The sequence below is a fragment of the Nipponia nippon genome, unplaced genomic scaffold (genome assembly GCF_047370975.1).
Source record: "Nipponia nippon isolate SJK-2023a ecotype South Korea unplaced genomic scaffold, ASM4737097v1 scaffold_8, whole genome shotgun sequence".
NCBI lineage: Eukaryota > Metazoa > Chordata > Aves > Pelecaniformes > Threskiornithidae > Nipponia > Nipponia nippon.
Window position 1 is genome coordinate 11,037,217 of NW_028262402.1, and position 119,099 is coordinate 11,156,315.

The 119,099-nt window shown below is 40.1% G+C and overlaps 1 protein-coding gene across 1 annotated transcript; it reads left to right on the plus strand.

The window, feature by feature from the left end:
• The first annotated feature begins 860 nt into the window (after positions 1 to 860).
• PRDM6 (PR/SET domain 6) lies at positions 861 to 79,616 on the plus strand. Its single transcript, XM_087741917.1, has 8 exons — positions 861 to 1,106; positions 1,776 to 2,309; positions 11,605 to 11,912; positions 51,101 to 51,228; positions 54,917 to 55,041; positions 58,160 to 58,502; positions 68,086 to 68,262; positions 75,388 to 79,616. The coding sequence occupies exons 2-8, from the start codon at positions 1,784 to 1,786 to the stop codon at positions 75,500 to 75,502; spliced, it is 1,722 nt and encodes a 573-aa protein (XP_087598043.1). The 5' UTR covers positions 861 to 1,106; positions 1,776 to 1,783; the 3' UTR covers positions 75,503 to 79,616.
• Positions 79,617 to 119,099: the final 39,483 nt, after the last annotated feature.

A 119,099-nucleotide genomic window follows, 5' to 3' on the forward strand; every position in this document is an offset into this window, starting at 1 on the left:
TCACTGATACGTGAGCTCAACAACTGAGTAGCGGGGTGGAAAAAAGCCAATTTTTAAGCAAAGCGGTGAGAAAAAGTCGCTAGGGATGAGAAGTTTCTCGCCACAGGTTGCATCTCTGCCTGCACGCTTCTTGCTCTGTGCTGTAACGGAGTAGAGTGAGCAGGAGAGAGACGTGCTGGTGCTCCAGGGGACAAGGTCTGAGGAGGGAGAAGTTCTGGGGCGGGGAGCTCGCCCATCTGTGTCGGGACCTCCTGGGGCAGGGCTCAGGTAGCCGAGGGGACTGGGAGGCAGGTCATCCCAGGAGACAGGCTAAGGAAAGTAGGTGGGACAGTGTCAGGACAGCGACACGGGCCAGGAGGGTCTCTAAAATCCACCCTAGCCCCAGAGGGGCAAAAGGCAAGCGGAGCGGGGCCGCGGCTGCCGGCAGCCTGGCCGGGTGCGGGGCGCCGGCTGGCTCGGGCCGGAGCGGGGCCGGAGACCCCCGCGGGGCTGGGGACGGCGCAGCGGCGGGATCCTGCCGGGGGCTGCGCCGGGCCGTGGTTCCCCTTCCGCCGGGATAAAAGCCCAGCTCTTCCCGGGGCGCCGTGCTCCCGGACCGGGGTGAGGGGGTGGGGGGGAGGGAGGGAGGGAGGGATGGAGAGACGGGGGGGAGAGGGAGGGAGGGAAGGAGGGACGGAGGAGGGAAGGAAAGAAAGGGACACCTTTAAAAGTTGAGCAAGGAACAAAGTGGGGGAAGTTGCCAAAAAAAGGGCTCTGCGTTCAGGCTCGCTGGTAACTTCCCGCTCCCTCCCCTCCCTCCCGCACACACCACACACACTTGTATTTTGCGCTGTCGTAAAACCCACGTGTCCAGCCCGGAGCCTGCCAGAGCCCAGCAGCGCGCCCGGCCGCGACTGCGATGCGCAGCCACGGCAGAGGGAGCCCGGCGGCTCGGAGCTAGCCGGCCCGCCGGTCCCCGGCACCGGGAGGAGGGTCACCCTGCTTCCCCGTGGGCAAAGACCGGAGAAGTCTCTCCTCTCCACCCTCCTCCGCCTCGAAGCCTCCCGGGGTTGCCCGCAGCTCCGCACGCCGACCGCGCAGCAACTGCTCCGGCGCAGCCCGCTCAGGTAAGGCAGCTGCGGACCGGGGCACCCGGCGGGGGGCGACTCCGGCCCCTCCGCCTCCCCCGGCACCGTCGGCCCGGCCGGGGCCGCGGCGGGGCACCGTCACCGACGGTAGCGCACTGCCGGGCCGCGTCCTCCCCCTGTAAATGCTGGCGCGGGGAGCGGGAGCGGCTGGAGAGAAAAGACTCGCGCGTGGGTGCGTGGGGCTGAACTTTCCTCCTCCTCCTCCTTGTCAACTTTGAGAGTCGTTTGCTCCCGCGGAGAGAGGGACGGGATGAAAGGGAAAGACATCGCCCGCGCCGGGGACGGGCTGAGCTGCTGCCTTTGGGGGCGGCCAGCTCCCCGGCCGCGGGCGTGGGGGGCTCCCGCCGCCGCTCTCGTCCTGCCCGCGGCCCGGGGGCGGCGGCGGGGGAAAGCCTTGCCGCCCCGGCTGCCGCGCTCCTCGCCTGTCCGCCCCGGGGCTCTGCCGGCCGAGGTTTTCTCCTGCCGACCCTGGGGCGGGCAGGGAAGCGGGGCGGGGACGGTCCCGCCGCCGGCCCCGAGAAGCCGGCGCTGGGAGCCCACGCGTGGGCCGGCGCGTCCGAGCGTGGAGGGCGCCGCGGGGTCGGCGCGGCCCGGCCGGGGCGGGGCGGGAGTCTCACGTCTGCTGTCCCCTTCCTCTCCGCTCCGCAGGCAGCACGATGCTGAAGCCCGGCGACCCCGGCGGATCCGCGTTCCTGAAGGTGGATCCCGCCTATCTGCAGCACTGGCAGCAGCTTTTCCCGCAGAGCGGCCAGCTCAAGAGCAGCGGGGCCCTCGCCCAGCTCCAGCCGCCCGAGAGAGCCGAGCCTCCGGCTGACAGCCTCCGCCCGCGCCCGGCCTCCCTCTCCTCCGCCTCCTCCTCCTCTTCCTCGTCCACTCCGTCTTCCTCCTCCACCTCCTCCTGCGTCGCCGCGGCGGCCGCTTCCCTGGCCGGCCTGACATCCCTGCCGGTGACCCAGCTCCCGGTCTTCGGACCGCTGCAGAGCTCCGAGCCCCCGGCCGGGGGAGCGCCCGCTCCCCTGCAGGGCAAGGACTTGTGCGGGGCCGGCAGCGGCGGCAGCCAGTGCGGCGAGCGGGCGGCCGCTCGGTTCCGCTGCACGGCCGAGGAGCTGGACTACTACCTGTACGGGCAGCAGCGCATGGACATCATCCCCTTGAACCAGCACACCAGTGACCCCAACAACCGTACGTACCGTGCCCCTTCTCGCAGTCCCCGGGTCCCCGTCCTCCGCCGCTCCCCGCAGCGGGCCAGCCTAGGGCGCTCCCAGCCGGGGGACCGCCGTCCGTGCCCGCTCCGCTCTCTCCATGAGGAACATCCTCCGCCCTGCCCTTCCCTCCCTTGAGCTGCTTTTGCGTTGTTCCCAGTGCTTTCGGGAGGCGGGCGGTAACCCCTCGGTAATGGCTTTTCTTGTCTGAGACCCAGGTCCTTCCCTGGAAGGCACACTTCGCCGGGAAGGCTGCTGTGGGGATAGATTCCTCTCGGAGGGCTGCTTGGGAAAATCGGTTCAGAAACGGTTCAGAGTAACTTGCTGTAAAACCGGTCCTTTCTCGCCTTGCTTGTATCACTCCGTTCCTGCCTGGAAAGCCCGGGCTTCGCGGAGTATCCAGAAATCAATTACTCCTCCGAGCAGGGCAGGGGAAAAATTGCAGTTTTCGTCAGATGGACTAGGACAAAGTTTTCCTCCCTCTTATCTCGGAGTATCGTTTTCCTTTCAGACCTCCTTAACACCTCGCTGGTTTTAGTTTTCACCCCTACCGAAAAGCATGACATGGTCATTTAATAAGAAAAGCTGGTTTTCTAGATGAAAAAGATCGTCTGCCTGAGTGTCAGAATTCATTTAGCACTTGGTGGTTAGAAAACGTTTAATACTGCTGTTGCCAATTACAAAGTTGTTTTTTTTTTGGGGGGGGGCCGCCCCTATTATTAAACATCCGTATCGACTAGAGGTTCGTGATTTTAGAAATCGGTTCTGCCTGTGTGTTATTCCTGTATCTGTAGCTACCATACAACCGAGGAAATTCACGGGGTTAAAATAACTAGATGAACTAAATTAATCAGGTTTATTAGTAACATTCAGAGCACAGGGATCTCTCCCTGTTAAAACACTGGAACATGGCTTCAGCATGTGCACTTTTTTCTATTGCTTCAAACACCTTCTCTTATCCTCAGGTTTCTTAAAATTATTTATTTTTGTTGTCCTGCCCCCCCCGAAATATCTGTTTAAGGAAAGCTGTTGGACACACAAACGATATACCACACCAGCGATCCATAAGCACATGTCCAAGCAAAACGCATATTCGTTTAATTTCATTTCAGATGCGGAGTTTGTTTTGAAAGTTTTCATGAAGCTCTGTTGTGTATTAATTAAACTGCGTGAATGCTAGCATAGTCTTCGTCATTGTGCGTACATCTTAAAGAGCAAGAGGAAAGTTGACTCTGAGTTTGGTGGGGATTTCCCCCTCTTCTCAACTGTGCAAATCTTTCCATATTGGGTACCAACTTTGTTTTGAGCGACTTCCTCATGCTTAGTTTTACCCTGTAGTGAAACGTGTTAGTGTATTTTCTATTCTCGGGTGCAGAAAACGTGATCTCATAAATTACATGCACTTAATGGAATCTGAAATGCACTTTTAATCTCCAAGCGAACCGTTCAGACAATACATGTTTTACTTCTCGGAGCAGCTCTGTAAATCTGCAAGATAAAGGTTTTAAAAAGAGAAAGGAAGATAAAAAAGCGATTTGGGGGGAGCATTTTTAAGGAGTGAGGGAAATAAAAGCACGCCGCAGAGTCGCAGGCGAAGCCTGTGTAGTTTCTTCCTAATCGCGATATTAAAGGTGTATTCGAGAAAGAAAAGGGGTCGACTGCAGAAAGGGCGCTTGTGAACCGCGTCCGGCTGGGACGGGGCAGCCCTTGCCGTCTGAAGGACGGGGCAGGGTGCTGCCAGCACGGTCTCTCCCTTCTTTTCTGCAGCGAGATCTAAAAAGTCTTACCATTGAACTTGTTTAGCAGGCGGCTCTCGCTCCAGCGGTTATTAGTTGTCTCTGAGCAAAACTTTTAACCCGAGTTTTCAGCCTTCTGGGACCAGGTGCGTTTGCTTTGGGCAACTCGTTCTTAAAAAATAAAGGAAAAAAGCGAATTGTAAGTGAGGACGGAGCACGGGAACGGCGGTCCGTGCCGTGCCACGCACTCGGCTCCCTGCCCCGGGCAGAGGCGCAGGCGGGCAGGCGGCGGGGCACCGGCCCGGCTGGCCCTGCGCGGCGCCCCGGCTGCCGCGGGGGTCACGCAGCGAGTCCGTGGGCAGGCGGGATGCTCAGCCGCTTTGGCTCCGTCCCTCGCTCCCCGCGCTGCACCGGGGGTGCCCGTTCGAGGGAGCGGGGGCCGGGGTTGTGGGTGAGGTGAGGAGAGACCGACTTCAGTTCGAGTTGTCCTGGCTCGGTGCGCCGCTCGCTCCGGACAGCACCGCCGAGGCTCCGAGGCGGGGGAGCGGGCGTTGTGCGGCGGGGGCTCTCCCGGCCTGGCGCAGGCGCCCGCCCGCGGGCCCGATCCCCTCCTCGCCCAGGGCGCAGGGCCGCCGCCTCCGCCCTGCCCGGCTGCAGCCCGCCGCGTCGGGGCTGGCGGCAGGGCCCTGCCTGCGGGCTGCTGCTCGGGTTTGAATTTTAGATGTACCCCCTTCGCCGACCAAGCCGGTGCCCCTTTGCCCCTTCTTTCCCAAGTGCCACCCCGCCCCCGAGCATCCCCTTCTTCTCCGGGGCAAAGCGCCTCCCCCCCCGCTCCCCCAGCGGGATCTCCCCGCTGCGCGCACCCGTTCGGGGGAGGCTCCCGCAGACGTCGCCGGTGCCTTCGGCCGCTCTCCCGGCGGCCGCCCCAGCGCGGCGGGGCAGCGGGGAGGCGGGCGGGCGGCTCCCGCGGGGGCGGCGGCGTCGCTGCCTCCGCGCCGGGAAAGCGGGAGGGTGGCGGCGATCCCGGCTGCCCGCCGCCCCGCCCGGCCCGGCTCCCGGCTCCCGGCTCCCCGCTCCCCACCGCCCGGCCCGGCCCGGCCCGGCCCGGCGCCGGGCGGCCGCCGTGGGAAGACGGATGGGCGGCGGTTTCCCCATAGACACGCGCCTTGGCCGTCAAATATCAGTGAATATGGCACGGTCCTGGGCGAGGGAGGGGGGGCGAGGGCCGCCAAGGAGCTGTGGGTTAAGTGTCTGTACGTAATTGTTTTTAATTGAAAAGGGTTTAGTTAGGGGGAAAAAAAATAACAGCAACCAAGAAACAAAACCCTAATTAGGGCCCTGCAGTCTTTACTCCCGGGGAAGTAAAAGGGATTATGTTAAAACCCCGATAATGTGGCAGGCGGCTGGGGACCGTTTTCTTCCCAGCTCTGAATCTGGACTGACGGGGGTATTCCTGCGCGCTGGGGGCGGGGCGGCGAGGAGGAGATCTCCTAGGGTGAATTTGGGGGGTGCGAGGCCGGCTCTCTCCCGTCTGGGCTTGCTCCTCGCTTCTGGGGAGAGGCTTTCGCAACGAGAAGTCTGCGACTCCTCTACCTTCACCAGAACGCGCCAACCTGCCACTGTAATAAATACGCTGTGTAAAACTGAAGTGTCACGCAAGCAAGCAGTTTGCACGCCTCTTCCCATTCAATTTACGGGGAGACAGTGTATATATAACGTGCTGTGAAGTGGATCGGTGCGGGGAATATTTGGATTTTTTTTTTTTTTCTCTAGGCTGCTGCTAACCTGTATGATTTAGCTATTTTACATCATTAGTTACCCGGCACCCTTAAACATAGCAGATAGCCATATATTAGATTGAGGTTAGAGAAGGTGGTGACTGTTTATTTAGGGTGATAAAATGGTCCATCAGCAGTAATCTCCATCGATATGTGCCACCAGGAGATGAAGGATGAGGGGACAAGCCACAATTAATTGCCCTATAGTTTTGTAGGAGAGAGTGGAGCCGGTGCGGACTGAACTTCGATCTCCTCTCCCAGAGCCTATTCATCATCTCTACATTGTATATGGGGGTCTCTCAGGGGCAGGGGGTGGCAAGGTTTATCTACACACAATATTCTCCTACCCTTCTCATACCTGACACGGAAATTTAATTCATTCATACCTTCAATCGAAGGCAGGCAAAACCAAACCCGCCTCCCCCACCCGCCTCGCAAAAAAGAGCCCGAAAGCCGCTCCCAGAGCGGGACGCGCCCCCCCCCGCCCGGTCCCCCGGCCCAGCCCGGGCGCCCAGGCGGGCCCTCGCACACCGGCTCCCTCGGAGGGGCTGGGGCAGGGTCTGCCCGACCCCCGACGGGGGGCTCGGACCCCGCGGCGGCTCCTGCTCCCGTGCGGGAGCGCGGCCCGGGCGGCCGGCGGGGCGCAGCGGGGGCTCCGCTTCGCCTCCCCCGCCCCGCGGAGGCGGCTCGGCCCCGGCCGGGGGAGAGCGGAGAGGTGAGGCGAGGGGTGGGGAGGGGAGGCGAGCGGGTAAAAGCTCGGGGGGGGGAGATCGGGCCCGGGGAAGGGTCGGGCAGAGCCGGGCGGGGGGAGCCGGGAGCCGGTGCCGGCCGTGGCTCGCCGCCCTCCGGCGGCCGTTCCGCACCCTCGCGCCGCGATCCGGCCCCTGGGGCAGCAGGCTGGGCTCGGCCCCGCTCTCCGCAGCCAGTATTTGGAACAGATAAGCAAAGAAATAAAAGGAACCCGAGGGGAAGAGTGCGTCTGTGTTCGCTCCCCCCCAAAGGCCTGCCTCAAGTCAGGCAGTCTGCGAAAAACTGCGATTAATTTCGCACAAAGAGGTTCACGTCAGCTCACCGGTGAGGCAACTGAGGCACGAGGAACCCGTGATCCCTAGAAACGTACCAGCCCTCAGGAGACGAAAGGGCACTATCTCACCCAGGCCACCCTCCCTCTTAGCTGGGCACCCGGGCTCGGCCAGAGACGCAGGGCCGGCCGCAGTGATTTATACTTGCAAGTGAGTAATACCGTGTGAAATGATGGCCACTTACACCGGATACCTGCATGCTTGTGGTGAATTATGAAGCAGAGGGTCAGAGGCCACCCTTCTTTAATACCAGCAAACTGCAGGTATCCAGTATAACTGCACCTTTGAAGCATATTATTGCCGAGACAAAAATGTATTTCTTTCATTTATTGTTACAGCTGGTTTGCTGGTTAAAACACTGTGTTGGACTCTACCTTTCACTGACAAAAGCTTTCTCCTCTCAGATTTCTTTTAAAATATGCAGTAGTAGTGTAATTTAGGTTGGAGAGTGTTTAGAATTGTATTTTGGGGGCAATGAGGTGTCCTTTCCCTTTTACTGAGGTTTAGTACTTTTAAGTGTACTCACATGGAGTTATAGTGCTGGCATTACACTGTGTTTGTTTTTATGGAGGCAAATAAACGATAACATATTGTGCTCCTCCCAAGAGAGCCGTACCAAACAGCTCCACTAGGAAATTGTTTAATTTTTTTTCTTGCTTCTTCGTTGCCTTAATCCTCCCATCTGTAGAGCATGAAGGTATAAAGTGAGAAGCTGATCTCCTTCCAAAGAGTCTGGCTGCATCTGGGCCTGCAATGGAGCATTCCCACTGACCTTACCTTGTACATCTCCTGATTTTATCAGGAGACACTTTGCTCTGGCTGCAGTCCTCCTTGCTTTTTCCATTTTCAGCAAATCCCTCAATTTTCTTACATTTCTTGCTTCTTCTTGTCTTGATTTGAGGCTTGAAGGATGCTATTACAACTAGTGGAAGTATTACTTTCAGTGGTCCTTGGAGGAAGCCTGTACTTACACAGCTGCTCTCTGAGGCCAAAACAGGAGGAAGGGCACGGTACATCCTTCCTTGTTGCCCTGTGCAGCAGTCCTCTGGATAGCTCACTCTTTTCCCACCACGTCCCTTTTACATGAACTTCCTACACACATGTGGGTCTTAGTGCTTGCCATCCAGTTTGGAGATTCTAGTGATGTCAGTGGACCACAGCACTCTCAAAACCCCCCTTCTTTTCCATGTATTATTAAGCAAGTTGGTGCACTGTATGACATCCTACTTCGAAGTATCCATGAAGAAGATGCTGTTGATCCTTTCTGTGAGGCAGGGTAGTGTGCAAGTCTTGAAGTTCTCCTTTTTTCCCCCTATCTGATATTAAGGACTTCCTTCCCTTGTCCTCTGAGGCAGAGGAATCCACTGCTTACAGTGACTGTCTTTAAACGGGCGGTATAAAGTTATAGAACGTGTGCTTGGGTCAAAGCCTTCCATGTATCATTACACAAAAGTTAGTCTTGGCAGAGGAAAAGATGCACGGTAACTTTTTACTCAAGGCATGGTAAAATAGGTCTAGTAGGGTTTCTGCTCCTTAGAAAATTTATGAGGATTTTAAAAAATTTTATTTGTACAATTGCATAAAAACTAAAGAGAGATGTATAAAGCATGCAACTAAGAAGAATTCAGTACTGCTTAGTATAAAAGACAGTCTCCTTCCCTCTCATCAACAAGCCGTAAACCCAAATAATTCCAGAAGATGTCCCATTTTCCAAATTTTCAGCTTTGGCAGGACAAAGGGAAAGGAGCACAGCAGGCGATCAGATACTGCTGCTGCCCAGCGTTAAGACGTTACCAGTGTTTTTGGATAGTGGAAAATAAACATCACTGTGTATGACTTTCTGTAAGGGTAAATGACGGTGACACAGGGTTCATTTATACTCCTCGTCAACTTCTTAATTTCTTTTCCTTGAAAAGGTAGAAATAAAATATTTTATCCACACTCCTGCTCACATATTGTCAGGACAAACTGAAGAAATCCTTGTTCTAGGCAGGTACTAAAAGTTGTGTGCATGAAAAGTGATGCATATCTGGTGGCGGGATGCAGGAAATAGACACTGAAATTGCCTGACTGGAGTCATGAAGATGCCTTAGCATGTTTAATGTAAATTGCTACAGAGACACGATGTCTCCAAGAAAGCCATTAATAATCAGGTAGTTGGGAGGAGAGTTATGCGTCTAGAAGACCGCCAAACAGTGCAAACAGGTTGGATTCAAGGGCCTGCCCTGGGTGCTGGGTAGACATCATGGTAGACATCCTCTCTTTAAGCCCTCAGTTTTCCTGCCAGATGTTTTCTTTCTAATTTGCATGGTAAGATGCCGGATTTGTTTAAAGTGTACTTGCCTGCCAACCTGGTTGTTTTTTTTTTTTTTTTCCCCCCTATTTGAGATCCTTTCCTATATGTTCTCCAATGCCAAACTCCAGTGCAGCCCCTGAGATCTTTGGATATGCCAAAACCACGGGTTTTCTTGATGACTGGTTTTGAAGAGGAAAGAAAAGATGTTGTGGTGATACCTCACTTTCCAAACTAGCTGTGGAAACAACAACAGAAAAACCCCCGGGTTGTACTCGCTGCCTTTTATTCATCATTCCTGGGAATGGATGTAGGAATATCTGCTGCATAATAATCTTCTCTCAGGACTAGCCAGAAACCTTTTCCCTGGGGTCCTGCAAATCTCATCGTCCAGCCACCTCTAATTGACGTGGCTGAGCGAGCAAAACCCCTCTGCAGTGGCAGCTTAACCCAGCAGAAGAGTCGTTTTGCGACAGGGATTATACCGTTAAGGAAAGGTTTTCACCCTGGAGCCCAAAGACATTTTTTTTGCCAATGTAAGCACGGTCCCCAGCAGGGGTCTTTGTCCTGTCGCTGCTGGGGTGTGCTGCAGTGGCGGCAAGGGACCCTCTTCCCTCCTGCCTTCCTGCCCTGACGCTGCACCACATGTTAGGGGTGGCATGGGGCGAGTTTCATAGGCAGCCCTTCTTCTTCAGGGGCACCCATCAGAGTAATGCACAGCTCAGGGCTTGCTTGCTTGCTTTCTGCTAAGATCTGTAATTGTTGTTATAGGTAGAGAACTTGAACAGGCGAGCACCGAGTAGGGACGTGTGCATTTCCTGGAAGGTGTAACGATTTCGAGGGAAATTAGCTTCCACATATAACTTTCAAATATTTTTATGTTGCTGCATGTATCATTTTGGTATGGTACAACTTAAAAGAGAATAACAGGAAACAGTGCTTAGAAAGTGTGTCTAAAATTGGAGAATGCAAATAGAGGCCATATTTTGAAAATGCAGCTTTTATTATCCTTTATCAGCTTTTACTGAACAGTGAGGAAGGCTTTCCTCTGAAGGCTCTGTAGGAAAGAGGCCTACATAATACGTAGTATATCCACCTTGGAAAGAAGAACAGCTGAGTCAGTCCACCCCGAGTATTGAAACTGTGGTTACAGGCAATCTAGCAAGCCTAAATCTGTGGCTTTGACCAAGAAGCTCCAGCTTCTATAGTGAATACTGTGCTTTATTTTTATAAGAATGGGTGTAAGTTGTATAAAATTATTAGAGGAAAGATCTAGGACTTGCTGCATGAGTACTATGGCATAGTTATTGCTTTTCCTTTGTATTTCTGGAATAAATTTATATGAAAACCTTTACTGTGCTACAAAAGTGAAATGTGCAGAAGATGGTAACCTATTTCAACAGATTTGTTGTTATGTTAACTCAGCATACCTCCAGAGAAATGGATTTCCTGAGCATGAAACATTTTCCTGGAAGTTGTACATCCGTGGCATGTGCAATAGTGTGTGGTGGAAACATTTAACCAAAATTTTCTTTGCTCAAAAAAGAAAATTCACAGCAGGATCTTCCCAAAACAGAGAAACATCATCCATTTTTAAGAGCAGTTAGGGAAATTAAGATTTTTACAAACTGGTCTTTTTCATGGGAGCTGCTCACAAAACCAGACGTGCTGTTTTTGTTCTTAGCCTCAGCTACATGTAACAGGCAAAGAACATGCATTCCCATTCAATAAAAATTCTCAAACATGTGCTAGGAATCAGTAATATCTGCTATATAATTTGAAAATAAAGATTAGATTTGGCTCTAAGAAAGTAAATGTCCATGCATGCTCTGATTCATCATTCATGAGGTTCTGGTTTATTTATTTTGTTTTCTAAACAGACAGGCATGCACACGCATGTTAATGTAAAAAGTAGAATGAATGTCCATTTAAAATAAGGATGGAATTAAACCCAGTTCCAATTAAACCCTTGGGCTGAGCTATGGTAATGCGAATGAGGGGGTCTTGTGAGGCGTTAAGACTGTGTTTTAAAATGTGTCACTGAAACACACTGGGATGGTTTAAATGGGCTATTTATATTAGTCAAAAAATGAATCTTAAAAAACTGTGTTAAAATAAATGAGTATTGGCAGGTCTGTGAACACACCAGGCTTGCAAAACGTCTGCAGAGTTTCTGCTCAGCCTTTGAGATTTCTTATTAAGGGCTTTGGTGAGATTAGGAAGACCAACCTAAGCAACCTGCAAAAGGGCACGGTGTGTATGAGTGCTGAGCTGCCATGAAATGGTAGGAAAAGTACAGGGATCTGCGGGATCTTGCCCGTGGCAGTGATCACAGTGGTGGCCAGCAGCATCATATTGATGGTGTTTTTCCCTCTTTGCCTCGCAGGATGTGACATGTGTGCTGATAACCGCAACGGCGAGTGCCCTATGCACGGGCCCCTCCACTCCCTGCGCCGGCTGGTGGGCACCAGCAGTGCTGCCGCAGCAGCCCCTCCACCTGAGATCCCAGAGTGGCTCCGGGACCTGCCCCGGGAAGTGTGTCTGTGCACCAGCACAGTGCCTGGCCTGGCCTACGGCATTTGTGCGGCACAGAGGATCCAGCAGGGTACCTGGATTGGGCCTTTCCAGGGAGTCCTGCTCTTGCCAGAGAAGGTTCAAGCAGGAGCCATCAGGAACACTCAGCATCTCTGGGAAGTAAGTAATCGTCTTTACTTCCTTGTCAAATTTGATTGTTTTGAAGTAGACATTGAGTGTAATTGCATGTAGTACTAGCACCGTTCGCTAGCTGTGAAAAAGAAACAACACAATTTAAGTAAGCTAACCCAGCAGATTTGAAAATGCAGGCAGTGCAAGCAAAAGCTTTGTTGCACTATAGGTAGCCAGGAAACCAATGTACACCTCAGAGCTCCAACTGGTTTGCACAGGAAGAGCAGATTGTTGCAGGTGCTGTGATGCAGAATAGAAAGACATGGCCAAAGAAGGCTGAAGGTTACAACACACAGTGCTCTTCACATTTTGACCTGAGTAACAAGAGCTGACGGAGCTCTCAGGTCACAGTACCAGCTGCATCATCTTAGTCTGAGTAACGCACACGGGTTGAGATGGCATATCGCACCATCGCTGTGGCCTACAGACAGTCCAAGAAAGCTGCTGAAAGGAGTGCAGGAGCCTATCCTACAGCCTTGCTATTTGAACAGTGAAGGTATTAGTGCTTGTTCACAATTTAGTTCAACTCTGGTCCTGCACCGACCGTGCATTCCCCTACTGATGCTTTCAGTGCTTTTGTGTTAAAGCCACTGTCAGCTCTCTGAAGATGTTCTTTTTTTGTATTTGTCACCGTCTTAGAGAGGGTGACAGTGATAAATGGTCTAAAAACATTCAGGCTGTGATGGTTTTGTTTATTTTGTAATGGACAGTGACTGTGGTTTGGCGGATCAGATCATAAACCTGCTATTGTATTCCTTTGGCCATACAGGGACATCCACGGCCGTTGCTGTTTGTGACCGCGTACATTTTCTCCAGTGAAGCACTGGAGTTTTGTGCTTAGGTATAGTTTGTATGCAGATGCTAACAACAGCATCTTGCGGTAAGTTAATTTAGAATGCAAAAACAGTATATGCTCCTTTTACACCCAGGTCTAATAACTAATAGGGAACACGTATGATCCCTGTGTGTGTCAGTACTTCTTATTTACAGAAACAGGCTGCTGTCTACCTAGTCTTTTGCCATCCATTTCTTCTTTGCTTTGTGCTGGAAGGTGTCATTTCTTAGTTCTGCTTAGTCCTCTGTAGCTGCAGCTTCTGCTCACCTCAAGACTAACTGCTACGGAGAGTCAGTAGAAACGTGCCTGTAGATCAGCGGGTGATATTTAGTCATCTAGACCAAATCTGGATCTTCAGAATATAAGGGGACATGCTTGCTGGTTAGAAACCTGACAAGGAGTCCATGAAGATGCAAAGAGTGGTTTTGCTGTCTTCAGTGGGTATACAGTAAAAGCGAATGGATTTTAAAAAGGTATTTGGTGTTATGGAGCCAGCATATTGTATATAGCACTTCTTCACAGAAAACCTGTGAATATTTAGGTTGTCTTTGGGACTGATCGTTACCTCTTTTAATCATGATGTTCTACTTTGGCATAATATGTGTGACTTTTTTCTATGAGTATGAGCTCCTATGCATTTCCTATACATTTCCTGTATGCAAGCAAATAGTAAATAACACATGGAGGTCTTTGTCGTAAAGTATTTACTCAAAAGAGTTATTGTGGCAAGAGGGAGATTTTTGCACTAAAGAGTAAAAGATCAGTCTCAGAACACACCTAAATGTACTCAGTAAAACTGGGTGACTTGCAGGCATCGGGAGTTTGTTGCTGCCTTCAGTGGGGATGGAATTTCTCTTGTATAGCGGATATTAATCAACTGGACTTAAATCTGTTCTTACCAAAGCCCAGTGATTATAATGAGGGCATTTTGGGATATGTTATTAATCAAATATTTTTTTATGGAACACTCTATATGGTATCGGAGGCTTTATTTTCATGGTTAAGAAGGGTTTTGTGGCTTAGACTATGCTAATTACCAGAATACAAAGTAATAAAATAAGTTTATCATCGTGTTACATGAAACATTGAAATTTAGCTAAAATAAATGGAGTTAGGGAATTTTACATTATCCTTACCTATTTGCATTATCAATGTAATTTTTTTTAAATTATGAATCGGTTTTATGCAAGTTAAGTTGCAAATACTGATAATAACATTTTTAAATAGGCAAGAATTTTTTCGTTTAATTTCAGATGAACTTAAAAATTCTTTTAAAGCAATGAAAGAAGGAAGGTTGTCGGGGGGAAAGCCAAAAGCAAAGAAGAAAAAGATGTTAAGTAAAAATAAGAAATAGTACTGATGTATGTGCCAGATTCCATACAGCCATCGATGGGTGTCAGCTGAGTCTTTGTGTGGGTTTACTCTTCTGTTCTTCACACACAACACTGATTTCCTGTTGGCTAGCAAAATGAGTGTGTGTATTTTAAGTGAATTATCCTAAAAATAATAATTAAATTTAGTTTTTGGAGGAGGCATTGTGGGCAGCTCGTTGTCTCAGATTATTTCTGTTAATGGCAAAAATTGTTAGCAAAGAGTCACATACCCTAAGCTCTAGCTAAAAGTTTTGGCCATTTTTCATTTGTTTTGACTTTCAGTTTGGTATGTTTTATCTATCAGAGAACTAACATTTAATAAACAAAAAGTATAGCAAAAGAAAGTAATCAGAAAGTGTGTGTGATTTTACACAGCTGATCTATGAAAATAAATAAAAGCAATTGAAAGTATGTAACTGAATAGTCTGTATTCTTTTAGTCTATATGGTATAGGAGTGTGAATTAAATCACTGTGAACATTAAAGGAATGTCTCATCATTGTCCCTTTATAAAGTTGTGACTCTAGTCAATTCTTTTCCACCAATCTTTTCAAGATAGCTGCAAATACAAGTATGTCCACAGATGAGTTATTCGGCATTAGGTCTTGGTGGACCTTATAGAGAGAACTTTTCTTTCTTAGTACCATAAATAGCATTCGAATATATTTTCTCTCAGCACTGCGAAGTAAAGTTGATAGATATTTGTTTTCATTTACAGTTCTTTGTTTTTAGTGTACACCAGATAAATAGAGGGAATATTGCAGGGACTTTTAAGTGTAGTTACTGATTTGGCGGCTTTTTTTATTCTCTTTGTTGTGGGAAACATCAGAAGCACTGCATTTGATGTATAGTGCAACGCTATGGAAATATGCTTTAGTCTGTCTGCACAAGTGTTCCCACCATGCACTCAATGTTTGCTTTGTATGTAATCCATACAGCATAATGTACAGCGATTCAGAGTAAATTACATACCGTTCCATTACCTCACAACAGGCCTTGACACCTATGGGTGTTCATGGGAAATTATAGAGTTCTCTCGCAATCAGCCAAGATAACTTTTTATAAGTTACAGAAAGATCAGCCCTTCAGAAAGCCAAAAATATTAGTCATTTTTAGTTGTTCTTTTTTTCCCCCCTTTGGCCCACTTCAATACAGAGTTTGCCTGTATTTTATAAAAATACAATAAACTCTGATTTGTTTAAAACAAAAACAGGACTGGGTGTATTAAGTAAACACTGTCTTTGGTAATACAGGCATTTATTCCAGCACTGCTTGATAATATTTCTGATCTTTTTCTTCTTCTTTTTTTTCATTTTGAAGTAATGCGAACAATCCTTTTGTTATTGCAAAAAAAACAGAGACTTTCTCAGCAATTAGGTCTTACTGATGAGAATGAGATAATCTCCCCCTAATGTGTTTTCTAATAAAGAAGTGAAAAGGCACATATTCCAACATGTATGAAAACATTATCTCAATTATTAATGTGTCCTTACTCCCCGGAGATAAATTAATCTAGTTGCACATGGTTTCCCCTTTCTGTTTAACATCAAAATTTAATAAGAGTAGACTTAAGGAATGTATACGATATGCACTTAAATTCTATTAGAATAAAATACAGAAGTTTAAAAGACTTATACATTTTAGTAGTCAAAGTTTTTCAGGCTCCAAACTTTAAACTGTGAATTCTGGAAACAGCTAAATCGCAAATGGTATTTTCCCCTGCAAATGCAGTTTATACAAAAAAAATCTTTTACTGACAGACGTATCAAAGGATAGAATCTTACAGTTTCCTTTTCTTCATTTGCCTGATAAAGAGTTTGCTGTCTTTCTTGTGGTGTTTTGTTTTTTTTTTTAATTTTTTTTTTTTTTGTCAGATGTCAAATAGTTTTTTTTTTTTTTCTTGGAATAGCCCAAGAATGTCAAATACATTATTTCACTTTATTTCAACTTGACTTAAGTTAAGTTTTGCTTTGCTGGAAGAAATGTTTTTCATATGTTGGTTTTTTTACAGGGATGAGCAAAATATACATACAGCAGGGCATTCATTAGTAATTACAAAATGCTAAACCTGTGTTACTGATGTTCCCCTTAAATGGACAGGATTACTGACACTGCTAGAAAGCGTGCATGTCATTTTAATAAAGTACCATTTGGGTACATATTGGACTTCTAGTGCCTCAACTGAAGTAAAAGAAAACATTGCCTTTGACTTCATCTGGACCAAGGACAGGCATTTTGCTGGGTTGTGTGCTGGCCAGAGTCCATGCAGCAGTACTGTACATTTCTGTACAAATTAATATGCAGAGAGAAGCGGTACCTTTCAAATGAAGCACTCGTTCCAGTTATGGTGATAGATTTGTATTCAGATTGTCAAGGCTGTAGTTTTGGACTATATTCGCTGTTACAGCAAAGCACTGGGGGATAGAATTATGTGCATGCCGTAGTTCTATTAAAGTGAAAATTATGTTTCTCAGCAATCCATCATCTAGTACTCTAGACTGCTTGTCAGCTCTGTTTCAAATATGTCATGTTAATGAAATTCAAATAATTCGATCTTGAAAAAACCCCTTACTTATATTACTATTATATCTTAAATTATGCAGAGTAACAGCTGGTGCCATTCTGTTGTTGGTTTGCCTTTTCTGAGGATTTTGTGTGGTGTACCAACCTTACGTTTATTTTCTATTAAGAAAGCACAATAATTTTTACTTTTACATGGATTTTCAGTTCACACACAGCCTACTGCATATATCCCTAATGTTGTGTTCAGTAGCTTGCTAAGCTGAAAGTTCAGTAAGAGCACATTCAGCAGCACAGCCTCTTTAATTTATGTACCTTAGAAGAAAATTGTGTTAAGCCGCTATAAAGCAGCTTGCTAACATTAGTATTTCTGGATCACTTAGTATCACATTTTCCCAGATAACTTTTGTAAGTTATAGATTCCTTACTTAGCATCAATATAAAGTTACTTCGTTCCCAAATATAAAAGCGTTTGGTAATTTTTCTTCTTAGAAAGCTAAACTAAATACTGATGTTTCTTTTAGAAACCTGTGATTTTTATAAGACTTTTTCATGCCTGGTCTTCATGTATCTCTGTGTCTTCAGTATGTTTATTCCATGTACACGAGATATCTACACAAGCAGATAAATAAGCCTAAGCACACGCGCAACAAAATAAATCTAATATGGCACGGGGACCGATTCTGTTCCTATTTAATGAAGCAAAGTTTGGAATAAACTTCAGTGGGGAGTTGGATACAGCCTCAGAATCTCAACAGTGTTACTGAAAACAATAATTCTGTAGACTGCATGGAACATGCACGCATCCGGACACACACTATTCCCAGAAAAAAAATATTTTCTGAATTGCCAGATCATGCAGGGACTGTCTGTTTTTCCATGGCACATAATCTCACCTTGGAGATTCTATTATGTAATATGCAAAAATACTGAAATGGAACACAAATAAATAGAAAAGCTCATTTCTGTCCTTATTTGACCACGACCTTTCTGTATTGCTCAAAAGTGATCCAATCACCAATATTACAGAAACACTTGACCTTTTTTTTTTTTTTTTTATTAGTTAGTAAAAGCAATTTCCATTGTTGGATGAAATCTAGTTTGTAAAGCTTGAAATTACTCTTAATTTATGATACCATTAACAGTGAATTATTTCTATTGGCTTTTGATTCAAAGTAGGTGAATAAAGGCAGTATTTTAATGAGATATATGGCTGTCCAAAATGTGTTGCTTACCTGATGTCAGTAATATATTAGTTATAGATTTGATAAGCCAAAACTGCAACATACACTTTTCAGGGTGGCGGTGATGTTCAATATTTTGCAGAACTGTCTCAGTCACTGCTTTATGTGTTTTGATCCCCAGGTTTCATGGCATCAAACATGCATGGAGTTTAAAATGCAGACTTTTAAGTAACTGCTTAACATAAAAGCTGGAAAATTCATTCCAGGGTATACTTTTCTTCCACGCATATGGCACCTTTTTCAGATAAGTTACAGAATTCCATTATCCAAATTGTTACACATGTGTGACAGAGGTTGACCTTTAGTCATGTCAATCCTTTTTGTGTAGGCCTCAGGCTCCAGCCTAATGGCTCAAAGCCTGATTTACTCACTGTAATAAGGGCAGGAGGTCGAGCAATTGTCAGCTTGCCTGCCCGTACTCATCTCAGAGCCTGGTTGAAGGCTGTTAACACAAAGCTTTTCAAAGTGAATTTACAACCACCACCAGTGACAGAGGCCAATCAGTACACCATAAATGTCAGGTTAGTGAGATTGAGCAGTAAGTAAAGTACTGGCAGCCCACTATTGGCTGAAATCAATCGCTTAAGGTTTAACTGAGAATAGCAATCCATGTATAACTACATCTGCGGAACCGGCTTAAGTGTGGAGAGCAAGTTGGAGAGTGGATTAGGTAGAATTACCTACCAGCAACAGCCAAGCACCGAGCCCTGCATTTGTTCTTCTTCCATACAAATGGTACTTGCACTGATGTAATTCATGGTCAAAAAGTTGTTGGACCTGCCTGTTAGTTCTAGGAATAAGATTATTCTTTTTTATGTAGAGAAAAAACCAGAAAGGTAAAACAGCATGCTATCTTACCTGGACAAAGAAGGCTAGGAAATTTTTTAATGTATTGGTTCAGTAATACTCAAATATTTTTAGTCCTGAGTTCCAGAGAAGGCTTTTTCTTTAGGAAACTGTGGCTTTTTGCTATTGGCTTGTAACTGGAAACTATCACAGAATTCACTAATGAGTGATTATGTACCTGATGGCCTGAATATCCATGAGATGTAGTTACCCACAAGACTGAATGTTTTTATCATTTTGTGTAGTGACAGCTTGGACAACAATTCATTTGGCTTTGAAAGCATCAGCATTAAAATGTGGGAATCCATTAAAATGCTGTATGCCAGGATTTATAAATTAGGCAATTTCCTTGATTATTGCAATCATTTACAAAATTGATTGTCCCAGTGTGGTATAAGCAGATTTCAGCAATGATCATTGACAACAGGCACATCCTCTAATATCTATACTCATTGTTCCCTAAAACAAAAGCCACTCTACTACGAGGTTATTCTCCATCTCAAGGTCAATTATGCATTGAAAAAGTCTGCTAATGTAGAAGATCACACATCTTTAAAGGAGAACCACATCAGCTATTTATAGACTGCAATGATAGCCGGAACACTTTTTTTTTTTTTTCTGTTTGTAATTTGTTTGTTGACGGCCAAGGCATTCACTTGAGTCTGTAGTGCATATTCTCTTTGTGATCCATTATTGAAAGGTAAATAATTTTGGCAAATTGCAGCTGTAAATATTTATTTGATTGAAGATTTAAAAGTCAATAATGTGTTTTATTTGTTGCATCTTAAAGTTCTAATTAACCTATAGATATAGTGTATAGTAACTTGATTTGGGTCAATTATTCCTGCAAGACATGATAAAGACATTATGTCACAAAGCAAATATGCTCTAGAAGTTTTCCTATATTAAAACAAATACAATCAAGCCACAAAATGTTAGCCACCAACCACAAAACCACAGTGCTTTCTACTTGCGTGAAAATAAGCAATATGCACAGTAAAAACCTATAAACGCTAAACCTTAACATGCATGTGATTACAAGAGATTCTTTTTGTAAACTGAAGATGAGGTCCAGTCATAGCTGGCAACAAGCTAATTTGTGTCAGGCCTCATGTAGATCATGAGCTTCAGGACTAATATCCTGCAGTTGTTAATCAGTCCTTGCTCAGACAAGATAGCCATTGATGTCACTAGGAACTTTGATTTAATGAGGTCTTCAGGCATGAGTGAATAACACAGTATCACTTTAATCACAATTTTTAAATCATTTTTTTCCAAGATAGGCCAACCGTTCTTTCAGAACCACAGAGTCACCTGCATATTGTCTGCTACTGTCTATACAATAACAGTAACACACAGTTAATGTAAGGGTACCATTGTATAAATGCATTCATTTGACCTAACGATATTATTTTACTGTGAAGAAAGGGAGGATTGCATTGCCAGTGACTGTGTAGTAGTGTGTTGTATTTAGTTAGATAAATATTAACATCAAAGAAAAACATTTTTTTTGGTATCTTGTAAAAAATCTGTAGCTCATAAATTCATTGTTTGTACTACATTGCATATTTGTTGCATGGATTTAGCAAGATGTACCTAAACAATTCCATATTTTAACAGTAATTCAACCTGGTACTTTCTGTGTAGTGACCTACTGGTGTATAAGCAAGCAAATTTAGTGACCTCAGGGCATTTCTAAAGATGTTTTGGTTTCATCTGTGGAACTACAAAGTAGAGAAAAGTGGTTTTATTATAAGCATGAGAACCTCCTACTGAAATAGAGTCCGTATGAAGGACAGCTCTGTTCTTCATGTTCACCTGTAACAGAACCCTGAATTTGGAAGTAAAGTAATGGTCAGTACTTATTACAGTCCTAAACTGGAAAAAAAAAAAACCCTACGTTAAGTGAAGTGTCATGTATAAAGCAAATGAAGTAAGCAAATCTAGGGTTCACGATTTTTACCTAGGCTAATCTTCCAGTTATGTAAAGGTCAATATTTTTTTAAAAAATGGTTTATATGTACTTTTTGCCTAATGCCATGTCAGCATTCACTGTGGAAAGCAGGGTATTAGTTTTTATCAATCTGTCAAAAGAACTTTTATAGCAGTATGGATTGGTGACTGATACTATTTTTACACCACCATTTTACAAAAAGAGCTTACTATTGAAGTAAAAAAAAAAGTCTTCTATTTTCTATATTCTTTTCTATTTCTATTTCTATTTCTATTTCTATTTCTATTTCTATTTCTATTTCTATTTCTATTTCTATTTCTATTTCTATTTCTATTTCTATTTCTATTTCTATTTCTATTTCTATTTCTATTTCTATTTCAAGTTAGCTTGAATTCCATCCCTATTTCCATTGCTCCAGTAAAAGAAGAAGATGAAAGAGATGCACAATTACTTAGATAAAAAATGAGAAGGACTTGGCTATATTTTTTTTTATCTGTAAGATCAGTTGCTAAGAAAGCACATCTTCATTTCCAGTTGGAGATGTGAAATTTTGCTGAGCTACAGATACTTCCCTGGGTTTGTGTTAATTCATTTTATTGTGACCAGCATGATTTCAGTGACGGCTGCAGTAGCAAAGTGACATTTGTCCACCTCTAAAAAAATGAGTTGTCTTGTCAGAGCAAACATTCTGAGAAGGATTTGACATTTAATGGAAAAAAAACCCAACTTTAAAAAAAATTTGATTCTTATCCACAACATAGGACCATTCTCCATTTCAGAGCAGGAAAACTGGTGTACAGGTTGGTTAGGTGCGTCTAGATGGCATGCATTTGGAAAGTTCGGGAAGAAACACTAACTTCTTATCAAAATAAGTATGTTTCTTTTTAACTAATGGAAAAATAGCATTAGAATACTTAAGCAAAACTGATAGGTTCATGAAAAAACATTTTATTTTTAACAAGATTTTTTTTCATGCAGAAAAGCAGAGGCTGCAGATTAGTTTTTGACCAGCTCTAACAGAAATGCACAAAAAATTACACAGACGTACAAATTTCACTTAAAGCTGCTGCAATGCTTTGGGGCAGTTGGCAAAGTGTACCAAGCTAAGACCGCAGCTGTGTTTTCAGCAGTCTTCTCTTTTCCATGGTCCCAAACCTGCAAATTGCTAAGTACCATACTCTGGGTCTGGCATTTTGCTGGTGAGAGGTGCTTCCTGAGAAATTTGAGGTCTTGTTTCTGTGTTGAGACCAAAACTTTTCACCCAGCTGAAGCTCTTCTGTTGTTCGTGGACCAACACAGTAGAGTTTAATTTGCTGTAAATCTTTGAGCACATTTAAAAATCAGGTAAGGAGTTAAGAAAGCTCACATTCTGATGCAATTTTATTACAAAGATAACAAAAGTGAAGATGAGCATTGGCATTTCCTTAGACTACGCACTAATCATGAAGACACTTAGGAAAAAAATGGGTACTGTATTGATGTTCAAATCTTTGCATCAATGTTGTCTCATCTGAATTTCATTCTATTTTCTTTTCTGATCAAACCAGGATCACGTTCAAGTTACTTGGAATAAGAGGTAGTTTTTTTAGGAATATTAACTTGCTTGCTTGTTTGTCCAGAATGGTACCTATTGCATCCCCAGTCTAGGGATTTGGTGAATTTACAACAGTGAGAGTTCTCCACCAGAAACTGCATGTCCTGGGCTCAGGGGTGTCTCTAGCCCACCATATGGTGGAACATACATTAGAGTAGGCTATATATCTGAGCCTGGGTGGGCTCAGACAGTAACTCTGGCTGAGTAGCTATTTGACCTTGGAGTCTGCCATTCCCAACAAAAGATGGCTGAGGGTCAGGCTGAGGTCTGCAACCTCCCTTTCCTCCAAAGACTACATTAGTCTGTCTCTTTTCTTAACCTTTGTGGGTTTTTGTTTATTTAATAAAATGTTAATTTTCATACCCTAGTTACTTGAAAGTGACATGTCCCAGAGGCAATAGTGTTGCAGAAGTTTTACTTCATTGTTTGAAATAGGTATTTCCTTTACTTTGAAAGGCTAATTTGTGTACAATTACATTGTTTGCCGCCAAGCCAAATCAGATGGCTTCTTTTTTAAAGATATAGCAACTCTCATGATAGATCACTTTAAGGGCTTTGTAGGGTCTTAATCTGCTTAATCCTTCATTCTGAGTTTATATTTCTTCCACATTATTACTTATCTCTTCTGAAATCTCACAGGTCCACATACTATACTTAATGCTATTCATTCTCACTCTATGGCCTGCCTGTCATAGTGGCTGTATTTATGATCAGAAATAGCTAGCAATGCCTGTCAGGATGCTGTCAATCACAATTTGAAATAACAACGATAGCCACTGAAGAAGTGGCCTTCTCCCCTCTCTGAAGCTGAGCAGCACACTGCTCCCATACTGCACATAGCCACTGGTTGGCGAGTAGTTCAGGAAAAACACTCCTTTCTCTGTCACATTTGACTTTCAGATCATCTGTTTTAAGGGATGAAAGACATCAAGAGTTTAAACTTGCTGCTGCATCCATGGAGAAAACAACCAGCTGCAGTGATAGTTAAGCCAAGGCAATTCCATGTCTTGGCAATAATTTACGATTAGAGCCAACCTAGTGAAGTTATGGACCACCATGATGTTTGTTTTACTGTTTTTTACCTTTTCTTACTTTTGTTTTATTATTTTTTCTTTTTAAATTATTTTTACTTTTTTATTAATTTCTTATTTATTTTATTATTTATTACTATAAAAATCTTACATTAAAAATGTTTTTTGTGATTTCTGAAAAGATGAACATTTGTCTCAGTGCTTTCTACAAAGAGAGCAAACATTCTAGCATTTCCTTTCCCTGTGGAAAGTGGAAATTTATTTGGAGAATTAGCAGTACGTTTGCTGTTCAGAGCATCCGTTTCTAGTTCTAGCTGTCATCCCACCATAACTGTGGGAAAAAAAGTTTTCTCTTTCATGGACAAAGCTGGACTGGATGCACATTAATATTTTGATAGATAATTCCATTGCTTTATTTAAATAATGCTACTGTCAGTCGTTGCAACTTGATATTAACTTACCTGGTAAATCTCTAAAAGAAGTAATGTTGAGAAATTTCTATGTAAGAATGACTTTGTAGTGCAACATCCAAGGATCAGATTGCCACAGACTAAAAGTCTGACTGACTATCTCCCTCCTTCATACTCTTTGAAGGTCTCACCATAAAGATCAGAGTACTAGATATCTTATCTTCCACTTTTCCTCAGCAAATTTCATGTATCTGTGGAGGCTGAAAAAGTGGACCTTTAGATCATAGGGAAAATTGGGGCAACAGACAGGTGCAGGCTGCTAAAACGTGTTTGAAGAAGGTGGAGAATAGGACAGCAAGGCAATGTAGTGCCTGTGAGTTTGACAAAAGAGCCAGTGCTCTCAGACTATGACTCTTGTAGAAGATTACTGCCATTCTTTCTCTTTGTTCTCAAAGATTACAGGTAATTTTACCACTGTCTCAAAAACCATGCTAGACTTGTCTCACGAGCATTACAGTGCTGATCTATCTATTATTTGGTTTTTGAGCTGGTGCTGTTTGATGATGAATTGTCGATACCCTGCAGAAAATCACAGGCAAAACATTAAGAAATGATAGCATTCAGAATTAATAATTTTCTCCCTCATGTTCTCATGGTTTTCTGCTCTGGATTTTTCCCACTCTCTTGCTGATTGAATTAAATACTTTATCTAGCTTGAGGTTTCAAAAACTTGCAAGTACTACAAGAGGTAGCTTTGTGAATATTCTTGAGCACGCAAAGCTTTTCTTAGAGATCTTTTAGTGTGTCCTTAGCATTGCACTAGGAAATACAATATCACACCAAGGGTGGACCATGGGCAGGCACAACTGGGCATAAGCTTTCTATGTCTGTGGTCTAAGCTGACCAGACAGAAGCCTCCTGTGGACTGGAAGCCATGTGGGAGTGTGTCTGCTAGCACAGTGCCATGCCCAAGGGAACAAGTCCTAGCAAGTTTAATTGTCCTATGGGCTGAAACTGGATTGTGCCCAGGCAATGTTTATTATGATTAGAGTGAGCTGGATCTCTGTGCCTTCTGACATGGTTTTGTCCCCTGCCTGCTGGGGAAAATTTTTGTGACTATTTGACCAACACCTTACTAGATTTTCTGAAAACTTAGAGATAAGATAGGCTCCCACTTTAGCTGTAGGTGATTTATCCTAGAAGTAATAGTGACAGGGCTTCTTAGTGGCTCCAAGGCAATAACGAGCAAATGGTGCAATTGCAAATACCAGAGAAGGTCTTATATTGTGTGCTTTATAACAGGACAGTTTTGCATATACACACAAGCCAAGACAGTATTAACATTTGCTAAAACTGCTCATAAATCACATGGTTGAAAGTTGAATAATTTCATATTAACGACTTGAAAACTCCCAGTAAACTTCACTATTTAAACAAAAAAAAAATCAATTGCTGTGCCTAACTATGATCAATTGGATAAGAATATTCTTCTCTTGTGTGCATGACAGCTATAAATAGTACAAATGGAGGCTTGGGTGCTGTAAGCTCATACCACAATGTCACTGCATGATTCTGAGCTTTCAGGTGTTGAGGAGCTTGCAGAAAGCATGGAGTGGTTTCCAAGATCAGGACTCCTGAGCTTTGTCCCAGTGTCAGATTGCAGGATTTTTTAGGTCTTTTCATTCTATGTTTCGTGGTGATTGTACTTGCTAGTGAATAAAAAGACTCCAGCATTACTCCCCATTCCAGCAAAACAAAAATGATAGGAGTTTCAAAGAGGGCAAATGTTTTAAATCCATACATCAGTCTGTTAAACTTTCCATCCTGGAGGGTTCTGTTGGAAAGGCATCAGGTGACGAGGAGAGAGACTTTGGCTTTGTGAATGAGTATAGGAATTTGTGTTTGAGTTGCCCATGAGCATTACGGCATTTAACTTTCCAGCAGAAGGGTTATGGTAGCTATAAATTGTATAAAATGAATAGTATCATGTGACTGAAATATCTTTGAAGAGTTACCTTGTGTCTAGAGACCACAACAAGAGAACTGTGGGAAAAGAGAAGAGCGTAGAAGGTGGCTGTGGAGGTGATCAGCTTCTGGAAAGAAAGCCTTTGAATGGAGTTCTTAATGGAGGTTAATATATTGTCTTCATTATATAAGAAGTTAGAGTTGATTTTACTTCTTTGCATGGACACTCGCATATGCAAAAAGAAAAACCTGGCAGGTGGGCTTTTCTATTCAATGGATGAGACAGGGTAGACAAAACACCATGGCTAGAAGCTGAAGTTAGGCAAAAAAGCATCTCAAAAGAAGAAAGGAATTATGTTTTGCAGTAGTTAAACGTAAGAATATCTTACTAAAAGAGGCAGATATCTTACTTTGACTCTTTAAAAGGTCATTAGCTATGTTAAGTTCTGTATCTTTGGGTTGGATGATCTGAGCCTTTGCCTTCGGAGTCTGTGAACCTCCAAACCCTTTGCTTTACCTTCTACGCCATACATGAGGAGAGCAAAACTGCCTGCATTGCCTTGTAGTGCTTTGCATAAGGGTCTCATCTTCAGTGGGGCACTTACTGGGAATTTCTGCCCTCAGCTGTCCAGGTAGATTCTGCTTTCTCTTTGCTTTTTTTATGGGGCCGGAGAATTACCACACGGATTGAGCCAGGGACAGTGGTTTGAGGTGTTAATTTTTCATTTCACAACTAGCATATTTGTTCCCTGGGCTGATTGTCACCAACCTTGCAGGTTTGTCATGATATGTGCAGCTTCAGATGTGGCTGTCCTGGCTTGCTGGTTCATGTGGGCGTTTGTTGCCTTAGCAATTCCCTGCCATTATGGGGGCATGGCACTCACGGCACACTGGTCCTCCCCCTTTTTTCTGTGCCTTTTCCTGGATGGAAGCTAATGGTCTATGAAGTACAGTCTGGAGCAGATGATTGAACAGTCCCTTCTGGCTTTAAAATCCATGAAGCTATGAAGCCAACCAAGAAAAGTTACTGTGTCTGTGTAAACCTTGTCGAAACTGAGCTCTGCTCATTCTCCCAAGTAAGAGTTTCTGTGCTTATAAATTCCTTTCAGACTCCTTTTCTGACAGAGAGCAGCACATCAGAGGAATTGTCTGATAAAGAGGGGAAGAGAGGAGAGGGATTATTATAAAAGCCAGCCATGTGGCTTCTGCCCGGAAGTCTGCATATTTCCCTTATACATGAAGTGGCATATACAGGCTGCAGCTTAACCCAGAGCTCCAGAGAAATAATAGTATGGAAGAAAGAGCAACAGTAGCTCTGAATTTTCTTGCAATGATCCTATTGCAGCAACACTGAGTGGACATGCAACCATACACCACAACCCCCACAGCTGTCACTTTGGCAAACCTTTTGATGAATTGGATCTTGATATTTACAGAATCTATTAAAATACAGCCCATCATGTGTTTGTTTATATGTTGACAAGATGATGTACACCCTGCAGGTCAAGGGTGATGTGAACTGTTTTGGTGTTCTTGTCAAAGCAGCTAAAAAAAGAGCATTTAAATAATTTTTGTAGAATAATTGTCTAAGAATGTTAGAGCAACATACAGAATTCTTACTTTGAAAAAAAATCTCTACTGATCTGACACAAAAATCTGAGCTTGTTATCAATCAAAAAGACTTTCCTACTTCTCCTCTAATATGTTAGAAAATTGGCAGCTCAGATAGAAAAACAAATAGCAAAATTAAACAGAAAGGAATTGATTTCACTACTTGGGTGGTTTATCCAGTACCGTATAAAATTTTTCATTTGGGCTTGTCACTTATTAAATATATTTTTTTAACAAATGAGGCTATACAGCACATACAAAATCTTGCACTATTTTGCTGTAAATATTCTAAGTCAGAATTAGTTTTATGAGGGCATCAGATGTATTTCTTTGAACATCATTCATATGTTTGATTTTTCTTTGCAGTTATGAAGAAAAAACACTGTCTGAAACTAAATCATGTCCATCTAGTTGTCCTCACAGATATGCCTTATAAATCCAAATATGGCTGTATCAAGGGTGCTACCTGTGTAAAACTGGATCCCAAACTCATATGCTGAAGAATTCCAGAGCATTCTCCTAGCTTCATTGTATAGTTATTAGATTATATTCTCATGAAGTGGGCTAAGAGCTAAGAGAACTTATTGTAGAAGAATCTCTTTCCATCTGACATTTTTATTGCTTGTCTTTTTCAGCACCTTGGAGTCATGTGCCTCAGAAATAAATAATTCCTGTCCCAACATAACGCTAGCACATGGTGATTTTGGTGCCATAAAAGAAATCATGGAAGAGAGCAGATAAAGAAGATGAGTTTCAAAGGAACAAAAAATATACAGTTTTCTCGGATTTGTTATATGCATGTTGTCAAATTGTTGAGGTATCCAAATGCTTCACTGTTTTAGAAAAGAATGGGTGCATTTAGAAGGCAGAGTGGAGCTGGGATGAAAAGCCTGAGAGAGAAGAAGGGTGTGTGAAGATGAAAAAGAAAGAATGGGTGGATAAAGCAGGGGAAAGGAAGAACTGGATCCAGGCAGTGTGAGAAAGGAGGGATCAGGAGTGTTGCGGATGAGGAACTCAAGGTGACTACTGGACATGAGCTGTCCTGAGATGTTGTGCTGAAGAAGTGGTAGTGTTGGCCCTCATGTCACCCTTGAGAAGAGGGACCTGAGAACGGCTTGTGTTACCTTCAGATTTTCTCTTTCTGAAGGGAACAGGCTGTGCTGGTTTGGCTCTGGTGAAGGCTTATTCCTGGGCTCTGGGGTCCCTCAGAAAGCTGCCCCTTGGATCAGGTCTGCGAAAAGAAGCACAGCAGCCTCTTCTTTTATTCGTATTACAGAAAGGAGGTTCAGGGTTTTTCTGAGCTGAATTACTACTAGCTTTTTTTTTTTTTTTTTTTTTACTTCTTTTGTTATATATTTCCAAGACTGTTCTGGCAAAGAAAAGTGCTTATAACTTTGTTTCAAAATGAAAGCCAAGAACTTCTTTCACGTATCTGGGGACTTCTCTCTTCTTTATTCCTTCAATTTGCCTTAACCTTGCTCCAAAAGCATTACTTTAAATATTTTTCTCCTCCCCCCCTCTTTTTTTTTTTTTTGACTTTTCTGTTGGGATTGCCAACAATGAACCAGTTAGAACTAGTTGTGAGATTGTAGTCTACAGACACTTGCCCAGATGGAGGTGAGGTGATATCACCAAAAGCAAAGGCATGGTCATCAGATGTTAGTGCCCTTTGGTCACAAAGGATATATCTACCCTCTACAATGAGGTGTTGGGCTGAGTTATTTCTGAATGACCTATTGCACCTGTACGGCACAGTATAGCTGAGTTTTCAATATTGTTAGCCTGGATGCATCACTGCAGTGTGCCCAGGTGCAATGCATTCGGCTGCATCACATAATGTTAACAAGGTTTGCGATTCTGCTCCTGAAGCCACACAAATAAGTGGTCAAGATTCTGACCAGAGCTCAGTGATTAGACTGGATACAAGATGTTGGTGTCCTAGGAAGAAAAAAAACAAGTGTCCTAATTTGCCTGTTGTGCTGAGCTGTTTATTGTGATGGTTTCTAATTAGATGCCACAGATCTTTCAGGCGCATGGTATGTGCAAATCTCGAATAAGACAATCTGAAACTGCATGACATTCTTTTTTTTTAACTTAATTTTGAGTGATAAGCTCACAGCAGAATCAGAAAAATTCATTATCAAACCAATGACAAAACTTGTGCTTTGTTTTCTGGAAGCTTACATTAAGTTTTGATGTGCAACATTTAAAGCAGTGTCCAGCGTAAAGCAAAGGAAGGAGGTGAATGTGATTTGAAACTGAAGGTATATGCAAAAAAATCCAATTCTCTTAAACATTTTATTTTATTTTATTTTATTTTATTTTATTTTATTTTATTTTATTTTATTTTATTTTATTTATTTTTTTATTTTATTTTATTTTATTTTATTTTATTTTATTTTATTTTATTTAGTTTAGTTTAGTTTAGTTTAGTTTATTCTGGTTTATTCTGGTTTATTCTGGTTTATTCTGGTTTATTCTGGTTTATTTTATTCTGTTTTATTTTTATTTATAAATGGTTAATAAAGGTTGCAGTGTTGTTTATACCCCTGTAAACTGGTACATGGATTACAGACAAGTGTCACACTTGCATTACATTTTCCAGATTTTCTAAGTTTGTCAGACTGAATGCTCTTTGGACAATGTTTCTGACAGTTTAATTAATTATAATGGAAATACAACAAAATGCTCATGCCTATAACTGTATTCTTTGGCAAGTATTACAATTTATGAAGAACTTCATAACTCTAAAAAGGAAAAAAATCCAATACATTAGTTATGCTTTTTCATTTTTATTAATGGTCTTTGTTATGCACTTTCTTATGTGGGAAAAAGACTTTCAGGCAAGAAGAATGAAAACAAGAAAGAACAAAAGGAACGCCTCTTTCAGTGTTATGCTAACAGGCTCTCATGAGCCTTATGAGCAGATTAGCTCCCATTCAGCGAGTGTGCTTAGGAATAGGGAGGTATGGTACAGGATTTAGTCACTGATTATAGATACATAATCCTCCGTGTTAGGGTCAGATGTTAAAAAAAAAAGAAAACAGCCAAGTTGCCTACTCTTAACTGCAGTTGTTTCCACTGAAGGCTACTAAGCTGTTGTCCATGGCTTCTTGGTGGTCTGCAGGACCTTGCAAAATGTTCTGCAGATTACATGGAGGACTGAGTTCAAAGGAGTCTCACTAGGTGGTATAATCGTGAGCTGTATTTCAACACCATCATGACAGATGCTTTCCCTGACACAAGACAGGACCTGCACCATGCCTGGCGTTGGCATTCCACTAGGATTTCCACACACACAGTTAAGGATGTCCGTGTGCTCATCAGATACTTGTTTGAAAATGTCATATTTGTGTATGCAGGCACTCAGCTTGCCCATGAAATCTTGTCATAGCTGAATGCCAAGTGTCAATAAGGAGTACAGCTCACTTCAACAGCGTAAAAACTGGCCTTCCTTGTAGCTGGTTGAGCTGTCTGGATAATAAGATTATGGCAAGAGTCACTAGATGACACTGTTTCATAGTTTCACACAATCTTTTTTCTTAGTACCAGTGTTCAGTCTTTGAAGATATGCTGTACTGTCTCTTGTGTTTCAGTTCCTGTTAGTTTATACTGCTGCAAGCACCAGGACGATTTTCTGTCTGATTAAATCTTTTTGACTAGACTTTGTCGGAGGGCAGAGTTGTTCCTTCATTTTGGACAAGACTGAATATAATTTGCATCCCAAAGACCCAATTTTGACAGCAATGATTTCTCCTCTGTTAAGACAGAGATCTGCAAAGACCTCTGTCTTTGGAGAACTCAGAAGATATTCATATCCACCATGGGACAAGGTTGTGGTGGCACAGGGACTGCTGGGAGATCTGGTCTGGTGCCTTTGGAGAGAGCAGATCAGCAAGGGGAGCCACAGCTGATTTACTGGAAGCCCACCTGCCCTCCTAGTTCAACCTGGTTCTGCTGTGGAGTTATGGACTGTTTGAAGCCACTGCCACCTTTCGTGTGGAAACTATGCTTTTCCTTGGCCCTTCTCCCAGCAGTGGAGGGATAAGAGCCTCTGGTCTTAAGTAAAGCCTTTTTTCTCCTCCATCTGATAAGGCTGAAATAGTTAGGCTCACCAGGCTCTATTATTTTATGCTGTTGTTTGCAACATAAAGATTTTGCTGCAATGCAAGCAGTGGTATGCAATTATTGTCAGGCTCCAGACAAACTCATATTCTTACCACTCGCATATTATCTCAAGGCTTCCAGAGAATGACTTGAGGTATCCCAGCCAGTCAAGTCTTGAAATTAAAGCTGAGTGGAAGTGGCATGCTTTTAGGGTTTTTTTTTACTTTTAATCATGTGTCTGAAAAGCTTTCCCAACACAGTAGTTTTGTGAGCAATATGACAAAAAGTGATTTTTTTCTCCTTTTGCTTTTGAGTTGCCCTGCTGGAATCATTTACTGGGTAGGAAAGGTCATTTTAGGGAAGTAGCTTTCAGCAGCATTATAACCACAGCTCTCCTAAAAGCTGCTGTTGCTGCTGTTCACTCTACCAATGAAAAAGGAAAAGGAAAAGGAAAAGGAGGAAAAGGAAAGGAAAAGGAAAAGGAAAAGGAAAAGGAAAAGGAAAAGGAAAAGGAAAAGGAAAAGGAAAAGGAAAAGGAAAAGGAAAAGGAAAAGGAAAAGGAAAAGGAAAAGGAAAAGGAAAAGGAAAAAGAAGAAAAAGAAAAAGAAAAAAAGAAAAGAAAAAGAAAAAGAAAAAGAAAAAGAAAAAGAAAAAGAAAAAGAAAAAGAAAAAGAAAAAGAAAAAGAAAAAGAAAAAGAAAAAGAAAAAGAAAAAGAAAAAGAAAGAGAGAAAGAGAAAGAGAAAGAGAAAGAGAAAGAGAAAGAGAAAGAGAAAGAGAAAGAAAAACAAAGAAAGAGAAAGAAAGAGAAAGAAAGAGAAAGAAAGAGAAAGAAAAAGAAAAAAAGAAAAAGAAAAAAAGAAAAAAAGAAAAAGAGAGAAGTACATTTTGGAAAGAAAGCTGAAATTAAAAAAAAAAAAAAGAAAAAATAACGATATTCCTTGCATCATTTCTTCTCACTGGTTGACAGCATGCTTTCATAGTCCAGTTATAATAGAGGCTAAGAATTTTTAAGACTGATATGATGCTATACATTTATTATAAATGTATTTATATAAAGAGGCTATTCTTGTCTTGCTGGTCAAAAATGCACTCCAATAGTCACATTCGAATGTTAAGATGATAAAAATTGTTTATACAATTTTTTTTTCCTAAAGACCATGACAAAACAACCAATACAAAAGCAATACAAAAATGGCTGACTTTTTTGAGCACTAGTCTCAGTGAACTCCATCCAGCATGTGGCAATTTATAGCAGGTCGTATTTGTGCTCTCAGTCACTAACACTCAATATCACTAAGTTAAGTATCCGGTCCTAGTCAGTGAACCTTGCTTATGATGTATTGCCTTGTGACAGTGCCTGTTTCTCTCCATGGTCTCTACAAGGACATTGGGTAATAGGGTTACGTTATATACTTAACCTTAGCTGGTTAATGTTATGTGAAATGAATCCTACCTTCAAGTCACTAGCAAACTTCAGTTTTACACTGCATGTGAACAAAGGAAATAATCAACAGTGCCCCAATATTTATTGTCAGTTTCCCATATTGCAAATTCACTAAGGCCATGTTACATTGCAGCCAAAGATGTGCCTGCACCTCTGGGCAGATGCAAGGCATCTAGCTTTAATCAAGGTAATTATTTCAGCCTTATAAATAATGTAACTCCAGCAGTTCTGAGCTTACCATGGTATGCAAAACTCACAGTGAAGTGTGGTAAATAGCCTTAAGTACATCCCATGTTGCTATGATTGCCCTGCTGTCGTGACCCAAATAACTAACTTACACCTAGAGAACAGATTTGTCTGCATCAGTCTCAGTCACTTCCATTGCAGTGTCGACATGCTCTAAATCAGTAGGATTTTTAATCTGTGATTATACTTGATATATATGAAAGCAGAACTGGGCTAGTATCTTCTCCTATGCAATGTATATGATATGTCTACTAAAGCAAAGGTTGCTTAATTAAGCATTCTCTGTTCTGTAAACGCAAAGCCATCAATATTTTTCTTGGATAACATTTGTTCCCAATTGTAGACATCAGAAGGTCAGAAGAAGTTCAAAATGACATGATGGAGTTTATCTATTTGTTTGGAAAAATGATCTGGTTATTGCCATAGCAAGTTATATTAAATTGTTTTGGTTGTATGATATAGGATTTTTATATTAATGCCATATTTCAAATGTATTTATAAAACAATTGAGCTTTGACTATTATAGTTCAGATCTGTTCAATTTTATAATTGAGACATTTGCAAATTTACAGTTAAAATTATTTTGGGAGGGACCAAACATAGATGTATTTTAAAAGAAAAACTTTGGATAATTGCATCATGATGGATCTTTTGAGTCCTGTTCATTTCTGCTCTCAAAGATATTAAATCAATACAAATCTCAGGACTGACTGTGTGCAATATGTGAATGATGTATGTGATCAGGTTTGGATTTTTTTCTCATTTATGTGCGCAGTATATGTAGATGTGCCATTGAAGTTGACAGACTGTTTAAGCAGAGTTGCAATGCTAATGGCATGGTTTACCTCAGGTGTAAAATGGGAATTGCATCACATACCTTTTGTGATATTACAGGTGAAAAGTGCTACAATCATTTGTTATAAGTGACTAAAGGTCTTCCTGCTTTTTCTCTCCCATTACCACAATCATTTAAAAATCTGCCAGTTATCTGCTTGCTGCTGGTTATTATTGTACTGACTTTTAGAGGCCTTACACCATCATAAAGAGACTGAAGCATAGACACTCTCTGCATTGTGGAGCAAGATGCCTTTTGACACTATTTGTAGTCCTTGCATGGAATTTTGTGTGTTAAGAGGTGTTCATGTCAGTATGATTTTGGGTGTGATTCAGATCTTATATACAATGTTAAAAACTTTATTAGAAGCTGAGGGCTTTTTTTTTAGTGTTCATTGATTTTGAACATTTTTAGAGAAATCACATTTTAGATTGAAAAAATATGTCACAAAAAATTACATTTAAATTTGATGAATATGGAATGTATCTGCAATTGAACTATGCTATTACTAATGATTTACCTGTAGTGATTGGAAGTGGTTATTTCATAGACATAACTATAATGCTAGGAAGACAGTAATCCCTCCTTCATTTTCACTAAATTTGATGTAGTAGGTATATAACTTAAATCTCCTGAAATATGGAAAAAGTAGCAAAAAAGTAAATGACAACAGGAAATGTAATTTTCTTCTTTCAGGACTGCCAGACATTCTGTATAATACAGGATATCCTGTATATATAGTGAAGTCAAATATGAAGAGCATACAGGGCACACTCTTTTCTGTATTGTCATGGCAACTGATGCTTTTCCAAACATGCAGCAGCTTAAATTTCCAGAGATTCAGGAAAACAGCAACTGCATCTGGACCTATTGCCTGTGCAATTGGTCCAACACATGAGATTTGTTAAGCATTTGCAAACTGTGCACCATGACTTTTCTGTCCAGCACTGTTCCAGATTTCACCTTCTTGTTACTTCACATTTCATGATGTGACTTCTGAAAGTAGTTATACTCTTTTGGGATGCTGTCAAGAAGATTATCGAAGATGCAGATAGGTATTAATGGGGATCAGCAAAGGTCACTGACCCAATCTATATCTCACTGTTGAGCAAAAGTTACTGTTTTTTTGTGAGCATTTATTGTCACCACCATACCTCTTCTCTACTTACACATCACAAGGCCAGATATCCCAGGACAATGTTCCTCCTGCAGCCGCAGTGAGAGACTCCATCATACATTTTTCTCTTCCACGTGCTGAACTTCCAGTGATATCAGCGGCAGTGCTAAGTACATAATAACTGAAAAATGTTTAGATATCAGTGTTATACGCTGGAATCAGTGTAGAAGTGAAGATTATTACAGCAGTGAAAGTTTTGGGGACAAAGCACACACATTCATACTAAAAACAGGCTTCATTAGTCCTGCTCACTGAGCAACTAGCCTTTAAATTATGGAATGCTCCTGAATGTACCTCATTATTAAGCCTCTGGTAAGTGTCTTTTCCTCTCAGTCAGTTTGTTTATTCATCCTTGATTCCAAGGATTTGCTCAATTTTCTAGGAAGTATAATATATTTCCTATCCAGATGCCACACGGGATTACTAGACAATTTGCTTATCTGGACAAAATAAATGTCTTTTCTTTGAAGCCTGGAGTAACTCACATCCTTCTCTGCTCTCTACTGGAGAATGAAAAGTCTTTGAGAAAAAGAACCAAAATCTTCCACAGTGACATACTATCGTATTCTGTTGGATGATCCTTGGTATTTTTTGACAGAATGAGTCAGCAGAGGCTAGAATCATAGTGCATTAACCTCTCCCATCTCTCTCATCCCATACTCCCAGTTTCTTGGAGAGTTTTTAGACAAATTTGAACAGGCTAAGATGACAGTCCTGGGATTGCAGCAGCTGTTTGGGCTGTCTCAGTACAGTGTCTTATCTAAAGTTGGCCGTGACTCTGTAACAGCAGTGACTCCCTAATGCTAAAGTACTTTTTCATCTTCTCCTCTCACCTTTTACTCTGATTTTTGGCTGAAAACATTGGTCTCTTTAGTTTACTGTTGTTAGGTGGAGTGAATTCAAGATACTAAGCAACCAAGGGGTTTGAGTTTAGGAATGTTTTCAAAATAACTATAAAATATGAAATTTATGTTATCCACAATATGTTAGAGGTCAGTTCGCCCTCAAAACATAATGTCTGACAATTGTGCTTTCTTAGTGTGGGTTAGAAAAAGAATATAGTAGACTTAGGAAAACATCATAATTTAAGAAGTGACACATTTCAACAAAGACATAAAACTGTAGGCAGTACAGAAAAGAAGCAAAACCTTAGGAAACCATTACTTCATTAGGACAAATATTTTATGTCTTTTAAAAGACTCCTTATTAAAAAGGGTGAGCTCTAGGACATTCGTGTTTGCATGAAATCATAAATCTGCCATTTGAGAACAAGAACTGCTTCTTTCTATGGATAAATTGACTTTTATTACAGCTTCATCAAATTCTTTGACAATAGTTAATCTGAGTGTATGGCTAAGAGTTGGCACACAGTTATTTTTAATATTCTCTCATCTTAAAAGTGTAGTGGTCAAACCAGTTAGGACAGTCAGCACCATACAGTAAGTAGGCAGTCTGTGAGGCACAAAAAAGAAGCTGAACAAGGGCTCATTTGCTTGCTATTAGCAGGAACATGTTCCTCTTGAAGAACACCTTACATAAAATATACAAACGTACTCTTTTATTTCCCACATTGCTTAGCTTCTCCCACCCTTTCTATAGTGTGCTTTCCTTTTTCCTTTGCCCTCAAATGTATGGGCTAATATGTGCATGTGACTTAAAAGTTACCTGCCTTCCCAATGGACTGGCAGCCAGGGAATCCTAGCTGGCTAAGAAAGGGCTTAGATTTTAACTTGTCTGCATGTAGATTCAGCATTCATTTTCTCCATGAATGGGAGGGAGCTGGTAGAGCTCTGTACCCCACTGGGAAACCCAAGGCTTTACTCTTCTGGCAGAGGGGAAGCAGGGCAATTCCTGCTTAGCTTGGGAAAAATGTTGCACTCCTTATTAATCTCTTTGTATTTAAGCAGAGAATTTCTGTGATTATGCATGAGGCAGAAAGAGACAGGAAAGGAGTGGGGAAAGGTTACGCTTTCATCATGTTTTCTGGGTCTCCCAATTCATTTAGCCTTATCTGTGTCTTTTAGATTGCAAGCTCTTAGGTGCCATGACTGTTTTTATGTATGCCTTTAATAGCCTATCACTGGTGTACAACAGATAACTAGTTACAAATTGTTGGGGTTTTCCAAGGAAACCAATTTTTTTCCCAGAGAACGCTGAGAAACTAAAACTGTTTGCATAAAAATGTCAGTTTCAAGGAAACTTCTGATGAATAAAACTTTGGGGAAAATTGTTCAAAATCATCTAAACATGTTGTCCTTACATTTTCTAAACAGAAAGTTCATTTCTCAGTTCAGAACTCCTTTTAGTTTTAAAGCTCAGTAAGCTTATAATGAAACATTTTATTATGGTTTATAAAATCTTGAAATAATCCAAATGACTTTTTAAAAAAAAAATCTTGCTCCAAAACATTTTGTTATTACTTTACAAACATTGTGAGGTTTTGGCTATATTCAGTAAAATAATTTTGCGAGAAGCTCTGCTAAAGAGTGATTAATTTCTCCTTTGTGTTAAACTTTGAGGATGGTGGGAAAATAATCAAAATAAGGACTGGTTTATTTTGCTTTGTTTTTAGAATTTAGACTTGGGGAAAAAATAAAAGTCATTTTGGATGAATCATTTTACTGCGAAAATTTTTGACATGGATTATAGTCACCTGTTCTATTGGTTTCTAATTAATTCATCTGTTTTGCCTCCCCTTGTAAAAAAGTCAACATTTAAGGCCAGCACACTGGCTGCTCAAACTACTCTCCTGTTTCTGAAATATACCTGCTGCATCTGTGTCAGTCTACATAAGCCCTCTAAATATTTCACTTAAATGGTTTGGGACCAAAAAAATGGCCTTTTATCTAAAATTATTTTGGCACAGAGAGCAGAGTTGAGAAATGCTGGAAGGATAAAAGTAAGCTGCATAGTGTTAAAGATGAAACGGAAAAATGCAGAATGGAATAGAGAAAGACAAACACAAACCTTTGCAGTCAGCCCTTCGTTTTCACTCTAACGAGGCATTCTTGGCTGTTTTTCTACTGCCTTGATAAAATGAGGGACAGAAAAAAGGAGCATGGTGGGAGTGGCTGATGGGAGAGTAGAGGCAAGTAAAGAGAATTTTGAATAACATTGGTTAGATATAGAAGAGAAAGTTGGAATTAATAGTAAGACAATTGTTTTTTAATCTAATTAGAAATAAAGACAGAGAAGAACCATAATGGCATAAATGATATTCTTGTGACAAGGTGCTATACAGTCATGGAACAGCATAACATGTAGATCCAAATGTAACCATTTATAGAGCATATATCTGTGTTGTATGTAATTTTAGAAGTGGCAGTGTTTGATTCATTCCAGGAATGTGGAAATATGCCTCCTGTTGAATTGCCAGCACTGTTTATGTCAGCATCTCCATGTTGCTTGGACATCTCCAGTCTGAGTACTGTCTTTGTTAGATACCAGATAGTTTCTGAGAACTGACTGAAGCTCTGCAGAATGTAGCTTTTAATTTATATTTATCTGTAAATTTGTATCATTCTACAATTTTAAAAACTGAGTTCATGAGTTATATGTAGTGCAAAAGAAGAGCAGGCTACCGCTTTACTGCTTATTTCTAGATCAAATCTTTCTGGACTATCTGTTCCTTGGCATGAATCTAGAATGTGGATACCTCAAGGGGAAATGCTTAATTTTTATTGTCATCCATGTAATTTTCCAAAATAAGTGCTTCTGTTCTCATCTATTGAGGCTCTCGGTCAGGTTTTAATTTTCACAGTGTGAAGATGTGATGAGTACATGACCAGTTACTCAGATTTGCTGGTCATAGTCTGAAATTAATTACAAAACATGGGTTTGCAACAATGAGCTTGCCAAAATCTATCAAACATTGATCCTTTTCCATGTCAGCAAATATGGAAATGAAAAGGATGAAGGAAAGTTCGAGCTGAAGAGCAGTTGGAACCTATTGTGTTTCATCCACCTCAATAGATAGGCAAAATATTGTAATGCTGAGTCCACCCTTTATTTAGAGTATACACAATTCATGACAGTGCTTTTTATAACTCTAAAAATTACACTTAATAAATATGAGAAGATACAGGTTTTCTTGATTACTTAAACCTAAATGTTTATTCAAGCTTTCGTGAGAAGTTTGTCTTAATTTAAACAGAGCTAGGGCTGCTGAACGGATGCCATTTTTTTGATGTGGACTCAGTACACATGAACAAGTTTTAGTAACATCCACACTCATTTAACTGGTAAATGTATTCTACAGAGGCTTTGCTTCAGCATGGTTTGCCTACTGCAATCAGAATGAAACTGAAGTCTAATTTTCATAGGTAGATTGTATTTAAGGGTTTTATCCTTCATTTCATGTAATAAAATGATTGCTGGCTTTAATTAAAAAAATCAGAAGAAACGTGTGTAAATATTGCTGCTGCAGTTCAGAGCAATGAAGTATTATTTTTATTTTCCCTTTTTTGTGTTGATGTTATGTAGAAGTTGGAGACACTAACACATTGTGGATATTGCTGCTGAGAAGGAGAAGGGAAAAAGATAGGCTTGAAACACAGCCTGTGAGATGGCACAAGGCCAACACACTGAAAAATGGCAAACGTCACATTTAACAGCTGGACGCAGAAATATTTCTCTTTAATTTGGAAGGAGAAAATTTTTTTCACAGCAGGGCACTCTCAAAAGAGCACAACATCAAAGAGGGTGGGTCTCCCCAGTCAAACATCATCTGGCTCCAGTGATGGAGCAAAATGAATGAACTGTCAGGACTTTTTTCCAGTGTGTATGTTTTTGCCAAGTGAAAAGTAAAAGGTTCAGTGGCTTGTTCTGATCACAGACCAAATCCTGATAATGGAAAGCTGATTCCCTAAAGTCTTCCTCTGATCAGTTGACAGGCAATGTCTGAAGAAGACCCCAGATTGATTGATGGTCCACTTTGTATTGATGGCCCCTGCCACCCTTAGAGATAACTAAGATATGCCAAATGGTTAACAGCTCTGGAGGGCTCTGTGATTGTGACTCAAGCAATGTTCTAATCTAATGTTATAATCCTCACAGAAACAAACTCTCTTCCAAAGAAACTTAACATGATACTTACCAATACCAGACCTGCACTCTGGCAAGAAAAAAATCCATTTCACATTCTCCACCATGTGTCCACTAGCAACACCAGCACTACTCCTTAAGGCACCTTTTTCATCTGCTTCTTGACTCTGACTTCAGCTCTGAAGCAGTTGCAAACTAACCATCACCATGCTGGTTTCCTGACAATCTTATAATGTAACAAATTTGAAGGAATAATAGAGCACAGGCATTTTTTTCAATATAAAAACATGGCGACACAGTTTGTACAGCCATTACTCATTTGTTTTATGAGGAATCTCAGGCATAGTTTATCATATACTTTATTACTTGACCTTTTTATCATCATCTGGGGAACTTAGCATTCCAGACATTCCAAAATATTCCAAACTAAAAATATCAGTGTGCCTCATTATTTAAAACTCACAAAGGAATTAAGTTTATTTTCTAAAATATGTCATTTTTACTAAAATTACACATTTATGGTGAGCTTTAATGAGACATTTAAAAAGGATTGAAGGAATTATCTGTGGAGTCTGTACCGTAGTAGTAAATGGATGCTCTGCTGAGATAGATGTTCTACATATACAGTGTAAAGACAGTTCCTACCCACATTTACTTACAAACTCAGAGTAAAGATAAACAAATGGTGCACAAAAAAAGGTATCAAAATCCCTGTTTTCTATGGCCACAGGATCAATACAAAGAGTTTAAGTATTTGCTGTAAGTCATGTGACAAACCTTTTTCAGAACAGGAGCTGAACCCAGGCATCTGCAGAGCAATTACAGTGTCTGAACAGAGATGTTTAATGCCGTTTTAAATCCTGGAAAGTATCTAAGACAGACAGACAGGGCTGACAGCTAAGGCACAGAACTTAGGAAGATCTGTGTGACTTCTGGAGCAGTCACTGGAGGCTCAGTAGGATACTCAGGGCCATCAGAAACACTAGTGGAACTAGTTTAGACACACGAATATAACACTTTTCACTCTAAGTCCAGTGCCAAACCCTTATCAGTGGTTCACAACCATCACACTAGGCAGCAGTGCTTTTGTCAGAACAAAGTAATGTTCTTGACATTGCTTGAAAGTGAGGTTACTTGTGGACAGGCTTTCATTTCGGAGGTTTTTTTTTAACATGTAACTCATTTCTGAATTAGTTTTTTTTTTCCAGTTCCTTTCTTCTCATAGAATGCCCATGAACCATGAGGCAGGAATTTCAAAGTGAAGGTGGTGGATGTCATCACTATCTTGTGAGCTGACGAGATGATCTCCAGAGATCCCTTCCAACCTCAGTCATTCCACGATTTCCTGAAATGCCCCTGACTTCAAATGAGACCATAGCCTCTCATGGCACATGCAAAGAAAACAGAAGAATTCTCTGTCTCAAGGCAAGAAGTATTGCTTAGAAAGTTAGAGCAAATCATAGCTGCTTTTACCTGCGTAAAAAGCAGATAGACATGTAGGTTTCCAAAGGTTCCAAGTAAGTAGGGACTTGAGTCCCATTGACTTCAGCGGCAGTTTTAAGTCTAACTTGCTAAAGGATTTTGCCAGTTTTACTACAGGATTGAGAGTATCTCTAGGAGCTCTGTGCTTGAGAAGATAAGTACCTTTCTAAACTGGTTCTTAAAATGCCTAGAGGCATATGGTGTTGGAGCTTTAAAAAATCCTAAAAGTAAAGAAAAGAATGAGAAACCCCAAGTGCTTCAAAGTGAAACCAAACAAAATTCCTGATCTAGCAAGCTTCATTTACAGAATGATAGCTGTGCCATATGTTCTATGTGCCATAATATATCTGAAGGTATCACTAAGCATTGAGGCTGTGATTTTCAAGTCTAAAATCTGCTGCCTTCCTGGAAGTGGTAATTCGCACATAGACACAGTTTCAGGCACAAAGCCATGAAAACACAGTTTGGAACCATGTTTTGAAAATGTACTCAACAGAAATTACAGGAGTGAGGGCTCAGAAAGTGTTCTTTCCTTGTGCCATCAGTTTCTTCTTGGTCCTCTTGGTAAGGTAATCCCTGAGTCGTATTTGAACAACAGACCTTCCTTGCTCTCCCTGCAATTTTCTTCCTTCTCGCATATTAGAACCAGGGCAATTTAGAATGATTTCCATTTATGAGTGTCTTTTTGTCCTGAGTGATTTCTCCAAGGTCACTGAGTTATCAGTAAGTCACCTTAGGAGCTATGTACCCACTCACTTGTTTCAGCTGCATTGCCTAGCTTGATGCTGAGTGATGAAATCTGCCAAAACTTGTTTTCGTATGCACTGCTTTGGAGTGCTGTCCTCTGTCACATTATGTTTGTGGTTAGCTATTTTGCCCTTTTAATTCTTTGTCCAACTGGATGGGTGTATTGACTATATGGAAATAGGCTGAAAGAACATCTCATCTGAATGACAGAGGACCCCTCTGGAATACTTGGTTGCTTGTGAAAGAATGAAAAAAATATGAAACAAACACTTTTTAATTTCACTTTGCAATGTCTAAAGGTCTTGAGAAGCTGCAAGAAAATGGCCAAAGCTCTGTCATTATCTTGCAAAGGTACTAGTTGTATTTTCAGGTGCACCAGGGGCAACGAAGATCATCATAAGCGTCTTGATTCCCTGTTTCAGAATATCATCCTAGCAGCTGTACTACTGAGTAAGTTCAGTGAGACTTCCCAGATGAGTGAGGGTTTTCAGCATCAGGCGCTTACAGTCTTCTTGTAACTCCCTCCCTGATACACATATTGGGATATGCATCTACCAGCCAACTGTTGTGACAGTCTTCTGTTTGGGGTATTTCAGCTTTGATCATTTGCCTCCCTGTTTATAAACCACTTTTTCCTTTTTAGCCTGTTTTTTTACTGGTGTCTTTGGATACTGAACCTAGATTGGCAACACTTTTTCTGTTCATGCTCTGTCCCCCACGTAAATGAGACTGCAGAGAACAACTTCAGTCTGTTGCCTCCCCATGGTCTTCTGCTACCAGGGCTGCATGGGAACGCAGTGCAGTGAGCAGGGTGGAAACACCAATGCCAAGCAAAAATCTGTCCACTGCAGAGTGACCTGTGGCTGAAATGCCACTGCTTTTTCTGTCATATCACTGTATCTGTCAGGAGGGTGCAAAAGCACACACTGAGGAGTTCATGTTACATCAGAGGATACTGCAAGAGCACCAGTCCTTTACATACCCGTTTGCATGTGTGCAAGTTTCCAGCTACATGTGTGTTTTGTCTTCTCTGTGTCTTCCCCTTTTTGCCCTGTTGTTGAGTAACACTGGTTTGTGTTACGTCTAATTCTTCCCTATTCCAGGACCTCCATGGGCTAGTCTCAAAACACACTGTTGAGACTTGACTTAAAAAAAAAATAATTTACTGAAGTCCACATAATCAGCAGGGCATTGCTTTCGTGACACTTTCTGGAACAAGGCCCCAGTCGTCCAACCGCTTACACAGATGCTTGATTTCACACACGAGTAGTCCCATTGAGATCAATGGGACTACAACATGTGCATAAGTGTTTGCTGGACTGGGGTCTAAGTGAGAGATGAAGCCTTTCACCTAGAACAGACAGTTCAAAACAGTGTTTATAGTTTCATATGCTATAATCCTTTGAGAAACATTAAAACTAAATAGCTTTTAATATTAGTTGGCAAGTATTCTCTTTTATAAAATTTGCTAGATGATGCCTGCTAGATTAAAGAGAAGAAACATTAAGCAGATATTACAAGATATACGCTCCATATCAGATATGGCTAATTGTAGAAAATTGTTTTAAATAGTGTGAGCAGTTAAAGACCACTGGCCTCCTGATGTTTCCTCTTTGCTCACTTATTTCAGGTACCTATTCTGTTAATAGTTTATAGCAGTTCAAAACACTTCAGTGCAGTTAAAAACATTTGGAAATCTTCATGCTAATTCAAAGTATAAAGAAATTGACACCATTTTGCATGTAATACAAAAATAATTCTTGAAATGCACTGTTACATTTTCTACATGGCAACAAAATATTATCCAGTTATTTAAAAAATAGAAGCACTTCAAAATAAGTAACTAGTTATTGACATAGATTTATTTCACATACATGTAAAGACTGTAGTAACTAGCTTTCACTATCTACATAATAATAAAAACAAAGCCTTCTTATTTCATCACAAGCCAACAAGCTTAGATGTTATCTGTAGCATATTTATATTTTTAATTCTGATATCTGCCCATGAAGAATCTGAAGGCATATTTTAAGTGGCAAAACCAACCAGTTAGACTTATCAAGCAACAGTGGAATATGTGAGAAGCATTGATAACTAGCATCTTTCTGAAATAATATCCATACAGATGAATAAGGAACCTGTCCAAATGTTTCCACTTATAGTAAAATGAGGTTGCTGAACATGTATGTTACTATTTTTTCATATCGGTTTTATGTGTGTAGTTCATTATTACAGATTCAATAGTATTTATTAGGCATCAGAGTTATCACAATGTGATGAATACATATTTCTTTATACTGGCTAAGAATAATTTGCCTGTCTACTGTATAGGTAATATAAAAAATAGTATGTCATTTACAAAATATTTCAATATTTGAGATGTGATCTTTGTAAAGGATGTGACTATATAATATTATTACCTATCAACATCAGTTTCTTTTTAGTTATGCTGTATTTGGAGAATTTTTCATGCATTGCAGTTTGCTTCTGAGGTTCATTATATTTCATATTTTCTTTTATATAGAGAGACTAAGAGTTGTTCTTAAAACGTTTGCTGAACAACCTGACTCAGTCACCAAGCTAGTGAATGAAAGGAGAAAAATGTGGTGGCTAAATGCATGATTGTTTCTACACAGCTTTCTCATTCAGTGTGTAACAGGGAGAAGAAGCATATTCAGAAAGGCCCTCCTCCTCTAAATCAGATGCCAAGCTCCTAATATTAAAGACATTTAAAGTCTAAAAGCATTCATTCTTCAAACAGTTGTTATCATCAAATATGATCCCAGCTGTAGTTTGATATTCAGGCTAAACTATACTCCTTAAATGTAATCTATTCAGGGAATTTTGTCAGTTGTCTCCTCTTTCAGTTCCTACAGCATCTTCTTCTGAACATTTCAAACTTTCTAGATAATGAGGTCCTTTGGCAGTGTGTTGATTTCAAAGGGAGCTAGGCACCAATGTACTACACAGAATCCAATCTAAATGAACAAGTAATCAAGTCATGCATACAAACCAGTTTGCTTTCAGTTTGACAAGATTAGAAACGCTAAAAAGTAAATAATGTATACATGTCATAATACACACTAGAGCCCATTGGCATTTTGCTCAACAATCACTGCCTTAGGCAAATCAAATCACTGAATTTTACCATGCGCTTACCCGAGTGAGTCTCAGAGCTTTTCAGAAAAGTGACTGTTTGCTATTGCATCTGCTTTACAGAAGAACTAACCTTCCTTGTCATTTGTTAAGATGGCTGTAGAGCTCTGTTCTACCAGTAATGTCACTGAACACTCTCCCCCAATCCATCAAATCATGCAAGTGTTCGACTTTACTTATGGTACTAGTTTACTCCAGGGGATGAATACAGTGCTGCAAATCAAATTTAAAAAAAAAAAAAAAAAAAGTAAAGAAATGGCAGTTTCCTTCAAAGGAAACAATCAAGTAGTGGAACCAGCCCCAAAAGGACCATAGCAGACACAGAAATCCTGGACCTTTTTGCCTGTAGCTTTCTTCTCCAAACATCCAAATGAATAAATGAACAGAGAATCATGGCCTGAGTGACTGAAGAGTTATGGGCCCTGGGGAGGAAACTGGACTCCGAGGTTTAGGATGCATCAGAAAGATTATGTGTCAGGCAGTGGGTCTCACTGGCTCTGACAAAGGGACTCAAGCAGGGCTGCTCTCTCTAGTGTCAAGAATAGGCTTTATAGATACAGTCTCAGAATGTAATCTTCCATAATTGCACACCTTTTACAGACTGTCAGCTAAGCACCCAAGCTTATCAAACATTGCTCTTTTTGGCATTGTTTTCAACTTCTGTCTACTTCCTGTAGAGGATGTTGTAGTGTTGTTAAGTCAAAAGCAAGGTCCTACAGTAATGAGATTTGCCTAGTGTAGAGATTATTCAGTTTTGATGTCCAAGCCAGTGAAGGAAGAAGCTTTCAGTGTTGTTGTGGCTCGCAGGTGCATACATTATTATAGAAAGAATATAACTTGTATGCATGCTACCATATCTGACATGTCAGTGTGTTTCATCAGACTGTTACAACCTTTTTCTCTGTATTTCCAGTAGTTTAGAGTACATCCACGATTTTTAACTGCACAACTGATGATTTATGAAATGTATGTATTCATCAAAAGTACTCCTTGGTATCTTGACTCTTCCCACTGAAGTCAAGGGTAGAACTTCTTGTGGGAGGACAAAGCTAATGCTGAGGGATTTGAAAATCCTATGACCTTATGCATGTGATGTCAATGAAAATAGCAGTGAACAGCAAAAAGCAAGATGCTCTACTAATGGTAAGAATTAATTCTTGCATGTTTTGTGGTTTTCTTCATATCTCTTTTGATGTCTTGCAACATAAAAAATTATTCTGATGGCTACTTTTACGATACAAATGTACATGCAAACTAAAATTCCACTTTCAGGACTAGCCTTTTCTCCCTGTGCCGACAAGTAAAATGAGAGGTCAATTAAGTAGTATGCTAATACCTTTTTTATTTGACTAATTGGAAAAATAAAATGCAGGCAGAATTTCAAAAGACACAATCCTTTAGCAGGCCATGGAAAGAGAACAAAGGAAAGCAACAGATAGAGAGGAGAGATCTCCAACAATCTAACCATTTTTGCTCTCCCTGTCTCTTCTGTGAAATTCTTTTTACTTGCTTCATAGCTTGGCTTTCTCTGCAGCTGTGCTATTACATTTGAACTCCTTTACTCTAAAATTCTGTTGCATCTGTACCAGAAACTGGCACAACAGTCTTTAGCACTGGAATTACATTTACCTCCATCTATCCATGTGAGCAATACTGACTATGTCAGTACCGAAGTAATTGAGAGTTCTCAGAAGGCTCTTTAACACTCTGCTTTATCTGTTATACTACTTAAATCTTACGTGGTCTTACCTAGACATGGTATGTTGCCAGAGTGACAGATGTTCCAGCAACTGCTGTTTATTTTACTTAGTAATGGTCATTCATAGATTTTAGAGCATCACTTATATGAGACACTGGGTGCTTTAGAAATGATATTATTATCACCATTATGTGTTGCTAACATCATTGTCATTATAAGTTTCAGTATCTACAGCCTCCAAATAATTATCAATAACCAATCCAACAAGTAATAAATCCAGGCCTTCATATTTAATTTATATTTGCATGCCATTACAAGATGAACCTGACCAGTATCAGTACACTGGCATCCCACCTGCTTTTTCCCATATTTCACAGTTGGAATGCACGTGTAGGTCATGAGGAGTATCAGTGACACCCTGTAAGAAATTTCATCATATGCCTCATACCTTTCTGTATTTATGTCTTGATTACTGAATAAACTGGTGTTTATAAAGAAAGGAATATAAAAAAATGGAAAAGAGAAGACTTAAATTGTGCTGGTTACCCTTTGGACTTACTTTCTTGGAAAATGAAGCTGTTTCTGTTGTATTCTGAAGTCAAAGGATGAAATTTGTTGAATAATAATATGCTTCACATTCTGAGTCCCTTGAAAAGTAAAATACCACTAAACCACCAGTAAATAGTCAAGAGCCTATTAAGAAGTTAATTAATTATATGGGAACTACTAAGGAGGAATACAAGGCATGTCAAATGAGAAGGTGAGTGCAGTCCTCTTCTATCAGACTCCAGTATCTCCTAGTAGTCTGGTGCACTCCTCAAAATTAGAACAAACCATAAAAAAGAAATCTTAAAGCTCTGAAACATATAAAGCAAAAGCAAAAAAAAACCCTTAAAACTCAGCAAAAACAACAGTTAACAAGTACTTTGGGTCAGAAGAGGCAAAAGATCCAGTAAGCAGTTTAGGTAACCCTTCCAAGTGTAATCAAAGTAGAAAAATGAAATAATTAATTTTGTTTCCACCACTTAGATCAATGACTGTTGTGAGATACAGAAGAAAACCCCATGTGTTCTCCATAGGCAGTCAGAGAAATGGTATTTTGTTTTGCCATGAAGCTCTTGCAATTTGTTTAAAAGTTATGCCAGCGTAGATGAATGCAGTGATCTAATGAGGCAGTAAAATATTTTCAGTAAAATCAGTTTATCACAGGATTCTGCGGTCATTTTTTAACAGATACTATGAGTGTTTAAGTACATATGCATGTGTAATACAGATGCAGGTGAAAATGTATATCCATATAGTTTGCTATAATGTCTGGGTTCACAACTTACGCTACAGGTTTGCTTTTCTTCTGTTACGACAAGTCATGGTTTGCTCCCTCATGATGGTTTCTACAGGCAATTATATAGTGGTTGCCAGATTTAGGCACTTGTAAAATGACTAAGAACTGGTGCACAATGATAATATGAATAATAATAACCATATCAGTTAAGTTTTTTCAGATTTTGACCTGTATTATGCAATTTGACAAATAAACGGATACAATGCGGTGTTGCTATTTCCATTCTGAGGTTAGGGTTTCTGTTTCCTTACATCTGGGTTTTCATTCCTGTAAGAACAGGGCTAAGAATGCTGTGGGATGGATTCTGACTCTGCAGCTTTATTTGCAACGTCAGTAATATGCCCCTAGGAAAGGAGAGCATAGTGTCACTGATGCATCAGTACTTGCAAGAATAAAGCATTTGAAAATATTTAGTCTTGCTTGAAGAGCAGTCCTTCCTACTCCAGGCCAAGACCCAAGAAAGCTCTAGTCCTGCATTTTCATGGTAGGTTTTAATTTCTCATGTCAGCTCATGACTGTCCATATACACAAAGTTCTGAGTAGGTCCTTGTGTGTCCAGATATGGCTGTCAGTACCAATTATAGCAGTCGTCTTCGTCTTTCCTGTTTCATATCATCTGGGGATTAGGAAGCTATCAGCTCTTTATTTATGGGAAAAGGTTTTGTCTCATCTTAAGCCATATATTATTATGTGAGTAAGCACCATGTAAATGAACAGATGATAAACACCGTGCTGAGACTGCTTGGAGAGATATTGCCAAAATGGTCCCAGCCAAGAACTGTTAGGCATTAGTTTTTCCTTCTCTTCCTTTTTGTGGGCTGATTTCCTGTAAAACTTTTCCATTTCCATTACAGATTTTTATTGTTTAGCATACTTTGCTCATATATTCAACATACATTAACATGTGTACATAAGAATAGGTCCTTGCTTATAATCAACTAGCTACCATATATTAAAAAAAACCCAAATCCCCAGTATTAGAGTATCTGTTTGCCTCTGAGGACTCCTTCTGATTTATCTGACTTTATTCCACCACTTAGTGCATGTTGGGGTAGCATCTTGCTTCTTTAACCCAGAAGCATCTGGTCAGGTTCCACCTGGTCCTTGTCACAGGCACTCAGGAACAAATGATCAGGATCTCTGTAGATGCTTGATTTCCACGTCTCTCATGCTCTAGCAATGGATATATTGCTCCTGATTACTCCCAATCCCTCTTGGTCAAAAGCAAAAACAAGGCTGGCTCCTGAATGTGAGACTCTCATGTGGTGGCATAAACAACTAGATTCTGATTCCTGTGTATGTTTTTGTGTGCATTGTAGGAAACACTCTTTTAATAAATCAGAATTATTGAATATAGTAACACAATTTTTGAGATTATTCTCTTGATATTGAAACAGAAATGCAAGATTGTTAATTTGCTTGCTCTAAAAATCTTCAATTCAACATAATAAATGTGCTTCCTCTTTAATTAGCAGAATTAGTACTTTCAAGAAAACATCAATTTAGGCTCATACAATTTCAAAAGCGATAACATTTTTTGGGTAGGATTATTAAAGCAGATGGTGTCTGTGGAGGGGCAAAAGATCTGAAGATCGGGTTTGCTTTAGATAAACACCTAATTGTTCAGATGCATTTCTGAAGTTTAACAAAGTAATTGTGTAACAGGTAAAAATCTTGTGAGACCATGGGCTTTTACTAGGATTAGCACGTCCTAGATAACATTTTTTAAGCAGTCAGAAGGGCAGGTGTGCATGAAACATGTATCTCTTCATTTCAGAGCCTCCAGGGCAATCTTATTCTTCGACTTCAGAGGAAGCATCCAGTGCCAAATAGAGACATAATACTGTCTTTTTTAAAAATTACCCTAACTGGTTCTCATGTCCTTAGCAGAGATGTCGTGTTTAGGAAAACCATGATTCCCTCAGGACTGATATCTCATTTACTACTTCAAAAAATTATATGTCTCAAGGGAGCTTCTAAAGGCATCTTCAACTCTCTTTTTCCTTCTAGTCTCATTTGTTTTGGTATTATGAATCCTACAACTCCCTAATGTATCATGTGATGTTGCTGAAGTACATGCTCTTGTTGCAACTGAGATGTGAAGGAAGGGATACTTGTTTAGGGATTGCTACTGCCCCTTGCTCAGATGTTCCAGCCATTTCAGTGCAGGCTTTATATCCAGATTTTCTTGTTTATCTGGCAGTTCATTGTTTAAGGCCAGCCTGTCAAAATAGGTTAAATATTCTTTGGGAAACATGGTCACATCTTTGAGACACCACAAATATGTTTAATACAAAAAGATTGGCTTGATAAAAGAAACATGATAACTTGCAAAACTTGCATCCCCCAAAATGCTTTTCTGCTGTTCCATGTAGATTTCTAAGAGCATCAGTACGCAATGACAAATCTCATGGCAATAAATTCCTGGAAAAGGCATAGAGAGACACCAGCAAAGCAGTGAAAATGATTGCTGATGATTTGTTCTAACTACTTGACCTTGTGACATCTCCCCCAGATATATGACCAAGATGGGACACTGCAGCACTTTATTGATGGTGGAGAACCCAGTAAGTCAAGCTGGATGAGGTATATCCGATGTGCAAGGCACTGCGGGGAACAGAACTTAACAGTGGTTCAGTACAGGTAAAGTATGTTTTAATTTACTCAATGCAACAAAATGAAAATGTTTTTAGTGAAAAGTCAACTGTAACTGTCACCAGTACTATTGCCTTTGAGTGCAAAGACAGTAGCAGGGCTTTTGTGAATGTGCTCATTCAGGGCAATACAAAAGCTGCAGAGTGTAGCGAAGATGGGTTTAACTTTGGTTGTCCTGAGCTGAGGCCATTGTAGTAAGCATGCTAGACCTGTAGCTCCTGGGGACAAGTGCAGCCCTGTGTCACTCGTGTGACCACCACACTGCACAGACCCCTCTGCACATTTTCAAGTGGTCTGATCAGAAGCAAGCCAACACAATAAATCTTCTGCCCTTAATAAAGATGCTTGTCCTAGAGGAAGGGGGAAAATGGCAGGAGAGGAGTTTTGAACCCAAAGGCTTTCTGAGAGTCAGTCATGAGATGTGTATACACCTAAAGCTTATATGTTGAGTGCACCTGCTAGCCAAGATTGCTAGTGCTTGTGCCTCATGTCATTTGCTAGAGAAGGTCAAAACGTGAAGAAAAATGTAAAGAAATTATGGTGCGTTTTACTTTGTACTCGCAAACAGATCCAGAAAACCCAAACAACACATTACATAAATACATGATCTCAGCTATAAACAAACCTTTTGCCTCAGAATCAGAAGCAACTGCCTGGCCTTATTAAACGTGGTAGGAAGCACATCAAAGAATGCCCTGGGCTTGCCAGTCGCAGTGAGCAATCCCGATTTTGGCTCGTTGCTTTAGAGAGTGGAGTTTCTTTTCTTTAGGAAGAATCTTAAACATATTTAAAGTACCTTTAAAATTAAAAATAAAACATACAAAAGCAAGCTAAAATGAAATATATATAAAGTTTGATTATCCCATAGGGTTCCAATTTAACAATGGTAAAATTGTTCAATTCCATTTTCAGCTTTTTTATTCTCTGGCCAGTTGACTAAATAATGCTGCACTTAAAAAAATAACAATCCTATTTATACATTACAAAGCTTTTATTATACCCTTAAATATCTGATATTTGTAGTTAAAATCCCATCAGATTTTAAATAAACACACTGAATAATGAATAAAGATTGCTGTGATGAAAGAGTATTTTTGTAGGTATCTTGTGAACTATTTCTCAGTATGGTGGTGTGCGCGCACACATATATGTATACAAAAATAAGAAAAAATATATATGCGTACATATATAGATGACAAACCTAAATGAAAAGTGAGCATGAGAAAGTCATTACACATCTGTCAATATTAAGTGGATTTTACAACTCTCCTTTCATGATGGAGTTTTTACTTAGAGTTCCCTCTGTTGATCTGTTTTCGATTACTTCAGATCTTTATAAAATGAACTACAAAAACACAATTTAAAAAACTGGCATCCATCACCAGTGACTGCATCCAAGTGTAAGAAAATAGAAAAGTTGGACACTGAAAAACCGGCCTAATTTTTATTGTACATGGACGTCCTCCTCACAGAAAGTCAGCTGGTTTAAATTCATTCTGTTATGATTTGTAATATCTAAATGGAATTTTCTTCAAAGTGCTCTTGATTGATTGACCCTTAGCTGAACGTTTTGTTTTTATTTTGAGGCTGACAATAATGTTTGTTGGCATGTGTTCTGCTTCAACTGCGTTGGGACGCCATGAAGCTATCTTTATGAGTCATCCAACCACAATACTAAATACATGTCAGCAAAGGAAATATTATCCAAAAAGGGAAAAATCCCTTTGATGTACTTCAGCATGCAGAGATTTCTGCGAGTTTTGGAAGCTCTGCACGCTTGTAAGGGACGGTGTACGCTTACACTTTTTTTTTCCTGCCTACTCCAAGCCTCACAGACCACCCATTGCTCAAAAACAGTTCTGCTCTTTCAGCGGCAAAGTGTGTCATTTGGTTTTAGCACATTCATTTGCCGGGCTGCTGTGTTTATGTTAAGGGAAGCCAAACTGAGAGATGAAATGTTACAAGGGTGAAGTACAAAGTAGACTCAATTTTTCTCAAGTTAGGGGATGCTGGTAATTTATAGCGTGGCTCCGATTTTCATTTTAATGTAACAGTGGAAAGAATTAACGAAATGTGCAGCTCTGGGAAGAAAGAGAGGGAAAAGAGGTGAGGAGGAGAAGAAGGGGAGACGCAAAAAGGAGAGTTTTTGTCAGATATTCATAGAAGGGTAGGAAAACCATTCTGCTTAGCTAGCAGTGCCCTCCTGAGACAGGGTGGCAGTAAGCGAGGAAAATAACAAGATAAATGAAATTTTTGCAGCTGCTAGTAAAATATTGAGAATCTGCACTTTTTTATTGATCTTTATGATCCTGTTGCCAAGAGCCACTTTGCGGTGACAAAATATGTTGACAAGTGCATATCTCACTGCCATGAAAAATGTGGTAAAGGATTCTCCTTATGTCTGCAGTGTTATACAAGGAACAAATTGCATCGCTGCAGCCAATTCTTTACAGAAAGTCTAAATTTAAGGCCTACCAACCCTAAACACTTTTATCTTGAACTTCAGGCTAACGTTTGTAGCAATTCTTCACTCAGAAAACCGGTTGAGGCCTAACATTTTTTTTTGGTCTATAGATGTTTTTCTGCCTTACATAAGCTGTTATAAAAAATGGTCATTTCTTGGTACTTTGACTGTATCATTTTGGTATGTAATCCTTCAGCGAGAGTGGAGTGTTATTCTTGTGTATATTGAATTTCTATCCATCTCACAGGAGTGTGTTTTACTGTTCCATATGAAGCCTAAGGGAAAAGCCAGTGCAAACTGATAACATTTTTATTTTATCTTGTGCCTGATTCTAATCTTACACAGTTTTTGTCCCCATGTAAATCTGTTAACTGTAGAAGTATCACTCTGAAGCTATTTACATCAGTGCAACATCAGGATAAGGCTCTTGTTTTTGTGGTGGAGACTCTAGAATTTTTCCTTTTTTTTTTCCCTCAACTCCCAGTTCAGTGGTCTAGGAATATCCACAGTCTTTTCCCACAGAGCGATGTGATAAGATATCACATTTATGGTAACACTAATTTATACTTACTGAGGGATCATTGATATTACTGTCATGTTCCACACAGGGGAAGCCTTTTGTGGTTGTATGTTCAGATTAACCCCATTTTTTTTATTTCCTTGTCTATTTTACTCGAGAATCCAAGATCTCTCTTTTTAGTGGTGTATTGCTGTAATGAAAGGCCACATCGTGCTACTTCAAACATCTTGCTAAAAGCACTTATTCAAATGAAAGAATTGTTGTCTATTTGGCCCTAAAATATTTTAACTTTAGCCTAGATGACAAATGCAAAGCTGTTTAAATGGCTGAACTTACTTAACTATGTGCACCACCCTGATGCTTGTACTGTGTTAGCAAAATGCAACATTTCTAAAATTGCTTTAAAAGGGACATTGCAAGAAAATACCAGTCTTTTCATAAATCTAGGTGCTTCTAAAATCTTAGTGTTTAAAATACGCTAGGTACAAAGTGCCTGTAGGCACTGAAGAACAAAATGAGAACAAAGTCCTTCCCCGGTGATAGATTTGGTTTTAAAGTAATCAGTAAGTTATTCATTTAGTTATCTGCAGAAATGCTTCCAAAACAATGGATTTCTACTGTAATACTGTGTATGATAAGAGGAGAATGCTCTATTCCTAAAGAAGGCATTTTTTTCTTTTTCTCTTGATCAGGTCAAATATATTCTACCGGGCTTGTATAGATATCCCCAGGGGCACCGAGCTGTTGGTGTGGTACAATGACAGCTACACATCTTTCTTTGGAATCCCTCTCCAGTGCATTGCACAAGACGAAAATTGTAAGTTCTTCCTTGCATTTCTCCCTATGTAAGCCAGAATTCCTTTTTCATACCTAATCAGCTATGTTTTAAGTCATCTTAAATGAAAGCAGTTATATATTTTAGGTAAGCTTGACGTGTACAAAATAAAACCCTGAAGCTGATACACTTAAGCTGTGCAAAATCATGGTATGGTTACCTAAATAAACAGAGGTGTTTGGAAGTGTGCAGGCGCGTGCAATTAAATAGAAGATTTCCCACCAGGGCAGCCCCACATAGTGTGGTAGTGTGTAGAATCACTTTTCCTTGTAAGTGATTCATTCCTAGACTATTCTTAACTGATTTGCTTGGCCGTCTCCATTGTTATCAGACCTATCACAAGAGACTCTCTTGCCAAAACAGTAATGCATTGCAGGTCCATGAGGCCTCTGTTAGTTCTTCATTCTATTACCACTGAGTATGTCGAGAAAACCTTTGTCTGACTGATTGTAGAGATGAGATCCTTGTGGCTAAAATAAAAAAAAAAACACAGCTTCTCTAAATACAGACGGAGTGTAAGTAGCCTGAAATGACAATGAACCTCCATTCCATCCTGGCCATCCCCATTTCCATCCATTCTTCTACCCCTTCTCAATATTTTGTTTTTAGTTTGCTAGGAATCATCGTAAAATTAAGCATGTAACTTATAACATAGACCCAGTGCAATCTAATGCTGGATACCTTTGTCTGTAATGGGAATGGGTGATCCAAGCACGGCCCTCAGTTTCACTGTTTGTGTGTCAAACTTGATTAGAGCTTGCATCAAAGACGTCTCCTATATTTTGACAGCTATGTGTATCTACATGGTGGAGGAAACCAATAATGGATGCCTGATTGAGTTTGGTCTAAAGTAATCCCGTGGCTGGCCACGCTTAATCGATTGCATACAAGATGTATTTTTTTGGTCAAATACTTGGGTACTTAAACAGCAATGCTAGGATGAACTTGTGTCTCGTAGCAACTTAAATACTGAACCATGCAGCAATAAAACAGCAAGATAGCAGGGATTAAACTGTCAAAAATAAACATCCTTTTTCATCTTGAGTTTTCAAATCTGTTGGGCTTGAGAAAAGTTTAAAAGAAATTTAATTATTGGCAGTAATGTTTGCTGATAAAACTCATGCTCTGCAGTGTACAATATAGAAATATTATTTTTTCTTTCATGAGCTGAAACTTACAAAACCTTTATTTGAAAAGCAAAGCCTTACGGTTAAAATCTCTAAATATTGTCACTTGCTATTTTGCTGTGAGAGAAACCAGAGTTTCATCCACAGAGAGACTGACATGTATAGATGAAATTCATCTCTGAGCATGGAGCCAGCTGCAGGCTCATATATGACTTAAGTGCCACTTAAGCCCTCAGAGTAGATCTTCTGCTTATCTTCTGTACAGGGGTATTTTTACCCAGTACAAACTCTGCCTATATTCCTTAGGTCTTTTATATCCTGATCTTATTGATCCATCTTCTGTGGACTTTTATGAACACATTTTAAAAAAAAAAAAAGTGATCTGCTTGTGTGAGAATGTTGGGAAAATGAAGGTATACAATTTGCCCCTTGTACTGAAGAGGGACATAGAAGATGTATTATATGTCTGGAAACTTGTGATAGACAGCCCCATGGGTGTAACTCTACTTAGAAGCCAGGTCCTCAGATACTCCAGAAAATAATAGACTAGGAAGGACCTCAACTTAAGTAAATTAAATAGCATGTAATATTATAATATTGGAATTATTGTGATTGATGGAAGATATTAGAACATAATTCTGTGAACTAACTGTCATTATTTAAGGTATTACCCTAACATTAGTTTGTATTAAATATTTATTGTATATTAAATAATGTTGGATGATTCCAGCTCACAACTGAAATTTAATTTTCATGTTTACTCGTAGAAATCTATCATCATGGGTTACTTAAACACAGTTGCAGTTTCTAATCACTTGTTTAGTAGGTGCCAAGTACCTACATGTGAATATATACATATAAACACTTTGTGACAGCAACAAAATGTGTGAACATACGTAGACACAGACATATGCATCAACATATTTAATTTAAAAATCTCCATTAAAATATTATCTCATGAGGTCGAGCATGCCAAAATTAGAAAGCATGAGAAGTTACTGGGCCCAGGTGGCCTAAATTATGCTTCTTTTTGCATTGTGGTACAATCTTTCATTAGTTGACTCCATTTTTCCATAGGACCCTTGCTTCATTCACTGCATAATCTAGATGGTACTCAAGGAGTGAGGCAGCTATTCAACCTTCTATATGTTTGACCTCCTGCCTTCCTTATCGTGCGACATCCAAATTCAGCACTAAATCACTTCTTTGTGAGAACAGCTTATTGCATTTGTTGCTGAAATACCTGAATGCCTCATAAGCCATAGTTAATTGATGATCATAAGACCTTCATGAGACTAGAAATAATTTTTGTTACTATTTTGTAGGTGGGAAATTGAAGCACAAAGATATCTCTGCCTATACTTTTCATTGTCTCATGGTGATCTAACTGCTATTAGCCTTAATCATACAAGTCATGGTGAAGTCACTGGCTTTGTATTGTATTGGCTGTGTGACTATTTGTGAGATGTAATAGTATAATAGCCTTAGTGGCTGCCTTTTAAGAGGATAAGGGAACTATTGCTGCAGTAGATATTTAAGCCCTGTTGAATCTCAAGGAGTGTCTGAGCAAGGATTTTTTTCCCCATGACCTCAAAATTCATGCTTGTCTGTGATATAGCAATTGGACATGCTGACTGCAACATGCAGAGTTAGGGTATCACAAGTGCAGCAGCATTTTCTTTCAGGTGACAATCCCATTGTGCAATAAATGTATATCACAGTCAGGCTTCTCTGAGTCCTTTCAGTCTCAGACACCTCTTTGCATGAGTTTTCAATTCAGTGTCACAGAATCAGCATCATCCATTCAGATCATTGTCTCATTCAAGCCCATTTTTTTGTGCGTTGTTAAAATTAAGTTGTTTAATTCTCGTGTCAAGAAAATGGATGTTGGTATTTTTTTGGTATCTCCCACACTGTATTAGTTTTTAAAAGGCATAAAAAGGATCTTATTTACTTTTCTTGTTTTCTCCCAGTGAATGTCCCTTCGACTGTAATGGAGGCCATGTCCAGACAAGACACCCTACAGCCATTTAATAAAAGTAGCAAACTATCCCCTGCCACTCCACAGCGATCCATAGTATTTCCACAGACTCCGTGTAGCAGAAATTTTTCTCTCCTGGATAAGTCTGGGTCCATCGAGTCAGGATTTAACCAGATCAGTGTCAAAAACCAACGAGTTCTTGCAAGCCCAACTTCAACAAGCCAACTAAATTCTGAGTTCAGTGACTGGCATCTTTGGAAATGTGGGCAATGCTTTAAGACTTTCACCCAGCGGATCCTCTTACAGATGCATGTGTGTACGCAGAACCCTGACAGGTAAAGCCCAGGCTCTCTTTATTTCTGTATCTACTGATAGCCAGATCCACTGCTTTCTTCTTTTATCAAGCTGTTATCATTTCCAAAACCAAACCATTATTAGGAGGAGCCTGTACAACATAATTCATCTGCAGCTGTGTGAAGTAAGCCGATAAAAACCATTGCTTGACTTCACTATTTGTAAAAACATTTGGTGCCTAAATGTGCAGATAAAAGGAAATAGCTAAGGATATAATCTTGTTTTTAGAATGGTTTGGTACATCTGATGGAGGCAACAAAATAGAAGGAAAATTTATGAATATCATAGATGGAAAAATGAGGTCAAGATAATTAAAAGTCTTTCAGTCTTCCAAAGATAATCTAACTTGCTGCTCAGTGGCTGTCACAGTCATTTCAGGGTTCACCTATAGTGTGCAATGTGTATGAACTTAATTAAGTACTAAGAGGTAATGAATTGGAATTTTTTGCTTAGTACTATTTTTCTTCAGAGCATGCAAACCCATAAATCGTGCAAAGCTGTCAAAAGGAAATACCTACTCCACTAGTGATGTGGAGGAAAACAGATGCCACTTATTCAATAAACTAATATCCACACAGAAGAAAAATGTTGACTAGATACCTCAGAGTCAAAGTTGGTTTGAAAGTTTGTCAATACAGAATTTTATGGCCGTGAACTGAGGATGAAATTTAGCTGAACAAGTGAATTAAAATTTCAGGTACTCTGACCAGTGGCACAGTAAATATAATGGAACCATTATTTATTAATCAAAGCTGGTTTATTTGACAATTTTGATAGCTGGCAGGACAAAAGACAAAAATCAAATTAATTCAATAAAAAAGGCTGCCCGTGTTTTGTTTCTTCTTCAGCTGTGAAGAAGGTTTGGCAGAACAGCTGAATCCCTAGAAGGTTGTTCTAAAAGCAGCATTTAGTTGTGAATTACATTTAACCAAAACACTACCAAAAAATAGACAACAGTGAGTCTGTGCGTGTGTTTGTATGCATGTCTATGTCTCTTTGTGTATGTGGTTATCTACGTGTACACATACGCTTTTGTGATTCTGTAGGTGTGGAGATACTGGAGCATAAATCCAGTTTTCCAGGAAGAAATGTTAAGCATGCTAGGGGCAGAAAATCTTCATAGAATTTAAAAAGTTGATAATATTGTGAATGCAAACAAGTCCTTTCAATATTTTCTGAATATTATACTGGCCTTAGCAGAAACAAGCACCGTGCTAAGGAAGCTGTAGGACACAACTGCCAATTTAAGTGCCACAATGTAGAATATAGATCCTGAAAGGTCCACTCTCCTAAGTTTCATGGACTCTTATGTTTCCAGTATTAAAGTATCCTAAGCATACAGTAAAGCATAAAATGATGCATCAGGGAGTCCAGAAGAGATATGTTGTGAGGCTCCCCCACATACTTTTTCAGTGATTCATCCAACCAGGTGTGACACCTAGATTTCACCCTTTCCTTCAATTGAACCTATGTCTTCCTCTATGAAGAACCAAGCTGTAGAACAGTTGATGTAAGAAGAGTCTCTCCTAATGGGGCTGTTCTGCATTCTAAGGGATAGGTAAATATTCATTTTGCCAGAGAGAGAAAATGAGGATAAGTCTATCCTACAATTAGTTCTGTCTTGGAGGTGAGAGATTTGATTTTTGATTTTTTATTTTTATTTATTTTCTTCTAAGTATCTTGTGTCAAATATTGCCTGAAACACAGGCTGGATTTTAAGTCTTCCCCCTTAGAGATGAACACCCTCATTAGTAGGTTACTTATTCATGATGTCTTACAGTTTTGTCTCTCCTGTGCCTACCTAATTTGTCCATGCAGAGCAGCTTCAACAAGAAAGGGTAGAGCATTTTTAGCTCAGAATGCCCTACAGCATAGTAGGAAAATTATCTAGATCATAAGACAAGTTGGCTCCCCCAGGAGCAAAGAGAGCAAAGGGTGATTAGAGAAAGGCCTCATCAGATTTGGGGAGGATCGGGGTGGAGAGGAGGTAAGTAAAGACTGAGCTGTAAGTGTTGAATCCCAGAAGCTTTCAGGAAGATTCGAAACATAATAGCTAACGCCTTTTTCTCAATATTGATACTGGCTAATTTAGCTGATTTCCTCTTTGGCTTGTTGGGTTTTGTGAATCCTGTTCTTAAGGAACTTTTTCTCTTGTGTTATACAGAGAGCATAAAACTTAACGAGGTTGCAAGATACACTTAGGATCAATCTGTTGCATAAACTAGATACTGCAGTGCTCTGTTCCGTGACATCTATGTTCGCTGTGTACTGAAAAATGGCTTACATCTCTATGTTTTCATTAAATAAATTGTGCAGACTCCTTGTGGAGGCCAGTTTTGTAATTCCTTCTTTGTTCCCGTGAGGTGTGCCATCAACTTAACTGCTGTAAAAGCATTTCCTAATAGGTCTTCTGTAGCGCGTTATGTGGGACGCCAGCCACATTAATCTGTTTAAGCTCACTGAAGTTTGTTCAGTGTTTGAAATTACCAGAATAATAGTTACTGCAGATCATAAGTGCCCTAGGATCTGGGTTCTCATATCCCCAGTTAGAAATCATTACAGGTTGAGCTTACATCATGGGCAGCTTTTTGTCTTTTAGCAGGTATCGGTAGATCAGCTATTTAGTAATACAGTGGCTGGAAAAGAGTTGTCTTTGGTTTCCTAAACATATTGCATTTCTCCAGATGAAAAATTCGTAAAGTGTTGCTCCAAATTTCATGGAGACAAGAAAATAAGGTATGATTTGTGAAAGAATACCTGCCTGCCAGGCTGAAGTACTGGGTGCAACTCTCTGGTTTATATTTTCTCAATGATATCTGCAGCACTGCTTTGGCTGATAAACAGCTCCCCATTTATTGTCAGCAATTTGTGAGCACACCAGCCACTATATCTTTGATGTGACTGAAGCAGCAGGGGCTGCCTTCTCTAGGAAATGACTTTAGACTATCTGTTCTGGCTTTGTATTTGTTTTTCAACAATGCTGATTACCTACAGCATGAGGTGCAGGGAAAACATCTTTGAATCTATACAGGAGTCCAGTTCATAGACTGAAATTTGAGAAAAGCACACTACTTAAGCTTGAGAAATTCAAAAAAAGAAATTGCTTTAAAGCCACTTAGATTCAGAAAACATCTGAATGACAGTAGACATAAAAAAGGCCAAAATGTGCTTAATTTTGTTAGGCAGTGAGAAAGAAATGGTCCTACTTAACAGGCAGACGATTTGATAAATAAAAATAATTTAAAAAACCTGATGAATCCAAGTTAGGGAGAATTATTAAAATAATTATTAAAATAATCTATTGTGTTTATTGGTTTAGATTAAGATTAGGATTTTAATTTAAATTAAAATTAACTTTAAATTATTTACTGGTTTACTTATATTTTGCTTCTCCCTTTCCACTGAGATTTTTTTAGTTTGTTATATTTTGTAAGGCTTCTTTTCGAACTTGATGGTAGTTGGGGTTGGACTGGGTGTGGTAGGTGAAGATTTAAATCCATCAGGATTTGAATTCTGGGACTTTCTGAGCCTTTGGGACTTTTTTTAAGCCTTGCCCAGACAGAAACAATTTGAGCAACTATTTCTTGAAGCAGGAGCCAGAAATCTATTTTTCTCTTCTGTTTTTTTGTTTTGTTTTGGTTTGATTTTTTTTGGTTTTGGTGTTTGTTTTTTTTCCTCCCTCTGCTGCAGAAATTCCCAACAATCCTGTTGGGGGGGCTCCAGAAAGGGGTAACCAAAAGCCTTTGATCACAGTGAATCATTTTTAGAGCAAGTTTTTTTTTTTTTTTTTTTTTACAGCAACCACTTTTCTGATAATGACACAGTGTCTTTTAATGACATCTTTCTTCTTTCTCACTATGATCACAAGATTAAGGATGTATTGGTGTTGAGGGAAGGCAGATGGCTGCAGTTCCCTAGAGCTGTCTGTGGAACATTTTTATATACAACATGTACATCTATGTGATATATATTGTCATAGATTGTCATGTATTTAAGCTGATAATTTGAGGGAAAACCCACTTTATAAGTGTGTCCATGGCTGATAGAATGTGGATGTTATCTGGCCCTCACAATTCTTGTTTACTCAAAAGATATTATTGTACTCATATTTTGCTGTAGCACCTCAATATTCAATTGTGAGTTTTTTTTTTAAAAAACAGAAGCTTGAAGTTTGAAGTTGCCAATTTAATAGATCCTTTTCTCTAAGATCATAGCTCAGCCCATTTTGTGTTTATATTTTTCTTTATAGGTTCTGTGTCTTTGACATTGATGTTCTCCCCAAGTCCATTAATTAATTTAAACATCTCCCAAACAGACCTAGAAAAGTAAATGCTCTGAGGAAGAGTTGTCTATTTTTGTTTATGGAGTAGCTATGGAACATTGCTCAATTAAAGTAAACATCATGCTGAATTTAATGGTTGTCCTTGCATAATCATTTCACAAAGGTTTGGAAACTCCCAGTACTCATCGGCAATAACAACAAAGCTTGTACAGAGCAGCACCTCTCCCTGACAGCTTTGGAAGTTTGAAAACACTTCAAGTACACTAACTTTCTGCTTTTGCTAGTTCCTCAACAAACATTTGTAAAAGACAATCCCAGAACTCCCAGTGGGTCCAGCTCTGCAATCTCCATTGCTGCGTGACGCCTGAAGTGCCTGGGGCAGTAGCTGTGCTGCCTGAGAGGAATGCCAAGGCAGTAGGGGATGTAGAGTCCAGAGGTAGTGAATGTAATCCACCCATGACCACACTGAAGCTAGCGATGCTTCTGTGTGCAAGTATCCTTAGATGTCACTTTGTTCTCCAGCCTCTTAGTTCAACTTGCCAGAAGAAGGCATCCCTCCAAAATACCTTTCCATTAGGACAACTGTGACCTAACTCCTCTGACTGCAGCTGTGCTCTTAATGCTGCGTGTTGTAAGAAGGCCTCTCCCCGGAAGCTGATGCTGGCCCCATTTCAACATGCCCTGCTTTCATATTTTTGCAGGGGCTGTGGTGTGACAGCCTTCCCCCTATGACACTCTGAAACCCTGCCCTGGGTTCAACAGAGCCCTGCATCCCACACTTTGAGACCCTGACATGAATCATATTGGATTTTTATTTCTTAGTCCTCAACAAGGAGAAAAGCACTTTCAAGTGCATGTCAGTCTCTATTCTTTCAGCTGGTGCTTTTCTAGCTTTTTCTAAGGAGAAAAAATGACAGTAATGTGCTATTTTGTCTCCCTGATCTGACAGTTTCAATGACAGAGTTACAGGTATTCAGGAGCTCACCATTACAAGCAACTCCTCTTGTAAGAATTGCACTGGGATTCCACATGCCCCTTGAAAACGGCAAATTCACTCCTGAAGAGGCCTCACTGGAAACCTGTTCATCATAAAGGAAACAATTTGAAAATTCAGTGGAAAATAATTATAAGATTTTTCAGGATTCTAATAATTCAGACCATGAATTATTTACAATGTAGAAAATAAGTTTATATTGGCTGGATGTACTTAGGAGTTAGGGGTTGGAAAGTATATTGTTCCAGCAGAGAAACAGTACAAGATAAATAATTAAAGGCTATGTCATTTTTGCGAAATGAAAATTTAAAAAGAATCAATCTAAACGTACAGTTGTCTGTCAGCAACTATTCCAGGTGCAAAGATACAGATTTTTCTATTGTTATCCCTTAACATGCATTGTGCACGTTAAGGGATCCCCATCCCCTGTACAAAGCATAAGCTTTCGTGAGGTTCCATAAGCATCATAGGGGAACATGGGTTTTCTACTAGTCCTATACATGATGTGGTTTCACCCAGAAAAAATCAGCTACAAAAGTGAGAAAATTGTAAGATGGGAAAAGACATAAACCAAACAGCAAAATCATTCAAGAGACTGTCTACATTAGGGAGCAAAAAGTATTCTTGACTGGTTTCATTTTGAAAAGGTAACTTGAAAAACTTGGAAAAGCTCAAAATCTGAATAACTACAAAACCTGAAAATTATTACATCACAGTTACTCCTGTCTGAATGTCACTTTAAATGGCCTGTGTTCCAATAGTAGGCCATCATATAGACAGAGACTGTGAGATTAGGGTATCTAGAAAAAGATGTTGGACTCTACATGATAGTAAAGCTAGACAGCTGATTGATGGTGCATGGGGTTAATTACAACAGTGTAATTTTTCTAACAGAAGAATTTGCTTCTAGGTAAGTAGATTTCCTTCCTTTAAGCTCAGACAGGAAGACAGAGAACTAGAAAAATATGTAGGTAGGTGGTTAATGAAAAGCATTAGAACTGCTTTTGATGGCTGTCGGCACATCATTCTCATCTGCACATTACTATACATCAGTTTAGCTGTTCCTAAATGTAACTTAAAAATACTATATGAGAAGATTTTGATCAGGCTTGATTTACATCTACAAGATCCTTTGTAGAACACGCAATGACGAAGACATTCAAAACTCTGTTGTTTCTGGTATGTGATAGCTGGAGAAGAATTTTTTATAGAAAAAAATATTTCTTCAGACAGTGTGTACTTTGAGGCCCTGGTACACCTGTTTCATCAAACTTTCATGCTCGCAAATCTGTCTGTACATCTGCAAAGGAATATTTTAGTTATGTAGGCTTTCACATATGAAGTAGCTGACATCCATTTTGTTTGAACATTAATTTTCTGGAGCATCAACACACATCTGGGCTGTGGCATAGCTAGGCTTATATTCACCTGGATACCTTGAAGCTCAAGAAGTTACAATATGTTCTCAGTTATTCCAGTGGAAATGAGTTTTTCTAGGCTGGGACTACATTCAGTCTAGCAGCACATTTTTGAGAATACAGCCTATGAAAACCACCGTTTTTGTCACTATGTTGCTGGTCCTTCTGTCTGCAAACCTCTGCTATAAAGAGGTCACCATCTTAATTCATTGTCCCAGTGCAGACCAAAGCAATGGCAGAAGACATAACTGCTACATCAAAGACAGCCCTGCTCTGCCTGTGTCAATGTACTCACTGAACCAAGCATTGCTCATGTTCAGTCCTTCTGCACCACTTTCATTGTTTTTAAAAACAACATATTGATTTTATTTTCTGCCAAGAAAAATTTCTGAGCACAGTAAAATAGTTACCAGAGAACAAAATGATAACTTTTATACTTATTGAATGACTTCTTTTGCTCTTGGAAAAAATAGTTGTATCCAAAAGTTGTCAAAATGTGGCATATATGAATCTGCAATTGTACAAATTAGATACAGAGTTTTAAATTTGTTATAGTATTTCAATGCATTTATAGGCTTTCTTTTTAAAATGAGCTTTGTTTAATGTGTGCCATGTGTCTAGCTTGAAAAAATTACTTATTCTGCCCATTTTAGTATTAATCAGAATTGCCTGTGTATAAACTAGAGAAATGCATCCCCTGCAAAGAGGAGGGTAACTTCTTTAATAGTTGTTCTCCCAAGATAAGGATGAAGGGAAAAAATACAGTCTAATGATCTAGCAATAGGTGATTTTTTATGGGGCTCTTTTTCTTGAGCATCAGCCAGTGAAATATATTCTGAGTACATATATTAATATCCTTTGTAAACAATAAATTTGTTTTGAGCCAATGCAGGGGGTAGAAACATTTTACTTGGCATCACAATGTTCAGTTATAACTGGTTTGGAATTTTGACTATTTACAGACAAGTTACGGTGTGAGTTTTCACCGTATGTGAAATTAATCACATTGACTGTTAAAAAAATAAAAGATTAATTAGTTTTATGTAGTGTTGTATCATTTGTTGTGGTAGCTGTTAAAAATAGATAACCAGAGGCTAATAGATATTAATGGTCCCTTTCATTATTAGAAAATCAATGTTTCTTGGATACAGAATATCTTAATGTGTTCTTTTTGCTTAAAAGTGTTTGATTTGAAAATACCCAAACAAGTCTGCATTCACAAATCATCTTTGTTTTACCACCACTTGAATTTTCATGTCAAGTTTGACAAATATTTTCTGTGCAAATTAACTATGCGCTTCAAGAAAGGAGAAGACTGGGCATCTTACTACTTGTCCTCCAATAAGAGAAACAGATATTCAGTACTTTTTTTTTTTTTTCTTAAAATATTATTTTACATATATTCGTGTAATTTTTTAAGGACCATATAATCTATGTTAAGTAACCTTTCCACAGCTTTTATATATTTCTTTCAAGCTGGTTGGAGATCAGTTAGATTTTCAAATGTAAGTAATTAAAATTGTAAGCTATTGAGTTATTGACCAATACTGAGCTATTAATCAAGCTAAAAAATTCTACAATCAGGGTTCAGTGCTCTGAAGCACTGTAAAATAATAGTATTTGTGTTCGGTGATGCAAGTAGCCACAATTAAGCACTTCACTTGACAAATGAGATAGTTCACTTTATTTTGCACTTAATTGAATTGTACATGCTTGGTCACCATTGTCTCCTTCCCTTTAGTTTTGGTTTCTAGCCATTTAAAGATACACATTTATTTAAGAGAGAGCAATTAAGTTGGTGTTGGCCATTGGCTCTAGAAATGCAGACATCAAGAGCTGTGCCTTAAGATGTTGTGCAGGGTAAAAATCATTAATATCCCTCTAGAAAAAATCTTAATTTTCTTAACAAAAAGTCTGATGAAAATGTAGGACTCTGTCACTAACTTAACTCAAATGTGAAAAGGAAAAAACCTTATAAAATGTTGATATTAAATCACTTTTACCAAACAGAAATATATAGACATTGTTTCTTCACATTTTATTTTAGTTAGCAATGGTATTTGCATTTCAGCAGTCCTGTCTCACCTTGCTGTCTTGTATCCTTTTCTTTCTGTGTTTGCAGTCTGTTTGCTATGATTCTGAATTTGTAACATCTCCGTCAGTTTTATTTGTTTGTTATGCTTGTTTTTAACAAACTGTGGTGTTGAAAACCTAAGTTCTGTGTTTCATTTCAAGATCACAAAAAAGGCATTTGCAGTCTGGGTGGGAGAAACATGTTAATTAAATGCAAATATTTTCAACAGCAGTAAGAAAATAGAAAAGTAATTGTAACATGGTGCTTATTTTTTCCGATGTCTCTCATTGAAAAAGGTGACCTCAAAAACCCTAGGTTCCTCCAAAGCAATATGAAGAATTTAATTGCAGTCACAGAATCCATTTAGGATATAGGTATAACAATCAGACATGCATTTGTAGGTAAGACTGTAGCTGGCACCAACAGACAGAGGATTTCGTCAGTCTCTTACCTCCAATACGTGAGGAGATTTTTGTGACTAAGGAGTATGACGTTGAGTTTGGGAGAAATAAGGCAGGCATATGATGTGTAGTGCAGCCTCACTAGCTTGCTGAATTATGTTTTGTGTGGCATGATGACCATAGACTTTCAGTCAATTCCTGAATAATCATTTCACATTTGTTAAAGCAGTCTTGAAATATTGGGTATGTATGTGCCTCCCACGAAAGCCCCAGAGAAGTGCACCCGCAGTTCTCTTTGGAAGTTACTGGGAAGACCAGATGTTCCCGTCCATATGGTTTCCTGTTCACGGCTATTGAATGCACTGATGGCATGGTGCTTCTCTTTCCCATTGCAGGCCCTACCAGTGTGGTCACTGCTCCCAGTCTTTCTCCCAACCTTCAGAGCTGAGGAACCATGTAGTTACGCACTCCAGCGACAGGCCTTTCAAGTGTGGCTACTGCGGTCGTGCCTTTGCTGGTGCCACAACACTCAACAACCACATCCGGACACACACTGGGGAAAAGCCCTTCAAGTAAGTACTTGAAGCCAGCAGCCTTTGCCCGCTGAGATTAGAGAGGGACATGCATCGCTGCTATTTGCTAGCATCACTGATCTGTACCAGCACACAGCAGAGGTTCCCTTGAAAGCCAAGGTCAGACCTCCGGATAAATCCGTTAGTGGTGTGGCTAAAATCAGGATTAAACCAGACTTGGTTTTGGGTGCCTTGCAAGCCCTGAGCAATTTTCTGCCCTCTGATGAGATCTTGATTGTTTTAATTAAATGACAAGCTGCTGCCAGGGAACCATAGCTGAAAATACACTCAAGACTGGACAGGCTATGCTGTAAGAACATTAATATGATTCTTTGATGTCTATATGCTGAGGTAGATGGAGCTTCACATAAAAGCTAATTTGGATCTGGTTAAATATGGGGAAGAAGTATGCATCTTATTTTAGTCTCAAATCACTGCATAGAAGATGCAACTCTGGCCTGTGGCATAAGTTTGGTAAGATCATAGTAATAAATTGATAGTGTTCAGCTGTCCAAGAGATAAGAAAAAAAAGAAGTCACCTGGTCAAGATGGTTTTTAATTAAACAGACTCTGCTTATTTCTGTAGTTTCTGTTTACTGAAATTAAAGTCAAGCACACACCTGACTCTCAGAAATTTTCCCTCTGTGCTCACCTCTAGCCATAGCACAGCTGATCCAGATGGATTTTACTTTCTGTTGTGCAAGACTCTGCCTACCTAACAGGAGGTGTTTTCCAAGGCAGAATACAAATTTTCTATATCTGTGTTTGCGTCTTTGCTGAACTGACAGGCACAAATTTTATGGATAATTTACCTGGAGCAATCCCACTTTGGAAGAAAAAGAGTGTATTGATATCAATGTGTAATGTATTGATATCACTTCTTTTGGAAGATATGTGATGTTCCTAGGAGGAATGGGAATAAGTGTAGAAGGTTTGTATCTCTTCCAGTTCTCCAAGGACTGTCTGTCCTCTGTCTACTTTTTTCAATTTGTCTTTCTTTTCTACTTTCCCCGCACTGTGCTCTTGGTCTGGTTAATGTAAGAGAGCTCAGCCATGGGGCCTGTCAGAACCCCTCATAACAAGCTCAGTAGAGATATCAGTAGAGATGCTTTGCCTCCATATATGGTTGAAAGGAAGCATGGCCTCCATACATGTCTCTGCTGGGGGCAAGGGGACAGTGCCAGGAGGCAAATACTGCATATCCAGTAGAGAAGAACTTGCATACCAGAAATCAAGGCTAGGAGAGTGTTGTAGGTTGCAAAACACGGAAACTCAGAGCATCTAAACATCAACTCCTCTACAGGCAGTCTGTTGAATGCTCAAAGCCCATAGAAAGTGAGCCAAAAATAGTGTGAGCAATCAGATTGATCTTATCTAGTTGCTGTGTAAATAGATTTTAGTAATTAATGGAAGAGGTTTCCAGGTCAAAATGGAAAATAGATTTCTTTTAATGTTAAGGTGTTACTTATGTGTAACCTTGTTGACTCCACTTAATTTTTTTCCTTAACATCCTGTTTTTGTCATGTTTCCAATAGATCTGCTATTTTGCTCCATTTAGAGTCATTATTTTTCCCCTTTGGTTTAGTAATTTTTTTCCCCTTTTCCAAAATGATCTTGACTACAGCACAAATTCATTTGTGAAAGGGCTTAATGTATGTACTACAATTAACCAGTGGTCTGGTATTTGTTTGTTTGTTTTGCCCTGCTTATGCTGAAGTATTTAAGTATTCTGGGATGTATCTGCCCATTCTTAAAGGTGCAGTGCAGAGCAATAAAAAATGTGGATGCTTTGTACTGCTTCTTTATGATGAATGGCATAATTTCATTCTTGTAAGATTTTTATTTAGTTTCTTCCTTAAACTCAGAAAAAAGTAGTACCAATTTCTCTCTGGAAGACTTGTTGAAGTATTTGCAGTAAGCTGACTAGTAATTTCAGATGAAGCTAAAACTGGAGCTGCAGATCTTCCCATCCCTGCTGGTCAGATAAGGGGACACATATGCCCTGATCCTGCAAGCTGTTCAAAAGGGCAGATTTGCCTCCCATGCAGGACTGCTTGCATTTGAGAGAGGAGGGGCAGAAAACTTATCCAGAAATTGATCCACCCTCTCTGCTGGAGGAAAAAGAGATAGCTGCAGCTCATCTTGATGTTTCATCACCATTTAGATCCTCCTTTGAAAAGGAGGGATCCAAGACCTGGTATTAAGTAAGCTTAGGAAAAAACCTCAACAAATTCTTGTAAGCAAGAACCGTAAAAGGGACAAACAAGATTTCTGTCTCTTGATCGTGCAATTTAGGTTTTAAATGTTTGTTTACAAAGTGGTTTTGAGTGTACTCTTACCAAAAAAAGTGCAAAATGGAAAAGTCCATTGAGATAGGGTTTCTGTACCTCAAAAAAGTCTACATTAGTGGTAATGTACATACTTCTGTTGAATAATATTTTTACTATTAGCAAGAACAACCATACATGTATAGTGCCAAATTACTTAAATTCTAGCTAAGTTATTTTAAAAATAACAGGCATAATTTCAAAGGTATTACTAAGTTAAATTTCATAGCTCAAAATAGGCAGTCAGCTGGACAGTTCATTTGCATCTACTGTGAATGCAATCTCACTATTTCTAATGCAGTAAGGCAGTTATGTTTGTAAGTGGTATCTGGACAAATTACAGTATGCATGGATTAAGCAGGCAATGTCAAACACTAAGTATGCATATTACTTTCAGAAGGTCATTTTAAAAACAGTGAACATAGAGTGACAGTATTTTTAAAAAGTCAAATTAATTGTTATTTACAAGGAAGTCTGTGATTGGTTAAAAAGTTTTTTCTGTGAGAAGGCGCTTTCTTTGTAGGTCCTAGGTAACTTTGGATGTATGGTGGAAGACTTTTCTATTTGCTTTTCGTTACAGATAACAATGCTAAGTGAGGTTATCTGTAGTCAAAGCTTTAGCTGCATTGCCTGGACTGCAGGTCCAGTTAGAAGGGATTTCTTTTCATGTCATCACAAGCTATCAAGTCAGCCTCACCACTGTAAAGTTTTTGTGTATTCTTATCTTACTGAAGTCTCCACTATGGCTGCTAGTCTGGGAACAAAGCTCTTAAGCAAATTAAAAGGTAGGAGAAAAAGGAAAATTATCCTAGTTTCTTAAATTCTTCTTCCCCAGTCTCTTCCATTTCATCAAAATTAAAGATTAGTTAAGGGACTTGCCTGCAGAATCAGGGTTATGCAAACATCTAATATTCAGGAGACAACCAAAAAGAATTAGAGGAAAGATTTTTTCAGATTGCGATAACCCAGGTGTTTTTCATTGTTTCTTACTGAAATGCAAAACTGGGGAACATTAATTTCAGGTTAAATATAGATGTTGTACCTGCAGTGACACCTCAGCTTTGTGTTGTTTTTTGGGGTTTTAAAAATTGTTTTAAAATTTAGTCTTAAATGCTGTTCTTGAACGAAATCTTAAAATGTGTATTTTGAAAATATCAAATGAAGATATTTTTTCCTAAAATAGACGTTCAGCATCTTCTTCACCCAAAGCCTTTCACAGAGGTTGACATAAACTTGGGCATTAAACTAATCCTGTCTGTAATCCTCAATGTCAATGTTTTGAAAGCACTGTGAAGCAGACCAGTGACAATAAGGGCTATTTAACCAAACTCATAAAACCCAGTACCTTAGAAATATCCAAACCCCATTGATCTTCACATTGTTTGTGAATTTAAGAACCATTTTGATTACCATCCCCACCCATGCAAATCACACAGGGAAACCTTGTGGTAGAATGAAGTCTTGTGTTTGACAAGGTTGAATGTTGTAATGCAACATTACTCCTTACAATTAAAATGAAGGCACACACACATTGCAAAAAAAGATAACATGGATCTAGTGTTCACTGATGACATCTAATTGTGTGAGGACTTTTAAACTGCTTTTTTGGATCTACAGCATGTCAGGGGCTGTCTAAGTTACTCTCAAATGCCATCAGATGGCTCAAGTGGAAATTACGTGGTCTCTCATTTAATAGGTGTCATTATTGCCAACACTTGTATCTACACTTGAGGCTTAACCAAAATTTTAGTGTACGTCTAATAGCCAGGCGTGGGCTCAGCCCCATGGTTACTTTGTGAGTGGTTGCAGGAGAGGTGGACTCTTTTTCCTTTCTGACTGTTTTGGCCACTATTCACCCTTCCAACACAACATTAAACATGTGTGGCTTGTAGTATGGAAACACACACACAAAAACATGCACACCAGTCTCATAGACACAGGTCATTGCAGTGGTTATTCTGCTATGACAGGCTAGAAAAGGATGGCTGATAGAGGGAAAGAATACATCGTAATTCAAAAGAAAAAATATTCCTGCTTTTCCTCCCATTCCTACCTACCGTGAGAGAGTTGTGCTGACTGATGTGACACTATTATATTCACCTTTCCTATCAGTTTGTATCCAGCAACAACTTCTGTGGACCACATTGAAAAGAGGAGTCAGGGACCTAATATAGGTCCCTGCCTGTAAGCCAGGTACTTATATATCCAAAACTATAGTCCTGAAAACACCATCCACACCCTTTGCAAGTGCCTAGAAAATACTAGGCACCTTGGGTACTATCTGAAGGTTACCCGGGTACATGAGAAAGCCAGGGGAATTAGGAGCTTTGCCAAAGGCTTTATTCTGACTTTTGCCCAAGGACTGTATAGTGCAAACACCACAGCCCGACCAGCGGAACCAGTTGGCACCTACATCCTTCCTGTCCAAAGGACACATGCTTGTAGCAAGAGATGTATTCTTTTCTGGTCTCTCTTTAGCATCCTTCTTTCCTGTGTCTGTATGAAAGTGTCCCAAAACAGCCTGTAGCTAGGAAGTTAGAGCACTCTCATGGTAGAAGCAGCTTGTGAATAAAGGACAGGAACCTGCATTTTAAAGGAATACAGTGAGCCTTGTTCTATGCTTTCAGAGCAATGCAAGGTGCTGACTGAATGCAGCGCCCAGCTCTAGCCTCCCAGGCAAGCTCCAGAAAGGGTAAGGAGGCCTGCTACAGCTTCATGGCCAGTGGTTTTAATGAGTAACCCTGTCTTTTGATCACCTTATATTCTTTCTCTGATTCACATATGGCCCCTAGGCATCCTAATATAGTATATTAGTATATAGTATACTATATAATATATTATAATAGTATAGTATACTATATATAGTATATAGTATACAATATAGTATAATATAGTATAATATGGTATATATATAGTATATAGTATATATTTATTTACCCAGGCCCTTAGAAGTCAGGTGTTGCCACACCTGATTTTGTAGGTTATTTTGCAACTGTACCACTTACAGCTTGGTTAGGCAAGGATCCAAACCTCCTATTACTCAGCAAGCAAAGCACTTGTCTTTGTAGACATCAAAATAACAAAACTATCAAGTTCAAGTAGATGGCAATATCTCATACAGACTAAGTTAACCCCCAGCCTCAAAATTGATTCTAATGCCTCTGTGATAGATATATATATGTATATAAAAATAATACAATAATTTGCAAGTTTGTCAGGCAATGAAAGGTAGTATATTTTGACACACTAATCCAGTAACTAATCAGTTTTCTAATAAACAATCAGCAGTACACTAATGTGTCATCAGCACTTCAGGAGCTCTGGAGAGTGGATGATCTGCACATAGACGTTAATGAATACCCCAAAAATCATTAAGTAATCAATACTTCTGAGTTATTTTCATTGAGCTGATAGGTCTGATACATTAAAGCTGACATTTTACATTTGTCAAGATCACAGTGCAGTTTTTAACAGTGGAACAGGCTGCTAAAAATATTCCATGAAAGACAATCAAAGAAACACAACTTAAAAGTGTTGACATTTTAGATTGGTACAGTAGCTTGGATGAATGACTCTGTAATGTCTGTGCTAAATGTTCCCAAAGTAGAACTTTCTTACTAAAAATTACTAATGTGAAGAACATTCCACAATTATGCATATGTGTAAATATCTTTCTCTTTTTTTTTTTGTAAGCAGCTAGATCAGTGACAGTTCACTTTCTATCATTCACATCAGTGAAGAGAGAAAGATGAATATGAATTAGCTGAGCCCTTTGTTTTCCTTAGTTCTCCTTTGAAGGTGAAGAATTCATCATAGCGATGCTTTTATGATAATCTGCTTTGAAGATATAACATCACACAGCACCATTAAATCAAAGGTGGCTTTTGGAGCAAGCTCTATACAAGAAGAATCCGCTGCATCTGTATTTGCAACTCATCAAACACTCCTATGTGGTGTTCAGAATGCAAATTAAGAGGGCAGTATTTGGGAGATTAAATACAACAGATTCTCTTTCAGAGCAGGGATAGGGGATTCATTCCAAGCTGGCAATAACCCCCATCCTATCCCCTCCAAAATTCAATGGCTTTGTTCATTTATTCACACGTTATTTTTGTTGCAGATTATGGTTCTCTAAAGAGAGGACAGGGTAGAAAGAGAGACGACATAAAAGACAGTGAAGCAAACACTGGTGACTGTTATGAGTTCTTGCTCAACCCACAGATTTCTCAAACAGTGTAGATGTTTTCAGATAATTAAGTAAGCACTAACTCCATGTGCCTATTTAAAATGAACCACACTGCATAGTCAGATCAGACAAACAAAGAGTTTTCTCTTGTTCTAGCACTGAACGATTATTGCTTTGTGATTTCTCTTCCTCCAATAAGCAATTGTGGATTTTAAATTAGCAGAAGGTGAAATTCTATTTGTCATCAATTTCTCCTAGGGGTTACAGAGCAGAAAACTGCAGACAAGCTGCTTCTTTGATGGCTCACTCCTAAAAATCTCTTTTTGTTCTTTATCTATTTGAACTGACAGTGATCAGAGCTACAGCAGGACAGGCCTCTCTGGAGAAATCACCTTCCCCCTGTCTATTGACAGATTCCTCTGTTCTGAATCAGACAGGCCTTGTCCCATCATAGGCATCAAGGCCTTGGAAGTAGCCACCAATTAAACCTCTTGAGCCAGTAAAATCTGAAGCCACTTTTGAATGTCTGTTCTGATTAGGCAGGATGAGACAAAGCCCATCACCCCCCCAGAGCAGCTCCCTGGTCTCAATTTTCTCTCTTGCCTTCACCAGGTGCGAGAGGTGTGAGAGGAGCTTCACACAAGCCACCCAGCTGAGTCGACACCAGAGGATGCCCAATGAGTGCAAGCCAATAACAGAGAGCACAGAATCAATTGAAGTGGATTAACTGATTGACTGGTTGGAATTAAACTGCAAGGAAAGTCATGATTAAATGTCACGGACACTTAAGCAAAACCAAAGATTTCCTCTGAGCAACTTTCAATCAGTCCCAGAAAACCAAAAGCAGTAATAAAATAAGTAAGATGTTAAGAGATATTGATCCTGGCGTGGAAGTGAGACCAGGAAAGAGATTATTTATTTATGACTAGGGATGAGTCTTATTTCAATTGACAAGTTACTTGGGACTGTTAACATTTCAAGTCCTGCCATGTATTGCTTTAATCCTAAAAGCCTTTATAATTGTTATTTAATGCCAAAGTGAGGAATCTCAAGGGTTCTTCTGCTCATAGTTATGACTGAAAATGCACATGGACTTGTTTATTGTTGCACCTTTTTTTGTAGCATGACTCAAAGGACCCAGATGTAATCCGTGCATTTGGCTGGGTTGGGCTAAGTTGATCTTGACCCGGCTATAATAGAAATTGCTGTGTGGGATGGGAAGTGATCAAGAGCTATATCTGGGTCAGTGTCAGCCTCCTCAGACCAAAGGGCATTTCATTTCCATAGTCTCATGCCTCACACTGTGTGCACTTTTTCATGCAAGTAGTTTCATTCAACAGCATTGCGTTGGCATAGATATTCTGGAAAAAAAAAGGAAAAAAAGGAAAAGGAAAAAAAAAAGGAATGTTGTATATCTGCAAATATACATTGAATAAAGGAGCCAGTAGGAAAACTATGTTAAACTAATAGAGCTCTCAAATTCAGTCTAATAGCTACGAAAGACAGAGATGGTAGAAAATATTTCAAACGTTTAAGATTCCAGTCTCCATGTAAATCGTATTATGAGGAGCAAAAACCAGGATTATGTTTTTTGTTTGGGTGATTGATTTAATGGCTTGCTGATTTCTAGGAAAACTGTTCAGAAATCCAAGCTGTATTCCATTGATATTTTTGCTTTCTTGGTTTGGATCAAATTGAAAATGCTCCTGTATTAGATGAAACTTTCAACATGCTTGGGCTGAGCTTCAAAACAAAAGCTAAATCTGAACTCAGATACTTTGGAAATGACTTGGAGGCTTCATAGTATTCACTTCATGGAAATTTGCCTGGTACAGTCGTGAATGAAAGGAAGCCAAAATATTCCCAACATCAATGTAAAAAGCTCAGATGTCATTACATTGGTTCAATTTAACAGTTTCCATATTGGCTTTTTTCAAGCTTTTATCCTTGATGTATTTCAGATTTCATGATTTTGTCTAATCAAAGAATGGTTTTCACTTTTAGAGACCAGCTGTGTTTCTTTATATATTGATTGTCTTAATGCTAGAGCTGTAGTTTGATAAAAATGTAAAAAAACAAAAACAAAAAAAAAAGCAAAAACAAACAAAAAAAAACAATAACAAGAAGCAAAACCTGAACAGTTCTGAGGTCATGCTGTATCATAAGGTAAAACTGCAAAATAAATTTGTGGAGTTTATGGGGATTAAAACAGATTCATTCAGTTTTGCACCAAAACTGAAGTGCTGGGTGGCTCATAAGGGCTCAGTTGATTATATTAAATATTTTAAAAACATTTATGGGGATGATTTTAACTATGTAGAGAATTAAGTATCCAATTCTGTAAAGGGCTAGACAGAATCAGCTACAAATTTAATAACAGGTTCAGACCATTTATGAATTCTGCAAAGAGCTCAAGCAGAAAAAGACCATACAGTAAAATTCAAATACATTTAAAAATAATTTAAAAGCTAAGACATTCTTACTTCAGGATGTTTGTTTATTGTATTGCAGAAACTACACTGCAGAATCTGGAGTTTCCAAAGCTTTGCAGGGAATTACTTCAGGAGTTACTGTATTTGTGTTTGGCCATTACAAATGTAAAACGTTGTGGAAAAAAACCATTTTTTTACCATCATTCTAGCAAGTACCAGATTATGTCATAAAGAGGCTTTGGCCCTGTGAGTTTTTCAGCTCAGTTTCTCAGTGCAGCGATATGGGGAGTGAACAGTTCTGTCATCACTTGCCTGATTTTATCCTCCAAACTATGACAGATTCTTAGCTACTATATAAATGTGTTTGTTTGTTTGTTTGTTTGTTTGTTTGTTTGTTTGTTTGTTTGTTTTAGGTTCAAAGAAGCATGGGAAGCTGGGTAGGAAGAATTATAACTTAAAGGTGACTATTTGAACATTGTTTTGTTCCTAGCAAGGCTGATCAAACAGAAAAAAAAAATCTGATCCTAAACCTTTCAGATCCTCACACCTGGTAGTTCACACCTTCCCTTATTTAAGAGACTTAATGTGAAATAACATCTTGGTGGGACACCAGCTTTTAGTTAACATTTGAACAGCAGCTGTAGACCTCTTCTGCAAGCAAACAGATCTCACAAAAAAAAAAAAAAAAAAAAAAAAAAAAAGCAGAAATTTATAAAGTAAGTGGGAAAAGAGATATGTCATGCTCTGAAAAGCAAATGTGAGCTATCTGTTAGATCACTGACTTGTGCTGTTGCATTATCTAACCGTGCTCTTCTGTTCAGGGATGTGGTTAGTGGTAGTGCAGAGCACTCAGCCTCTTGCAGAAAGGGATTTATATTTGAATCCTATAATGCAAATAGGATATAAGTATGTGCTTACAGATATTGCAAGTTCCCTGATGAGTATTGATAGGCTTATTTATATGTTTTTAATTAAACATGTGTCTAAATATTCTCCTGAATGGGCATGAAGATCAATTATATCAAGACTTTACTGGATTTTTTAAAGAATGCACCACAGTAGGATTTCTGCAGAACTTACTTTTTTTCTTCCAAATAATTCTTTCTTGTGTAAATTGCTGTGTTGTGCCAGATGCCCAAGCACAATTTTGGTTATTGTATTATTTTATACATGGCACTTTCACAACAGATTTGGCAGCATACAAAAGCAATTCAGTGAAAACCCATGATTTCATAGTGGGTTTTTCTCAAGTACAACATTTGGCATTCTGTTACAACATAGCAAATGTAAAACTAACATGGACAAGCTAAAATACATCCTAGGTTTGGACTAAACAGAATCTAGTTCCTGTCTGCACTTCCCGAATGTTGCGTGAGTTCCTGTTCATGTATCGACAGAACAACCATACATTTAGGTCTATTATGAATACAGTATGTGTTTGCACACAGTAAACTGAAGCAGTAAGTGTAGTACAATTATCTTTAAATGTAGTGATTATGTGCCTGCCATTTCAGAATTTCTGAAGCACTTGGCATCTCTGTTTTGTAGTCTGGTAAATAAATACAAGCTTGTTTTTTTTAAATTTTTTGTCCAACCATGAACATGTTGGAAGTCATATTTAAAAATTGTGCCTAGTTCTGATTTTTTTTCAGTGTGGAATTAAAATTTATACATTCATAGAGCTATTCCTTTCAGAAAGATGTTAGGTCCTTTTTGAACCTGCAGTTATAGACCCCAAATACGATCTTTTTTAGCGCAATTTGATTGTCTTCCCATGAAAGAAAGCTGAGTTGAGAATAATGTAATAATTACAGCACATTACAGACCAGAAACTTATAAGCAATGATGTGTATATCTTTTCTTTTGGTAACATCATCTCTCCTTTTAATTACTATTTATTATTTGTATGGTGCCATTATGTTATGTGATGCTGTCTTATAGATGATGTGATTTCAGATGAATACATAGGTGAAAGTCCAAAAGTAAGTCGTCATTGCTTTTGAGAGTCATCAATTGCTATGATTTTTTTTTTTTTAAATTATAATTAGAGCGCTCTTCTGTTCCATCCATTTCCTTTCTGTGGATAATAATAAATCCAGAAAATAAAATATTCTGGGACTGCATGAAGTCTTTTTTTTTAATATTTTGTCTAGATTTTGGAAGTTTTGACATCATCAAGCCAATCTGAAAAAGTGCATAAATCCGCCCAATAGTTGTAGAGTATGCTGAAGGGATCCTCTGTTGTAATAAAAATAATAATGATACTGTAATTAGAAAGGTAAAGAGCTTGCTTGCTTTTTTTAAACTTCATAAAATTGCATCTTTTTTACTGCAAAGGACCAATTAAGTCATGCATGTAGCTGTATTCTTGTGACATCAACTGTAAAGATGACATTGTGTTCAAATGAAGATAACAGGCACACATTTAAAAAGAAGATGAAGAAATGTAAATATATTTGATTAATAAAACATTTCTATTACCATATCCTAAGATTTTGTTTTATGTTAAGATTACATACGGAATTTTCTGCATGCTATGCAGAAAACCAAATGTGCTTAAATGCATGTGCATCAAAGGCAGCCTCAAATAAATACAGTGCCTTGCTGTAGTTTTCTTTATGAGCTTCCAAAAGGGGTTTGCAGCTTGGATGTTGCAAATTGATTTGCAGTAAGAAGAGAGTGAGATCAAGTTCAGTTTTCTTGGTGACTGGGTCCCAATACTCCTATTGATGTAATGCTGAGGGCACAGTGCAGTCATATGCTCAAGCAATTTCTCAGCCATGTTTTGGGATTTGTTTGTATAGGTTTATAATGCAAATTGTGTCATATTGTAACCAAGTTTTTCTGTTATGCATACTAGACTGTGGTTTTTTTATGGTTAATGGCCTGAGTCTTGTTTAGTTACCTGAATCCTTATTTACAAGGATCACCATCTAGTGGACTAAGAGAGAATTTCAAAACTCTGGTTGATGGGATGTCTGAGCTCATTTTTTAAAAATCATTCTAAAACCAAAGCCAAAAGCACTAGCCATGCTCCACTGGAAGGGACCTTCAGTGCCTTTTTTCACGTTATTTCACTGCCATTGTGTATGTCAAAGAGCAACGATTAGTTCACTAAGTCACCCCTTGTTCCACTTGAAAAAATATCACTTGAGTATGAGAAAAATATGTCATTTCTGTCATTTTTCATGTTATATGACCTTTTACATAAGCACCAGAACCACCACGGTAGAATAATTGTGCAAAACTACTGTACTTGAGAAAATACTCGGGTAAATTGGCCAGCAGACTGCCTGCTGGCTTGCAAGTAGCAGGGATAGTCAATCATTCAAGGCAAGCTTCTATACATCCAAGGAAAATTCTTTATAACAAGAAATTGTATTGAGTCACGCTGTATGAGATTATATTGCTAAACCCGCGTAATCTGTCATGAGCTAATGAGACACAAATGTCTAAAGGGGGTGGTGGGTGGAGAAGTCCTTTGGCTGATGTCCCAATCTACGATATAAAAGTGTCCTGGGGTCCACCTTCTTGCAACTCTTTGGGTGCATGATTTAGAAGGGGTGAGGTTCAGGTCTGCTAATATTTTTCTTTTAATTCATTTACTGAACTTTTTTAGCTGGGCTGAGGGCTAGGAGTTTGCTGCCTTCTTACTTCTGTCCCTGTATGTGTTCACTGAGATCTGGGGAAGAATCAATCCAGTATTAAAGTACAAGAGACCAGCAGAGCAACACAGCATCAATTTTGTTGTTGGGGTATTTTTATCCAAACCAAGTGGGCACTTGCTCCCAAACAAATATATAGAGATCCGCAGCTTCCAAGTCAATGCACACCCTACCTAGGTAGTTTCCTTGGCACCACTGAGCATCTGCCAGTTAAAACAAGTCTGGTGACTTCTTAACACCACAAACCCAAGCTACACTTGAACTGATGACACACAGATGTTGGAGCTGCACTCTGACCTCCATGTATTGAATGTCCATTCTCCCAGCCTCAGACTCATTTCTTTTTCTACTTGCTAAAGGGTAGTCAGCAAAACATTTTGGCAGCAAACTTGGTCAATCCCATCTTCCATGGTTGCAGGGGATGTGATATCCTTTTGGACTAGACTGATAATGCAGGGTGCTTAACATACCCAGTTGTCCGGTGAAACAGAAATATACACCAACCAATGTACAACAATAATTAGGTGCCTAAGAATAAGATCTGTACAAGCCAGTGCACTGGATGGGGCTTTTGTCTTTCTTCTCAGTACTTCTTGGTAGCTATCCCAAGGTAGATCCCTGACCAGCTGGTCAAGAGATAGCCATAGATAGCTTCTTTGCTCTAAATCTGAATCATTTACACAGGCATAAAACCAACTAAGAAGACCACAGAGAGCTGGACATAGCCACAGGAGGTTTCCCATCCACATAAGGCTGGCAGTCAATAAACTAATGCTGTAGAACACCTAGATCTTCAAACATGACTGGAATTAGTCCAAGGACATGGGGAGGGAAGAGGAACATATAGTCCGTCATAAAAGGGATCGAAATCTTTGCACTCAACTCAGTAGATCTCACCTTTGAAGCTGCATTGACAAACTTTAATTTTTTTTCAATTTTTATTTTTATTATTTATTTTTATTACAGATAACATAACTTGAGAGACACTCACAGTCTTGGAAAGCCATATTAGTAAGCCCTAGGCCATCTTTTGTAGCAATAGCTGGATCACTCTAGCTTTCTCCCAAATGTCGTCTTCTGCACCAACCACAGCAGATGAGTCTTACCAGTACTTCCCAGTGGACTTAAACTTTTTTCAATCTTTAGTCTTCTCCCCCTCCCATCTTGGCTTTCATCATTTCCATCTATTATATTTTTATTTTTCTCTTCCCCTCTGACATTACTGCATTCAATCATTGTCCTCATCTCTAGAGTTTCTCCAAATAAGCTTGCAAATGACTAAGGAAATAACTTGTATTTGTTTATATTGGCACAACAAGTCACAGAAATAATTTTTTTTTTTTCTATAATTTCAGCCTCAATAGAATGACTCAAACTATAATAGTCATGCAGAGCCTTCAACCTGGAATTTTTTTTTTAGGGAGCCAAGAACATTTTGGCCTACAGCACATACACTATGAGTGATCAAATATTCTTCTGGAAGCTATTTAGCAATTTTTTTTTCATTAGCCTTTTATCAGGGCAATTGTTTTCTGTTTTTTCCCATGGCATAAAAGGTAATTAGATAGCTAGTAAATGAAAATTTTCATATAGAAAATACTTTCTATGGAGTAAAAAAAGGGCACAATTAAATGTGTGCACTGAGCCATACTTGTAATGTCTGTATGTTTGTCTGAGTCTTTCTTCACTTTCTGGTTTTCTTCTTTAAAATGTAAAAAGCCAGTTTCTTCTGCTTACACATATGATCTTCAAGAAGGGGATAATATATTGCTGTAACACTGCACAATAGTTCTGCACAATGAAATGCTGCAGTAGTGTCTGATCAGTCAGTGATAAGAATAACATGTAACTCCCATCTCAGTTTTTGAAATTGCTTATGTGATGAAGATATATGTTCCATGAATAGGGAGACAGATACAACTGAAAAGAGTATCTGATTAATTACCATCGGGTTGTTGAACTTTGTTTTATTTAATAAGCTAATGATAGAAAGGAGGCTGCACTGTTCTTTAATGAGAGGTAAGCACATCTAGGAAGTTTAAGCTCTGAAGGAAATTTAGAAGCATATTGTATCTGCCTTCCATCTTACTAGTTTTTCTTTGCTTTGTGCTAATAGCAGAGCTCCTAGAGAAACATCTTCTTCCAAGTGCACATTTTCAATAAAGATGATTCAGATGATTGTCTTTCATTTTTCCCTCCTGGAATTTACTGTCTAGAAAAGTAGAGGGCTTGCTTGAAATGGAAAAAAAAAAACCCAAAAAACAAAAAACAAACAAAAAGGAGATATTTTTCTTCCATAAATTTTAGGGGGAAAAAAATTTTTAAATTTTTCCATAAAATGGACTGCCTTGTGCATGATTCCTCCTCTTCAAGAGATCCTTTTCATCCAAAAAGTATTTTGAGAGATGCTTCCTGTCTAGGTCTAATCACTACAGCAAAAAATTACGACCTTTTGTATACTGCAAATCATGGCTCTCCATAGTGTCTAACGGTTGGTTCTTCTGCGTAATCTTCTTGGTAACATTGTTAATTTTTAAATTATTGTTTTACTTTTTACTGTGGCTGCAAAGATCATCTATCTCTTTCAGTCTTGCCTGGTCATATGGTCTTAATTCACCCCAAGTCAAACCCTAATGAAGGTATTGCATTATGCAGTTTATCATATGTATTACAAAGAAATACTGTAGATTGTGGAAGAATTTTAAGCCATGTGTAGCTTTTGTCTTCCCTGTCTTCGGTGTGCCAGTACCTTTCTGGCTTAGGGTTTTCCTATGTTGAATAAGGTTGCTAGCTAGCTGCCTTTCTGCCAGCAGCCTTAGAACAAGGGGTCTTTGCCCACTAAATCCCATGGCAGACTCATGGCCACTTCAATATGCTTCTAGATTGCCTTCAGACAAAACTTCTCAGATCGGCTTCCATCCCAGTAAAAGACAGCATAGCCTTCTTTCTATTATTAGCTCATTAGCTGAAAACAAGTTAAGCAACCCCATGGTAATGACCCAGATGTTGGTTTTGGTTTTATCTGCCTAATTCTTGCTTTCTGTTGTGATGTTTACCATCATTGAAACTACACATTTCAGAAATTACAAACGAGAAAGGAAATCTGCATCACTGTTTACATATGGTTAATCTTCACTTCTTTGTGCCATAATTTGGTTTGTATCCCTCTCACTTTTGAATGTGTCATTAACAGCACAGGTAAAATCACAAGAACCAATACAAATTACCAGGCTGAATTAGGATAAAAGCCTTAATAAAATAGCACAGCAAATATATATTAATATAGTAAAGCCATTAAAAATTATCATTCATTTATGTTATGGCAAAGCAGAGGTGTCACTGTACTGGAATTTTTTTTTAATCCCTGCAGCTTTTACATATGTAGTAAACTAATTGTCTGTCAAAGTACCTTGGAGTGATGGCTTTATTTAAATATTTTTTTGGGGAGAGGGGGGGGCTGTTTTTCACAAAATTATCAGCCTATGCAACCTATTTAGTGAGGCCGAGACAATGCAATCTATCCCCAAATCTGTCACAACCATAGCTGTAGTCATTTAGAATAACCAATCCAATCATCCAGCTCTTGATTGTTTGATGTTCTTTCTGGCTTTACACTTTTGATTAAGAGGCTCAGCAAAGAGGTGAAGTTGCAGAATAGCAAAGGGTTCCTTGACCTAAAGAACTTGAAGTCAGCAGGTCACTTATAGTGACTGTGATTTATTGAACAATAAACACAGCCTCACCAAACCCTTTTCTTTCCTCACTGGCCTATTTTTGCAGGCATCGTATTCTTGTTCAGAGGATACATGCAGAGAACTTTCAGAAAAACTATTGAATCTTGATATCAAGTAAAATGTGATTCTGCCTAACCATAATCATGTATTTTAATAAACTGATTCTCAGAAATGGGATAAACTAATAACAGCAATCCACGCTACTGAAGATTTTTAACATACTCTACTAAAACAAAGAAAAACACTAGATCTCATTTCATTAAAAAATAAAACTTCAGCGGTAAGTCTTTTCTGGAGAGAAACACACAAAATTTTGGTCAGAGAGTAAAGAGCATTTTTCTTACCTAAGATTTTGTTACTGAGGTCTTGCAGGTAGTACAAGAACAAGAGTTTGTAACAAGAAAAGATAAGCATGCCTTTTCACACTGAAATATCTTTTTTTGTGGGGGCATAAAAAAGAAAATAGATGAAAGAAAAAAAAGGCAACAGGAAAAAAAATCCTGATTGCATGGAAATAAATGTTTTCATTACTTTCATTCTTGGAAATCTAGTATGATTTATAAAGATTTTAAGAGATGTCTTTGAAACACAAGTAAATTAATCACACTTTACTAAAGATCTAGGCCAGATTTAAGCAATCAAAACCTATGATGATTTTTGTGCTATTTTTGTCTAACACATTTTTCTTAATAAGTGTCTGCTGTAGCGTACAATCTTGCTGATCTATGTAACTTGTGGATGACAAGTACAAGCTCTCTTCCGTATGTATGTACAGGTACACACGGAGGCATTTTCTCTCTCCCTAATCTTTATTAAGTCTTTCTTCTTCAAAAGATCCAAACTGTTCATAAATGAAAAGAAAATGGAAATGGAAGGGAAGAAGGTGAAAAAGTCGAGTATTCATAAAAACAAGAAGGAAACTTTCTACCAGGAAATCTTACTGTCTAACTTTAATAAGCTTCACCAAAAGAACATGTATATATCACATAATTTTTTCATTAAAATTACTTTTCAGATAAGTGCTTCATTTGTCTCTGGGTTCAATGTACTGCATTTTGCCTTGCATTAAATCAAGGTAATCTTCCACATGATAGATCATCTGGCTGCTGTTCTTACACACAGTAGTACTCGGGACTTTTTGACAGTCTTCACCCTACGTTTAAAATTAAATGCTCCGTAAAGGAATGAAAAATAAGCTTCTTCTGACCAAAGCCTTTCCAAAGGAGACAGATGACTTCTATTCTGCTCTGAGAGGTTCCATCCAGCACATGCTGCCTTGGAAAGGGCCATTGCACCCTCGCTGCTCTGCTGCCCTGCTCCGAGGGCTCTGCGAGCACTCAGTAAGCCCTGATCCCTAACAGGGTGCCGAGCTGGCTAGATTCTTTCCTAAACGTGAAACTTGCAGAGCAATTAAAAGCACAGGAAGAGAAAGCCCACATACTGCATTCCATCCCAAACTTAACCACATTTAAAATGGATTTGTATATACAGATAAACAAAGAATGCCTTTAAATACCAATCATTTAACAAAGACAATCGTGTTTTCAGCAAGGAACTACAAGGCTTGGAAGCTCAGATTTTCTGTTTGTTTGTTTGCTTGCAACAGTGTTTTAAATGAATGCAGCTTGATGCAGAAAGCTGGTAAGCAAGGGGTTGGCTCCATGTTTCGTTCACAGACTGTTTGTTTTCTGTGCCCACCCATGTCACTACAGATCTGCAGTGTCTGGGAGGACACGTACCCACCACCACTTCTGGGACCACTTGTGTGACATAATTTATGTTCGCAGTGCTCTTCCATGGTACCCCTGTGTTTCCAAATGCTTAATGCTGCTAGCAGTAAATGATTTCTTTCCACTACGGCTCAAAGTGCCAGAAGGCAGGAGAAATTTAAACACAACTAAGATCAACACTATGAGTTTACTTGGCCTCCACATCTAGCAACACAGTAATAAATTTCTTAGCCTTCTTATTTGGGAATTTAAAAGGCCCTATAGATTTGGCAAGTTTTCTATAACAATGCTTCTTCTATATGGCTTATAAATGTTGGAAATCCCAGGAGCTGCACTTTGCATTGTATTTGATCAGAGGGTCACTGTGTGACCAAGCACTTTCCCATTCAGGTGCTGTTTCACTGTTGACCATTGCAATGCTGGCAATATCAAAATACCTAAAGCAGCAAGGAATGGTTTCATTTCAGTTCTCAATCTGCTTCTTTCAGATATTGTTCCTGCTTAGTGAAAATAGTCTCTCTGCTTAAATGTCAGATCTTTTTGTCCTTGGAGTTACTTTCATTTATTGCCTCTGCTGGGTACACACATGTCTAAGAGCCTTATGAATGACCTTGCAATACTTAAAACCTCAATATCCCATTAGAACGGGGACACTGTCATTGGCAGGAGGCAACTGGGCATAATTTCCGGTAAGGCCCCTTGATGTAATGAGGATTATGAAAGATTCATGCCAAATTCATACTGGCAAGCCCTGACTCCAGCAGTCAGTCTTATATCTGTGTCGGTGCAGCGCTCAGCCACCCAAACACTGATAGTTACTTCGCAGTCACCAAACTGCAAATCAATGTAATCTGTATTGCTGCGCATCACATAACTAATGATGTTGTTCTGTGGTGTCTGTGGTAACAGGCAGCCTTTGGATGGCCAGCAAATAACATCATTGGTTTAATTCTATCAAAGAGCCCTTTATTATAGTAAGTCCATGCAAGCTCCTTTACCCCCAGTTGGATTACATTTTCCTCCTTAAAAAACATACTGTGGTTGAAGTTAGTGAAGCGTTTTTCCCAAGTTGTGTATTATGCAATATGGAAAGTATTTCTCAAAGGATCCACTATTGTTTGCTGTGAGTGACTTAGCCCCCTAAGGAAAGATAATGCCAAGCATTCGGACAGTATGAAGAGTGCTTCAGCAGTACTGTCAATAAATGTAACAACAGTAATGATTCCTCCCCCTGCCCCTCCCACCCCCCCAAAGACAAAGGGGAAACATGTTCTAAATTATTACTATATCTTATTATTATTATATCTTATTATTGTTACTATTAGAAGTTTATAACTGCCTTAGATAATGCTATCTCAAATTTTGCTGGCCTACTCCTGTAAAGAGGGCAATCCCACAATTACTGGGCCAGCATCATGTTGTTACCTAAGAAACAGAGAAGTTTTAAAAAATTACTAAAATCCCTGGTATCTCTCCTTTCCTCAGTCCCCTGCACATTTACTGATGTGCAAGAGAACTCTGAGCCGTAGAGGTATTTTTTGCAGTCACATCCCCAGACTTCCTGAGGCCCATGTGCAATGAAAAGAAGGTTCAAACAACAGATACAGAAAAGCACAAAGATTGTCCAACAGCATCCATTAATTTTTTTTACCCCAATTGCATTGACTTCACTCTTGGCTTCTTGAGTCATCATTTATGATCTCGGTAATTTACTGCAGTGGGCATGAGATATACTACAAAATCAATGAAAACGAAGGCAAATTCAGAACTAAGATCAGGGCCTGTAAGTCACTAATGTTCAAAAATGATGGAGTGAGAATTATTACACGGATTCCTATCAGCCTCAACTGTCCATGGTATAACTTGCCTGAGTGTAGCATGCACAGACTCTTTATTGTACAGGAATCAAGCTGCAGTCTCTGCTGAACAACCTGGCCTCCTTAGCACTTAAAGATGAACTGCAAATCAATTATGAAAATAGAGTTTAGTCCATATTTATGGGCTGAATGTCCCTACTAGCCAGGCTCTAGGGGACGTTCAGAACAGAAATACATTTCAGCTGCTCCTTTAAATAATTCGTTTTCCTCTGTGAAATCCTCTTGATAATTCTTGGTTCCCTGCAGGTATTTCCAAATACATCATCCTGTGGTACCGCAAATACAACGAACCGCAGGCTAATGCTGGTGGTGCTTAAATGTCTTATATCCATAGAAAAGTATGTTCAGAAAATGCAGTTTCACTGTGGAAAGGAAAGCACACACCCTCTGTACCGGATGTTCCTACTTGGCATTCCATGAGGGTAGTCTGGAAAGACATTTGGGCCTTATTCACTGTTTATATTTCTTTTTCAGATAAACTTAACAACATTAAGAAGCTGCTCTCCATTAAAATCATGCATTAGAAGTGTTTGCCATTTTCTCTATTAGAGCAAACTGGTGATCAAAATAGACAAGTCTTGGATGTGTCATTAGAAATGGAAAATCACCAGCCATGAGGCCAAGGAATAGTATAGCTGCATCCCAACAGTGTTATTTATCCTTGCCAGGAAGGCTGTTCTCAAATAACCCCACTCCCTAATAAGGTTATTAAGGCTCATATTCACTAAGGAAGACAGAAGCAAAGGAATTAATTGAGAAGATACAGTTCCCATTTTCGTAACATTTTACTGTTTCTTTTGCTTACTCTCATTTGCTGCGCGAACCGCACAAAACACATTCAAACATCATCCGCAGTGTGAAAGACTGTCAGTCACGTTCTCCCTCTCCTAATCCCAAGGTCCAGCTGGGTATCTGCTTACAGAACAGGACATCACAGCAAGGAGAGGAAGGAGGGCTGGTGATGGTGTGAATCTGGTGCAAGAGAAGTGCTTGTTTCAGAAAGGGAAAAGTAAGAAATAGGAAACAGATTAAGTAACAGAAATGGGAAAAGTTTGGAGAACACCATTGAAAAGTGTAGGCAGTGGCTGGAAGAAAGCTCTTCCACATGTGGAAAGAGTGAAAAAGGTGTACTGTTAGGGAAATTCTTTTAAAGCTAATGTGACCGCAAAAAATAATTTAAAACCCAGTTCAAGGCCTTCATTAATTTACTAGAGTTTAAAATAGTCCTTCAGGCTGTGTCAGGTATAGGTGCCCTGCATGGCACATGCCACAGTTTTAGCCCTGTTCTTCTTCTGGAGCAGGGATGTGGCTGGAGTGTGCAGAGGTGGAAAACCTAAAGGCGAGGGATGAAGAAGGGAAAAAGGGCCCGTAAGTGCCTAGACCACATTGCACTTCAGGGTCAGATGGGTCTCTGCTGCAGACACCTGACCTGGGATCTGGGTAGTGTTACCAGGTCCCTTAGGTTAGGCTGAAGCTTATCATTGGAAGGGTCTTGCTATTTTTTTACCCTATGATGCCAGAGGACAAAAGATACTAAGAACAACTAATTCCAAAAGGAAAATAACATAAAACCAGTACTTTAATAAGAAAACTCTTTTTCTTTTCTTTTTAATCATCTGGATGCCAGCTCTGTTACAAAAGCTAATTGGATCCTTAAATCTGTCGTAGTTTAAATAAAAAATGAGAAAATGGGAAAAAACTGAAAAGCAAGTCCAGAGTCGAACACTTATTGGGAGTCATAGGACAGAAGGAACTTTTGTCACCCGTTAGTTTTCCCTTGCAGGCCCTCTTCTAGGAACAAAGTAATTCCCACTGACTTCATCAAATTTTTATACATCCTCAGAGTTATGCAGCTGCACTCATTTGTGGGTAACAGAACAACATTTTCTGACTCAGGGCCTTTAGTCCACCTTATTGAAAGCCATGCATATGCTTCAAAAAATCATCTGATAACCCCAACAGTAACATTAGATTGGTTCATAATGCTGCAGAACTCTGAAGGATGCTTGGATTTATATTCTGTGCCCTAACTGTAAGATCTCTATCCAATATTTTGAGATTATTAGAGTATTTTCATAAGGGAAAACATGCTTTTGGCAAAACCACAACGAAACTTATCCTTTTGCCTTCATTTAAGGTTACTTTTCATATAAATTTGTTTGTTACAGAAACTAAGAAAAAAACAGAGAAAAATACTTTTTGAATATATTCTTCCAAGTTTTGAGTAAAAAAAAGATAAAAGGGAGTGGAAACAAATTATAATCAATATGTTTCATTTTGTACTGCAGAAAGGAAAATGACTCTGCTAAGAGACTCTGCATAACCTTAAGCAATACCAGATGTGGTACAGATAGAAGTTTTAACTATTACTTACAGTCTGGAGTTTCTTTCAAGGCAGCTAAGAACAGGTAAATTTGATGGGTGAAAGTGTTATGCCAGAAGAAGCCAGTTAATGAAGCAGAATCAGACCTGATAAAAAACAAATACAACACAGGGCTCATGCAATTTGTAAAACATTATGTTATCCTTTGGAATGATGATTCTGAACAAGAGAAATATAGACATTATTTTTCCCAGTTTTTCTATGTTTTGACCTAGCAAAAGGGAAGTTTAATACAATTCTCCGAGGACATGACAGTGGTTGCGTAAATCACTTCCCTCTTCAGCCCCAATCAGACCAAGGGTGTGCTGTTTTGTAATGCATCCATTTGCCAGGCAGGACCCAGAAGGTTCAGCCTGCAAACTCCACATGGTAGAAGCAAGCAGGGAGAAAGCACCCACCACAACCAGGCTCCTTAAGGGATTTCTACTGCCTACAAACCTCCTTTCTGGGCAGGGACTGTGGAAGCCCATCTGAAGTGCTGCTGCATTCCTGTGGCACCTGAGTAATCTAGAAACAATCAACCTAGAAGCATCTGCAGGGACTTTGGAGGTTGTTCAAGTGTTTTGTGTTTTTTTTTTTACATTATACTATCTGAACTGCTGTTGCTGTGTTATCACTGTAGTTTTGTTTTGGAGACTGTTCACGTGTGTTTGTATATTTTGACGACTGGGAAGTGCTACTGCAGTGCAAATACTACATTAGAGCCTCTATTATGTTGCATTATTCACATGTCATACAGTAGTCTTTAATTCTCACCTCAGATGAAAATCAGCTCAGATGGTGGTTAGCAGCTGCTTCAGATGTGTCTGAAACACAGGCTATCATAAAAATAAATAGCCATAGAAGTCTTCTCTTGTGCTTAGGTATACAGAGAGGTGCTGGACAGCTGTCTAAATCCTAGTGTGTTTCATCCAGACAAAATAAAACATCAACAACAACCAAAAAAAAACCCAAATCAACCCCTTCCCTTAAATGGCAGATTTTCTGGTCAAACTTTCCCCTTTTCACTAGTTCTAGATTGTGTTATGAATACTACAAAAACAGACTCCAGGGAACGATCCTTCATAGACAGGCAGACAGGCTAAATGAGGTAAGGTTTTTGCCAGCTGTAATTTTTCTGATCTGTGATCTGTGCAGTATATTCTAAAAAGCCAAAAATATCCACATACCCTCAGAGGATAGGTCAGACCTAGATGGAAGGCCAAGAAAACTCCACAAGTTTCAACTTCAGAGCTGGCCAAGATAAGGGAGCTAAAGCTTATTAGAGCTCCAGCTCTCACACTTGGTTTCTACGAAGCCGCTGTCTGCTGTTCGCTCATCGTTTCTCCTGTCCCATCCTGTGTGAGCCACTACAGACTCCCTCTGTTTTTAACAAATGGTGACGGAGCTCAGCAAATCCTCTAACACCCGCTGGGCATGGGAAGTGATATGAAACTGCATGATAATGCGAAATTAGAGTAACTCAAACATGGCTAGAGAACAGCTTTTAAAACCTGCTGTATGACTTTCATAGGACAGCAATCAGTGAACAACTCTGCCCCAGTTCCACGGCTTGACTCAACCTTAGCGGAAGTATGGACTCAGAGAGTTACACCAAAGGTGGACTTGGCTGTACATGCAAAGCCTTTTAAAGGCTCCTCTCGTATTTCCTCTGTAATTCAAAAAATGCACCCCAGTGCATTTTAATACTGTTGCAGTAGGTCAGCAGCCCAGCAAAACACATGGAATCCCACTAAATGTAGCGAAATGGAGTCATCATTCCCTACATATATATTTGTGACAGGCCTGTATTTGTGTGGTCCTTCTCATAGTCAGGGGAAAGTACTAAATAATTCCTGTGTATTCACATAACTTCACTGCCGCCAGAACTTGTTTACCCATTGACCACTCCCAGTGTGTTACGTAGACTGTATTTCTTTCAAAAGGTTCATTTCCTATCTTCCACCTCATGTGTACATTTGAGAAGTGAATATTTTGAATTATGTCACTAAAGCTGTTATCATCCTCCTCTTCTCTATGGTTTTATTTAACAAAAAATGGAGCTCTTTATATAGGAAATCATATCTAAATGGTATTCAAGATATTCAGCCTGAATCCTGCGGTCCTCATTCAATCTTTATCCTGGCACAGCTCTTACTGAGGTCAATGGGCATATAGCCTGAATAAAGACTAAAAGCTGTGAGACGGGGCCCACTGGGCAAAATTACTAGAGATGGACAAATTAGTTTGGATAGACTAGCAATGAAACAAAATCTGTCCTGAAAACCTAGACCAAGCTGAAGCCGGTCCTTTGCGTTTAGCTGTGGGTATACCTTTTGTGAATACTCATATTCACAGCTTGGGTCCCTCCTTCCTGGCCTCAAGCATGTGTGAATTCCTACAGCCATCCTTTCCTCCTGGCGCAGTGGCCCCGTTGCAGGAGAAGGCTTCTTCCCTGCAGGAGCTCAGCTCAGCAGACAGGCAATTCTGGGACATGAACAAGGCAGTTCTCACTGCAGAACCTAGGGCTGGTCTTCTGCCTGAGAAAATGTTGGTTTTTAAAAAAAAAAAAAAAAAAGAATCCCCAGAAAAACAAGCATCTGGATTTCTGGTAAATGGTGGTTGAAGTACACATCTCTTCCCATTGCTGCTTCTGCCTTTCTTTTGCTCCTCTCATCTGCTCACACAGCTCTGCCGTACCCCAAGAGATGCCACCTCCAAGGCCCTCTCTAGAGGACCACCCATGCCTCTGCAGCTTGCTACCTAGGGCAGAAAATTTTCTTTCTTCTGGGTCAGGGTGAGGGAGGGAGCTCTTCCCTCCGCTGCCAGAGCACAGGAGAGCTGTGGTGAAGCATCACCAGCCTGTGCCAATGTGAGGTGCCAGGAGCTTTTTTTCTGGCTAAAGCAACACAGGCACACTACTTTGCCCTTTGTGCTTGTCAGTTGCTTACTCAAGGGGACATGTCTCTGCCCACACATGCTTATCTTAACTTTGAAATGGAAGGTTGAACCTTGAAACCTTTGTTCACATGCATACTCACCTTTGCACCCAGGAGTGGAGGTGAGACTGCAATGTGCTTCTGTTGATAGCAGGACAGCAAGATTTCTTCACAAAACCTAGAAAGTTCAGATGAAATCTTGTTGCTGTGAGAAGTCCTGCTGTGTTTTGTGACCAAAAATGTTTAGACAGGCCATAGAAAAAGAATCAGACCTGTGAGCATTTACAAAATTGGAATCAGCTATAGCCTGACTTTTGCATTTTTCCTAAATGTTAGAGTAGTCTTTGTCTGTGTGCTCTATAGGTAACAAAAAGACTGCCTCAGCTAATTTTTGTGCTCTCCTGGTGGAGCAAAAGAACAGCAGATCATTTATATAATTTCTAGTTGGAAAACTTCGTTTAGAAGTCTGATTTTGTGGTTGAGTGACTGGAAAATATTCATTAATATTTTTGAAGGTATTGGAGACAAGTACCATAAATTTGATTTTCAGATATTATGGATCTTTGGTGATAAAATTTAAAAATAAATAATAAAGCATCTCCTCCAGATCATTTAAACTGCAAAGGCAAATGTACCTGCTATATATTAACACTGTCAGCCACCTAGGCATTACAGTGGATTTTTAACGTGTTTCATCAAAACACTTAAAGGCACTTTTTAAAATATATGACCCACTAAATAAAAAAACATAGGACGTAATCTTCAAGGCACACTGATTAATGCAAAATTGACTTGAACAAATGCAGCTTATGGCCATAGTCCAGGAAGCTCTCTTGGTACTAAAGAGTTTCATACAATAGTTTTCCATTTTCAAAATCACATCAATTTTTACTTACAACATTCTGAAAACAGGTACAGCAACTTTCAATCAACTGCCCAGCAATAATTTAAAATCCTTTACTATTAAATTGTAAAAGTTTGAGTCATGGGAAGAGGACAATGCTGTAGAGAGCTGATTTCCTGACTGTCATCACCCCCAGAGCTGTCAGCTGCTGTGCTGTATTGCCTGTGTGGAGACAGAGATGGAGTGGGCCAAATTGTTCATTGTGAATAAGTTATGATGTGATGAATTTGTCTCTTTTTTTTTTTTTTTTTTTTTTTAGTCTGTTCATGGACCAATACTGATTTCTCCAGATATCTTCTTGAAAGATAGTACCAAAATATTTATGCAAGCAAAACTCCGAGTAGTATTTGTGCATGAAATACCCATGGTGTCAACTGATGCTAAATGAGTATATAATAATAATCAAATCACATGAGATTCTTTCTGCCTTACCTATCCAGCACCACTTTGAAGAAAATATCTGTAACTCTTTTCTGTAAGTATTTCCCATATTAATCTTTGAATGTCTGCAATTAGTAGCAGACACCTGACCACCAAGCATAAAACAAGTAGATATAAACACTGGCTTTCTACCTACAACAAATATTTTAATTGCAAAGAGCTTAGCCAGCATACAAACGTTAGCAAAATATAACTAAATATTTCCTGAATAAGGCCTTCATGTAATAAAACAGTGATAATGTATTCACCTTGTGGTCGGTTCTGGGGCTTCGGCCCCAGCAGTGAAATCACCAGCACTTCTACAGGCTGCAGCGGTAGGTAAGGTGGGGCTCAGCCAGGAGTGGAAACTGGCTTCTGGTTTCCACTTGGGAAGGAAAAATTAATTGAAACAGGAAATTACGGCACCTGCTCTATGTGTTGGCTGGAGCCTGACAGAAGCACCCTGTGATGACATTGGTGCAAGCACTTCACAGAGAGGATGTTTTCCTTCTTGCAAAGCCAGCAAGAAGATCATTCAGTGTATGCACTACTCATGACGCTCTTTCCAGAGGCCTTGAAAATGCTAGAGGAGTTTGAAGTGCAGTTTTTCTCCCCACCCAATCTCATGTTCTTCCTCTCCTTTGGAGGAAACAGAGGCCTGATGAAGACATCCCTCTCACAGCTTCTAAGAGGTCATGGCTGTCTGGTGACCTGCTGGTGGAAATCGGAGATAGGCAACATGGAGGTGTTATTTGAGGCACCTCACCCATAAGTGGATCAAAAAGCATTAAAGCTTTCATGAAAGTGTTCACCACATACAAAGAAAAGAAAAACAGGAAATGAAAAGGGAAGCAGAGAGAATAAAAGTTCAGAAAAGTTTTCAGGGTTCCAGCATCAATATTCTTTTTATAAGACAAAAAAGTTTCAGTCATTTTTTATGAAAAGAAAAGCCTGTTTTATTGACTGATGAAAGCTTTATGATAGCTCTATGATCTGGTCTATAATTTCTAAATTGTTCCTGAACTTCTCCCTCAGGAGCCTCTCGGATGGCAGCCTGGGGAACTCACAGCCTCAGAGTCTAACAATGTCACAGCCACCCCCCCCCCCGCCCCTGAAAGAGGGATCAGGGGTATGAGCATGGCTGTGTCTTGCTCGTTCAACCGGTACTGAACACACAACATAGGAAAAGACATGGGCAGCATGATGTCCAGCAAGGCCTTTGCCAAACAGGAATGATCTTCCACTGTTGGTGAGTGGAACCACTTCAAGGTTGCTGTAGAGTTTGTTCTTCCAGCGGTCTGTTTCCTATGCAAGGAAACAGACTCATGTTTTCCTCATGTTTCCCACGTGAGTAAAGATGGACATGCTAGAGACACAGGGGGTGAACCCCCCATAAGATGAGGTTTGCAATGGGACTTAGAAATGGGTAACACTTTCCATGATCAAAGCAACATATATGCAGTTGGGGCTAATCAGAGCCATTATCTTGCGAAATACAGGCTGTGGCTATTCAAGCAATTTCCAGAATGAAACGGGCTACTTTAAAACCAACAGAAGGACATTGTATACAAGCATCATGTACGCTGGGAGTATAGCAGCCTACAGGGTTCCCATGTCTGAGCACCAGAAAAGCTTTAAAACCTAAACTTTAAGTCTATAATGAAAGACTTGCCCTCACTGGGTCAGGCCTTTCAAAAAACATGCAGTAAGAACATTTTCTACTTCACAGTGATTCACAGCTGCCTCTGGGGGCCACTTCAATAAACTGGAAGAACAATATCGCACACCACAGCACAAGTAGTGGGTGGGAACCAAGAGTCATCCCATCAAAACCCCCTTCTCAGCTATGCTGGATCACAAGAGCTGAACACTGGAGTTGATGCAAGAGCTACAAAGTTCTTCTTTGCACAAAATGTGTCTTCTAAATCCCCCCACTCCTGTGATACACGAACAGTTCGAAAGAAATGACACGGAGGCTCCTACGTGGCTTCACCAAAATGTGTAGGGGGGAAGAGAAGATTGAGATGATATATTTTCCTGTATTTTCCACTAATAAGTCTCCAGTCTATGGGAAACAATTAGGATGTTTTTGTGCATGCATGGTGTGAGAATGAACGCGTCTTTCCTCACAATGAAAAGTCATTGCTTTTTGGTGTTGGCACAGTAATAGTTAGATGCGCCTTCCAGTTTACCCCAGTGCTGTAAACTTTTTCCTGGTGATCTCTGAGTTCTTCTGGGCTTTGCGCTTGTGAAAAACTGGTAACGTTAGGCATATTCTGCCCATTATTTTATACAGGGAGGTTAATGAGTGCATGCAACATGATAACTATGGCAGAGGACCTCTGTGGGCTATTGCCAGCTCAAACACCAGTTGATCCAGACCAAATAAAGTTGTTCTGTATCATCTTGAACTATATGATGTAGTTAGAAAAAAACCCCACATTTCCTTACAGAAAGGATTTTACAAAGGGTATGAGATTTCTGGAAGCCCTCGGGGGCCCCTGGGGCATGGCTGGTGCCTGGGGTTTTTGGCCCCAAGGCTGTAATCGCTGAGGCATACTGCTTGCCTTGTCTGTCTCCACCGAGCAGGACAGTGGCAGGCTCATGCTGCAGAAAAAGTTCAGGGCTGCCTTTCTGCCTCCCTGCTGCGTACGCACAACACCAGCCTCTTCGCACTGCTTTCGGCTCCTCTGAGCTCAGTGAAGGGAGCAGTCTTCAGCTAGTCAAGGGATTTGTTTTTTCCCTAGGTCTTTATTACCTTTCACCCTATAAACCAGTTTTCATTTCAACGTAGGACTATAGGCATGGATTAAAGACTCTTTTGGTGCGGCTTGGCAAGTGCACGGGATGGTTCTTACACTCAAGACAGCAGTCTTGAAGCTCTCTTCAAACTTGGCTTGAGTTGCTGCTGAGACACCCTTATGTTCATTATTTCAATGGGGAAAAATGAGCTGGAAGTAGCTAAACTTATATAATGTTTTTCTTTCCTTCCCCTGCCCCCATTCCCTCCAAACCTTACATTCTTTTGTGTTGTTCAAGTTCCTGAGTGCTTTATATGAGGATTCAGAAGTCTGGTTCTCTGGAAACAATTGTTATGTCAGCTGACATTAACACAGCAAGCACTTTAACTATTTTTCCAACATATCCATCAAGTGCAATGGCCAAAACATTAATTCTCATTACGCTTCAACAACATTTCTCATTTTCCTCTAATTCTGTCACCAGACTGCCTCCATGCAAGACTGCTTTACAAATATACCAAGTCATTTAACTAAAAGGACTTTGCAAAGCTTTGTGTTTAGTGACTTTGTGCCTATAAATTTGTGAATGTTCTAGGCCATTTATGACACAAATTTGAGCCCCTCCTGTCCCAAGTTAACAAAAGCCATGTATGCTTTAAATCAGCCAAAAAATGTAAAATTATGTATTGCCCTTACTACCTTGGAAACTAGGCATAACCCTCTAGGATCATCAGAAAATACACACTAAAAAATACAGATGAACTCAGCTGCTGAAACCTGGATCAAGACTTTCTTGCTTCCTACAAGCATAGGGTCATGTGGGCTATTCCTAAAGATTCATCAGACAGTTTCAGAAGTCTCAATTCTGAATTCTTGCTCATTGGACAAAGGAAGACATTGTTCAAGAAAGTACAAAGGGAAAACAAATGGATTGAGTATTACTTTTTTTTTAGTCATTATTAAATAGTTACAAATACATATCATTTAATACTGAAAATGAGCAAGCCTAATGTTTGAGAGCTCCAATGTTGAGAGCACTGACAGTGTTGTAACTGGACTGGTCTAAGGCCATAATGCATATGAAAACTTATCCCCTAATAAATAACAAATGTCCACTATAAGATATCACAGTTTCACAGTGGGCAGAGGCTAAAAAAATACCAATAATATCTCAGATATTATTATAACAATTGATAAATGTTCCCATTTTAGAACTATAATGCAGCAAATGTATTAAGCAGAGTCTGTGCTTATTTTTTAAATGAAGCATGCAGCCCCATCCGACTCACCAAACTGTGTTTTTACCTTCAAATATCACCCAAAAAATGTGCCTAAGAACTGCAGATGAAGGAAGTAAGATGCTGGTCGTGCCCCTAGAGAGAAGAATCATGCCAGATTAACTCCCATGTCCTTTCTGTGTGCGCTGAAGATTTATAAAATAAATTTGCACCAACATTAACAGAGGTTAGTATAGGTAATTGACCTTGTAAATCAAGAACAGAATAGACCCTATAATGTATAATATTTGGAGGTATTTATCACTTTGCTGAGGCAGACAGGATTTGAGCATGTAAATTCTTATAATGGTAACAGCAATTCTACATCCCCATGAGGCAGTGAGAGTGCCCCCGCGGCTGCAGGGAGGGTTTTCTCTCTGCACCCCCTCACACAGCGCCGGCACTGCTCAGATTGAGGGCTGCAAAGCACTTCCCTGTGGTCCACAGAGACCAGCACAAATAGGACAAAGTGATACACCAAATTGCATTGCCTTTTTCGTTACTTCTGCACGTGCACATCTAATTTTCTATGCCTTTTGATCTGCTCACTATTTTCTCTAGAATTCTTCCCAGCTCCACAGGATTTTCTTTCCTAAGGAGAGGTATATTTAGGTTATTCGCAGTTCAATTCCATATCATGATAGAAAAATTACATAAGCCATGGCTGAATATATATTCAGAAAATTTCAAAACATTTGAAGTGTGATAAAATAAATAATCCCGCGGCAAATGACATGTTAAAGTCTCCAATTCTGCTAATATATTCCAGAAATGCACAATGACTTGAAGAATACATTGCAACCTTCAGATAATTGTTAATGCACATAAGTGTTTTGCAGGAAAAAAGACATTTTGTGTTATCTGCAAAAAGCCCTCTTGAGTAAGAGACCATATCTCCAGGTATTTCTTTTAAAGGGGAACAGTTTAATAAAAATAACAAAGCTAGAAACCAAGAACATTAACTTTCACTTTGCCTAGCTACATGCTAGTACTCTTGCTGTAATTATAACACAGAGGTCATTCCAAAGGAATTACCAGCCTTCAAATGATATGAGACAATTATTCTCCAGGGAGTCGGACAAATTTGTAAGACAAATACAGTTGAAATTTCAGACATCAATCTCTTTTTTACCATAGCATGGGAACAAGGGAGCTGTGAAATGTAATTTTACCCTAAGGCCCAACAAATGATCGCATTAAAATGATTTAAAAAAAAGACTTTACATCTATTATATCTTAGAAGTTAAGGTAGTGTTAGATTTTTCTAAGGCTTCCTGTGAATAATAGTATTTAATAGAATCTGTAAAAAACACTTTACAGATGCCCATGTTGTTCACTAACCTATAGGAAGGCCAGCTGGGCAGTCAGTAAAGGCAGCCCCACGTGCGACGGCGTGGGTGTTAGGTGCTGTGCTGGGGACCAGTGCAGTGCCAGGAGCTGGCTCCCGCTCCCTGTGCAACCTCCTGGCTGCGGGGGCTCGGGTCAGACCCTGCTGCACCACCTCCCAGCTGCTGTGTACCTCTTCTTGCAGTACCTCTGTACAGGAAGGGGTTTCCCAAAGTGGCTGTGTTTAGCATGCCCCAGTATTCCCCAAACTGGAGGAAGCCACACTGGTTTCATACGCACCTGTGGCAAGAAGCTGTGCCGGACGGAAGCCTTGTTTCCCTGGTCCTGACAACTGTGAGTGGAAAGTTTACGGGGGGGGGGGAAAAACTTCCAACCATCTCAAAAGCACCCTGAAGGGCTTTCAGTGATCACCCCCAGGTGACTGTGAACCACAAGGGCATCCGTTAATGGTGTGCATTGCCTGAGGGTGTAGGAGATAAAACCCCCAAAGGTGGTACCTGGGGACCCACTGCTTTCTACTCTTCAATCCATCATCTTTACATCACCTCCCATCAGCTCAGTTTGACAATAACTGTGGACGGCTTAGGCCCATCCAGCAGAGGAATTTGCAATTCATAGGACCCATTCCAAAAACTGGCTCTCGCCTCGCACAGGACTGGTGTGCCCAGGCACACCACTACCAATATTTGTGTGCAGAAAGCAGCAAACCCTCCTGCTCCTACTCACATGGAGTCACCCAACCTATCTTCTGCATTTACACAGCGCCAGTCATGCCAGCATTGATTTGAGCAGGCTAGTTACATGAGCTGAGCAGGATTTAGCCCGGTATGTGTGCTGTAGTCAAAGTGGTGAAGTGGAAAATGGATATTAAGGAACTGCTCTTTGGCTAAGGTTTGATTTACAGAAACCTATAACAGTCTCATTCTTCAGATAAGTGCATTTCTCCAACTGCTATTACTCAAGGAAACAGGCTCCTTAGAAATCTTTACAGCCGACACATTGCAATGTGACCTTGCACAACTTGGCAACGCAACTCTGCATGTTTTTATTGTATTTAAATAGTACCATTAGTTTTATTCACATGTGGAAGTTAAACTTTAGCTTCAGTGTTATTCTTGCATTGCACATGCGTTGTGTCCATGTGTGTCCATGTAGGCAAGGGGTTTCTGTGGAGCAGAAGAGAGTAGGGGTGTGTGATTATGTGGGGAGGGTGTGTACATTTGTGCACGTACTTGCATCCATATTTTCCAAGGATGGATTCCTGTCCCTGTGACACCTACTGTCAACAGCTGCCTGAATGATCTCATTACATATAGCCTCTGCAAATATTTAGGTTTACCTACTGACTTCCATTGATTGTACAAGAATGCTTCCCAAATGGAAGCTGACAAATTAATGAGAAATGCAAACACATCCTGGTTTAAATGAGTGCAAAGCCGAGCAACACCTGTCTGATTGATGAGGATGAGTGACTGTGGAGAGCTGTGCTGAGCTTCTTTGGTATTTCGAGTGGGGAAAGTGATCAAAACATCATGTTTCCGTTTACCAGATCAAATAGTCTTATTCTACCTCTGCAACAGTTTTCTAAGGTACAGTAACTTTCCCAAGAGATATAATGAATTGTTAGGTAAAAATAGAAAACCGGCATGGTGAGTGATAGGCATCTCAAAGTTGCCATGTGATGTCTCACCAGCAAACACTTTGTCCACCTTATTGTGGGAACACTTTGAGTGCCCCAGCAAGTTCCCAGAAGTATAAAAAGTTATGAGTCCCTGATGTTACATAGTTTCCTAAGTTAACTTTAAACTAACACACTGTTGTATTATTAGACAGGCAAAAATGAAGGGAGTAACACAAGCCAGTAAAAAAAACAGATATGCATATACATATTTTGTACAGACATATATCTTTTATTTGATTTAAATTACTCTTACCCCACAACACAGGTGGCAAATCTTTCATCATTTGCCTCTTGTCTGCATTTTATTTTAAGGGCACAGGAAGTCCCATTTGCTGAATTTGGTGCCAGTACACTCAGCACCCTCGAGGGTTGGGAGCAAACTGGTGGCCTCGTGGTTGAGAGGACAAAATGAAAAGTGAATGTCACTGTATGGCAGTGACAGAACACATGGAAGCACCTGAGGGAGGTGTCACATGAGGTCCAGAGATGATAAAACTAAAGGTTCCTGTGTACTAAAACCAAAACTAAACTAAACTAAACTAAAAGCCCATCTCAGCAGGTTCTCTTGTCCATGACAAATAAATGGTAAGTTTAAAAAACTGTGTCATGCCTCTTCACTGCCCTGATCAGGAGGGATAGCTTCCCACAAATATGGAGGAAGTCTTTGCTCCTTACTCTTTCCATCATTATCTGATTTAGGAGAATCTTAAGTTATATATCTGTCACTTTTGTTGCATGTAATCCTATTTCTTTATGACCATTGCGCACACTCAGTTTTTTCCATCACCTTTTACTCTATTCATATGAAATACTCATTTGCCATGAGACTGATTGGAGGGGCACGGTGGGGAATTATCTAAAAGCTCTGGAAATGTCGTTCTTACAATAGTCAGGGCCACGTATGTCCATAAGGACTCCAGAACTCAATAGAAAGCAAAGCAGTTTAAAGGAACTGATTTTATTTCTTTTTCTTATAGAAAAAGAAGAAAAACTGCAAAGAGCCATTGAAAGACTGTTTTCACTGTAAATCAGTACAAACAGATTCAAGAACTGCTGTACTTGGATCAAGAGTGTATCTAACCCATAGTCAACCCAACAGTTTAATTTTCAAAACTTGGCTTCCAGTATTGGAAGCATGAGATCAAGCCAAGATACGTTGCCAGTAAAAGGCTGGAGCTCAAAGCCAGTGTTGAATTACAGAGCCCAGAAGGTTTACGGAAGTGTTTAGTGAAAATTGTTTGCAAATGGGTTTAGAAAAATTTTCTGCCTCTTGCTGGCTGCTTCAGGATCTGGCCCTGTCAGAAGAGCTGAAGAGCTCTCCTCCCATCATCGTGGTGGAGATACAGAGGATCTGCCTGTGGGCAGGCAGGATGCTTACTGCCCAAACCGACATCCTCAAATTAAGCTTGAGAGTCTTTCTGGAAGATGTGCTTTAGCCAAGGCAAGTGTTCTCCAGCCAAAGAGGCTACTGGGCCCCATCCAGGCATAGCTGGATGAAATTTAAAGCCCTCCGATACGCAAAAATGAGGTTGCATGATCTAATGGTCCCTTCTGGACTCAAATATTCCACCAAAACTGGCGCCTTTAGTGTTTTTGGTTTTTTTTTTCTGTTTATCAGATGCACTGTTAAGTGGAATAGTTCTACAAGGAATAGGAGTAAACTATGAACACAGGATTTTGCCCTGAGCAAAGCGGATTTGTATTTGATTTCTCAGCTTTGTTCTTGTATCTGATATCCATTTAAAAGAATTTCATGGGGCCTGCAGGAATTGTGCTAATCAATGGGCAGTGAATTTACGCTTTTAAACAGCTTTGTTGTCCCCGTACCCAGTGCAGTCATCACTTATGTCAGGACTTGCACAGGAGTGGTTTTGGCACTACCTCTGGTTCAGGAAAGCCCTGGAAGTAGGTTGCTATTGTTAAACGTATAGTCCCAGTTTGTTTCAGAACAGAACAGAAATACAGATACCCAGCAGGATAAGCAGCTCCTAGAGGTCACAGGGAAACATATTTACATCTCATTGAGATGCACTTATTTCTATTCCTTCACTCAAGAATACAGACAAGTGCTTTAAATGAAACTAATTATGTTTGGCTTGTAACAGCATCTGCTAATTCGTGATTGCTGCTTTCTGTTTTGTTTTTTTTTCACTTGGAATCATTTTGAGATTTCCTGCTTCTCTTTATACTCACTGAGCTCATGCATTTAGTTTAAACAGGGGCAAACATACTTCTCAAAAACTACTTCTCCCGTCTAATGAAAGCCCCAAGTTTGGTGCTGCATCTAACATTCATAAGAGCACATTCACCGTGCCATGAAGATAGAGACTTTATTAAGTGTGGATGAGGTAGCTTCTGCCAAAAGTCCCTACAGAAGTGCTGACATAGCTCAGATCAAGTGTTTTCTATGAGAATTTCAAAAAACAACTCTGGGCACTCTCTGAAATCATTTAGCTGGCTGCCTTTGGCTGTGAGAGCTATCGTATCAGGAGGTATTGTGTATGGCTTACTTCTCTCCTCTGCATTTGTTCTGCTAGGCCTGTTTAGCATCCATTTGTTTCCCAATGTCATGTCCCTAGGAGCCAAATTAATAGAGGAGGACCTTGTTGTACTGACAACAATGCAAGAGAATTTCCAGTTATTTTCCTATTGAAAGACTGAACATTGCACCAATGAATGGCAGCTGCTGGTCCCAGCCATGCAAAATGAAGTGCTGTTTGTATCCTTGGACATGTATATGGAGATGTGCTGCAAGCACCCTGCCAATATGAGTTACCAGGGTCTTATCCCATTCTTTCCTCATTTTTTTTTCTGAAATTCTCCACATGGCGCCAAACTTGCCGGAAGAATCTAAGGTGCAGATATTTGTACTTCTTAAACCAGGTGCAGATATATGTATTTCTTAAATCAGACAAAGTGCTACCTAAGCTGGTAGCACTGGACAAACAGCCTGGCATCTGTCATCAGCATGGCCTGCCTTACTTTGAGAGATGTAAACCACTGAATATTTTGTTTCATGCTCAGCTTAGTGTGCAAAACAGGTTCTGTAAATTTCACCCAGGGTCTCACCAAAGTATCTTGGGCTTTTCCCACTGATCACAGTCTGAAAGGGCCTCCTAGGAACCCAAACAAGCATCTGGGGGAATAAGACATTGCCACTTGAGCATTAGACTTCTGCTGCAGTCCAAGAAAAAGTCATTTAACCACTCGACCTCCACTTCTCTGCCATAAAAAGCTTACCCTCCTCTGACCCTGGGCAGGATGCAAAAACACAGCAGAGAGGAACTGTGCACTATCAGCACAAAGCAACAGTAGTGGGCTTTGAAAACCAAACGTCACTGGAGTCATGCTGCTAAATGTATCCCGGTGATTGCCGTGTGGCGGCACCGGTCTTGCCACATCCCTTGCCTTGCCCGTGCATCACATTGGCAGCAGGGTCAGCCCCTGCTCTGAGTTTTTAAGAAGATGCAAAGAAGTCAAAACTAATTCCCTCCCCAGCAAATAGTTCCTCACTGAAGAGGAAAAACCCAAGGCAAGAGCACCCTTCCACATGAGTAGTCAGCACTGAGCAGCGCCGGGCAGTCTCTTAAAGCCAAAACCTTTTAGGTTAATGAAGAATAAATGAGACTGTCCCAGCAACACTCCATATGTTTAAAGCCAGCTGTGCACTTAAGTGCTTTCCTAAATAATGGGTCGTAAGGAGGCTGACAGTGGTTGAAAGACCCACTCACCAATCCCAACCATGTTCTGCTAATGCAATATTTCTTGTCTCCTTGAAAAAAAGCATATCTGATATTACATGCAAGTTAGGTTTAAACTTCAGTGATGGGCTGATCGGCTGCCTGCTGCTTTTTACTGAAAAACACATTGCGTGCTTACCTGCAGTACTGTTCTCTCTAATTGATTCCTTCCTAAAGGTATTTCCCACTCCTCCACCTCCTTCCTTCATGCTGATTAACAATCATAGCATGATCTCATCAGGCCTCGACAAGTATTGATGGGCCACAGTATCATGAGGCTAATAAAGTGTGTTACCCAGTATTTTCTGGTGACACATAAAAACTCCCTTATGAAAGACGCAGGAGACAGAATATAATATAAATGCCTTTCTAGTAACAGCAGAGTACTGCTGGCCCCACAGCGCCGGGTGCGAGTGCATTATTTAATGGAGCTCTGCGGGGCAGCAGTGCCTGAGTGTGTGGTGGGGGGCAGGGGAGGGGGCGACAGGGCCCGGGGGCTGGGGACCCTGCTGGGCTGTGGCCGTGGCGGAGGGGAAGGGGTCAGCAGGACCTGGAGCAATTTGTGGGAAAACAAAACCCCCAGGCACCCTCCCTGGTTGCTGTCCCAGCACCTGAGCAAAGCCCTCCGAGATCAGCAGACCTCTACAACTCGGTGTGTGCTGCCTCCACTTGCTGTTGCTGTTTTCTTTTCTCTGTTACCTCCACCTTATCCTGTTAATACATGAACATTATTAGAGTGCAATATTAAACATTAGATGTGTAAGTCCATTCCTTTAAAAAGGGCAGGTAGAAACATACATCAAGTATTTTGCTCAATTAACCTTCCTCCTATTTACAATTATTCCCTGAGCCTGTGTCAAACATTAAACAATAAAGGTAAAAACACTAAATTATTTTCCCCTCTCTGACACGTCACGACTCAAGCGTCAAGCCCAGCAAAGCCACATGCTATGAGGACAGCAGTGCCAGTTCAAGGCCATGAGCAAAGCCATGGTCCCAGCTCTGCAGTTCTCCACTGACCCCTCTGGACCCTCAGCTGCACTGGGGCTAATAGATGCTGGCCCCTGACCTGGGGCAGGGTGATGGGGCAGCCCCCAGAAAGACTGGACAAGCACCCAGTGCTTCTGCAGGTGCCCTGTTTGCACCAGCCTCCCAGGGGTGATGTGGTTTGGGGTGATGGGCTCAGGGAGCCCTGGGGGAAGCTGGGCTGAGATGCCCTCCCTGGACACCTGCTTCAGGAGGAGCCTCGCAGCTTCCCCTTACAGGTAACCCCGAGCCTCTCCCCCTCCTTCCCTTCATTTGCCAGTGAACTGATTGCTTCTTATTTTAAAAAAGTGCAGATCCTGAAATTCCCATTGCTGAGTGGAAGGCAGAGGAGAATCACAAGGTTAACAACTCGTGGGCTCGCTGGGGCTACTCTTGAGATGGAAAAAAAGAGAAAAAAAATCCAACAAGAGGTGCAGCAACAAAGAAAATCCCTTTTCTATCTATCAAGCCCTCTTTCCCCAGCCTCTGTGAATGCCTCATCTCCTGCACAGTCTCTGAATATAAACTTTGCCCAGCACACTCAGGGTAATCTTTTCACATCATAAAACTTATAATCCTCCTAAAGTGGTTTCCTAGGGTTTGAGGTATGATGCACTTATCAAATCACTGAAACAAATAAATCAGCTTATTTAGGCTGTGGTCAGTGTGTGTGTATCTCTGTGTACGCAGGGAGGAAGCCAGCGCCATACCAGCATTTGTATACATTAGCAACAAAGCTGTCTGTGACAAGCTGTCCTCTGCACAACTAAATATTTAGTTGCGTATCATAAGTAACTTCTTAAGCGATTAAAGCGAGAGGGTGCTTTCTGTCTGCGCTGGCGTGGGGAGCCAGGGCGTCAGGGCAAGCAGTGTGAAAGGCTGGGGAGGAGAGCCGTCGCCATGGCAGTGCAGATGCGGGATGGAAGAATGCCCACGGCAGCCTCTGTGCACCCACGTTGCAGAGCCCCGGGACCCAGTGGTGCAGCTGTGCCACTTGGGGACAGCCCCAGCTCCGGCCAGGGGTACGCAACTTCAGGCATGCTCTGCTGTCACCCTTCTCGGCCTAGAAACTGGTTCCAAAGAGGGTCCACGTGGCTTTCTTGCATATTTGTACAGAGTTCAAGTTTTCAAATATTTGTTGCCAGCTTTTATTGGTGTTAGAGCAAGGTTTATTTTTAACTGGGCCTATATTTATGGATTCCCGCAGCTGCATATTTTTTTGCATGTGCAAAATTAAACGAATAAAGCAATTTCATATTTAAGAATTATAAAATACATGCTTCCCGTTCAATATAAACACATTGTTAATAAACTCAAAACCTATTAGCTTGTAAAAATTAATTTCAAAAAACAACAACAAGCTAGAAAAGCTATCCTAAACTTGCTCCCTGTATGTTTTTCTGCATGTACAACAAATGCTTTCTTCAGTGTTCAAGCACCATCACAACAGCACTCACTTAAAATGTTGGGGTTGTTGGGATATAGATATGTGCTTAACAGAATATCTTGAATTTGATATTTTACCCAAGGAAAAAGAGAAGGGATATGGGCCCAGTTTTTGGATGTAGGTGTCCCTCCTCCTCTTGCTGCCTCCTGCCCCTTCCCCCACACTCTCGCTGCCTGGCTTTGGCTCTCCAGAAGATATTTCAGCTTTTCCTTACTCTGAAGGGGAAACTCCAGAGGCAATCTGAACTATTTTCAAGAATATTGATGTCATTTCTGTTTCAATATTTGCCATGTGCAGGCAAAGGACAGAGCAGAATTGGGCCGTCATTCCGTGCAGAAGAAGGTTGGAGGGGGTCTGATGGCACAGCACCCAGGGAGCAGGGATGCAGGCTCCCCTGCACCCTCCAGCACCTGGCACATCATCCTGTCTCCCAGCTGCCCCTGGAGCGGAGCCTTTTCCCATCCCAGCCCTCCCTCAGGTGCCTCAGCTGCCAAAGATGCTCCAGCTGTGCCAGGGCTGTCCTGGGCACCTGGGGTACATTTTGCAAGGGCTGGTCAGGGTTTGGGCAGTGGCTCCCATGGGGAGGGCAGAAACCCCGCCCCCCCCCCTCTTCCTTGTACAGGTGTTTGTTTACATCCAGATGCTGGACTGACAAAATGTTTTCAGCTACCAAAAAAATTGCCAAGAGTTTGCTCTGGTGTAAATGACATGGAGAAATGTCTAAGACCTTGCTTCCATGAAATGTTTCTCAGAGATTTTGTTGCCTGCATCCAGGAGAGCAGCATGAGGAAGACAGTAGCACTGTCATCTTCTTTTCTAGAACATGCTGGGTTAATAAGAAAATTAAAGCTCAAATAAATATTCACCAGAAAGTAATTTCAGTCTGTCATGGAAATAATCTACATTTATAAGTTATCTAAACTAAAGTGAGCTGTACTAGCCTCCAGCAGCTCTGAAACCATTATGAATTATTGAATAAGTCATCTTTTTTTTATCGTTATTGACATAATAAATATATTTGCTTGAAAACATCCGGAGCTGCATAGGCATAGAAGTATTTATGAGCCTGTGTTCTTTATGGCAGTGCTTTACTGGGTGCTGTCAACTGCAGGGGGAAACAGAAAGAGAGAGAAGGTGGTTTCACCCCTTATGTTCTTGTCAGCAGATACAGTGCTTCAGTCAGCCCCATCTCTACAGGCCCTTGTCTTCAGGGGCCACAAAATAAATTTTTTTAAAAAATCAAGGTGCAAATGGTGTGGCTGGATTTACTATTTTTTTAATGGTTAATTCTTGAACAACTAACAAATCTGCGATCCTGCAAACTGAAATAATACTGCTTTTGGTAACAGAGAGCAGCTTAGGCTTTAAGGTGCCACCAGATCAGCTCTGGAAGTAATAAAAAATTAGGGAGCTTGGGACATAAATGCACTGTCAAAGTGACAGAAGGTGTGTCAGGCGGTGTTGAAAATCTTTGCATGCAGCAGCTGGGGAGAGGGACAGTGCCTGCAGCCACAGCAGAAGCTGCCATGGCCAAAGACACTTTCCCAAGCATTGGGTGGAATCTCCGGTGTCACAGCACACATTTCCACAGAGGAAGATCTGCCCAAATGACACTGAAACACCAGGTAAAAAATACTGCGGTGGGAACTGCTGTGTGCAAGAGCATGCCCACACACAATGAAAGTTGAATCAGTCCTGGCTGGGCACATTTGCAATTGGAACGTCATGGCTAAACCCCAACCCAGCACCTGACGGGTGCTTGGGCACCGCTGGGGCCAAATGCTGACATCTCCTGGGAGACTTCCGGCTCCCCTCTGGACACTCCAGGGTGCAAAGTACTTGGGGGAAAAAAAAAATCCTTCTCCAGTAAAATCTGCATTATATTTTTTGTCTGTCTCCTTAAGAAGTAAATATATCGCCAGCGGCTCTTCAATTTCCCATAATCAAAAAAAATAGCAATTACTAGCTATGAATTCACAGGAGTGCTTGCTATAAGCGAGAAAAAACAGCAGCATATTTTAAACAGTGCTTCTCCCTGGAATGCAAGCCCAGACAAAGATTTAGCCTGTTTTTTTAATTTAAGTCTGGTGGAGCAACATGTCATACCTCAGACATTGACAACAAATCAGCCTTTATTCAAGTGTGAAAATTAAGGCATAAATTGCTGGCTGCTTAGCTCTCAAAACAATGTCACATTACAAGAAATGTGATATTTTGAAGAGAAACAGGAAAAAATTTATCAAAGTTTTTGTTATTATTGCATTATCCTCCTGCTTGATCTACCAGCTATAGATTCTTGGTGTCTGCTTAAGTGCTTTCCATTCTTCCCATAAGCAAATTCTAGTTGAAGACTATATATCATTTTACTCTTGATCACTGCTAGTCTCAGTACCTCATTACAGCAGAGCACTTTTTGAAACTGAGCTATAGCCCAGATAAATGATTGTATAAAGTTTTAAATAAACATACAACATTTATGTTATGTTGTTTCACAGGGATGATTTATAGTCATTTTCTTCTTCCAGTCCTGAGCTCTGGACATAAAAGACACTGAGCTCTCTGCTGTTTATCCAAGCTAAATCCTCTGTTTGTTCTGCATAAGCGTTCTTGATTCTTTAATATATTGCAGGCTTTAGCTTCAGGTTTATTCCCTCTGGGATGGTGGAATTAGATACATTAACTGACAAAGATAAGGTACGGACATTGTAGCTTAATAGCCATTAAAATAGATACTGTGATAACAAAAATGGAGCTAGAAAAGGGAGTAGAGCTTGTGATATTTTAAAAATATATATTTATGAGACCTAGATGAATAAATGCAAGATTTCAGAAATCTCTATAAGGAAAGCCCCAGATGACGGTGGGATTTTGTTTGGTTGTTTTTTATTTCATATGGATAAGAGAATCAGAAATGGAAGATACTGTGAACCAGGTTACATGTTGCCTCCCATGTCCCCAAAGACAATTTTGTTTCTTCTTATTAAAATGACATTATGTAATGTGGATGCCGAGCCACTGAAATACTGCTCTGTGCTACAGAAAAAAAATTAAGAAAGTGCTGTAAGATAAAGCAAGTCTCTCTGCCTTAAGAAAATCTGGGTGGATTCTGTTAACCACGTTCCTTCTTTCATCAGCATATTTAAATACACATATATATACATTCAAACCACATAGGGGTAGTCTGTTTACTCCATACTGCTATTCCTCATCATAGCTCTTGTTCCTCTGTTAAAAAAGCAGACAACACTAAATGCCTGGGTTTTCTTCTTTTGTGAGCTTAAATAGAACAAATTTTGAGCTAAGCCCACTACAAGTTGCTTTGTAGTTCGACTCAGTATTCATTCTTAAACTTTTGCGTAAAAACACAGTGTTAGCATTTAAAGACCTAATGCTTGACACAGAAGAAAGATTTAAAGAATTACAGTCTTTAACTTGACATACCCTCAATCATCTCTTACCACAGTATAAAAGTTAAGCTAAGATTTTAGAGGCCCTAAATGGACTTTCATTTTTTTCTAAGTCAGGATTAACTGGCATATAACTAACAGACTGGGTGCTTTCACTGCCAAAAATTATCTAACTAAAAGTTTGAATCTGGCAGTATAAACAGCAGCCCTGCCTGTACTCATACAAGCTTGTTATTTTGTGGTACACAAGTTGGTATGTTGTCCGTGCTCTGTAACAGATTGCATTCCATAAAGCACGAAATGCGTTTTTATCTGAAACTCGAGTGGTAAAATAAGCAGCAAGCAAAATAAAGACATGGGCAGTCTTTTTTTTTTTTTTTTTTATTCTACAAGCATTTATTTTAGCTAAGATACTTTCCTTTTATAGCAGTGGGATATTTCCAGGAGTGATGGTACCGATGTTGTGAATGACTTATTCAATGAGCATGAAAGGAAGGGCAAAAAAGAAAACCCAAAGAAAACCTCAGCTCTTTGTGAAAGAGTGTTTGAGTATGCATAAAGACTACCTTCAAAAAAAACCCACAACTTATTTCCTGTAGATGCTGCCTTTTTAAAGAGAATTATCTGATCAAGATTGCTTTCAATATAAAGTTTATAAAGCAACATGTAATTTCTCTGCATATTTAATTACCAAACATTTCTTTTATTATTCACTGTAAACAAACCACCTTAATTTATTTGTTTGCTGGTGAAATCTGCTATTCTCTTCATCATGTGTACATGTGATAATAGGAAAAAGAAAAAAAAAAAAAGAGGAGGTGGGGGCAAGAGTCTGCTATGGCAAAAAACTGGGAATTTGTTGCTATACAGGAAGAGGTTTAGGTTTGTGTTCTGTGAGTGGCAGCAATAATGTCTTTTCCCTGCGATGGCAAATGCAGTGGAGCAAAGCCACTGCTTCCTCCTCCTTCTCCTCCTGCTGCTCTCTGCGCCCAGTTTTCGTGCTGAGCTCCAGACCTGGATGGAGAATTTGTGACCACCTCGTGGGCACGGCCATGTTTGCATGGGGCTACGGGCGCCCTGCTTGGCAGCAGCCAATTGGTTTCACAGTATTTGAGAGTTACTTCAGTAAGAGTTGGCCTCCCCCCACCTTCAAAACTCATTTGCAATAGTATCTGTCACGTTTGTTAGGGTAATAGGGATTTGCTTTTATTATTATTTCAATACTAATAAGTCATGAAATGATTTTCCTATAAAAGTTTTCACTAAAACCCTCACAATTACTTATTTGCTCAATAGATGGGATATGGCAAACAATGCTTCACCTTTTCTTTTCCAAAGAGCTGTAACAACAAAGCATTAACTAGCTATTCATCAAAGCATCAGTATAATGAGGAATCACCTTCATCTTACAAATAGAGAGAAAAAAGTAAACAGCACTGTCTCATACCACATACAGCCTTGTTTGGGGCAGGCCCAAAACTCCAGATATTTTGCCTTTTTTCTGCTCTTACCAGGTGATCTTGTTTAATTCATCTCTTAACAAGAAGATTAACCTAGACTTTCTTGGAAGGCTACAGCCTTGGACTTCCTTAATTTCACTACAAATTAGAGTTATACATGAGGATTAACATATTTTTGCTTTTTTCTAAAGTTTTTGGATTAATTGGTAATTAGCCAGAAGAACCAAAGAACATACTGATTTATCTACTAAATGAGAGCAAAGTAAATAGCTTGTATTTATTTGCTGAAGAAGCTTCCCAGTAGAAGCTAGTAATTACTCCTTTTATGCCATTAAGGCAACTGTATCCAGCACAGATAGTCTGAGTTTAAAGCAGTTTGTGAACCACTTACACAGAAAAGCTTTTCCCACATTATTCTCATTTTGCTGATAGGAAGTGGAGGCCCAGAGCCCTGTTCAAGATCACTCAACACCCCTATAACCAAGATGGGCAGAGAAACCACAGACTTTGTGCCCAACCCTCAGCCTACCAGTGGGAGCCCCTTCACTGGAGATTCAGGGGAGATTTTGCCGTGTTGCACCAAGTACTGCAACACAAGCTTTTGGTCAGGATGGCAAAGCATTGCTTTTCCCTTACACAGTGTTAGAGAGACAATGCCTTATAAGATGTCCCCTTGCTAAGCTTACCTATTTCTACTTAGGCTATTACAAGCCACCTGCATTGATGACCATATATGTAAATGAAATAGGAAACAGTAGCATAAAAATGTTTATTCTCAGGTAAAACTTTAAGACCATTTTAGTGATTACCTGCACTCATATCATATCATATCATATCATATCATATCATATCATATCATAATATATATTTAGCCCTTGTTCTCGTGGGAGACTTCAACTTACCAGATATCTGCTGGAAACACAACACAGCAGAGAGGAAGCAGTCTCGGAGGTTCCTGGAGCGTGTGGAAGAGAACTTCCTGACACAGCTGGTAAGCGAGCCAACCGGGGGGGTGCCCCGCTGGACCTACTGTTCACGAACAGAGAGGGCCTGGTGGGTGATGTGGTGGCTGGAGGCCGTCTTGGGCACAGGAACCATGAAATAATAGAGTTTTCAATTCTTGGAGAAGTGAGGAAGGGGGTCAGCAAAACCGCTACCCTGAACTTTAGAAGGGCAGACTTTGGATTGTTTAGGAGTCTGGTTAACAGAGTCCCTTGAGAGGCAGTCCTGAAGGGCAAAGGAGTCCGGGAAGGCTGGATGTTATTCAAGAAAGAAGCCTTAAAGGCACAGGAGCAGGTCGTCCCCACGTGCCGTAAGTCGAGCAGGCAGGGGAGAAGACGGGCCTGGCTGAACATAGAGCTTTAGCTGGAACTCAGGAAAAAAAGGAGAGCCTACCACCTTCAGAAGAAGGGGCAGGCGACTCAGGAGGACTACAAGGATGTTGTGAGGTTATGCAGGGAGAAGATTAGAAAGGCGAAGGCCCAGCTAGAACTTAAACTGGCCACTGATGTTAAAGATAACAAAAAAAGTTTTTACAAATATATCAGCAACAAAAGAAGGGCCAGGGAGAACCTCCCTCCTTTGTTGGATGTAGAAGGTAACCTGGCCACGAAGGATGAGGAGAAGGCACAGGTACTTAATGCCTTCTTTGCCTCAGTCTTTAATAGCCAGACTGGTCATCCTTGGGGTGTTCAGACCCCTGAGCTGGGAGATGGAGATAGGATGCAGAGTGAAGCCCCGGTTGTCGAAGACGTGGCAGTCACTGACCTGCTCCTCCACCTGGATGCTTGCAAGTCCATGGGGCCAGACGGGATCCACCCGAGGATACCGAGGGAGCTGGCAGAGGAGCTGGCCAAGCCACTCTCCATCATTTATCAGCAGTCCTGGTCAAACGGGGAGGTCTCAGATGACTGGAAGTTAGCAAATGTGACACCCATCTACAAGGAGGGTCAGAAGGAGGATCCGGGGAGCTACAGGCCTGTCAGCCTGACCTCGGTGTCAGGGAAGGTCATGGAGCAGATCATCTTGAGTGCCATTATGTGGCACGTGCAGGACAACCAGGGGATCAAGCTCAGCCAGCATGGGTTTATGAAAGGGAGGTCCTGCTTCACTAACCTGGTCTTCTTCTACGACAAGGTGACATACTTAGTGGATGAGGGGAAGGCTGTGGATGTTGTCTACTTGGACTTTAGTAAGGCCTTTCACACTGTCTCCCACAGCATTCTCCTGGAGAAGCTGGCTGTTCACAGCTTGGATAAGTGCACTCTGCGCTGGGTTAAAAACTGGCTGGGCGGCCAAGCCCAGAGAGTGGTGGTTAACAGAGTCAAATCCAGTTGGCAGCTGGCCACGTGTGGTGTTCCCCAGGGCTCAGCGTTGGGGCTTGTCCTCTTAAATATCTTCATTGATGATCTGGATGAGGGGATTGAGTGCACCCTCAGTAAGTTTGCAGATGACACCAAGTTGGGTGGAAGTGTCAATCTGCTGGAGGGCAGGAAGGCCCTACAGAGGGACCTGGACAGGCTGGATTGATGGGCCAGGACCAACTGTATGAGATTTAACAAGTTTCAGTGCCGGCTCCTGCATTTGGGTCACAACAACCCCATGCAACGCTACAGGTTTGGGGAGGAGTGGCTGGAGAGCTGCCTGGCGGAAAAGGACCTGGGGGTGCTGGTTGACAGCCGCCTGAACATGAGCCAGCAGTGTGCTCAGGTGGCCAAGAGGGCCAATGGCATCCTGGCTTGCATCAGGAATAGTGTGGCCAGCAGGATCAAGTGGGTGATAGTGCCCCTGTACTTGGCACTGGTGAGGCTGCACCTCGAGTACTGTGTTCAGTTTTGGGTGCCTCACTACAAGAAGGACATCAACGTGCTGGAGCGTGTCCAGAGGAGGGCAACAAAGTTGGTGTAGGGTCTAGAGCACATGTCTTACAAGGAGCAGCTGAAGGAACTGGGGTTGTTTAGTCTGGAGAAGAGGAGGCTGAGGGGAGACCTTATTGCTCTCTACAACTACCTGAAAGGAGGTTGTAGCGAGGTGGGGGTCAGTCTCTTCTCCCTAGTAACGAGTGATAGAACAAGAGGAAACGGCCTCAAGCTGCGCGAGGGGAGGTTTAGGTTGGATATTAGGAAAAACTTCTTCACCGAGAGGGTGGTCAAGCATTGGAACAGGCTGCCCAGGGAAGTGGTTGAGTCCCCATCCCTGGAGGTATTTAAAAGATGGGTAGACATGGTGCTTGAGGACTTGGTTTAGTAGTGTATTTGGCAGTGATAGGTTAATGGTTGGACTCGATGATGTTAAGGGTCTTTTCCAACCTTGACAATTCTATGATTCTACAATATGCAATAAGAAGATAAAATCATGGAGTAAAAAAAAAAATCCACCTGTTCTGCAAGATGCAGTAGGATGGGACAGGTAAAACTCACTATAGAGGCACATCAGCGTGTTGCGGAGGTGTGCAAGTTCTTCCACAAATAGCAGTGCCCTCTCATGGAGATATATCTGTGGAGATACACCTACCAAATCCTTGTGGTAGTGGTGTGATCTTGCTTTTTGACATTCTGCTTAATTTTTTCATTTCTTTTGGGTTATTAAGCCCAATTCTTCAACGCAACAATTTGATTATCCTGACTTTTCTGATAATAATCCATAATCAATAAGCTATAGTATTTAAAACATCATATGCACCCCCATTCAGGAAAACTGCAGTAAAAAACATTATTGCTATACAAGCATCAAAAATGTTACATAGTCCAAACAACATACTCTCTACATCAACTAACTGAATGGTTCCTGGAGAAGCAGGTAGGCTCTGTTGTTTACACTGAATATGCACTGATATTCATGAAAACATATCTGCAGTATTGGCTTAAAGTGCTGGCTATAAGAATAAACCATTAAATTGTCGTCTTTATTTGAATCATGTCAACTTCATGCCCGGTATGAATGGGAGTCAACCTTCACACCCACATCTCTGATTATAAAGCAAACAACAGCTTATGGTGCCTTTCAGCCCTGATCTGGATGACCTATTGTATTACAATATTAATCTTGGTTGCCAAGAATAGCCTTCTGAGGTGAACATACTGATGATCTGGTGTCCTGTACAACCAACATCTCTTAACACGAGATCAATAAAACTATTTTCTGTACCTCCAGAGGTGAAGAAAAAAAACCTCAAAAAAATCCCCCTCACTTATGCTAAGCTATTAAGCAAATACAAAAACGTTGAAGACTTACCACTACCACTTAAACGTAAATTCTACAAACATTTACTAGCTTGATCACCTGCTCAACTCAAAACCCAATGATTTAATTTTTCTGCCCTATTTACATCTGTATTTGTAAAACAAAACTTACGATAGTCATAGTAAATCATAGTTCTCTGACAACAATTTTTGCAGTTTTTTTCATAGTACAGTTAAAGCTACAGGCAACATACAGTTACTGTTGAAACAGTTATTAGGCTGCAGACTGTTCTACTAGACTCCATCTGCCCCAGTAAACCCACTCTAAATTTCGACGCCGTATTACTTTGTCAATGCAGTTGTGTCTTGGTAACTACGTCAAAACCCTTTGGTCAAACATTCAGTAACACTACACTTCCATAATCATCTACTGTCTATGTATATTGTTAGAACAAAACTTTTTGTAGTAATACATAAATTGTTTAAAATGCTGTCAAACTACTACAAGTATTTCACTTGGGGAAAAAAAAAAAAAAAGAGTACTGGACTACAAAGTAGTGGGTGTCGCTTTTCCAGAAGCATTATTAATGGGGACTATTTTTGTCTTCAGTGATGGGGAACGACAGGCTGTAGCATTTCTTCAAGTTAAGAATAGAAAATAACTGTACTTGCAAGAATTCAATTACACTGCATTAAAGCTGCCATGGGGTTACTGTACATTTATACATCAGAAAGTCAGTAAATTATTTTTCTATAAATTAGTCTCTCAAAGTTGACTTTTTTTTTTTCCTTTCTGTTCTGAATGCCAAACTCCTGACCGCTTCTCCACCACAGAGACTTCATATCTGGATAGCCGACATCTGTAAAAACATTTCTAATGAAAACACTACTAATACAACCCCCCGGAGAAACAAATGAAATGAGATCTAAGTACGCAGCCGCCTTTCCACAGTTCTGTCTTGAACAATAGTGGGGCTAGTGCTTCCTATCCCAGACTTGACACAGGTCATGATCATTTAGGCACAGTAGTAGCAAAATAAATAATTGCATAAATATGTAATAACTGGTATAAATACTTCAGTAGCACTTAGAAGATATGATAAAGGACTTCCGTCTTTAGTTGTGCATTAAGGTTTATCTCGGTGGATGGAAGGGAGAAGCATTTAAACTGCACTGAAGAACTATGGATTGAATACTTGAAAGCTCAGTGCCAGACATAACATTGCTTCTTTTCTGCAATAGCAGTTTTGAAAGCCTATGAGTGTTAAAAGTGTTGTATAGCTGCTAAAAATGTTACAGAAACCATGGTTATAGCTTCACACTATAAACAATAGTTTAAAAAACAATATACTGGAAAGATCAATAATGTAACTATGTGTTTAAATAATCCTGATACAAAGCAAAACAGTGCTGTCTTATTTTTAAAATAATTCATCATATTTTTTTCATAATGCATTCCACTGCTTGAGTAAATAAGAATTTAGAGACATTTTTTCTGATAAACAGTCTAACAATTAACAGGGCAAAAAAGGTCCATTTCTTTGGAACAGTTCTCAAAATCTTAGCCAATGCTCCACATCAAGGTGTATAAACATATTACATCCAGATTTACTGCCTGACTTTTAAGCCTGTACTAAGTAATTTGAGGCAACTCTTTGGTAGTAAAGATCAGTAATAGCAAGTCCTCACTGCTCTGAGGATGAGTGCATACAGAGACAGGAGGGGATCTTCTGGCTGAAGATTATCACAAAAAAGAACGGTGTTTCTAAATGCCTTTGTTTTTAGATGGGCTAATGCTTTTCCTTTAAAAGACTGGATTGGACAAATACAGGATATAATCGAAGTTCCATTATCCAAAGCCAACTGCAAGTTCCGGGACTGAATTGTAAGGCAGATGAAAGCTGCAATTGATTTGGCCATAGAACAACCCCCACCATCACTCCCCGCCCCATTT

Bases quoted from the DNA above. Each gene is read 5' to 3' on its own strand.
- PRDM6 (XM_087741917.1), top strand. From the start codon at position 1,784: ATGCTGAAGCCCGGCGACCCCGGCGGATCCGCGTTCCTGAAGGTGGAT. The intron at 51,229-54,916 runs GTAAAGTATGTT...TCTCTTGATCAG, and splicing joins TTAACAGTGGTTCAGTACAG to GTCAAATATATTCTACCGGG. The intron at 68,263-75,387 runs GTAAGTACTTGA...TGCCTTCACCAG, and splicing joins ACTGGGGAAAAGCCCTTCAA to GTGCGAGAGGTGTGAGAGGA.